At 44.1% G+C, this 144,179-nt stretch overlaps 1 protein-coding gene and 1 long non-coding RNA gene across 3 annotated transcripts; one reads left to right on the top strand and one right to left on the bottom strand.

Annotated features, from left to right (window-relative positions):
* Positions 1-4,909: 4,909 nt before the first annotated feature.
* Positions 4,910-28,158, top strand: LOC135981084 (uncharacterized). Its single transcript, XR_010598050.1, has 3 exons — positions 4,910-5,020; positions 6,190-6,315; positions 28,062-28,158. It is a non-coding gene; the product is annotated as an uncharacterized LOC135981084 (long non-coding RNA).
* Positions 28,159-63,993: 35,835 nt separating this feature from the next.
* On the bottom strand, positions 63,994-141,977 carry ITGB1 (integrin subunit beta 1). 2 transcript variants are annotated; one of them, XM_008162917.4, is made up of 17 exons: positions 141,704-141,971; positions 107,484-107,553; positions 107,094-107,179; positions 104,822-105,044; positions 102,456-102,626; positions 101,913-102,151; positions 99,655-99,810; positions 95,633-95,728; positions 94,266-94,355; positions 93,320-93,460; positions 92,950-93,152; positions 88,980-89,218; positions 87,324-87,546; positions 81,675-81,907; positions 78,896-79,062; positions 76,777-76,857; positions 63,994-65,236 (listed from the first exon to the last, which is right to left on the bottom strand). In XM_008162917.4, exons 1-16 carry the CDS (start codon positions 141,710-141,712, stop codon positions 76,783-76,785), a joined length of 2,421 nt encoding a protein of 806 aa, XP_008161139.1. In that variant the 5' UTR covers positions 141,713-141,971; the 3' UTR covers positions 63,994-65,236; positions 76,777-76,782. The 2 variants fall into 2 exon arrangements, with proteins under 2 accessions (XP_008161139.1, XP_005291034.2); XM_005290977.5 differs by lacking the exon at positions 76,777-76,857 and having other exon boundaries at positions 141,704-141,977.
* Positions 141,978-144,179: the final 2,202 nt, after the last annotated feature.

Below are 144,179 nucleotides of genomic sequence, written 5' to 3'. Positions count from 1 at the left end.
GTTTTGTCACTCTGACTCCCTTTGTGCTTGAGATGATCCCCTGGTGATCATATTTTCTACAAGATAGCTACTGAGCATGTGCTTTAATCACTTCTCAGAGTTAAATGTTTTGGTGTTTGTAACTGCAGTTGCTTAATTATCTATGAATATTTTCTTTCCATTGGGCAACCCATAGGCAGCAAAATGGCACATTTAGAGAAAAAAAGACTCCTGCCAGAAAGACAACCGTTAAGTAGTAAAAGTGCACAGCTGGACCAGACTCTTTCAGCACTCCTGCCTCAAGACCAAAACACTAGTAAGTAAAGAGCTTATAATTTATTAAATTTATTTAGATGATTTTCTGTTTTCACTTCTTTTGGTCACACCATAGAAAATGAAGAAATACTGTAGCTGTGTGACCATATGGTGTTTGGCAGGTTTCTCTCTTTGGGAGAGGAAGAGGGACCAGGTGCTGCTGGACTAAGAGAAAGTGGGAGGTAATAGGTTCCTAAAGTAGCTACTATTTAATCACAACTTTAAGGTTTTCTATCCTTTCATTGCATGTTGGCTTGTTCCAAAATATTTCTCTCCAGATAGATAATAGATGCAGTTTGTTGTTTCTGAAAATGCTACTTTTAAAAAAAAAGGAAACTTTAGTCTTGCAGTTATATGGTAGTAAAAAATTTTTGTAAAGGTCTGGATGCCTCAAAAATACAAGAGAGACAAGGTTGGTGAGGTAATATCTTTTATTGGACCAACTTCAGTTGGTGAAAAAGAGAAGCTTTAAGACTTACACAGAGCTCTTCTTCAGGTCTGGAAAAGATGCTCAGAGTGTCACACTTTCAACAATGAAAGCCTATAGACAACTATACACACAAGAAATCCACCAATCACCACAGTTACCTTCGCAGATCCAGTAACCATCCCAAACACACCAAGAAATCTGCTATCTATAGCCAGCCACTTGGACATCACAGAATATGCACCAAGGAGAAAATCTGAGATACACACCTTAATACACTTAAAACAGCCTTCACCAAACAAGGTTACTGCACCAGAGAAGTAGATTGCATTATGGAACAGGCCACCAAATACTCTGAGATAAACATGTTTCAATATAGAAAAAAAATGCTCCAACTGCAAACCCCTAGTTGTCACTACCACTGTACTACCACTGTACCAAATAACTGGAGGATAATGTGTTGCCAATTTTTAAAAAGGGCTCCAGAGGTGATCCTGGCATTTACAGGCCAGTAAGCCTGGCTTCAGTACCAGGCAAACTGGTTGAAACGATAGTAAAGAACAAAATTGTCAGACACATAGATGAACATAATTTGTTGGGGAAAGGTCAACATCATATTTGTAAAGGGAAATCATGCCTCACCAATGTGCTAGAATTCTTTGGGGGTGGGGGTCAACAAGTATGTGGACAAAGGGGATCCAGTGAATACAGTGTACTTAGATTTTCAGAAAGCCTTTGACAAGGTCCCTCACCAAAGGCTCTTAAGCAAAGTAAGCTGTCATGGGATAACAGGGAAGGTCCTCACATGGATTGGTAACTGGTTAAAAGATAGGAAACAAAGGATAGGGATACATGGTCAGATTTCAGAATGGAGAGAGGTAAATAGTGGTGTCCCCCGGGTGTCTGTACTGGGACCGGTCCTATTCAGCATATTCATAAATGATTTGGAAAAAGGGGTAAACAGTGAGGTGGCAAAATTTACAGATGATACAAAACTACTCAAGATAGTTAAGTCCCAAGCAGACTGTGAAGAGCTACAAAAGGATCTCACCACGGCGGGTGCAAGGATGTTTCGCGCCCTAGGCGAAACTTCCACCCTGCAAACCCCTAGTTGTCACCTACCACCCCACACTGGAATCCATATGTGATACTGTACCATTAAACAATTACAACCCATACTCGATGAGGATCCCATCCTGAAATAAATCTTTCCCAAACTCCCTTTTCTGGCCTTCAAACCCCCAAACCTCTCCAAGCTCATTATCAGAAACAAGCTCCACACAAGCCCACCAACTCAAAGTGGCACTAGACTTTGCCATAACAACAGATGCAAAACCTCCAGACATATCTCATGGCTACAATGATCAATACCCACCCCCAACACATCTTTCATGATCCTTGGGTCCAACACATGCCTATCACAACATGTCGCGTACCTCATCCACTGTACCAAATGCCCCAGTAACAACTATGTGGGTGAAATAAGACAATCACTATGCTCTCAAATGAACTCACAAAGAAAAATGATAAAACACAAACACTATTACCTATGGGTGAACACTTTTCACAAAATGATCACTCTATATCTGACCTCTCAGTCCTCATCCTCAAAGGAAACCTGAACAACACCTTCAAAAGACAAGCTTGGGACTTAAATTCATAACTTTGTTAGACAATAAAAATCATGGACTCAATAAACACTGATTTATAGCTCATTACATATAACATAAGAAAATTAGATTGGCCATACTGGAATTTCCAGGCTCACCTTTGGAGCCTTTTTTAAAAACCAGCATTACATTAGTTATTCTTTAGTCATCTGATACAGAGGCTGATTTAAGTGATAGGTTACATATCACAGTTGGTGAGTGAATACCATCTGCTCCTGGTGACTTATTACTGTTTAATTTATCAATTTGTTTCAAAATCTCCTCTATTGACATCTCAATCTGGGATAGTTCCTCAGATTCGTCACCTAAAAAAATGGCTTGAGTGTGAGAGTCTCCCTCACATCCTCTGCAACAAAGACCGATGCAAAGAATTCATTTAGCTTCTCCACAACAGCCTTGTTTTCCATTAGTGCTCCTTTAGCACCTTGATTGTTCAATGACCTCACTGATAGTTTGGCAGGCTTCTTGCCCATTTCATCTTGAATAGTCTCTTACATGTTAACTCCTTATTCGGGTTGTCAAACTATTAAAAAAATTAATTGTGATTAATCGCAAGATAAAAAATAATCCTGATTAATTGCAATTTTAATCACACTGTTAAACAATAATCGAATATCATTTATTTTAATATTTTTGGATGGCTCCTACATTTTCAAATATATTGATTTCAATTACAACACAGAATAGAAAGTGTTTAATACTCACTTTATATTATTATTTTTATTACAAATATTTGCACTGAAAAAAGGATAAACAAAAGTATTTTTCAATTCACCTCATACAAGTACGTAGTGCAATCTCTTTATCATGAAAGTGCAATTTACAAATGTAGAATTATTTTTTTACATAACTGTACTCAAAAATAAATCAATGTAAAACTTTAGAGCCTACAAGTCCACCCAGTCCTTCTTGTTTAGTTAATCACTAAGACAAACAACTTTGTTTATATTTATGGGAGCTAATGCTGCCTGCTTCTTATTTACAATGTCACCTGAAAGTGACAATGGGTGTTCGCATGGTACGGTTGTAGCCGGAGTTGCAAGGTATTTACATTCCAGATATGCTAAACATTTGTATTCCCCTTTATGCTTTGATCACCATTCCAAAAGACGTTTCCATGCTGATGACAGGTTCTGCTCGATAATGATCCAAAGCAGTGCAGACTGACTCACATTCGTTTTCATCATCTGAGTCAGATGCCACCAACAGAAGGTTTCAGAGTAGCAGCCGTGAAGGTTGATTTTCTTTTTTGGTGGTTTAGGTTCTGTAGGTTCTGCATCGCAGTGTTGCTCTTTTAAGACTTCTGCCAGCATGTTTCACAACTTGTCCCTCTCAGATTTTGGAATGTACTTCAAATTCTTAAACCTTAGGTTGAGTTTTGTAGCTGTCTGTAGAAATCTCACATTGGTACCTTCTTTGTGTTTTGTCAAATCTTTGTCAAAAAAGTGTTCTTAAATCGAACAACATATGTTGGGTCATCATCCAAGACTGCCATAACACAAAACATATGATAGAATGAGGGTAAAACCACAGAGCAGGAGACATACAATTCTCCCCCAAGGAGTTCAGTTACAAATGTAATTAATGCAGTATTGTTTTAACGAGCGTCATCAGCATGGAAGCATGTCCTCTGGTATGGTGGCCAAAACATACAAATGTTTAGGATCTATGGCACATGAATACCTTGCAACGCTGGCTACAACAGTGCCATGTGAATGCCTGTTCTCACTTTCAGGTAAGATTGTAAATAAGAAGCGGGCAGCATTATCTCCTGTAAATGTAAACAAATCTGTTTGTCTTAGCAATTGGCTGAACAAGAAGTAGAACTGGCTGGACTTGTAGGCTCTAAAGATTTACATTGTTTTGTTTTTTAGTGCAGTTATGTAACAAAACATCTACATTTGTAAGTTGCACTTTCACTATAAAGAGATTGCACTACAGTACTTGTATGAGGCAAATTGAAAAACACTATCTTTTTTACAGTGCAAATATTTGTAGTAAAAATAATATAAAGTGAGTACTATACACTTTCTATTCTGTGTTGTAATTTAAATCAATATATTTGAAAATGTAGAAAAACATCCAAAAATACTTAATAGAATACTAATTTAAATTTATATTAACAGTGCAATTAAAATTGTGATTATTTGTGATTAATTTTTTTAAATTGAGTTAATTTGTTTTGAGTTAATCGCTTGAGTTAACTGCAATTAATTGACAGCCTCACTCCTTATGCCAAGCACTCTGTTCCACCTTTTATTTAGCTGTGACACTGAGTATCTTTCTCAGACCTGAAGAAGAGCTCTGTGTACGCTTGAAAGTTTGTCTCTTTCATCAACAGAAGTTGGTCCAATAAAAGATATTACTTCCCCCACCTTGTCTCTCTAATATCCTGGGATAAACATAGCAAAAACAATACTGCAGATTTAAATCGTTCATATACTGGGCTCTCCGATAGAGTTTAAAACTTATCACTTCATTAGTTAAGTTTAAAATCATCTTATCTTTGCAGAAAATGAAATGGAACAGATAGCATTAAGAAAACGTCTCCTGCTTGCAAATCTGCCTTCAGCTTTTCCAAATATGTCTCCATTGCCAAATCTACTACCACTCCAATTAAGCCTCACTGGTAAGTAGAGGATTACTAGAATCAGGCTTTATTCAGATAATGTTTTATAAGATTGTAATTTTTGGAGAAATACAATGGTGGGCTATCTTGGGGGTCTTACTCACCCATACTCACATGTACAAAGATGGCACATAAAAACACACTTGTAAAATATAATATAACAAATAAAAAGTAATTACAAACACTGATCATTTCTCAGGCAAGTGTTAACAGTTACCCCCTTGTTAACTCGAGTGGTTAGCCAATGTTTGTGGACTTGAGGGTTGTTCTAGCTGGGAGTAGAAATTGATGATGGACTCTGGTAATTTATTTGATGCAGTCTTGTTTACTTACAAGGAATGTTCAAAGTCCTGCTTCTCTGATCACAGGATGAACCAAAAACAGGAGAAAGCTTCCTTGCTTTCAGCACCAAACTCTTTCAGGCAGCTTGTTCAGGCTGTGTGTGTCTGACTTTCCATCTGCTTATCTCTCTCTTTCCTTTCCTTTTCCTGAGTGTTTCAGTGTGCATGCAGTTCCATCAATCAAAACCTTAATGTCTGCATATGAAATCCCTTGCCACATGTTTCAGCTTCTACTCAGTTTTCTATAGGCCTATGGTTTTGAGTACTACTGCTATTGTTTCAGCCACCTGATTACAATGGCTTCTTTACATCTTTCTGAATGGAAGATAGTGGCCGTACCTGACCCATAACAATGCTGTAGCTAGTGTATCTGCTCTGCTTTCTTGAATTCCTAAGGTAAAGTTCTAGTTCAAATTATGATGTAACTAGTGATCAAATATGAACTGGAATTTGTTAATTCCAGTGTTCTGGCCAAATTCCATCTCCAGGAATTTTGTTCTGTTTAAATTTTCTATGAAGCCTCAGTTTGATACAATGTTATTTTTCACCATATGCCTGAAAATGTAGTGTAGTGTTGCTGTGTGCTGTGAAAAAGGTATTTTTTTCACTCCACAGATAGCTGCCTTTCAGTCCTTAAAAGTTCTATGTAAATGTCAGGTGGAATTAGATGGCATCAGTTTAAAAGTTACATATGGGAAGAATAGTAAAAAAATAACTATTGGTATAATTTTCCCTCTTTGTGTGTTATATATGTTTTAAATTTAGTGAATGATATATTGTTTAAATATTTTCTTTGTGAATCATATAATAGTTATTTTGTCTCAACAGAGAATGAAATACAAGAATTATTAGACAAAAAAAGGCACCTGCTTACAAGTCAACAATTCAATCTGGACTATCTATCACAAGCAGAGGCTCTTGCACAGATCCAGTTACAACAAAACAACATCATTGGTAAGTGAAGAGTTAACAAATTAAGGATGCATTCATATAAATGTCTAAATTCCACAGAAATGCCATAGACTCCTCTCCTGTGGAATCTAATCCTGATTAAAAACAATCTGCTGTGATGCAATCTTCTGGTAAACCAGTGTTTCTCTGGGTTCTGTAACTTTGGCACATTAATGTCACAAGATGGCACTTGTGATGTTATTCAGACTGTCTAAGTTTATTTTAGGCTGGCACTCATGCATACTTGACTAACAGAATATAGAAATATCAAAGTCCTACAGTAGTTAATCATTTAGGCTCAGATCCTCAAGATATTTGGGTGCCTTCAATTGGAGTTACGTGCCTAAATATCTTTGAGAGTCAGGGCCTTACTCAGGAGTACACTGACAGGAAAATAGACTATGTTTTCTAGTGCTTTGTCCAATTCCTTTAGAAATAGGGATTCCATCATTTCCTTTCAGAAAGTATTTTTGCAGTATAATAGATTTTACTTTGTGAAAACTCTGTCCTGATTTAATCCACTCATATTGCAATAATGACTAGTCTGGTCATATTTGATGATTGACTTAGAAAATGAGCAATATCTGGATCTTCATTTTCAATTGTTTGGCCACGTAGATTCCATTTCTGGGAGTATGCACCTTATAGCCACAAGATTGGATTCTTTTGTCTAGCAGTGTCCATTGGGGTTGCATGTGTGCGCTTGTGCAGCCCTCACTCCTGTGGGCATAAAGGGAGAAATATGTTCCAAAGTTCTTATTGCTCATGGCAGTGAGATGGAACATAGCAGTGCCCACCCCCTACCCTGTAGCTTGTTTTCTTTAATTAATTAGTGTAGTTGGGCTAATTAATAGCATTACTTACTCCATTTTAGCACATTGGAAAAATAAATGAATAAAATAACACTGGTCTACAATTTTTGAGACGTTGTCTGCTTCAGAGATAAAATGTGCTATTTATTATGTATTTTGATGTGCTGAATTCAAATATGACAATTAAAACAACTGATTGGCTACTGTTTCTAAGATATTTAAGTTTTTACATTTTATGTCTATGTATACTGTGTAGATAGTAGAGTTTTAATCATAAATTGTAAACCTAGGTCTTTTCATGTGTTTATGGTTGCTTTACATGATAATATTTCACCTGTCCTGTTTATGTAACACTTTAAAAATCAGCACAAGGGTTATATAAATAAAATTTATTATGAAACAAAAGGCAAAAAACTATTATGTACATAGTTTAGTCCTATTCAGTGTCTACTCGGCACTTCTTGGCTTGTCTCTTGTATTCATTAAATGGAGCATCTCTTGTCACTGTCCAGCAATAGTCTGCAAGCATTGATGGGCTCCATTTGCCCTGATAGCATTTCTCCATTGCTGCAATGTCCTGGTGAAATCGCTCGCCATGCTCGTCGCTCACTGCTCCGCAGTTCGGTGGAAAAAAAATCTAGATGAGAGTGCAAAAAATTTATCTTTAGTGACATGTTGCAACCAAGGCTTTTGTATGCCTTGAGGAGGTTTTCCACCAACAACCTGTAGTTGTCTGCCTTGTTGTTTCCGAGAAAATTTATTGCCACTAACTGGAAGGCTTTCCATGCCGTCTTTTCCTTGCCACGCAGTGCATGGTCAAATGCATCATCTCGAAGAAGTTCACGAATCTGAGGACCAACAAAGACACCTTCCTTTATCTTAGCTTCACTTAACCTTGGAAATTTTCCACGGAGGTACTTGAAAGCTGCTTGTGTTTTGTCAATGGCCTTGACAAAGTTCTTCATCAGATCCAGCTTGATGTGTAAGGGTGGTAACAAAATCTTCCTTGATTCAACAAGTGGTGGATGCTGAACACTTTTCCTCCCAGGCTCCAATGACTGTCGGAGTGGCCAATCTTTCTTGATGTAGTGGGAATCTCTTGCACGACTATCCCATTCGCAGCAAAAACAGCGGTACTTTGTGTATCCGGTCTGCAGACCAAGCAAGAGAGCAACAACCTTCAAATCGCCACAAAGCTGCCACTGATGTTGGTCATAGTTTATGCACCTCAAAAGTTGTTTCATGTTGTCATAGGTTTCCTTCATATGGACTGCATGACCAACTGGAATTGATGGCAAAACATTACCATTATGCAGTAAAACAGCTTTAAGACTCGTCTTCGATGAATCAATGAACAGTCTCCACTCATCTGGATCGTGAACGATGTTGAGGGCTGCCATCACACCATCAATGTTGTTGCAGGCTACAAGATCACCTTCCATGAAGAAGAATGGGACAAGATCCTTTTGACGGTCCCGGAACATGGAAACCCTAACATCACCTGCCAGGAGATTCCACTGCTGTAGTCTGGAGCCCAACAGCTCTGCCTTACTCTTGGGTAGTTCCAAATCCCTGACAAGGTCATTCAGTTCACCTTGTGTTATGAGGTGTGGTTCAGAGGAGGAGGCTGGGAGAAAATGTGGGTCCTGTGACATTGATGGTTCAGGACCAGAAGTCAGAATGATTCTGGTGCATCAGGAACTGGCAGTCCTTCTCTGTGGGGTACTGGACGTATGGCCGATGGAATGTTTGGATAATGCATAGTCCACTTCTTCTTCTTTGACACACCTTTCCCAACTGGAGGCACCATGCAGAAGTAACAATTGCTGGTATGATCTGTTGGCTCTCTCCAAATCATTGGCACTGCAAAAGGCATAGATTTCCTTTTCCTGTTCAACCACTGGCGAAGATTTGTTGCACAAGTGTTGCAGCATATGTGTGGGGCCCACCTCTTGTCCTGATCTCCAATTTTGCAGCCAAAATAAAGGTGATAGGCTTTCTTAACCCTAGTGGTTATACTGCGCTTTTGTGATGAAAAGTCACTTCACCACAAACATAGCAGAAGTTATCTGCACTGTTCACACAAGTACGAGGCATCTCTGCTCACTTTGGCTAAACAGAAATGTGTCCCTCTGCAAAATCAAACACTGACAAATAAGAGAGCACGACACTGTATGATTTCTAGAGCTGATATAGGGCAATTTGTTCAGCAGAGTGATGTAAGCTTCGTTATGATTGCATCATCCATGACTTCTAGGAATAACATGATGCAATTCATATCATGTATGATGCAATACCAGCTTCAGATTGCATCATTCATTGTTTTGCCTAAAAAGCAAGTACTGTCCAAACCCAGTCATAGATTTATTCATAGATCCAGTCAAAGATGTATTTTAGTCATTTCTGGTTTAAATTGAGATCCCTTCCCTTTATAACTCACTTATCCTCCGCCATTCCCAAGTCAAGGGTCGTATATACTGACCCAATAGCATATCTTGAAAACTAGAGCCAATCAACAACTTTAAGCATCATTTTTGTTCTCAGTGACCCAGAATTAGTAAAGTTTGACTACATTTATTTCAGAAGCATTTTGGCTGTAGAGCAGTGTAATTAGTTGACAGTCCCTTTGGTACCAAGGCCTCAGCTTCATGGTTGAGGCAAAGTTCTTAGGGTTGATTCTTCTTCAGGTGGTTGCAGATAGGGCCATCTTTATGACCAACGGGGCCCGATTTGAATACCCAGTGGCGGTCCAGGGCTTCAGCAGCACTTTGGCGGCTGGGGGTCCACTCCGGGTCTTCCGTGGCACCGAAGGACCCCCCCCCCGCCACCGAAATGCTACCGAAGACCCCTGGAGCGGGGCCCTCTTAGGCGCGGGTGCGGGGCCCTCCTAGGCGCGGGGCCTGATTCCCGGGAATCGGGGGTATCGGCCTAAATCCAGCCCTGGTTGCAGATGTGTATTCCGCTCAGGTATGTGTGTGCCCAGCACACCAAAGCCAGATAAGTTTGCTTAGCAGTACTCATTGGGACAGCACCTATGCCTTTTGGTCTTAATAGCGTCGTCCCCCCGCCATGGCAATACAAGTCCGACACCAGCCCGACCTCCTTCAGTCGTCCCCTGTGGCTTGAGTCAGAGTGTTCAATGTAGTCTCTCACTAATGGACTTTACCACAGTATTTCTGTGATTTTTTCTGTAAATAATTAAGTTTAGTTATATCTTTGGATTTAATTTAGCTTAGTGTAGTTAGTAGAATCTTCCAAAATGTGAGATAGAGCTACGCTATCATATGGCTCTCTGGTACCAATGCCCGATCAATTAGGCTCTATATACTGTTGACTCTGTTACCACTGTGGGGCATCTGTTGAGTCCAGTATGGACGACATTGGTATTGGCACTCTCAGTCTCCACACTACTGCTGTATCAGGTAGCAGTGGACTTGCTGTGCCAGTTTATTCCTGACTCACTACTTATTCAAGAACATTTGACTTTGGCGGCTTCATCTTTGGTGTCTCAACATCTCCTAAGTATCTGACTTATATTGTCAGCACTGTTATCAGCACTGTCTAATACCCCCAGGTTACATTGGTTTCCTGTTTGGAATCCCTGGGAGGTTCCTCGTTCTCTGAGGTACCAATTGTCCATGAGTCAGGACTAGATCACCAGTTCTGCGGATGGTGTCTGTGGCTGGGCCACCTGTGCTACAGACAAAGGCAGTGGGGGCTTCTTTGAGTTGGTGCATCCTGAACCCTTGATGCAGTTAAATGTGTCATGACTGGGATGTGGGCAATCTGACCTAGTGGTTAGAGGAGTTGTGAGTCAGGCCAAGTCAGATACTAGGATGTCAGAGTCTGAGACAGGACAAGAATCAGGTGTCAGGAGCCAGGTAGGGTCAGGTTACCAGGAGATAAGCAGCATCAGTAGGAACAGGTATCACCGAGGAAGGGGTCCAAGGCAGGAAGAACCCAGTTGCATATATTCCTGTTCCTGTGCTGGATTTATATGAAAGCTGTGAACCAATCAGCATTGGAACCCCTAGCATTCTGCCAATCAGATTCCAGGACTGGACTGGATTCTGGATTCTGGATTCTGGTTCTTCCTGCTCTGTAGGAGTTCAGCTTCTATTCTGGCAACTGTTAGGCAGTCCCTGAGTAGCAGGTTGAAACTTACTAACTCCTAAGAGGGTTTGAGACCTGTAGTCCCTGACATCACCTCCTCCCCAAGGGGTGCCCTCAGGGTGATGTGGGACTGGGCTGTTCAGGGTGATTCCTATGGCATGCTTCAACAAGTGAGTGTCGGGGGCTGGGGGGCTGTACATTTTCCACAGGTTCCCAGATGCACTCCTCAGGACCATAGCCATCCCTGTCAACAAGATACTAGAGCCTGCCACAGTTACATTTATAGCCCAGGATTTTGTGGCTCACATATTCCACGTTGCCCTGGACTCTAGAATAGAGAGCAACATACCAGTTGTGAACATTTCAACTTCATCTGCTTAGTTTGGGGACAGGCTGCCTTGCTTCTATGGTGCTTGGGAAACCATAACTATGGGCAGATGTGTCCTAAGCATTGTGGGATTACACCATACAATTTCTGTGCATTCCCCTACCCACTCTAGATTCTACAAATTCAAGGGCCTTTCCACCACACAAGCAATTCCAGGCAATTCTGTGCCTTTGCTTAGATCTCCAATCTCATCCTTCAACAATGGTCTGTGTATGCCTGAAGTTCCTGGGACATATGGCTGCATGCACGTATGTGATTCAGCATGCAAGATTGTGGCTTTGTCTGTTAAATCATGGTTGAAGTTGGTCTATCGCCTGAGCTGCCAGTCATTGGACAAGCTTTCCCAAGTGCCTCCAGAAAATCTGGTCTCTCTACAATGGAGGACAGAACAGAACAATGTATACAAGGGTGTTGCCTTTGCCTGCCCTCCTCTGTCCAGAACTGTAGTCACTTATACCTGCACAATAGATTGGGGAGCAAATCTAGGAACATTAAGGTTCAGGGTTTGAGGTCAGAGCAGGAAGTGTCATGTCATAGCAATGCCCTGGAGCTTTGAGACATTTACAATGTGTGTTGTGGCTTCTGGAATCAGATCAGGGGAGCAGCGGCTCACATACTCACCAGCAGGGTTAGGGTTGTAGTCGCGATGATTGGAAGAACCTCATGGTGACTTGCTTGCCTGGTGTGAAGGTTGAGGATCTCTCAAGACATCTAGATAGACTTATGTGTAGTGCTGGGGAGGAGCCAGTGGTCCTGGTACATGTAGATACCAATGACATAGGGAAGGATAGGAGAGAGGTCCAAATTTATGCTACTAGGTAAGAGATTGAAGTCCAGGACCTCCATAGTAGCATTCTCTGAAATGCTTCCAATTCCATGTGCAGGGCCAGTTAGACAGGCAGAACTGCAGGGTTTCAATGCATGGATGAGATGACGGTGTAGGGAGGAGGGGTTTAGATTTACTAGAAACTGGGAAAACGTTTGGGAAAGGAGGAGCCTATACAGGAAGGATGGGCTCCACCTAAACCACAATGGAACCAGATTGCTGGCACTTAAAATTAAAAAGGTCATAGAGCAGTTTTTAAACAAATGGCTGGGGGGAAGCTGACAAGTGTGGAGGAGCATGTGGTTCGGACAGAGACATCTCTTAGGAGATGATTAATGGAGATTCTCTATGGCCTGGTCTATACTACCCGCCTGAATCGGCGGGTAGAAATCGACCTCTCGGGGATCGATTTATCGCGTCCCATCGGGACGCGACAATCGATCCCCGAATCGGCGCTCTAACTCCACCAGCGGAGGTGGTAGTAAGCGCCGCTGACAAAAAGCGGCAGAAGTCGATTTTGCCGCCGTCCTCACAACGGGGTAAGTCGGCTGTAATACGTCGAATTCAGCTACGCTATTCACGTAGCTGAATTTGCGTATCTTAAATCGACTCCCCGCTGTAGTGTAGATGTACCCTATGTCCTAGGAAGGAGGAGAGGATGGAAGATGAATAAAATACAGGTAGGATCTGATGAGAAACAGTCAAATGAAAAAGAGGTACATTCAATTACATCATATAATGGAAGACAGCTAAAAAGTGACAAGTTTTTAAAGTACTTATATACAAATGCTAGAATGAGGATAGCCAATGGGACACAGGAATACTAGGGTACAAAATATATCGGAAGGACAGAATAGTTGTGCTGTTGGGGGAATGGTACTATATGTGAAAGAAACATAGAATCAAATGAAGTAAAAATCTTAAATGAACCAAGCTGTACCATGGAATCTCTATGGATAGTAATTTCATGCTCTAATAATAAGAATATAACAGTATGGATATATTACCGAGCACCTGACCAAGATAGTGATAGTGACTGTGAAATGCTCAGGGAGATTAGAGAGGCTATAAAAATAAAAAAACCTCAATAATAGTGGGGGATTTCAACTATCCCCATATTGACGGGGTACATGTCACCTCAGGACGAGATGCAGAGATAAAGTTTCTTGACACCTTAAATGATTGCTTCTTGGAGCAACTAGTCCTGGAACCCACAAGAGGAGAGGCAATTCTTGATTTAGTTCTAATTGGAGCACAGAATCTGGTCCAAGAGGTGAATATAGCTGGACCGCTTAGTAATAGTGACCATAATATAATTCATTTTAACATCCCTGTGGCAGGGAAAACACCACAGCAGCCCAATACTGTAGCATTCAATTTCGGAAAGGGGGACTACACAAAAATGAGGAAGTTAGTGAGACAGAAATTAAAGAGTACAGTGCCAAAAGCGAAATCCCTGCAAGCTGCATGGAAACTTTTTAAAGACACCATAATAGAGGCTCAACTTAAATGTATACCCCAAATTAAAAAACATAGTAAGAGAACCAAAAAGTGCCACCATGGCTAAACAGCAAAGTAAAAGAAGGAGTGAGAGACAAAAAGGCATCCTTTAAAAAGTGGAAGTTAAATCCTATTGAAGAAAATAGAAAGGAGCATAAACTTTGACAAATGAAGTGTAAAAATATAATTAAGAAGGCCAAAAAAGAATTTGAAGAACAACTAGCAAAAGACTCAAAAATTAATAGCATTGTTTTTAAAATATATCAGAAGCAGGAAGCCTGCTAAACAACCAGTGGGGCTACTGGATGATCAAGATGCTAAAGGACCACGCAAAGATGATAAGGCCATTGTGGAGAAACTAAATGAATTCTTTGCATCAGTCTTCACGGCTGAGGATGTGAGGGAGATTCCTAAACCTGAGCCATTCTTTTTAGGTGACAAATCTGAGGAACTGTCCCAGATTGAGGCGTCATTAGAGGAGGTTTGGGAACAAATTGATAAACTAAACAGTAATAAGTCACCTGTACCAGATGGTATTCACCCATGAGTTCTGAAGGAACTCAACTGTGAAATTGCAGAACTACTAACTGTAGTTTGTAACCAATAATTTAAATCAGCTTCTGTACCAAATGACTGGAGGATAGCTAATGTGTTGCCAATTTTTAAAAAGGGCTCCAGAGGTGATCCTGGTATTTACAGGCCAGTAAGCCTGACCGGACCTATTCAGCATATTCATAAATGATTTGGAAAAAGGGGTAAACAGTGAGGTGGCAAAATTTACAGATGATACAAAACTACTCAAGATAGTTAAGTCCCAAGCAGACTGCGAAGAGCTACAAAAGAATCTCACCAGGGCGGGTGCAAGGATGTTTCGCGCCCTAGGCGAAACTTCCACCTTGCGCCCCCCCTTCCCGAGCCCTGTGGCAGCTCTCCACCTCCCCGCTCTGCCCTAAGGCACCCCCCCTCATGGCAGCTCCCCCCTTCCACCCTGAGGCGCCCCCCTCCCCCCCGCAGCAGCTCCCCCCAGCCCAAGGAGCCGTGCGGCAGCTCCCCGCCCCAGCTCACCTCTGTTCCGCCTCCTCCCCGAGCACGCCATCACCGCTCCACTTCTCCCACCTCCCAGGCTTGCGGTGCCAATCAGCTGTTTGGCACCGCAAGCCTGGGAGGGAGAGAAGCAGAGCGGGGCTGCGTGCTCAGGCGAGGAGGCGGAGCAGAGGTGAGGTGGGGCGGGGAGTTCCCCTGCGTGCCCCCCCTTTACTTGCTGCAGGCAGCCCTCCCCGCGTCCCCCTGCCCCAGCTCCCTCTGCCTAAATGCTGATGACGACCAGGGCGGTTGAAGATCCAGCCGCTGCGGTCGCCGCCAAAGGACCCGAAATGCTGTCCCCCCAAATGCTAGTGCCCTAGGTGACTGCCTAGGTCATCTAATGGGTTGCACCGGCCCTGGATCTCACAAAACTGGGTGACTGGGCAACAAAATGGCAGATGAAATTCAGTGTTGATCAATGCAAAGTAATGCACATTGGAAAACATAATCCCAGCTATACATATAAAACGATGGGGTCTAGATTAGCTGTTACCACTCAAGAAAGAGATTTTGGAGTCATTGTGCATAGTTCTCTGAAACCATCCATTCAGCATGCAGTGACAGTCAAAAAAGTGAACAGAATGTTGGGAATCATTAGGAAAGGTATAAATAAGACAGAAAATATCATATTGCCTCTATATAAATCCATGGTAAGCCCACATCTTGAATACTGCGTGCAGATGTGATCACCCCATCTCAAAAAAGATATATTGGAATTGGAAAAGGTTCAGAAAAGGGCAACAAAAATATTAGGGGTATGGAACAGCTGCCATATGAGGAGAGATTAATAAGACTGGGGCTTTTCAGCTTGGAAAAGAGACAACTAAGGGGGCATATGATAGAGCTCTATAAAATCATGACTGGTGTGGAGAAAGTAAATAAGGAAGTGTTATTTATTCCTTCTCATAACACAAGAACTAAGGGTCACCAAATGAAATTAATAGGCAGCAGGTTTAAAACAAACAAAAGGAAGTATTTTTTCACACAACACACAATCAACCCCGTGGAACTCCTTGCCAGAGGATCTTGTAAAGGCCAAGACTATAACAGGGTTCAAAAAAGAACTAGATAAATTCATGGAAGATGGGTCCATCAATGGCTATTAGCCAGGATGGGCAGGGATGGTGTCCCTAGCCTCTGTTTTGCCAGAGGCTGGGAATGGACGACAGGGAATGGATCACTTGATGATTACCTGTTCTGTTCATTTCCTCTGAGGTACCTGGCATTGGCCACTGTCGGAAGACAGGATACTGGGCTAGATGGACCTTTGGTCTTATCAGTATGGCCGTTCTTATGTTCTTATGCAACAATACCACTGCAATGTGTACAAGCAGGGAGGATTCCGCTCCCACCAGCTTTGTTAGGAAGCAATAAAGTTTTGGCCCTTCTGCGTTAAGGAGGACATCATCCCCATGCCAGGCTCTCAAAATCTGTTGGCCAACCATCTCCCCAGGACTTTCTCCAACGATCATGAGTAAGGCTAGCATTATGTCATGGATTCCATGATTTCCATAGACCTCTGTGACATTTTCCGCTTCAGCCCCAGGGTAATGGGACTGGAGCTGTCAGCGGGTGAAGACCCTGGAGCTCCAAGCTGCGGTGAGCTGCAGAGGGATCCCAGGTGGTGAGGGGACCCCACAGCTCCGAGCTGCCGACCGGGGAGCTCTCAGCTGCCATGGGGGGCAGGAAGACACCGCAGTTCCCAGCTGCTTGCTCCAGAGCTCTGCAGGGCCTCCCAGAGGATTAAGGGGGCCTGGAGTCTTCGGCGGCGGGGGAGCCCCGCCACCGAAGACCCAGCGCTTCAGCAGCAGGTCCCGGAGCGGAAGGACCCCCTGCCGCCAAATTGCCATCGAAGACCCGGAGCGGAAGAAGCTCTGGGGGCCTGGGCCCCACGAGAGTTTTCCAGGGCCCCCGGAGCGAGTGAAGGATCCCGCTTCAGGGGCCCCGAAAAACTCTCGTGGGGGCCCCTGCAGGGCCCGGGGCCTGGGGCAAATTGCCCCACTTGCCCCGCCCCGGGCGGCCCTGGAGCTCTGAGCATGGGTGGTGGGGGGACCCCAGATGATGGGGGGGCCCCTGGAGCTTCCTGCTGCTGTGGGTGGCAGGGGGCCCCAGCAGCCCTAGTGGGCTGAGCCACTGCAGGCTGTGGAGGGATCCCAGGTGGCGAGGGGACCCCACAGCTCCGAGCCGCCAGCCGTGGAGCTCTCAGCTGCAATGGGGGTGGGAGGACACCACAGTTCCCAGCTGCTGGCTCCAGAGCTCTGAGCGTGGGTAGCGGGGGGACCCCGGATGATGGGGGGGGCCCCTGGAGCATCATGCTGCCGTGGGTGTCAGGGGGCCCCAGCAGCTCTCAGTTGTCATGTGCAGTGGGGGATGCCACAGCTCTGAGCCACTGGCCGCGCAGCTCTGAGCCACCGCTGGCAGTCAGGGGACCCTAGAGCTGTCACGCAGTGGTGGCAAATGCTGGACTTTCCCTCCTTCTCTCCTGCAGCAGGGCTTGGGCTCTCATCTCCCCATCAGCTCCATTTTGTCACAGTTATTTTTAGTAAAAGTCAGGGACAGGTCACAGGCTTCCATAAATTTTTGTTTATTGCCTGTGACCTGTCCCGGTCTTTTGCCAAAAATAACAGTGACAAAATCTTAACCTTAATCACGAGCAGTCTCTAAAGAATAGTGTGATGAGGTTCATTTTCAGGATTGAGGCCTCCCATTGGTCAACCTATTTTCAACGAAGGACAACAAGAAGTGCTGTCAATTTTATTGCCAAGTGGGACTCAGTTCAGGCTCTCTGACTGATGCCTTCCATCTGAACTGGGGAACAGAGCTGATGTATGCCTTTCCCCCGTCCCTTTAATCTCTCAAGTTATTCTCAAACTAAAGTTGGACTATGCCAAATTAGTACTTATTATGCCAGCTTGGCCAAGACAGTGTTGGTTCTCTGACCTCAATCTGTCTGTTTGACCTCCCAAATCTCTTCCTCTCTTTCCTGACCTGCTGACTCAGCCCCATGGTCAGGCTGATCAACTGTTACTGAGCAGTCTACAGCTCATGGTGTGGATGGGACATAGCTAGATGAGGAGGAAAGGCAATGCTCAGAAGCAGTTCAGAGGAACCTCCTTAATAGTAGAAAACAATCTACATCTGTTTATTTGGCTAAGTGGAAACGTTTTTGGTTTGGTCAATGTCTAAGGGAATTCAACCCATGTCAACTCATATTCAGGACATTTTGGACTACCTGTTACATTTGAAGTCCTCGGGTCTGGCTCTTAGTTCTTTGAGGATTCACTTGGCGGCAATCTCAGCATTTTGTCCTCTGATTTTTTTTTCAAAATTCATGATAGTGAGGTTTCTGAAAGGTATTGTCTGCCTGTTTCCACCTGTGAAGGAAATGGTCCCATTGTGGTACTTTAGCACTGTGCTGGCCACCCTCATGGGTTCTCTATTTGAGCAGACAGTAATCTGTTCATTGTCTTTCCATTCCCAAAATACAGCCTTTCTTGTGGCCATAACATCTGCAAGAATAGTCAGTAAATTACAAGTCTTAATGGCACAACCTCATATACTCATTTCTTCAAAGACAAAGTGTCTTTAAGTCCACATTGAAAGTTTTTGTGCAAGGTGGTTCCACAGTTTAACATTACCCAGGTTATTTACTTGCCTATAGTCTTTTCTAAGGCAGCTTTTGCCAACAAAACAGTGGAGGGGTACACAGTACAAAGCTACTTTTGGCGGCAAAATGAAACCACCTCCACAAGAGGCATAGAGCTTTTTGTGGCAAAGTTAAAGCAACAAAGCATCAATGTAGACGTTGCCATTCATTATGTTGCCACAACTGGCCTCCCCCAGTATCCCACAATGCCCTCTGTGACCTCTCTGTTCACTGCTTTGAACTCGGCTGCCCTACATCTCGCTATGCATCTCCCCTTTCAAAGCTCTGGGCAGCTTTGACATTCCTCAGCCTGGAATGCTCACAAAGCTGCTGAGGACACCACTCCTGGTTGCTGAGGAGGCTGTGGGAGAACTCGGAGGGAATCACAGAACCATTAATGTGGAATCGACAGGCAGAGCGGGCTGCTGCTATGGGGTGGGGGGATACTGCTGTGCTGTGCAGAGTCAGGGGCTGATATGTGTGGGGGTGTCCCCCGCCCCCTGACTCAGGATTGGTTGCTAAGGCTGCTGTCTGAACTTAGAGACAGAATGCCAACACACACACTGTCTGTGTGTGTGTCTTTCTCTCTCTCTCTCTCTCACACACACACACAGACATGTCACACACTCTTCCCCCTTCCCCTGCACAAACACTTTAGTAGAAAAGCAGCTGACAATCTAGTGGAATGCCCATTGAAAAATGTGATTAAGAAATCCACATCATGTGACATTGTACCTGCTCCATGAGGCATTGCAAATCCTTCCCAAAGCATCCTGCAGCCAGTTGCACAGAACTACCCACAGTGCACTGCTCTCTGTGTCACTGCAAGAGTTGCTAATATGGATGCATTCTGCTGACAGAAGGAGCATAGTGTGACATGCAACAGCGGTTTAATTAAAGCGCTTTAATTAAAGCAGCATAACTTTTGTTGACAAAACTGTAGTGTAGATAAGGCCTAAGACATTCAAATGCGGATGAGCAGCGACTCCATGCATTAGATGTGAGATGGTGCTTGGCAGTCTATCTGGAAAGAACTAAACCATTTTGTTCATCACCTTGACTTAGTCTCCTATGCGGATTGGATGAAAGGTCAGTTGGTCTCCACATATACGATTTCCAGGTGGATAACTTCCTGTATTACCATGGTTTATGGAGTAGTTCTGACTATACCTACATGGGCATTATGGGCTCATTCAACAAGAGCCCAAGCAACATTAATCACATTTCTCAGCAATGTTTCAATATTGAACATTTGTAGGGCTGCTACATGATTTTTTATGAATGCTTTTACCAAACATTATGCTAGTACAATGGCATCTAGGTCAGATGCAAACATTGGGAAGGCAGATCTGCAGTCATTGTTTAAGTAGACCCCAAGCCCCACTGCCTACTGCATCTGATTGTAAGTCACCTGAGTGGAATACATATCCACAACCACTTGAAGAAGAAAAGGTGGTTATGTACTTGTATTGTAAATGTTCTTCAAGATGTGGGTGCGGATGTGTATTCCATGACCCCCCCCCTCCATCCCCTGTGCATTGGCATCTCCATCTTTGGATTCTGGTGCGAAGGAACTGAGAGGGGATGGGGCCATGCCAACCTTATATAGACATTGGAGGAGCTATGAGGGTCAGAGGGCACTAGCACCATCCCAACTAAGCAAAGTTCTACAGCTTCGGTGCGCTAGGCATACACATGCCTGAATGGAATACACATCTGCACCCCCATCTTGAAGAACAACAGTTACAATACAGGTAAGTAACCATCTTTTTCCTGCTCATCCTGTGATACTTTAATACTCCTAAACAACAGGGACACTAAATGCCTGTTTTGTCTGGGAGAGAGCCACATCCTAGATTGTTGCCCAAATGAACCCAGATGGTGAGGTATGCCAATCTCAAGTTGCTGCTGTTGGAGTGTTCTCTTAAAGGTACCTTGAACTCAGAGAGCTGTGAGTTACACAAGGGCCATTCCTTTCAAAAGTCCCATTCTGCCAGTGTGACTGGACTCCACCCCTAGTAACCAAGCCTCTACATAACTCCTCACCTGAGGGGCATTGATCCACCCAGGTCCCCATTGATCAACCTGTAACTTCTACTGACCATGGCAGGAAGGAGTACTGTTTTAAGACTGGTTCTCAATGCTGATTTTCAATGCTCAATGCTCTAAGACTGACTCTCAATCCTGCTATAGACAAAAAAGACAGAAGAGTCACTATAAAGGTTCTACTACAGTTCCATTCTTGAAACCTGACCACGAGCAGAGATCTTGCTCTGGCTTTGACACCAACATCAGGCTAGAGATTTGTCACCAACTACACACTGATCATCGTTGCCACAGATTCCAATCTTTGACTGTTGTTCCTTGACTCATATGTCCTCAGCACATATGTCCTTGGCACTGGTAGGTTCCATGCCGTTACCCACCACATCAATACCCTTTGTACAAACCTTTACAGCACTGACTGCCTTCATAGTATGTGGGAACCTGACCATTACTCCAGAGACAGAGTCCCCACTACATAACCCGGCAATAGCAGTAATTCTTAATCCATCAGTACCAGAGTTTAAGATACCTAAATTGAAAATCTCCAACCACCAAGCTTCATTGATGTCCCCTCCATCCAGATCTCTTTGCCAACAGATGGCACTTGATAAAACAGCTTCACCTTCTGAAGAAAATTACTCTTCCTCACTGTGATGGGATGGCTGCCCCCACACTAGCAGAAAAGGGGTTAAAAGGAGCCCTAGAGAGACTGCGCCAGAGCAGCCTATTAGAAAGGGGCTGAGAGGAGCAGCCAATCATGGCCACGCAGGCTCATAAAAGAAGGGCTGCAGGGTAGATCAGACTCCAGTAGCTGACTGGAGCTTGCGGGAGCAAACCAGGCTCCCAGCAGGAAGAAGGAGTGCCAGGCTCCCAGCAGGAAGAAGGAGTGCCAGCACTTTGGACAGAGCAGTGCTGCAAGCTAGAGAGAGCTCCTGGCTGGCTGCTAGGGCCTGCAGGCTGAGGCCCTGAGGTAAGGGCAGAAGAGGGTGCTGGAGCTGCATCGGGAGCAGCCCTGGGACAATGGACTGCAGTTGCCACTGAAGGAGTGGCTGGACAGAGATCGCAGGTCCCCTGGAAGTGGGGGAACACAGAGTATGGCACAGCCAGAGGGCAGTGTCACTGAAGAGGATGCTGCAGTCCTGGGAGTGGCGCAGGTCCTGGAACAAAAGTGATGGTGGCCAGGCACCACCAGAGGAGGGCACCCTAGCGAGCAGAGCTAATTCCCATGACAGGCAGCAGGAGGGGCCAGAGTGGTGAATCTCACCCCATTACACTCACCATCAAACCAGAGTATGGAGTCATCCCCTAGGGTTTTCTCTTAGTCACCTGACTTTGACCCAGAATGGGACTCTGAAAGAAAAGGCAGCCTACACAATAAAACAGAGAGCAAGCATTGGCCAGATTCCATGGCCTCACATTCCTTATTCATATAATATTCAAACCTGGCCCTACTGGTTATCTTAGAATCATCATCATTTTCTATCATCATACCACAGCTCTCCTTCCCCTGTCAGACTTCTAAGGCATTAAGAGTTCCTCCATCTGCAGAGCCGCAAGGCCTAGATCCTGATGAGGTTCAAAAGGAAGATAACCAGGAAGGAGATGAATTGAACCCTCTGGTTCCTGTGGTGATTTCATCATGATGGGGAAGTGGTAAATAATAATGAAGAGGACAGGTCTGATTTAGAACAATTTGGATCACTTGGTAAACTGGGTGCAAGCAAACAATATGCATTTTAATGTGGCTAAATATAAATGTATTCATTTGGGAACAAAGAAGGTAGGTCACACTTACAGGATAGGGGACTCTATCCTGGGAAGCAGTGACTCTGACAAAGATTTGGGTTTCATGTTCATTCAGCTGAACATGAGCTCCCAGTGTGACATTGTTGGCAATAGAGCTAATCCAATCCTGGAATGCATAAACAGGGGAATCTTGAGTAGGAGTAGTGAGGTTACTTTATCTCTGTATTGGGCACTTGTGTAACCACTGCTGAAATACAGTATCCTGTTCTTGTGCCCACAGTTCAAGTAGGATGTTGATAAATTGGAGAGGGTTCAGAGAAGAGCTATGAGAATGAGAATTAGAAAACATGCCTTATAGTGATAGATCCAAGGAGCTGAACCTATTTAGTTTAACAAAGGGAAGGTTAAGGGGTGACTTGATTACAGTCTATAAGTACCTATATGGGGAACAACTAGTTAAAAATGGGTTCTTCAGTTAAGCAGAGAAAGGCATAACGTGACCCAATAGCAGTAAGTTGAAGCTAGACAAATTCAGACTGGAAATAAGACATATTTTTTAAGTGAGTAATTAACCAATGGAATAATTTACCAAGGGTCGTGGTGGATTCTCCATCACTAATAACTTTTAAATCTAGATTGGATGTTTTTCTAAAAGCTATGCTTTAGGAATTATTTTTGAGGAAGGTATATGGGAGTCAGACTAGATGATCAGTGGTCCCTTCTATGAATCTTTATTTTATGAGGCCTGTGGAGAACTAGGAAACAGATGTATTATTTTTTATAAATATCACATACCCATCAGTGTATCTATGTGATATTAGATAAAATGGAGTTGTTAAAGAAACCAGGCAGGAAAGGTAAAACAGTGGCCCAGATAAGGAGCCTCTTCTCAAACACAATAGCCACGCTTATAGCCATGAAGAGGGATTCCTCAGATCCCAATCTGAAAACAACGCTATGTCATGTCAAGGCTGAGAAGAGAGAGAAGCAAACACACTAATCTATAAAAAGATGTCTGTGGCAGAAAGGGAGGGGTGAAGTGGTCATCTTAGCTGTAAGAGAACAGAGAGAGCATGTTGCAGGCTGACCCAGACACTGACTGCAAGCTAGGGTCCGCAGCAAGCAGGCTACAACTTGATCCCCAAGAGAATAGGGGACACTAAGGCTAAATTATGTTTAACTAAGGCATTGAGGGGAGTGTCAAGCATGGGTAAGACAATAAGCATGCCGGCCTCTTTTTTTTATTTTAAATCCACTTCTCTAAGCACTATGTACCTTTTGGGTAAAATAAATCATACTTTGTTTTGGAGAAGCTGTTTCTGTTTTATCACTGTCCAAAGGCTCCCAAAGGAGAACTCTTGCAGGTGACAAATCCATTGGGTCTGATAAGCATCATGGCATGCTACCGGGAGGTATAATCTGAAGACTGAGTTGGGGAATGGTTGGGCTGGGGCCCCATATTTCAAAGAGTAGTGGAGGCATGGGCCTGCCACTTGAAAGGGTATTGGAAAAGTGATTTCAGCAAGGACAACCTACCCAGGGATTGTGACAATGCCATTAACCCAGCTGTACCTCCCACAACAGATGATTTTAAAGTCTTTCAAGATCTGCTAAAATGCATGGAAGATACATTAGATATCACTAAAGATTAGCCATGGTCATTTGTGATGGCATCCTTGAACCAGATAAAGACTTGTGGCAGATGCCAGCCTCGATTCTCGACAGCTCTAAAAGAGCTGATAGCTGTTGCCTGGTCCCACCTAAGGGCTTTGAATATTTTTATACTCACTCTACTTCTGATTCACTGGTAGTTGCTGCAGTGCCTGAAAAATCTAACCAGCAAAGACCTCCTAAAATGGCATCAAAGGAAAAAGATCTGAAAAAGCAGGACTTCTTGGGAGAAAGGTCTGCTTCTCTGCTGGCCTATATCAAGCATTCGTAGGCAAATCCAATTATGTGCTATGGAACATTATGGATAGGCTATCTCAGGATTTGCAAGATGTATTGAAATCTATTCTCTCAGGCTTGGTCTACACTACCCCCCTAATTCGAACTAAGGTACGCAACTTCAGCTACGTGAATAACGTAGCTGAAGTCGAAGTACCTTAGTTCGAACTTACCTTGGTCCACACTCGGCAGGCAGGCTCCCCCGTCGACTCCGCGGTACTCCTCTCGCCGAGCTGGAGTACCGCAGTCGACGGCGAGCACTTCCGGGTTCGACTTATCGCGTCCAGACTAGACGCGATAAGTCGAACCCAGAAGTTCAATTTCCAGCCGTCGAACTAGCGGGTAAGTGTAGCCAAGGCCTCAGACAGCCAATTGATTGGAAAGACATCTCTTAAGGCTGTTCTAAATGCTTCAGATGGAACTGCTAGAGCTATGACTACATCAATTGCTATATATTGCTCTTCTCAGTTACAGTCATTGGGTATTCCAAAAGTAATGCAAGTTGCTAGTGAAGATCTGCCATTCAAGGGTTCAAATTATTCAAGTCTATGATGGGTGAGGCACTTCACTCCCTTTAAAGGTTTCAAAGCAACACATTGATCCTTGGGCCTTTTTACTCTGGCTCAAAGGAGGACTGTAGTGGGGCAGTTGCCCCACTTTGGCAAAGGAGGGGAGCAGCTGTGCAGAACTCAGCCAATTAGAGAAGGGCAGAAAGGTAGCCAATAAGGGCCAGGCTGGGCCCTATATGAAGGCTGCAAAGCAGAGGAGACAGGAGTCTCTCCCTGACAAGCAAGGAAGGAGGACTGGCTCCCAGGGATAGCACCTTAGATAGAAAAATGCTGGGCAGGCTCAGAGGAGCAGAGGGAAAGCTCCAGCCTGATACATGCAGGCTGAGGCCCCTAAAAGAAAGGGCCGAGAAGGTGCAAGGGCCAAAGGGAAGTGACCCAGGGAGCGCGAGCAGTAGAGGGAAGAGAAGGAGAGCAGGACATGTCTGCCGCCAGAGGGTCCCTGGGCCAGGACCAAGAGTAGTGGGCAGGCCTGGGTCCCTCCCTCCCACCTTACACTGCACCTTACCATGGAGGAGCGTGGCTGATCGACTGTGCCTTGTCACTGAGGCAAGGGACTAGACTTTAGGGAGGCAGGTGGCCACGAAGGCAGGTGCAGACTGAGGACTGCTGATACCCCCGGAAGGGGGTGGGGGGAAATAGAGCAGGGGCACAGCCAGAAGGCTGTGTCCAGAAGAGGATGCCGCAAGCCAGGGAGCAACGCGGGTCTCAGACAGCACAGCCGAGAGGGCAACAGGCGGGATACCACCCGCAGAGGGCGCTCCACAGCTAGGACAGAGCTAATTCCTGGAGCAACCAGCAGGAAGCGCCGTGGTGAGTGTGCAACCCATTACAAGGACACAAAATAGATCTCAAGGCTCCATTAGACAGTGTCCTTAATTGACATATTGCTACCAGCAGAAATCCACTGAACCTCCTAGAAAAATCTTGTTTCCAGAAAAGAAGTAGTTCAGTCTCTTTCTCAGCTACCATTCAGTCTGTGTCTTCATCTAGGCAGCAAGCTTGACATCACAGCTGAGAGCCCTGTTTTGATATCTGTGCATCTGTAGCCCCTCTCCCCACCTCATTTGGCAACCACCTTTAATTCACCTCAGAGGCCTGGGCTAGAATCACTATGGGCCATTGGGTCTTTGAAGTCCTCACTACGGCTATTCGGTCCAGTTTCGGTCCTTGCGAATCCACCACCCTTCTTCCTTGTCTCTCCTCAGGGATGCCTCTGATGAGACATTGTTAAAACAAGTGGTAGATTCCCTTTCACAATTTGGGGCAGTGGAGGCACTGCCCTCTCAGTTCAGGAGCAGGGGGGTTTATTCTCATTTTCTTCTTCAAAAAAAAAAAAAAAAAAAGAGAGAAGGGTAGCATCCCATTCTTGACCCTAGTGACAATAAACTCATCCATCATTTCAAGTTCAGGATTGGCACCCTGCTTTCCATAAATCCTTCCTTAGCTCCTCAGGATTGGTTCATAGCTCTCAGCCTTTAGAATGCATACTTCTAAGTGTCCATTCATCCAACACATGGGAAATCACTCTGTCTTATGGTGGGAAATGCACACTAGAGTTCTTCCCTTTGGACTTTACAAGGCACCAAGATTGTTTACCAAGTGCCTATTGGTCATGGCAGCTGATCTAAGAAGACAAAGTCTTTGTATTTACAGGTGTCAGAGTGGTAGCTGTGTTAGCCTGTATCAGCAAAAACAACAAGGAGTCCTTGTGGCACCTTAGAGACTAACAAATTTATTTGGGCATAAGCTTTTGTGGGCTAGAACCCACTTCATCAGATGCATGGAGTGAAAAATACAGGAGCAGGTATAAATACATGAAAGGTTGCTTTACCAAGTGTGAGGTCAGTCTAATGAGATAAATCAATTAACAGCAGGATACCAAGGGAGGAAAAATAACTTTTGAGGTGGTAAGAGAGTGGCCCATTACAGACAGTTGACAAGAAGGTGTGAGTAACAGTTACTGACCTCACACTTGGTAAAGCAACCCCCATCCTTTCGTGTATTTATACCTGCTCCTGTATTTTTCACTCCACTTTCATTCCCATTTGTCAAAAATTCCTGACCTCCTCTGACTCTCTTTCATGCAGGTGCTGCTGTTCTTTCCCTCCTACCCCTCCTTCTCCCCCCCCTCCCACCCCCATTGCCTGCATGTGGCCCTCCTGCTACAGGATTTGACATATATCAGATTTTAGCAGTGCTCTACTTCTTTTGTGGCATATAAAATTACTGGCTACTCCCTCTGGAATACTAACCATCAAAACTCTTCACCTGTTTTTTTTTTTTTTTCATTTTAAACACAATCCTTCTCTTAGTATATTTTTGTTTTATTAGAATTGTTTGATATCATCTGAGTAATTGTATCCCATATGGTATCATTTACTAGAGTTCATTTTATACTTTAATCAACTGAGCACTACTGCAAAGAGATGACACCATCCGTTATCTGTATAACATCAGATGTAACTCCAAGTCTATTAAGGTTCCCCGGTTTTCCTTCAGTGCTCAGTCGCTTCAGGTAACACATGAAGCCAATTCTGTGAGAAATAGATTTTTAAGGCAGAAAGCAAATTCAGTTTTTATCCAATGAAAGAAAGCACATAATGGACAAAATCCAAACTGTGGGTGCAAAAAGCTGCAATTGCACCCATTGTATATGTTGGGACTAGTGTGCCAGAAAAGCATTCACCTGCAGGAGGAGGCCAAGAGGTAAGTAACCTAGATTTCTTGTATACACCACTTGGTTTATAAATAGATTCAGCTAGCATTTTAATTCAAGTGCAGACTGGGCCATAAAAATGAATGGTGATGAGTTATTTTACAATCCCATGGTTTTAATGGAAATTAGTTAATTTTGATAATGGGAGTTTGTGCATGACATTGGTGTGTTGTGTAGCTTTTCTCTTCTTAAAATGGACTGTGTAACTAGTTAAACCAAACTATTAATTTTAGAGGATTGAAACACAATATTTTTTAAAGTGATTAGGTTAGATTTACCTCATTTTGTTTATGTTAATTTTAAACAAAGTGTCAATGTACTGTAATCTGTTTATCTGATTTTACATACCATATGCAGGGAAGGAAGCTCAACAGTTACCAGACACTGAAATTTGTCAGAAGAAAAAGATAGTAAAGAAATCTTCCATTTCACACAATAAAGACCTTAATAAGGGTAACCTTTTTCTTATGTTAACATTACTGCACAAAAATCTCAAGCTGTGTCTCATTTTGAATTCTAGTTAGTGTTAAAGGGGCACTGTCACTTTAAAAATCCCACTTGTCCAAAAATGTTTTACCATCTTTTCTAATGTGTAGTACCAGAGATTATTAAAATAGAGAGATTAGAAAGAAATAGTTATATTCAGTGTATTTATTTGTGCATTGGACAATGCTCTGAGAAGAGTTTTATTGCTGTGTTGATCTGTTTCACATCCTAGTTTTATGCACCAGCTTAGTGACATTAACATTATGAATTATTTTGGGGAGGAGATCATGGGTATGTGCTTCTCCACACATGCAAGAGACTATATAACAGTAACACAGCAACTGAAGTGCTGTTGGGACTATAAGGAAGATGTGTTTTCCCTGGACTTCTGGGAAAGGAACAGGATCAATAAGGAGGATAATTTTTCATTCTCCCAGGACCCCTACAAGGTCATTCTCAGCCCTTGTTTCCTTCACTAAGCCATGGAGGATATCATTCCTCCCTCCCCTAATTATACAATGAGGTGGGAGAGGGAGGAGCAATGTGAGACTGGCTCTGTTTCCGTCCCTTGGCCTTTCCAAGCTGGATGAAAGATGAAGAGGAAGGGAAGTGGGGAGAAAACCAGCCAGTAGGCTCCCTGGCCTAATTTAAGGCTAGGAGAATCATTGGGCCTTGAGGAGTCAGTATAAAACCTTCACTTCCCAAATCCTAGGGAGCACATGGAACTTAATGGAGGTAGGAGACTCCTTCACCAGCTGGGCTCCTGCATGGACCCATTGAATCCCATGCACTGTATTCAGCAAGGGTAATGCAGGGGCTAGATAACATAGGGTTCTTTCACACCGTGCCCCCAGCCCTTTATTGGCCCAGGAGGCACCAGGAGCCTGTGAGGAGGAGCCCCCTTCACACCTCTATGGCCAGGTGAGGCAGAAAGGGCAGCAGAAATGAGTAAGAGCCCCTGGGGAGAAAGACAAGTAACAGCGGGTGGTGGTAGCCCAGAGCAGCGGGAACAGGAGGCATACACATCCTTCGTATTTCATGGAGGAGATGCAGGGGGCAGGAAGGGACCTCCCCATTTGCCTCTCTGCAGGGTCTGGGGAGAGACAGAAGTGGCTGAAACAAACATACCCATGCTTATATGGGGCCAGGAGGATGAGAGCAGCTGTTGTCTGGCAACAGGGACCCGAAGGACATTCTTCATCCAGCCACAGGGCTGGGAGGGAAAAGAGTAAGAGGGAACCCACCTTTATTCTTTCCATGGAACCAGAAGAGATATGATAGATCCCCATAACTTCTTCATGGAGTCACATGAGTGTCACGAGGGAACACAGTCAAGCACTTATCCTCAACTACTTCTGAAGCACATGCGTAGTTTGACATACTCTAGTTGGGACTGGGCTCCTATTTATTGTCAGTACTTAGAATAAACAACAATTAGCCTGAGAGATGCTAAATAAGCATGGTGACTGAAACAGTCTCACCCAGTGAGTGCACTGGGTTCTGGCTGTAGAACTTATGTGGCTGACTTCATTGTAAAATATTTATGCCATGCAATAAAAGTGTTTTAAATTAACTTGCATGTCAGTCTATAAAACTAATGTGCATTAATTTTACAGCATACTAGAATATTTTAATACTAATATTTATATTACAGTAAGATTTAATATTGTACTATATAAGTTTTTTAAACCAACAGTTATCCTTTTTATTACCTCAAATCATAAAATATTGAGAGGTATAGATAAGCTTCCATGCTGGGTGTGATATAAGTATTTGTTTTGATTTCAGGAGCCTTACTGAGTCCTCAGGACACAGGCAAGGTGAGTAGATACAACTTATTTAGAAACACATTATCGTTCACCTGCACTAATTCAAACAGCACTCTTAAATAAATGAACACAATTGAGATGGGCTTCTTGAAGAACAGACTGAGTCACTCAAGGTGCTTTGAGTATTTAAACTATATATTTATTCTCATAATCCTAATTCTAGTGCCAGGGTCATAGTTCTACCATCTGTGGCCTTTCTCTTGTCCTCTGTGACAGCTGTACTGGAAGGGAAAAGCTAGCAAATGACTGTGGTACTTGGGGTGTCACGTACTTTATAAGAAAACAATTGTGATAAGACATGTAGAGTTCAGTCCCTCCCTACTAGAAAATATGGACTAGGAGGGAAAATCTGTGGCTTTAAGGGATTAGAATTGGTCAGGTGAATCAAGGAACCAATCAGTTCAAAAGCACTCTAGGAGAAATTTGTGACCAGACTTAGACGTTTAAAATGTTTCTACATGACTCCCTGTGCTTGGATTAAAAGACAGCTCCTCTGATAACCAGTAATCCTGGAAAATTATTGCTCTTCTCTTACCCTTGGATCTGTTGCAGATTGTACACTTGCAAATGATGGTGCCCTCCAGGTTTGCAAGGGATGTCTCAAACACTTTCACTACATATAATAGTACTATGTACATTTATGACTATTAAACTTGTTTTATGGATCATAGTTAAGTTTGGCTCTTCTTTGTGTGATTGTTCCGTGTGCCCTAAGCATGTCAGATTAGAATTTTTTTTACCATCAATGTCTTTTGGGGCCATCACCCCTGTACCTTAGATGTTCTCATACCTATATCTGAGGGTATGAAGGGTAGAGTAAGCCCAACCATCTCTGTTACTACTTATCACCTGTGACTGCAAGAGAGAACCCTGTCAGTATGTGCCACCTTCTCTGTGCATTGTGATAGCATTAGTGTTAGCTTTGAGTATTGCTAATTAAATAATTGGTAATGATAGTCTTTTTGCCCATTGTCCCAAAACACCACCAATCCCCCAGAAACTTTGTCAGATATTTAGTTTAGCGGCTAGACCTCCCCTTGCATGCAGGAGCAATAGGGTGGAAGTGAAATCTCCAGGATTCAAAACCTGCCTTTTGTGTGAAGCTTCACTGCTGCTTCACTCCAGGTGCCGCTTATGTAGGTCATATTCCTGAGCAATGTTCCATTTGTTGCGCCTTCTCAAACAGCTAGAGAGGCCTGCCTAAAGGTTTTCCTCCTGAATGCTCCATGCAAGCCACCAGGAACCCTAAAAGGAAGGATTTTTGCTTAACTTCAGTCTTCTGGTCAATCCCTCTCCATGAGTGCCATGTTGAGCAGGAACTCCACCAAGTGCTCCTGTGCTACATTGATCCAGAGACTCCAATTCTTCTTTTTGAGTATATATTCCTATGGAAGCTCCAGCATAGAGTGCATGTATGTCCGTATGCTCTCAACTGGGGATTATAAATAGCAATGGCCACAGCTCGGTGCTGACGCAGAACAGCACCTCATGTTCCCAGGTGGGGACATATAATGAGGCGTAATCCTGCGACCATTTCAGTTCCTTCTCAACTACCTGTGGCTAAAGATGGAGCAATTCCAGCTGTCCTGACACTTACAACTTTTCTCTTACTTTTTATTGTTTTTATATATGTAATTACCATTTCTAGTTAATTTTTTCCAGTTTTAACACAACTTATGCAAACTTCTTGCCTTATTGTTGGCAGTGAGATGGGTAAAGAAGTACTCCATTCCCTTGGCCAGAATGTAATATTTTGTATCTGTCCACTTACAAGTGGGCAAAATAATGGCAGATGTTTGCGATAGGCGATAGCAATACCTCATTAATGGGCAAGGCAATCTTGCTCTCAGCTGTGGTGTAAAGAGGTGTAAAGTTATTCGTCTAGGAGAGTGGTGGTGGCATTACTGCTTCATCAGGGGAGGAGGAGGACTTGACCAAAGGGGGTGAGCCTTTGTTTGGTGGCTCCTGCTCCTCTGGGGTCTCCTCCCACTTCCAACTGCCTGGTAGTAGGCATGGTCAACAAAAGGTGTCGTTAAGCATGTTCCATGCTCCCTCTGACAATGCATCTGAACGCCTAGATCTCCTAGGTAGGAAGAGCTATTCGGTAGTGGTCCTTCAATTTTGAGTTGTGAATTACCAGGCCTTGATGGCAAATTATGATTTTAACAACGATTCAAAGTTGACTGAGTTTATTGAACATCCACCACAAGACCAAAGGAAACAATTTCAAGCTCTCAGATCAGAGTGTCACTTGATTGCAAAAGCTTCCCCATCTGATGTCCCGGGTCTTGAACCTAGGCCTGGGACTCCCCAGGCAGTTGCCACATCCTGGCCTCCACCCAATAACTACTGAAAATAGGTTGGCTGGGAAACTACTAGAGCTATAGCCTCAGCCAAGGCACCATCCATAGAAACTCTGATTGGAGGATCATCAGGCTCCAACCATCAGTCCAACTATGCTATTTGAGCCAGGAGGAGGAACAGGAAGTTTGTCTGAGCAACAAGGTGGTCTATTGTGGCTGTATTGGAGCTTGCTTGTGACTGCCTCCTTGTTCCTGCATTACCCTTGTCCTCATTCCTGTTCCCACTGTACTCCTGCTCCATGCTTGATCCTGGCCTCTCCTCCTGCCCTTACACCTCACCTCTAATCCTCACTGACCAGTCCTGGTTGTGACCCTGGCCTCTGACTTCTGATCCTGACTCTGGCTTGATCCTTGACTTTGGCATCTGACCTCAGCTACATGGAGACAATGACCCTGGTATACTGGCTGGGTAAGATAGGTTGGACAAGCCGAAAGGTGAGCTGTTAGGCAGTTGGCTACCGCTACCTCTACCCCTTTTGAGGTGAGGGAATCTGGGACCATACTAAAGTGACTAGGGCAGTGGGAGTCAAGAGCCCCCACAGAGCTTCAAACACAAATGGACAATTTAACTCAATATGTATCACAGAGACCCCAACTTAGGCAAAAGGGGATGCCCTAAGGATTTTTCAGTGCCTCTCAAGAGTTTCCTAATGCAGGTAATCCAGTCCCTCCTGCAACTGGGGGGTGATCTAGCCGGTTAACCCTGAATTCATTCCAAATAATTCCTGGTTCCCAAAATAGGTGGCCTGAGTCTATCTGGGGCCTCATAAAGGTAGACCTCTTTGCAACATCAGGCAATGGTAAACATTGCACTTTCTGCTCCAGGGGAGAATAGGCCACAACTCTTTTGGGGAATACCCTTCTAATATCTTGACCTTTGCTCTATGCTTACTTGGCTATACTTCTAATACCTCAAAACCTTGCTCAAACAGAGACAACAAGGAGTGAGAGTTATCCTTATAGCATCTTCATGACAGTTGCAAGCGTGGTACTTAGACCTCCATCACCTGTCTGTGGCAACCCCTTTCCATCTTCAGGGAAGATCTCCTGTCACAACTCAGGCACCCTGAACCATCCCAACTCCGTGACTCTGAACCTTTAGGCTTGGCTCCTTGATGGTTTTCAGTCAGAGTTAAACTGTTCTGCTAATGTTTAGTCAGTTCTCTAGTCTAGCAGAAACCTATTATTCACAAAACTTACCAGCAGAAGTAGAAACATTTCCATTCCTGGTGCTCTCACCACTCTTTGCAAGCCTCAGAAGCTCTGCCTTCAAAGATCCTAAAGTACCTGTTAGATTTAAAGACACAAGGTCTGTCAATGAGTTCAGTCAGAGTACCTGGCTGCTATCATGACCTTCCATTCACCTATTGAAGGGGTTTCAGTCTTTGCCCACCCAACTATGGCTAGCTTCCTTAAGGGCTTACACAACTTATTTCTCCTATCTGGAACCCTGCTTCCCCATGGGGCCTTAATTTGGTTCTCAATGCCTTGAGTAATCCCCCATTCTTCTTTGCTCATGTCCATTCCATATTAGGTGTGTGTGCTCGCCACATACACCCATGCCAGAAGTTTTTCCCTCAGCAGTATCCGTAGGGGACTGGTTCTGACGCCCTCTGGAGTGGCGCCCACATGGCGCAGTATAAGGAGTGCTGCCGGCTCCCCCCACCCTCAGTTCCTTCTTGCTGCCAGTGACAGTGCTGGAACATCTGCTGCTTTGGCTAGCATTGTTTTGTTCTCCGTTCTTGTGAACTTGGAAAAACCTGTAATATAGTTGCATACTGTTAGTAGTTGAATTAGTTTCCCTTAGTAATAGTTCTTCAAGTTCTAGTCCCAAATGGGACTCAGCCGGGGGACAAGGCATGCCCCAGTTCCCAGGCTTTAAGCTCTGCGATCACTGCAAACGGCCTATACCCATCAGTTATCCACATATCAGCTGCCTAAGTGCTTGGGCGAGGGGCACAGAAGCGCCATATCTGCAAGTCCTTCAAACCTGCAAGGATGAGTGCCGTATCTGTGAGTCCTTCACAAACCTAGGATGAAGAAGGAGCGCGATATCCATCTAAAGGCGCTCCTAATGGAGTTGGCACTCAGTCCGGCACCAGAGCAGCGGTCCGACTCCACACCAAGCACCATCGCCTCCGTGCACAGTGCTTCACCGGAGCTGTCCACGAGCCGGCACCAGTCCCCCTCCAGGGTGCCAGTCAAGAAGCCGAAAAAGATTGTGAGGGGAAGATCTCCTACTTCCCACAAGGGAAAGGAGAGGGCTGGGGCCCAGCCAAGACCCGTGCTGGGGAGCTCAACGCCCCCTTTGGGAAGTTGGGCCCCAGCTCAAGTCTAGCGGTGCAGCCCATCCCATCCTTCGCCTGCAATTCCAGATAGCGGTGCAGGCCCTGGGCAGCTTCAGGTGCTGTCGACACCCGAAGCCCTTCAAGCAGCTCAGGAGATCCTGATGCTCCTGATGCTGCCCAAACTGGCTCCAGTGGTACCCCAGTCTTGGGGAAAAACCCACATTGGGACCTGTGTGTGTGTCTCCATCTCAGCGGCACCATTCCCCATGGAGAGGGATGTCCCGTCATCACTCACCCGCCCGAAGCCATCATGCCTCAGGACTAGAAAGGCAGGCTCGGTGGAACCCTCTACGGTCCCCATGCAGGGGGCACCAATCGAGAGACTCGAGGTGTACCGTGATGATAGATTGGCACAGACCCTCTGAGGCATGCACCACCCAACAAGAACTGACTGTCTCCAAGGGCCCAGTACCAATCACAGGACCAATCGGGGACCAGAGACCTCTGATCTCCAGACTCAGGGGATGTGGTCCCCGAAGGAGGTGAAGCTACACATAAATGTCAAGGAGCTCAGAGTGGTACAGCTGGCATGTGGAGTCTTCCTGCCCCACCTGTCGGGCAAGGTGGTGCGAGTCCTGATGGACAATGCAGCCTTGATGTTCTACATCAACAGGCAAGGGGGAGCACGCTCGTCAGCCCTCTGTCAAGAGGGACTCCTTATATGGGACTTCTGCATCAACCACAAAATCCACCTGGAAGCTTGTCACCTTCCCAGCATCAAGAATATGCTGGTGGACCAGCTCAGCATGGACTTCTCCTCTCACCATGAGTGGTTGCTCCACCCAGAGGTAGCCTGCTTGATCTTCCAAAGGTGGGGAACTTGTTTGCCACCAGACAGAACAGGAAATGCCACTGGTTTTGTTCTCAACAAGGTCTGGGCAAGGACTCCCTCTCTGATGCCTTCCTCCTGTCATGATCAGGGAGCCTGTTGTACGTGTTCCCTCGAATTCCACTCATCAGCAGGGTCCTGGCAAAGATCAAGAGAGACAAAGCGCAGGTTATCATGATTGCCCCAGCATGGCCTAGCCAGCACTGGTATGGCATTCTCGTGAATCTGGCAGTGGCCCCTCCCTGGCTTCTGCTCAACTGACTGGACCTGCTCTCACAGGACCACAGTCAGCTCTTACACCCCAACCGCGCGTCCCTCCACTTCTCGGCATGGATGCTGCGTGGCTGAACTGGGAGGAGCGGACCTGTTTGGAGGAGGTCCAACAGGTTCCTCCTGGGAAGTAGGAAGCCCTCAACTAGACTGACTTACCTGGCCAATGGATGAGGTTTTTCCCCTGGGCGTCCGAGCATGGCATCTCTCCCCCACATTCTCCCATTCAGGCTGACTTGGACTACCTGCTTCATTTGAGGAACCAGGGCGTGGCACATTCTTCCATTGGAGTGAATCTCCTGGTCATCTCCACTTTTCACCTGCCGATCCAAGGTCAGATGGTGTTTTCTCATGACATGATAGTCAGATTCTTGAGAGGACTCGAGACTCTTCCCACAGGTATGGACTCCTGTCCCACAGTGGGATCTTAACTTGGTCTTCTCTAGGCTCACATGCCCGTCCTTTGAGCTGCTGGGTTCCTGCTCCCTTCCCCATCTGTCATGGAAGGTTGGATTTCTGGTGGTGGTGATGTCGCTGAGACTAGTCTCTGAAATTAAAGCCTTGACCTCAGAACCACCTTACACAGTCTTCTACAAGGACATGGTTCAGCTGCGGCCCCACCCAGCCTTCCTGCCGAAGGTGGGATCTATCTTCCCTATGAGCCAGGACATCTTCCTCCCGGTGTTCTGTCCCAAACCGCACAAGACCAGTGCTGGACGTATGAAGGGCCTTGGCTTTTTACTTAGAATGTACCCAGCCTTTCCATAAATCAACTCAGCTCTTCATCGCTACAGCGGATAGGATGAAGGGCCTCCCGGTGTCGTCACAGAGGATTTCCAATTGGATCACCTCCTGCATAAGGACCTGTTATGACCTGGCAAGGGTCCCACCATTGCCGATTGTCAGAGCCCACTTGACTAGAGCTCAGGCATCCTCAGTGGCCTTCCTTGCGCACATCCTTATCCAGGACATCTGTAAAGCTATGATGTGGTCCTCTGTTCACACGTTCATGGCACATTATTCCATCACTCATCAGGCCAGAGACGACGCTGGGTTCGGCAGAGATCTGTTGCAATCTACACATCCGTGAACTCCTACTCACCTCCTTGGGTACTGGTTTGGAGTCACCTAATATGGAATGGACATGAACAAGCACTCGAAGAAGAAAAGACTGTTAGTCACCTTTTCCGTAGCTGGTGTTCTTCGAGATGTGTTGCTCATGTCTATTCCACAACCTGACCTCCTTCCCTACTGTTGGAGTTTCTGGCAAGAAGGAACTGGGGGGAGGAGGGAGCCAGCAGTGCCCCTCCAGAGCACGCCAGAGCCAGTCCCCTATGGATACTGCTGAGGAAAAAACTTCCAGCACTGGTGTATATGGCGAGCACACAGAACTAATATGGAATGGACTTGAGTAACACATCTCGAAGAACACCAGTTACGAAAAAGGTAACTCTCTTTTCGAGCCAATGACTACCTGTCCGCTCTCTCTTTCATCTCTCCCTGAAAATTTCATTTTTAATAGCTATCATATCAGCAAGAATAATGGGGGTTCTTAGGGCACTCATGACAGACCCTCCATATACTGTCATGCTATGCCCCTATCCTCGCTTCCACTCCAAAGTCTCATTGGAATTTCATATCAATCAGAAGATTTGTCTTCCAGTATTTTATCCAAAGCTTCATTCCCTGAGGGAGCAAGGTACTCTCCACACACTAGGTGACAGGAGGGCTCTTCTTGCCTTCTACCGCAACAGGACTAAGATTTTTAGGGCTTCTTCCAGAATCTTTGTATCCTTTGCTGAAAGGATGAAGGGACAGCCATTTTCTACTCACAGACTGTCGAACCAGGTTCCGGGTTGTATCTTGGCCTACCCTGAAGCTGCTAGGGTATGCCCACCTCATAGAGTGACAACTCACTTCACTCAGTCCACCTCTACAGCCCTTCTGAAGGATATTCCCATAGCAGAAATATGCAGGACTGTTATTTGATCCTCCATTCACATGTTTGCCAAATATTATGCCATCTTACCTGCTTCTGGGGCTGAGATTACCTTTGGTTATGTAGTCCTCTGAACTGTCTTGGATTTACTGCCTGAGAACTCATTCCATGTTAAATTACTGCTTGGGAGTCTTTATATGTCCCTTTTTGTGCTCCACTGTAACTTGGAGAGGTTATCTACCTGTACAGTAACTTGAATGCTTTGAAATGTTTTGCCCCTGTCCTGCTCTCCTTCCCATCTGCTGTGGAGTCTTTGGCTTCATGGCTGAGAAGCAGCTAGAGTGACAGTAGGTCCATGTCTCATTATATGCCCTCTTATGGAAGTGCAAGGCATTACTCTGCACAGATCCAGACCTGCAGACACTGTTATTTATAATCTCCAGTCAAGAGTGCACAGGTGTGCACACATCCTATGGTGGAGCACCCAGAGAGACAAAATATGTCAAAGAACTCAAGTTACTGTACAGGTATGTAACCTTTCCTTGTCCACCAACAGTCAGTCACTGATGACCTCAGGATTCAAAACAGCACCACTCCAGAAACCTGTCAAGGGATGGGTCACCCTCTCTGGTGCCTATCAAGTTGAGACCCAAGAGTTAGTACGCATCTGATTCATATCAGGATTAACAGTTGAAGGGATAATAACCTAAAAAAGCCCCCACTGGCACCCAGTTTGAAGCATCAGTGGCCCTCACCAAAGCTGTGGACTGTGTTTCTCCTGCATCATCCCTTTGGTACAGATGTTGTGGTACCTGGTGTTTTAGTACCCCGTGCTTCGGTATCAGTCACCTCAGAATCATGTTCCTGCGTTCCCAGCACATTGGTACCTAGTGTTTCAGTATGCAGGGCATATACAGTATCAACTAATTTACTGTGGGCACAGTACCGAGTCACCTCTCCTCAAAAGGCTGAAAATGATGATAGCTAAACTTGTGATTACAGAGTTGTTGGTATGGCAGACAAAAGTGGTATTGCTGGTACCAATTTAGATGCATTCACAGATTATAAGGCCATAGGGGGCCATTGTGATAATCTAATATGACTTCCTGCATGACACTGGAAAGGCAGGAGGAAGAAAGTTATGAGGCACAACATCTGCAAGGGGAAGAACTGGTCCCCACTGCAATATCCTCATCCTCCCCCATCAGGCAGTAAATCCCTTGATGCCTTCCTTAATTGACAACCTCGAGGTATTTCCTGGTCCCCATGATATTCAAGGTCCTGAAGAAATTTAGGCAAAATGCTGGATTGAAGATCTTGATAGCTATGGCAGTTCTGGTATTCAGATCTGTTGAACCTCTCAGTGAGGCCCCATTCACTTTTCCCACTCTGACCATCAGTCTTCAAAACAGTGAGATCCTACACCCAGTCCCAGCATTGTTACATCTGACAGTAGTTGGTGACTGGCTGTTATACATTGAAAGAAGTTGCTCATTTGATGTTCAGAACATTTTTCTCCAAAGCAGGAAAATCTCAGCTAGACTGTCTTATAAAACTAAGTGGCAAAGGTTTTCTATTTGGGACTCTCAGTGCTAGCTGTCTCCCTTGAGAACACTCATTTCAGGAATATTGGACTATTTGTTAATGCTGGGAACAATCTGGACTTTGTTAGATCCATAAGAGTCCATCTAGCAGCAATATCTGCAAATAATCTTCCAATCCAGGCCCACAATGTATCTTTTTCACCCTACAGTGGCTAGATTCCATAAGGGCCTTATTCATGTTTTCCCCCACAGTTCAGGAGTCTTCTCCTTGGGACTTCAGTATAGTATTAATAGGGCTGATGCTCCCTCTCCCCTTTGAACCCTTAGCAATCTGTTCTCTTTACCAACTAAAAAGCACTTTTCATTGACAGTAGCCATTACATCTGCTCAAAGGAGGGGGGAGATTCAAGCCCTCATAGTGGGTCCCCCTTATATAGCATTTCATAAGGTCAGGGTTACTCTCAGGCCTCATCCCAAGTTCTTGCCAAAAGCTGTTTCAGAGTTCCAGGTGAATCAGTTTACTCATCTTTTAGTTTTCTTGTCCAAGCCTCATTCAACCCTGGGAAAAGAATCTCCATACACTTGATGTAGTAAGGGCATTGTCATATTACCATATCAGGACAAAATTATTCAGGAACATACCTAGACTGTTTGTGGCCTTTGCTGATAGGGTTAAGGATGGACAATATCCTCATTAAAATCTCCAACTGTATAAGAACAAGTTACAAGACAGCCAAGTTAGATCCATATTAACCACATTAGTACTCATTCCACTAGAGCTCAGGCCATCTCTGCTGCTTGTTTGATGAATGCAGCTGTTTCTGAAATTTGAAGGGCAGCTACCTGAACGTCAGACTACACATTCACAAGATATTTTTCTTTGTCAGAAAATTCCAGATTGGATGCTCAGATGGTAGGGTTATCTCGCAGTCATTGTTTAAGTAGGACACCTAGTACCCATCTCCAAGCACACAGACAAGAGTGGAATCCATGTGGACAATCAAAGAAAAAAGGATTACTTACCTTTACAGTAACTCTGGTTCTTCCAGATGTGTTGTCCACATAGAGTCCATGACCTGCCGTATCTTTCTGTTAACTGCCCTACTCTTTTGGGATTTTGAATTGGTGAAGGAACAGAGGGATGGTTGGACCTGCTTTGCCCTTTATGCCTTTGGATGTGTACGTGTGTACTAGGGTGCAGGGTGGTGTGAGACTTCTAGAGTGCAGGTGTGATCTCTGGTGGTGTGGCAAGGCTACCGCTAAAACAGGCTCCCTGCCTGCACTGACCCCACGTCTCTTCTGGAAACAGCCAGCGCAGCCCTGGGGTCCTGGGGGTGGGGGGCAGGGGTCTCCGCATGATGCTCCTGCCTGCAAGCACTGCCTCTGCAGCTCCCATTGGCCAGGAACAGGGAACTGTGGGCAATGGGTGCTGTGGGGGCGGTGCCTGCAGACAGGGGTTGGAGCCACGTTGTTCCCTTCCGGGAGCGGTGTGGGATCGGGGCCATCTGAGGTAATTGCCACCCCCTTCAATGGGCAGGTTCTGAGTGGCTCTGCCGCATTAAGACCAGGAGTAGCATGAGTACATCAGGCCCAGCTCTGCTGGACCAGCATTTCTCTTCCACCGCCCATTCTGCAGCCTCCCAGAGCCAGCCCCCCATGCCCACTCCTGCACCCCAAGCCCTGAGCCCCCTCCCAGAGCCAGCACTCCATACCTCCTTCTGCACCCCATAACCACTCCTGGACCCCAACCCAAAGCCCCCTCCTTCACCCAAACCGCCTCCTGCACCCCAAAACTCTGCCCCAGCCTAGAGCCCCCTCCTACACCCAATCTCCCTCTGAGCTTGCACCCCTCACCCCCTCTTGCACCCCAAACCCTGTCCCAGGCTCAGCCCAGAGCCCCCTCCCACACTGCGAACCCCTCGGCCCCAGTCCAGAGCCCACACCCCCTCCCGAAGCACAACCCCCTGCCCCAGACCGGTGAAAGTGAGTGAGGGTGGGCGAGAGAGAGAGACAGATAGACGGGGACATGGAGTGAGCAGGGCGAAGGGGAAGAGGGCGGGTAGAACTTGGGTTGCCCTTAAATTCAAAAAGTGATCTTGGGCATAAAAAGGTTGGAGACCACTGAGTTAGACATTAACAAAATAATACAATAACCCCCCTGAGTCATTATTCATTACAGCAACCTTTGCTGTTAGACAATTTTTTTATGTGAGAAAGTAAACTGTGTGGTTTTAAATATATATTCAGGTATTCTGTACATTTTGCAGTTCTGTAAAATACAGCAAAACTTTGTTTTGTTTTCAGGAAACACTCTGTATTTCTGGAAAGGGTTATAGTGTGCTGAGCTCAAGGTCTTCAGAATTAAAAAAGGATCCAAAACATTACTGAGGTGGTTCTATCTTGCACATTGCAGAACAGTTCAATGATTACACGCTTATAGTGTAAATAAAGTCAATTGTCACTGTACTCTGGTTTGGAAGCCTTATTACTTTACATATGAACGTATAGATCAATCTGGCTCTCAGTGCTCTTATGACAGTTGTGGAAGAAACTACTTGCACAGAAATGTTAATTATAACAGACAGAACCTGAACACAAAAGCTGAGTCAAGCCATCCTTTTATTTTTAATGATTTAACAGAATTGATTTGATTATACTAGTTCTTAACCAGACTTGCATTTTTGTGTCATGTATGGCACCTCCTGCCCTAGGATAAGACACTGATTGAGAATACATATTTTAGAGTTGGTTCCGAAGTAAGTCTATGGTCCTTAAATGCTTTCTTGCCAAATACTTCTGATTTAAAAAAAACAACTATTGTACATGAAGACTATATCACAGCAAATTGGGAAGTGCTGCAACATATGCTGTATTTTATGCAGGTGGCTAAGAGAATGTGGTGGGTTTTTCCCCTTCCTTACCATCTTTCCAAGCTAATAAATAAATAAAAAGCTTGGGCCAAATTAATAGGCATCCAGGCACTCAATATATAAAACGGTTACTCATTTTCTCATAACTGTTGTTCTTCGAGATGTATTGTTCATGTCCATTCCAACCAGGTGTGTGCACGCTGCGTGCATGCCAGCCAGAAGATTTTTCCCTGAGCAGCATCCGTAGCGTCAGCCTGGGCGCCCTCTGGAGTGGCGCCTTCATGGCACCCAATATAGGGCCCTGCTGACCCTCCACCCCTTCCGTTCCTTCTTGCCAGCTACTCTGACAGAGGGGTAGAAGAGTGGGTATTGGAATGGACATGAACAACACATCTCGAAGAACAACAGTTACGAGAAAGGTTTCAGAGTAGCAGCCATATTAGTCTGTATCCGTAAAAAGAACAGGAGTACTTGTGGCACCTTAGAGACTAACAAATTTATTAGAGCATAAGCTTTTGTGGACTACAGCCCACTTCTTCGGATGCGTACCCATAGTCCACGAAAGCTTATGCTTTAATAAATTTGTTAGTCTCTAAGGTGCCACAAGTACTCCTGTTCTAGTTACGAGAAAGTGAGTAACTGTTTTTTCTTCTTCGAGTGATTGTTCATGTCCATTCCAACCAGGTGACTCACAAGCCAAAGCTCAGGAGGTGGAGTCGGAGTCATGCACAGATTGGAGCACAGCATGTCCAAAGGCTGCATCGTCTCTGGCCTGTTGTGTAATTGCATAGTGCATTGTGAACGTATGTATTGAGGACCACATAGTTGCCCTGCAGATTTCCTGGGTGGGGACTTGCGCTAGGAACGCCGCCGAGAAGGCTTGGCCCTGGTAATCAGCGGGGCGGGCACCCTCGCCAGGCCATAACACTCAGGAATGCAGGATGTGATCCACGACGAGATGCATTGAGAAGAGACAGGGAGGCCCTTCATTCTGTCCACCACAGCCACAAAGAGTTGGACGGACTTTGGGAACGACTTAGTCCTCTCTATGTAGAAGGCTAGGGCCCTACGTACATCCAATGAGTGCAGCCTGTGCTCCCTATCAGAGGAGTGTGGCTTGGGATAAAACACTGGGAGGAAGATGTCCTGGCCCATATGAAACTGGGAGACAACATTAGGGGGAAAGGTTGGGTGAGGTCTGAGTTGGACCTTGTCCTTATGAAAAACTGTGTAAGGGGGCTTGGACGTGAGGGCCCTGAGCTCCGATACCCGTCTAGCCGAGGAAATTGCCACGAGGAACGCGACCTTGTACGAAAGATAGAGCAGGGAGCACGTCACCAGTGGTTCAAATGGAGGGCCCATAAATCTGGAGAGAACTAGATTAAGGTCCCAGGCTGGGACAGGCTGACGCGTCTGTGGGAAGAGCCTGTCCAGGCCGTTAAGGAAACGACTGACTAGAGGGTTTGCGAAGACTGAGAAGCCATCTGTGCCCGGATGAAAGACAGAGATGGTGGGTAAGTGGACCCTTATTGATGGCAGGGACAGGTCTTGTTGTTTTAGGTGAAGGACATAGTCCAGTATGAACGGTATGGGGGCGAGCAATGGCAACTGACTGCATTGCTCTGCCCAGATTTAGAACCTTTTCCACTTGGCAAGGTAGGTTGCCCTGGTGGAGGGCTTTCTACTACCAAGGAGGACTTGTCTGACTTGATCTGAGCAGGAAAGCTCCACGGTGTTTAGCCATGGAGCATCCAGGCCGTGAGGTGGAGCGACTCTAGATTCGGGTGCTGGAGTCAGCCATGGTCCTGCGTGATCAGATCCGGGACCAATGGTAAAGTGAGTAGTGCCACTACAGACATTCCCAGGAGCAACGTGAACCAGGGCTGGCACAGCCACAGTCTCAGTATGACTCGGGCCCGGTCCCTGCGGATATTGAGGAGCACCTTGTGGAGCAGCGGAATTGGTGGAAAAGCATAGAGCAGGCGGCCCCCACCACGGGAGGAGTAAGGCATCGGCAATGGACCCCGGACTGTGACTCATGAGGGAGTAGAATAGCTGACATTTCCTGTTGCCATGAGTGACAAACAGGTCTATCTGGGGAGAGCCCCAGAGACGGAAGATTGAGCTCACCACGTCCAGCCGGAGGGACCACTCATGGCCGTGGAAGGTCCGGCTGAGACTGTCGGCCAGCTTGTTCTGCACTCCTGGGAGGTATGACACCTGCAGGTGGATCGAGTGCTCTATGTAGAAGTCCCAGAGCGCAAGGGCTTCCTGGCAAAGGGGAGAGGAGAGTGCACCCCCGTTTGTTGATATAGAACATCGCCAAGGTGTTGTTCGTGAGGACTGCCTGCTATGTGGGTTTTGAAAGCGTGGCATACCAGGCACACCGCTCTCAGTTCTCTGACATTGATGTGCTGAGCAAGGTCCACCTGAGACCAGAGGCCTTGAGTCCTGAGGTCCCCTAGTGAGCGAAACCTGGCTTCTGGGAGGTACGCCCTGGCTTGAGTTGAGTCTAGGACTGCACCTATAAACTCTATCCTCTGCATCGGGGACAGAGAAGATTTGGCCTTATTTAGGAGGAAAACTAATTTGAGGAAGGTCCTTCTCATGAAGTTGACCTGACCCTCTACTTGGGCTCTGGAGCGACCCTTGATCAGCCAGCCATTGACAGGAAAAACCTGTATCTGGCGCTTGTGCAGGAATGCCGCGACTGCTATACATTTTGTGAATGCTCGGGGAGCTGTTGACAGTCCGAACAGGAGGACGGCAAACTGACAGTGGCCACTGCTCACCACGAATCTGAGGTAGCATCTGTGATGTGGGACTATTGCAATGTGAAAATATGCGCCCTTCAAGTTGAGAGCAGTGTACCAGTCTCCTGGATCCAGTAAGGGGATAAAGGAGGTTAGTGAGACCATGCATAACTTGAGTTTCTTTACAAACTTGTTGAGCTGCCACAGGTCCAAGATGGGTCTGAGGCCCCCTTTGGCCTTCGGTATTAGGAAATACCGGGAGTAAACCCCCTTGCCCCTTAGTTCCTGAGGAACCTCCTCCACTGCCCCCACCAAGAGGAGGGACTGCACTTCTTGAATTAGAAGTTGCTCGTGAGAGGGGTCCCTGAAGAGGGACGGGGTGGGGGGGCACAGAACTGGATAGAATATCCCCTCTCTACCATGCGAAGCACCCAGCGGTCTGAAGTAATTCGGGACCAGGCATGATAGAAAGGGGATAGATGGGATGAGAAGGTAAGAGGGGAAGGATCCAGAGTCTGTACTGGTAAGCCCTCCTTGACCGCACCTTCAAAAGGGTGGTCTAGGCCCGGGCAGAGGCTTGGGCTGGCCACAGTTTTCCCAGAGGAGGGATGTTGCCTCCTCCTACCACTCCTATTTCACCTACGCGGAGCGTCCTGGTAGTTCTGCGGCTGGTAAGGCCGAGGGGCAGGCTAAGGACTAAAATGTCTGCGCTGGGTAGCTGGCGTGTGGAACCCCAGTGAGCGCAGAGTAGCCCTAGAGTCCTTCAAACTGTGAAGTCTCCCATCTGTTTTTTCAGAGAAAAGGGAGGATCCCTGGAAGGGGAGGTCCTGTATGGTCTGCTGAACCTCGTGGGACAGTCCAGAGACCTGTAGCCAGGAGCTTCACCTCATCACTACCCCTGTGGCCAGTGTATGCGAGGCTGCATCCGCCACGTCCAGAGCCACTTGCGGAGAACTCCACCCGAGAGTCCTGAGGCAGGAGCTCTGTAAACTTAGCCATTGCTGAGCAGGTGTTATGTCGGTAGCGGCTTACAATGGCCTGCTGCTTGGCTATGCGGAGCTGCAGGCCCCTGGTCAAATAGACTTTTCAGCCAAATAGGTCCAGCTTCTTAGTGTCCTGTTTTTAGGGGTGGAGCCTTGGAACCCCTGGCGCTCTCTCTGATTGGCCGCATCGACCACCAAAGCGTCTGGGGTAAGGGGGGTATAAAGGTGTTCATACCTCTTAGACGGTATGAAGTAGTGTCGCTTGGTTTTCTTGGCTGGGGTCTGCCACAGATATTTGGAGTCCTCGGCAGTGCTGTTGCCTGGAGAAATGGTGCCAGAGCTGACTGGGCCAGTGGTGCCACTTTCTTGGACGATGGTGCCGCTGGTGGCAGTGCCGGCGCTGTCTGTGGCACAAAAGATGCCAAAGACACCGATGCAGTCCTGGATCGCAGACCATGGACTTGAACGTGGCTCTGATGGTAAGCCCAGGGTGTCCAGAAGGGCCATTGAGCAGACGGCTGACACTGTTGCTGCCACAGTGATGGGTATGGCTGGTAACTCCATCAAGACCTGGACCTCCTGCTCCGCGATCTGCTGGAGCGATAAGAGTCTGCCTCCAACTCCAAGTAGGAGGACCACGGAGGAGCAGGACCCTGGGTCGCCGGAGAGTGGTGTCACGAAGCTGGGGAATGGTGCGGCCCTTCTGTCTGAGCAGGCGGTACCAGGGGTGCTGGTGATGGAGAATGGCGGGCCAGGGTCCTGGAGTGGAACGGGGGGCGCACGGTCACCGGTGACTTGTCCCTCCTCTGTGGGGAGGATGGCACCGGGAGGTGCATCAGGTCTGTAGCCGCCTCGAACGCCTCTGGTATCGACGGTAGTGGTATGTCCCCTTGGTCATCCAGGGACCGAGGAGGGTTCTCAACTGGACCCCGGCCAGGGCAGGCGTCGACGAGACCCTGGGCGGAAGCAAGGAGGGGATGGTCTGTCCCGACACACTCATGGACTTTAGGTTTTGAGAGGGGTGATAGACCCCTTACTGGCCTCTTCTTCTTTACCGGCACCGGGGATGGAGAGCGGTGCCGTGCTGAGGCTGACTTCTTATGGCTTGAGCCGTTGCGGTGCCGGGGAGCCTTAGAGACCTTAGTCGGGGCCATTTTGCGCGCCGTTGGTGCTGGAGCGCTGCACGCTGATGAGGACATGCTTGGTGCTTGTTCGGTGGGTCCCAGGTTGGAGTGTGGCCTCAATGCCGCCTCCATCAACAGAAGTTTTAGTCTTTGTTCCCGGTCTTTGAGGGTTCTGGGATGGAAACCCTTGCAGATATGGCACTTCTCCTTCTGGTGACTCTCACCAAGGCAACGCAAGCAGGAAGAGTGAGGATCACTCTTGGGCATAAACTTGCCACAGACCTCGCAGAGCTTAAACCTTGGAGACCCGGGCATACCCCAGGAGGGGAAACGTTGTCAGGAGTTTGCAGAAATTGGTGCTAAATATATCGTTATAGACTGATGGAAGGTGTCACTAGACCAAAACAGCAGAAATATGATTTTTCAAGGGAGGCAGGTGATGTTTGGATACCCAAATAGAAAAACCTCTTCCACTTTGCTTTGTAAGTCAATCTAGTTGTGTATGGTCAAGAGTAGTGAGGGTACAGGGGCAAGGCCGTGTGCATAGATGTTTTATCTGGCTCTGTATATTTTGTGTGTGTATGTTGGCTAAAGCAAAGAGTGATTGTTTTAGAATTTATTTTGCAAAGCCTTTGGGGCCACCTTTTCTGGGGTGCTAGTGTGCTCTTCTACCTGTGAGGGTGAAGGAGCCAGTACCAATATCACAATATTTTCATGCAGTACTGTGGTGATAATGGTACTGGGAAGTTGGTGCCAGGACAGATGTGGTCTGCAGATTTAGCTGATAGCACAGCACTTGTTTCACAGTCAGTATTAAGGCATCAGAAGGACCCATCTTAGGCCATTGGCTACTTCTTTGACTGTGGCACTTGAGATTAGTCTAACACATGATATTTTTTTTTTGTCTTGCTTTCATAAACACCAGAGGGGGTGACTTAAGTCTTGGTTCTGGAGGAGAAGTTGCTCTGCCACTCTCAGAAGCATTTCTTTGACAAATGAGCTTGAGAGCTCAAAGTTGAGCTGTAGCTCATAGGAGCACTCAGGAATGAAGCCTGTTAGAGCCTTTTCCCTCTGGATTTGAGGAGGTTCTGATAGAACCCTCCAGGAATATTAAGTTTAAGGCAAGCTTCTCTCACCTTCTCAGTTCTTTTAGAAAAAGAAAGACAAATTGAACACCTACTGGGGGTAATGGATTAAAAAAAAAAAAGATACCGAGTGAGAGTTGTTCATTGGACTAGCCACATCATAAGAAGGGGCAAATTTGAACCCCAGGAACTTAGCTTTAGCCATGGAGGTTACTGTGGAGCCGGTGGGTCCTGTTACCATGGAAGCCCTTTATATTAACAATCTTTTCTTTTTTAAGGCATCAGACACAAAAATAATCGGAGAAACTAACAACTATACTATCTAGATCGGGATTCTCAACCTTTTTCTTTCTGAGCCCCGCCCAACATGCTAAAAAAACTCCATGGCCCATCTGTGCCACCACAACTGCTTTTCTGCATATAATAGCTGGGGCCAGTATTAGGAGGTAGCAAGCAGGGCAATTGTCTGGGGCTCCACGCCACAGCCAGACCTGTGAAGGCGGCATATGCACACCAAAAATGGGATCCATGTGGACAATTACTCACGAGCAAGTTGCATGCTACTTTATATTGTGCATAAACCAAATTAATAACTGTTTCAGATGCCAAATATTACTGCTGAATAAATGCATAGAAGGGATTTCACGAATCTCACTTTCAGGGATCATGAGAAGCTTGCAGTACTAGCAGTTAGAAAAATCTCGGTGTGTATACAGCACAAATTGGATATGCAAAGCCTTACAGTATAATATTGAATACATTTTTTTCAACAAAATCACATTTAAATCCACAATACTCTTCACATTGCATTATTCTGTTTTTTTTGTCACCACTATAATTCATGTATTTCCCTATAATCAAGAGTACCAGTTCACAAACAGAAAAGAATGGTATAATTACTAGAATAGACTTTTCAGGACTAATTTAAGATTGAAGTAAATGAAACAAAAGGTGGTCACGTTACACAAGTTATTACCATAGAATACGGCATAAACACTGCTGTGTTAGTCTCTATGCATCATTTTCAAGTGGAACCTGATGGTAGAACCTTCCAAGCAGTACCTATTAGTGTGCACATGCACTCTCTCTTACCCCTCTCCTCAGCATATCTGAACATTCTGTGGATAAAGTTATATAAGGTGGCACTGTGCCCTCTATGGCCTCAGTTCCTTCCAACCTCTGCATCAGATGGAAGTGAGCCATTCGGATCAAGAGTGTTTTTTTCCCATTTATAAGTGCCTTTGATAATTTATAGTTGTCCTTTCTTTTTAGTATAAGATAGTTTAGTATAGTTTATAAAGTCAGTTCCACATAATGGCAGAACCAGAATAGAGGAAGAAACCAGGTTTTAAGAGATGTGCTTCATGCCCAGTTATCTCCTGGCAGTGACGACCACATTAGGTGCCTTATGTGCCTCGGGGAAGACCACTCACCTTCTGGGTGTTCTATTTGCCAGACTTTCATTTCTCAGAGTGCACAAGTTGAGGCAGAACAGGCTGCAGGTGCTTCGGCTTAAGGGGGCTTTTGCTTCTAAACCATCCTGTTCCCGAAAATCATTGGATCCAAAACTAAGAAGCCTGTTTTGGCTCTGGTGGCTTACTCCAGTAAGGCTGAGCTGTCTAAAGGTTTCAGGAAGCTGGGATCATCATTGGTGAGTTCCTGATTTGTCACCTGATCAACATGTGGCATAGCTTCTGCTTCTTCCACTTCTGAGGATGCTTTGCAGTTCCATGATTTTGTGGACTGCACGGTATCCCCACTGAACTTAACTTCAGTAGCTATGGAGGAAACCTCCCACCTACTATTTGACATCCTTGGAGCTACCGCCACAAATATGATATAGTTTCTGGATGGTCTTTTGCAGCCTGCTACGACTGTTTGGTCAACTCCTGCTTCCTGCCATCTTATTTCCAAAATGAAGAAACTGTATCAGATACCCCATCCTGTGCCTATTCCCTGGCTGTGGCTGCAGCCAGTACCAGGCTTAGCCCTGGACTACACTACAGAGTGAAGTCGACACAAGGCAGTTTATGTCGACCTAACTCTGTAAGCATCTACATTAAAATGTCACTCCCACCAATATAACTCGCCTGCTACTCTGACTTAACTCCACCTCTGTGAGAGGTGTAGCACTTAGGTTGATGTAGTTAGGTTGATACAGTGTCAGCGTAGACACTGCGTTACTTATGTCCACTTTAGTGGCCTCCAGGAGGTGTCTCACAATGTCCTACTCGCAACACCGTTTTGAACTCCGCTACCCGGCAGCCAGGTACACGCCCCTCCCCTTTTAAAGCCCCGCAAATTTTTGAAATTCCATTTTCTGTTTGTTCAGTGTGGAGAGCTCACCTAACAATTACCCAGATGACCATGCCGGCTCCATGCTGCAGAAGCACTCCTGCCTGGAGTACACAGGTGGTGTTGGATCTCCTGGGTCTGTGGGGAGAAGAGGCTGTGCAGGCACAGCTCCAGTCCAGCTGTAGAAATGTCGATATCTAGGAGCAGAATGCTCAGGGCATGGGGGAGCAGGGCTACAAAAGGGACCCACAGTAGTGCCATGTGAAAGCCAAGGAGCTGTGGGCAGACTTACAGAAGGCAAGCGAGGCTAACAGTCGCTCTGGTGCGGAGCTGCAGACATGCTGCTTTTACAAAGAGCTGCATGCCTTCCTCAATGGAGACCCCACCACCCTCGCTATGAGCCTGCTGGATACGTTGGGTGAGCTGGAGTCACAGGCCCTTGGAATGAACAGTGAGGAGGAGGTGTTGGACGAGGAAGAGGCACAGTGAGCACAGTGAGCCAGGACCTGTTTTTGATTCCAGAGCAGTTGAGCCAGCCCTATACTACATCACAGGCAAGCCTGATGCAAGAGAAGGAACCTCTGGTAAGTATGCAATTTGCTTTGATATTGCAGGGACACGCGTTCATTTACTTTTTTTTAATCATGCTAGAAGAGGTAGTGAAATAACCAGAAGAGGTAGTGAAATAACCAATAGAGGTAGAGTCACTATCTGCTTCTCATTCCCGTGTACAGGTAGGCAGAGGGGGCCCTGCAGAACAGTTTGTTTATGTGCACAGGATGTCCCATGAATCCTCTATAGAGATCTGAAGTAAACTTTCCTCAAGGTAGTTTGCAATCCTCTGCAGAAGGTTTCTTCCACCACTGTAGGACACTTTTCCATGCCATTCAGCAATTACTTCAGCAGGCACCATTGCAGCTTACAAACTAGGAGCATATGGACCCGGTCTGCAGTCGGATGCATGCAGGATCTGTTCAATTTCAGCCTCTTTTACTCTCAAGAGTGAGGTATCAACTAAAATCACCACTGCCTGTGGAAAATGGTGCCAGTATTCAGTTCAACAGCCCTATCCACATAGACTCATGCCTGCGAGTTTCACCTCTTTTGCCCGGCTGTACTCATCATAGCTGGGACTGCCGCCATGCTCTATGAATCGCAAGGAGAAGTGAGAATGTAGTGCTTGTAACTTGTGTGGATCAAGGGGAGTGAGTTCAGTACACCACGTTTCCATGCAGCTGGAAACGTGGCCTTGAGGATCTCTCCATCCACACCAGTGGAGTGGCTCAGTCAGATGAGGAAGAAAAAGGACACGAGAGGGCATGTTCTTAGAGATCCTGCAAAACTCTGATGCTTCGGATACCAAGCACAGGGCTTGGAGGATCACCCTCACAGACAGAATGGACAGGGATAGAACAGATAGGAGAAAAGTACAGGAAAAGGGGAGAGATGTACAGCAGGAGATGCTAGCATTTCTCAAGCAGCAAACAGACATGCTGGAGACTCTTGTTGACTTCAGGTTCAACAGTCCCGTTCTCACCACCCTCTGCAGCCCATAGAGGCTTGCATTCTGGGATCTCCCTGCACACAGCCCCATCCCAACATTCTGTGTGGCATCCAGGGCCACTGCATTATCCCTACCACTCCACACCGTGGGAAGAGTACAATCATAGTCGCACATACACAGACCTGTGAGAGAGATGGTTGGTGAACGTGTTTTTGAAATGAAAATTAATTTTCTTTCTTCTTCAAAGGTTCTTTCCCCTGCATTTCTAAAGTTTCATTCAGTTTCAGATGTGTCTGTTTGCATGGGTTTGGAATAAAAGTCTATTTATGGAAACTTAATTCATCTTTATTAGTTCACAACATATGCTGGCTGGGGCTGACATTATTCACACATAATAGCAATTGGTGCATTTGCAATGTTATATTACTAATATACAGCACTCATTACAAGGTTCATACCAGGATACAAAAAAATCAATGTCAGGCAGAGCACACTACAGTAACACATGTTACTGTGACTGACTATTAAACTGGTCTTTCAAAGTCTCCCTGAGCCATATAGCTTCCTGTTTAGCTCTTCTTATAGCCTTGGTATCTGGCTGCTCAAAATCAGCAGACAGTTATTCCGCCTCCACCCTCCATCCTGGCAGAAACTTTCCCCCCTTTCCTTCACAGATATAGTGAAGCACACAGCAGGCAGCTATATCCATTGGGATATTTTTTTCACTGAGATCTAATCTTGTGAGTGGACAGTGCTACGGCCTTTCAGATGGCTAAATGCACATTCAACTGTCATTCTGCACCTGCTGAGCCTGTAGTTGAAGCGCTTCTTGCTGCTGTCAAGGTGCACACTTGCATAACAGCATCGCCTAGGGTGGATTTCCCAACTCCAAATTGATTCCCAACAGATTAGTAGCAATCTGGCATTGCAAGCTTCCACACAGCGATCGCCACTTGCTTCTCCACTGTTAATGCAGCTCTCATTTTGGTGTCGGTACACCGGAGGATGGGGGCGAGCTCCACACACATTTCCAGGAACGTGGCCTTGCACATCTGAAAGTTCTGCAGTCACTGCTTGTCATCCCATACCGGCATAAGGATGCAATCCCACCAGTCAGTGTTTGTTTCTCTGGCCCAGAACCAGTGCTGCACTGTCTGCAGCTGCTCCATGAATGCCGACAACCTTGAAAGCAGCAAAGAGTCCTGTGGCACCTTATAGACTAACATAGGGTTACCATATTTTGTGCCTCCTAATGGAGGACACTCCCGGGGGGCCCGGCCCCGCCCCCAGTCCCGCCCCCGCCCCCACTCCGCCCCCTCCCAAAGTCTCCGCCCCCTCCCCTGCTTCCCGCGAACATTTAATTCGCGGGAAGCCTGAAGCAGGTAAGGCTCCCCGACCCCGGCTCCCCGACCCCGGCTCCCAGCCCCGCGGGCCCGGCTCCCCAGCCCCGGCCCGGCTCCCCAGCCCCGCGGGCCCGGCCCGGCTCCCCGGCCCCGCCCCGCGCCCCCGGCCCCGCGGGACCGGCCCGGCACTGCGACCCTGGCCCGGCCTGGCCCCCGGCCCGGCACCGCGCGCCCGGCCCGGCTCCCGGCCCGGCACCATGCTCCCGGCCCCGCGACCCCGGCCCTGCACAAAGAGGCCCCGGCCGAGCCTCCCGATTTTCCCGGACATGCCCAGCTTTTGGGGATTTCCCCCCGGACGGGGATTTGAGCCCCCAAAAGCCGGACATGTCCGGGAAAATCCGGACGTATGGTAACCCTAACTAACAGACGTATTCACCCACGAAAACTCATGCTCCAATACGTCTGTTAGTTTATAAGGTGCCACAGGACTCTTTGCTGCTTTTACAGATCCAGACTAACACAGCTACCCCTCTAATACTTAACAATCTTGAATTGTTTCTTTCTGTGTCCCACAGCAAGCTAGCCTTCAAGGAATCGTCATGTTCCCCATGGCTCATCTGGCAGCTCTGCAAATGCTTCAGGATCAGACACATTGTGCTCGCAATGCTTATCACAGTAGTGCAGAGCTTTGCAGTATCCATATTTCTCACAGAGCTAGCAGACATGCGGGTTCACAGGGCTTTTGAAAAGAGGTGCAAAACATTCTGGGATGCAGATAAAATTATGGGATGGAGAAAACTGCATCATGGGATGGTGAAACTATGTTCACAGTCATCCCTGCATGACTCATTTGCCCCAATGATTCAATAAATGAAGGCTGATTACATTGGATTTATGGGTCCTTGAAATTAAAGAGAAGGGCTATGCATTTCAGTTTAAAAAAAATCAACCTTCTTTCCATTCCCCCTATGCTTCCCTTTTTAGGGTTATTCTACTTTCAGAAGTACACAAATTGCTCCAGATAAGAGCTGTCAAGGAGATACCCAAACATCTGTGTGGTCAGGGTTTTTATTCAAAGTACTTCCTAGGACAGAAAAAAGATGGGGTTTTCATCCTATTTTAGATTTAAGAAAATTGAACAGATATGAAATCAGAATGTCTAGATGTATGTGAACCCTAGTCTCAATTCCCTCACTTACAACTATGGATTGGTTCTCAACTCTCGATTTAAAGGGTGCATATTTCCATATGTCTATCCAACACAATAGTCAAAAATATCTTCATTTTGTAATAGCCCAACAGCATTTTCAGTAGAAAGTCCTCCAGCTTAGCCTGACCACAGCATCAAGAGTTTTTATAAAATGCCTTTCTGTGGTAGTGGCACATCTGAGAAAACAGGGTACTTTTGTTTAGCAATCATTCAAATATGGGTAAAGGCTGCCATTCACAAAGATGAGGAGGTTACTTACCTGTAACTGGAGGTTCTTTAAAATGTGTGGTCCCTATCTGTATTCCGCTGAGGGTTATATGCCATCCATCTGGAGCCGGAGATTTTGAAAGTAGTAGTGTCCATTGGTCCATGCACGTGCCCTTGCTCCACCTCATGGTTTCGTCTGAGGTGATAAAAGGAAGGGTGGATCGACCACACCCTTAGTTCCTTATCCATGGTAAACCAAGAAATCTGCAGCAGAGGGAAGAAGGGCGGGATTGGAATTGCTCTAAGAATCTGCAGTTACAGGTAAGTAACTTCCTCTTCTACAGTAGGTGTCAAGAGTGATGGCCCCTACTGTATTTCACTGAGGGTGATTAACATGCAGTACCAATTTAAGAGTGCGAGTAAGATGATGGAACTGTGGAATGGAGAACAGCCATGCTGAACAAGGCATCCATCGTAGTCTTGCACCAAGATGTAATGGGAAGAAAAAGTATGTACTGAACTCCACATGGCTGCCATATATATTGGTAAGCAGTACGTCATGAAGTGCAATTGCGGTCAATGCTTGCACTCTGATGGAGCAGGCACATACCCCAAGGCAGGGATACAGTCCTGATAATTGACAGTGTAATGCACCCCGAAACCCACTTAGAAATCCGCTTGGCCCTTAATCTTTTCTGCTATAGTGATAAACAGTCTAGGGGACTTCCTGAATGATCTCATCCTCTGCAGATAGAAGGCTGGGGCCCTGTGGACATCGAGGGAGTGAAGGCACTGTTCCTCTGCTGACGCATGTGGTTTCAGAAAGAAAGCAGGTAAGTGTATGGGTTGGTTGAGATGAAAGTGAGATACAACCTTTGACAGACACTTGGGATGCAAGCTCAGGGAAACTTTGTCATTATGGAACATGATAAGGGGGGGTGTCTGCCATCCTGGCCCCCAATTCACCTACCCTTCTTGCAGAAGTAATAGCTACCAGGAGGCTGACCTTCATGGAGAGGAGAAACAGAGAGCAAGATGCAAGAAGTTCACACAGCAATTTCATCAATGCTGCGAGGACAAGGTAGAAGTCCTATTGGGGAGCGATGGGTTGAAAAGAAGGATAAGTTCATATGAGGCCCTTGTAGTCAAGGGGTGCATAAAGAAAGAGTCTCCCTCCACTAATAGCCACTACGTGCACCTTGATGGGGTTGAGAGTGAGTCCTGACTCCTTCAGGGACAGGAGATAGTCCAAGAGAAGAGGAATGCCCACAGCCTCAGGGCAAGACCCCTCTGCTAGGTCCAAGAGGTGAAATGTTTCCACTTGGCCTGATAAGACCACCTAATAGACTGTTTCCTGCTACTCAAGATGACATTCTGTACTACAAACAAACATTCCCATTCTAGCAAAGTTGTCCATCTAAAACCCAAGCTTCAGGTTAAGCATCTGTGGGTCGGGATGCCCTATCCTGCCATTGTGTTGTGTGAGCAGTTCCAGAGAAGCTGGCAGCAGAAGCAGGGGATGCGCTGACATGCAGAGAAGGAGGGGAAACCAGAATTGGTGAGGCCAAAATGGGGTGATCAGGATGATCTTAGCTCTCACCAGTCTGATCTTGTGTAGGACATGCAGTAGGGGAGGAAAGGCATAATTGATTTGTTCCAACCAGCAGATGACTAGGGCATCACCTTGGGAAAGGGCACCAAGCAGAACTGGATGCATTTGTTGTTGGTGGAGGAGGTGAAGAGATCTCTGGTTGGAGTCTCCCAGCAGTCGAAAATGTTGGCGATCACAGCATCATGTAGCTCCCATTCCTGGTCATTCACAAATTTCCTGCTGAGAGGGTCTGCAATTAGGTTCTGAGTCTCCGGAAGATAGGCTGCTGACAACAGGATCTTGTGGGTGATGTACCAGTCCCAGAGACAAATCACTTCCACACAAACTGACTTCATGGCTCCTTGTTTGTTTATGTAGTAAACAGTGGTGGAGTTGTCTGACATCATGAGAACATGATGGGAGAAATGTGCAACATGCTTTCCTTACCGCCTGAAGTTCTAGGATGTTGATCCTGGATTCCCGAGCAGTCCAAGTTCCTTCCGTCATGTGCTCACCCATGTGGGCACCCCATCTGTTGAGTGACACATCTGTGATTATCCTCGTGCTTGGGAAAGACAGAAGGAAGGGTATAGCGGTGCAAACCTGAACTGGGTCCGTCCACCATCAAAGGGAGAAATGAACCCTGTATTGGAAGTGTCAAGAGTCTACCATAAATCTCCTATAGGTAGGATGGATATCTATGTGGAAGTAAGTGTCTTGTATATAGAGAGCTGTAAACTACGTGCCCCTTTCTAGTGAGGCTGCGAGGGTGACCATACAAAACTTTGGTTTGTGTATGAAGCAGTTGAGATGACAGAGATCTTAGATTGGTCTCCATCCTCCCTTCTTCTTGGATACCAGGAAATAGCTGGAATAGAACCCTGTACCTTGAAAGGCCATAGGGCCAGGCTCTACCTCTCCCCTTTGCAGTAGGGAGTCCACCTCTAGGGCAAGTATACTGTTGTGAGAGTGGTCCCAGAAGAGGGATCGGGATGAGGGATGTGGATGAGGTAGTGTCGTGAACTCGATCATATAGCCATGTCAAATGACATCCAAGACATACTTATCCATTGTTATCATACTCCAAGCTGGTAAAAACAGAGGTACATGTTGCAAAAAGGAAAGGGGGTGGATCATACATATGGTAGAATGTGTGGTGGAAAATTAATCACGCGTTGTGTTTGGATCAGAACAGCCTGAGGCCTACTTTATTACAAACATGCAGGGAGACACAGCCAGCCTAGCTGGACTGTCTAACAAAGGAACACAGAAGCTTATATAGCTTAAAACCACATTTAGTCAAATACACTTTTCATTTGTAATATCCTTTTAAACAGAAAAACATCTCCTTATTAGGAATACAAAAGCAACAAGCTTTCCTGTTTATTATCAGGTTGTATTTTTGCGGTTAAGGCTTCTAGCGATTACAGTTACATTTTCCAAGACTGGCATTTTTCATTCTCTCTCTCCTCCTGCCCTGTGTAAACAGTTATTTTAATCAAAGATGCAACACGGTTAACGGCTCAGATGCACTCAGAAATATTGCTTATGTGAATACTGTATGGTGTCGAAAACTGCGTGGATGGACCAGGAGGATGGTACCAGTAGGTCTTCTGATGCTCACAAGGAGGCTCGTAGGGCACTGATGAAAGAATTGAGGAGTTCTGAACCATTGTGCAGGAGGCAGGCGGTAAAACTTGAGCATGCGTGCTGGTGTATAGATACTCAGCAACTGCAGCGTGGCTCTGGAGTCTCTGAAGGACTGCAGGGAATCATCAGTCTTCTGGTTGAAAAGGTGAGATTCATCGAAAGGGAGGTCCTCAATAGTATATTGTACCTCCCTGGGGAAATCAGATGAATGCAACCAGGATTCCCTCCTCCTTACAATTCCTGTGGTCATAGTACACAAAGATGTGTCCGCCGAATCCACCAGAGACTGCAGTGTCATTCTGACGACCAGTTTGCCTTTCTCTAAGAGAGTCTGTAAGAAAGCACGATCCTGCTGGGGAAGCTTGTCCACAAAGTCCACTAACTGACCATAATTTAGAAAGTCATATTTAGCTAATAATACCAGGTACTTGGAGATCTGAAACTGAAGGCTGGTTGAAGAAAAGACCTTGCGACCTAGGACATCCAGTCTCTTTTCCTCCTTGTATGCTGGAGCAGAATGCGGATGTTGCTGTTGGGCCCATTCTGTTGCTGCTTGTATAACCAGGGAATTGGGCAGGAGGTGAGAAAACAGAACTCAGTCCCCTTTGCTTGTACATAGTAGCTCTTTTCCTGCACCCTTTGGGGTCAGTGCGCAAGTAGTTGGAGTATGCCAGTCAGTTTGGGCTGGTTAGAGAATGGTATCGTTGATTGGTAGTGTCACTCTGGGAAGTACCGATGCATGCAATATCAAGTAACCGATTTTGGCTCTCCCGCATTTCCTCCAGTGGAATATGAGGGACTTTCTTCGTAACTATTTCCTGGAACTGACGGTAGTCATCCGGCGTGGGAGGAACAAGTAGATAATGCTGCTGCAGCTGGAGAAGATGAAGCGAACCGCTCTGGTTCCAGTGCTACCATTGGAGTTGGGCTAAGCAGTGCATCCTCCAACCCCAGTTCTGAATGCCTACTTGATGAAGGCTGGAGATGCAAGATGGGGGATTCTTCTTGGGCTGATCGGGAAGGTTCCAAAGGCAGATATTGGGGCCAAGACCCCCAGTACGGCCTGCTAGGAGGATCTGGCGGTTGGTGCAGAGGGCCCCACAGAGAGGGATACCCATGACTCCTGAGCTGAGGCAAGGGACGGTATTGCCACTGAGCCGGTGGAACCTTTGGATAGTCATGCCGATGGTACAAGAAGAGAGGCGGACCTTGCCTTTTATCCAAGTCCTCTGATGCTGAGAAGTCAGAGCCTTGTTCAAATGATGGTGCCACTGGAACCCTGGGAGTCAGAGGAGGGGGTCAGAAACATGACCCGAAGGAGGTAAGTCCAAAGCAGGGGAGTGTATTCTCTTAGGTGGCTAATGCACCCGAAGACATGGAGACCTCACCTCTTCCAATGCAAAGAGTTCATGAAGTCTGGGTGCTGACTTGAGCCTCCCCAGTGTCAGCAGCATGTACTCTGCAGTCGGAAACAAAACTGGAACTGGAGCTGGAACAGAGGACTGTCCCAGAACCAAAAGTTCCCTTGACTTCAGCAGTGCTGATCTGGAAGGGGTACATGGCTTGATGACCAGGACCAGTAGGTCCAGTGTTCTGTGTGACTTCTTGTCGTGTTTGTGAGCTTTAGAACACACCACGTCTCTGTGGCTGGAACTTGTGAAGCATGCAGTGTCCTTCTTGAGCCTTGAGGAAGACTTACTGCCATGTTTATGCATATGCTTCCTGGCCTCATGACTAGGCCCTGTCATGGGATACATAGCCCCAGTGGAACCAGACTTGAATGCCTCAATAGGAGATGCATGCTTCGATTCTTCAGGCTGATGTACGGGATGGGTGGGTGTTCCCTGACCTGGATCCAACTGCACCTTATAGTGACCTCCATGAGGTGCTTCTTGAGGTGGAGGACCTGGCCTTCCTGGGTATGGCTTGGGAAGGAGAGGCAGATACTGCACCTGGATGCAATGTGGACTTCCCCTAGGCAGAAAAGGCAGTGTTGGTGCTCATCACTGACAGAGAATGTGCAAGAGCAGGAGGTGCAGATCTTGAACCTTGGTTTCTTTGGCATAAGCCAGTACCCAGGTGAGGGCACTGAGGGGTGAATGGGTGGCTGGAAAAACAGTGTCCAAAGTTCTTAAATCCTAAATCCTACTGCTACACTAAAAACTACTACCTAAACAACAAAAATATTACCTATATACAAGAATAAAACAGTCTTTTATCTGTTTTAGAAAGTGTATCACAAGAGATGAGAGAACAGCAGAGGCTCCGACTTGGACCATGCAGCAGTGAGAAGGAACTGAGAACATGGTCGGTCTACCTTGCCCTTTATTGCCTTGGCAAAACTAGGAGGTAAAGCAAGGGCATGTGTGTGGATCAACAGACACTACTGCTTTCAAAATCTCTGGCTCCAGACACATGGAGTGCATTGTGCGTTTAACTCTCAGTGGAATACAATAGGGACCATTATGCAAAGAAGAACTGTTATGTCCCATCAGTTTTACAACCTCTCTCCTTTCAGATTTGGGTCTGCTTCTGAATGCCAAAAAACATTAGATCTCTGCCCAACCTAGAGAATTCTTCTTATAGGTTCTATATTGGACTCAATATCCATGAATGACTTTTTCTCAGAGGACAGATTTCTGAAAATAGAGCAGTCTGTTTTCCAAAGGCAAACCTGACAAACCCAGAAAGAGGGCCTCTTCCCGGATCTCATGAGTTTGATGGCAGCTACAACTTACGTAACTCCGTTTACTCCTCTCAGAATGTGGCTGATACAGATGTCTCAGGTCACAGTCTTCAAATGTTTGTTGTTGTGACAAGGTGTGCTTGCCCACACTGGTACGGCAAGGGTTAACTCTACTCTCTCGGCTGAGGAGGCCATGCCCCCTCGGCCCTGGTGGACATGCTCCATCTGGAGACCAGTATAAAAGGGAGCAGCCCATCTCATTTGGGGCTGACCGCTGAGGAAGGAGGATGCCTGCTGCAGGCTCCAGTCTGGGTACTGTTGAGTCACTAGATGGTGGAGGCCAGAGACACCGTGACACAGGCGAATGCCCAAGCTCCTGTGGATGCCCAAGGGCCAACGGAGCTGTTGACAGCCGGACAGGGTAGGAAGTAGTTCAGGGGGACTTAGTCATTGTGCTGGGTGGCATCATCGTGTTTCGGATGGATGCCCCGCTGACCCAACGGTGAGTGCTCCTGCCACTGCTAGGGCCCTGAGCTGGGATCCAGTGGAGCAGGGAGGGTCTGGGTCCTCCTACCCAGCTGCCATCCACCCCTAGCTGGCGGCCTACTACCCCTGATTCACTACTAGGCCACACAGCCTTGTTGAACAAGGCAGCCAAACTAACTCTGACCATTGGACATGCAGCCCTGAGAAAGGGCAGCCATATTGACTTTTACCCCTATGCCACACTATCCTGAGGCAAGGGGGAATCGTATAGACTCAGCCATGGGGAAATAACTACCCTGACCCTACCCCCAAGAGGGATGGGGCATGCTTGCCCCGTGACAGTTATGCTTCAGAATGTCCTCAATTTGTTGAGATGATAGACAGACAGACCAAATGTTCTTGGAGGCATCCTGTTCAATTCCCCTTTCACTACCAGTCACAACACCTTCAGATGCATCCAACAAGGATGGGGTGTGCATTTAGGCCATTTCATAATCAGAAGCCAAAGGGCTTTTCAGGAAATGAGCTTGCATATACATGTGTTGGTGTCAAGAGCCATTCATTTGGCCCTCAGATCTTTCCTTCCTTATGTAGAGGGGGAGATTATTCAGGTAGCCGCAGACAACACCACCACTACATATTATGTGAACAAACAGGGGGGTGTTCATTCTTTCCACTTATGTGCTGAAGTGGTCAGATTATGGATCTGGTGCATTCTTCACAAGGTCTATCTGGTGGGCTTGCATTTTACAGAGCAATGTGCTAGCAGATCATCTCAGCAGGGACAATTTTCAGAGGCATGAGTGGCCTTAAAAGGTCAAGTAATAAAAGACATCTTCAGTTGTGGTTGGCCTGCTGTTAAACTATTTACAACAAGATTCAACAAAAAGTATAGTCTCTTCTGTCCATGACCAGGAAGGGCAGTCAGTCCATCTCAGACACCATTCTTGTGCATTGGAAAAGGGGCTTTCCCTCCATTTCCATTAATTCTGAAAGTGGTGAAGAAGATTAATCAGGACAGGGCAAGAACGATACTGACTGTCCCAGCTTGGCCAAGACAGCAGTGGTATCTGGACCTGCTTCAGCTGTCACACAGAGTTTGCATGCATTTCTGTCTCCAAATCTCTTGCCACAATAGCAAGGCAGGTCCCTCAGTCTCTTCATTTGACTGCCTAATCTATTGGACTTGGACTAATCTTGAACTGTCCTTCTTAGTGCAGAATAGACTGCTCAGTTTTAGAAAGCTATCTACTAGAAAGTGTTGCTTTGATGAGGGGAAACATTCTCCAGTTTCAGCTTCTACACCCTGTATTTTGGAGTATTTAATTTACTTAAAATCTCAAGAGTTCCTCTTAAAGTTCACTTGGCAGCTATCTCAGCTTACCGTTTTTTGGTCAGCGATAGACTGCTGTTTGTGGATATTACAGTTAAAAGATTATGAAGGGGGTACCTAATATGTATCCTCCTTTGAGGGATCCAGATGCCTCTTGGGATCTTTTGCTGGTCTTATCTATATTTATGAAACCACTATTTGAAACCTTGGTGGAATGTTCCTTATTTTATTTATCTATTAAAACAGTATTCATTATTGCTATATTATCATCCAGAAGGGTGAATTGCATGCTGTAATGGGTGATGAACCATTTACAGGTTTTCATAAGGTAGTTCTTAGACTTGATCCAGGTTTTTACCAAAAATAGCATCTGAGTTTCTTACAATCATGTAGCTTGTTCCTTATGCTAAGAGTAATATGGGGTTAGTTAGAGCCCTGCAGACCATGTTTACGGATTGTGGATGGATGCAGATCCAAATTTTATATCTAGAACCCTGCAAATATGTGGATATCCGTGGACCATGATTGTGGATTGCAGAGATACATATTTTGTATCCGCATAGGGCTCTAGTCATAGTGTGTCTGCTCAGACTATTCTAGATGGGTTAAACAATATATCACTGAATGTTACAAGTTAGCAGATATTTCTGTGCCTATTATCCTATGACCTCATTCTACTAGAGCTGTAGCAGCACTTAATATGTTCCTATTTTAGAAATTTACAAGACTGCTCTTCGGAAGTCACTACATCCGTTCACTAAACATTGTGGTCTAGATTTGGCTTCAAAAGCAGATGCCAAATTAGGCAGCGCAATACTTGAATTATTTTTCAATTAAAGCTCTGTTCCCACCTCCTGAGTTTTCTGTACTGCTTGTCAAAATACCCATAAGTGGGACTATTCAGACACTCTCAAAGAAGTAGTGAAGGTTATTTGCTTTATCTGTAACTGGAGTTCTTCAAAATGACTCTGCATAGTCATGCTTCCCATCCACATTCGCCTCTTGTTCAGAGTCCCATTATAGCTTCTCTGGCACAGCAGTGGAAAGAATTGAGGCAGCAGAGGGCACAGTACACCCTTACATAGCCTCTCCCTCAAAAAGTTCAGAAACACTGAGGAGAGGGGGCACATGTGCACTCTAATGGTAACAACTTGGAGAAGGTTATAGTGTTAGGTAGCACCAGGTGGTGCAACACCCATAAGTGGGAGTATGCAGAGTCACCTCAAAGACCTCTGGTTACACTTAACCAACCTTCATTTTGTGCAGTGTAAGAATTTTTATTTTTACTTTTGAACAAATAATTTTGAGTTTACTTTTGTATAATTAACTCACTTTCCTGATACTCGGTCCAAAAAGTATATTTGGTATAAATATAACTTCTCTTCCTCCTCCCTCAACTCTAAAATTGACTATTGTAGGCAGCTAGATTTAAGAATTAAAAAAAAAAAAAAAAAAAAAATCTTTGAGGAACCCTAACTTTGATACAATTTTGTACATTATAAAGATTGTACAGGTTGCTTGAACAGTATTAACATCCCCAGTGTAGAAAGACAAGATGCGGTTTAGGTGTTTTTAGGTACTTTTAATTAATAAATAACTTCAGTAATAGCACTGTAAAAAGTGAACATCTGTTAAAATAAAAAGGCACTTAAAACAACAAACCAATTTGGAACAGATGCAATCTTAATGTTCAAAGGCAAATATACATGGCACATGTCAAAAATGAAACCTGACAGTGACAGTCATGTCACAGTACAAACTATGCAATCTCAGCTACAGGGTAAAGGCAAATGTACAGCCAAGACTGCAAAAGAAAATAAAGTTGTGCTGATACAAAAATATTACAAAAATTGCAACCAAATACATTAAAAGATTAGAAAGGTGACAGGCATCAGACTTTAAAGCAAGGAAACATTACCAAAAAGGACACTATATGAATTAAGGCCCTCATGTATTTAGAGGATGTCCTGGTGAGTGCTTCAAGGTACTGCAGGCTGGCCAGGGCTTGAATTTACAAAGAAAAAATATGCAAGATACTAAGCAGCAACTTCTTGAAAAATGGCACAAATTTTAAAGCTTTTCCTTCCTAAAATGTTCTTCCTAACCCCTTCAATTTGTCCATAACCTGGCACTTGACAATTTAATAAAAGGTATGCAGACACTTTTCACAGCCTTTTGTACCATTTGTTTCCAGCCTATTCATCTCACTGTTTCTAATCAGATATATCTAACAGATACCCAGTCATTGATCAACTTAAAAAAAAAAAAAATCTCAGAGTTTGCAAGGAAATATTTAATTAACATTTTAAATATGTCTGCAAACTCAAGCCCCGATAACCCTGTAAAGCTAAAACTTAATTTTTAATACTCAGTTGCTAGGCAGAGCCCTCATACTGATTGATTTCACCATTTCCCTCCCAGTCACATAACAGCAGTATCGTACGCTTCCCACAGAAGACCTACATTTGAACAACACAGTAAGGAAAAGGTCAAAAAGGCACCATGTGACCTTAGCTGATTAGGCTATGCAGTCTCAAGTTTTCTCTCAGTCCCCTGGCACTGATTATTTTATTTGAAGAAAAAAAAATACATATTGTACATTTTAAAAACCTGCATAGGAAACAAACCTATATGTAATGAGTTAGTAAAATCACTGCAGAACTGCCCTAAATCTATCTTACTGTGACTACAAAAATTGCTACGTTGCATACAGTGTTGTGAAGTCATACAAGTAGTGTTCATTTCCCCTCATATTTAGGATTGACCACAGTTGTCACTGCACTCTTGTAAATAGGATTTTCACCCTAAAAAAAGAAAAATGTTCACATTAGTATTAAAAGTACACACAACGAGCACTACATTTATGACAACTGTACAAACAAAAACATATTTTATGACATTACGCATTGATCTGTAGTGTTTCCAGATGCTGTAAGTAAATACTAGCTTAAATCATCTAAACAGAGCAAGATTTTCTTTATCAACTTTAGTAAAAGGCATGCTTAGCTAATAAACGCTAAGGTGTTAGGACAGATCTCTACTTTAGGATCACTCAATGACTACCATTCCAGGAGTGGTCAACCTGTGGCTCCAGAGCCGCATGTGGCTCTTCAGAGGTTAATAAGCGGCGCCTTGCACAGGCGCTGACTCTGGGGCAGGAGCTACAGACGCTAACTTTCCAATGTGCTGGGGGGGTGCTCACTGCTCAATCCCCGGCTCTGCCGCAGGCCCTGTCCCCACTCCACCCCTTTCCCAAGGCCCCTGCCCCTTCCATGCCCTCACTGAGCCTCCTGCACACGTGAAACAGCTGATTGCGGTGGGTGGGAGGTTTGGGGAGAGAGGGGGAGGCACTGATTGGCAGGGCTGCCGGCGGGTGGGAGGTGCTGGGGGCTGGAGGGGCCCTGATGGGGAGGGCTGCTGACATATTACTGTGGCTCTTTGGCAATACACATAGATAAATTCTGGCTCCTTCTCAGGCTCAGGTATGCCATCCTGACCTCTTCTGTTCTTTCCCTCTGAAGCACCTGGCATTGGCTACTGTCGGAAGCCAGGATACTGGGCTAGCTGGGCTATTGGTCTGACCCAATATGGCTGTTCTTATGTTCGGATATGCCACATGGTTCCCTTATAATTTATGAACCACACATGCTCATCTGAGGGCTGAATGGTCAGGCGAAGGCTCTACATCTTTGATCTCATGACATACTGGTGAAGGAGTTGGGGGGAGCATTTCACTCAACATTTTTTTAACTGGAATGCTTGAAGGTAGGCTCTTAAATAAAAGTTGCCTGTATTTCAGTTACTGAGCATTTGTAGTTCTGATTGACTTTGTTCCCAGATGACAAAGTTCGGAGAACAGAAGGGTGTGCTGTCTGCCGGGAGCTAAGATATGGGATGTGGATGTGAGGCTGAAGAGGATACTAATGGGAGCAGGAAAGAATCCACTGATTATCCTTGATGTCAGAACAAATGACACAGCTAGATTCTTGCTGGAACATATCTCAACCAGTTCCAGTGCAGCGAAGCGGTAAAAGATGAGCTAGCTCATGTAGAGAGCCCACCTGACTCAGCGCCTTCATTGATCTTGATCTTTTGTATTGATCTTCATTGATCTTGTCTTTTGTACTGATACCTCACTGTGTGAGTGAAAGGAAGAGAGAAAGGGGGCCCAATGACACCATAGCCCCCCCCCCCCCTCCACCCAGATCTATAGATTCTTTAGGATCTGGGTTGCAAATGTTTGATCCTGGAGGAAAAGGAATACCACTAGAAACTTAACCTCTCTTTCTACTGCAGAATTTCAGAATGTTCCCTCACTTCCTGTCCATCCAGACTGAAATCAGGAAATGAACCAGCCCAGGCCCAGTAAGGGGGTACAGCCTGGGTGTCATCAAGTGCCAAGCCCTAAGCTAGTTCCCCCACCTTTAAAGAGAACCAAATCTAAACTGCATGGAGCCTCACCACACTTACAGGTACCACTGCACTTATGTGTCCTAGGAGGATTGAAGTTGATTCCCCTGTAGTTAGCCATGGTCGACTCTCATGCCATTGATAGTTTTATAGATGCAATGGCTGCCCAGAACCTACAAATTCCTCTTTGGCCTAAATCTTAACTAGACCTGGTAGAAACAATGAATGGGTCACTCCTATCATCTGATCCAGTAACCCAGGAAATTGTTCTCTTAGGATATGTCTACGCTGCAATTAAAAACCTGCAGCTAGCCTGTGCCAGCTAACTCAGGTTCACAGGGCTCGGGCTAAGGGGCTGCTTAATTTCAGTGTAGACATTTGGGCTCAGGCTGAAGCCTGGGCTCTGGGACCCTCCCCACTTGCAGGGTTCTTAGGCTGAGCCAGCTAGCCTGGGCCAGCCACAGGTTTTTAACTGCAGTGTAGACATTCCCTTAGAGGCCACAGTGGGAGAGCACCGCATGTTACCATACTTCAATGTGATCAGCTCTCAGCACTAATACTTGGTACACTGTGTTTGGAGTAGCGTGATCCGTGTATCTCCTGAAGAGGGAAGAGCATTGACTTTTCTTCCGATTATTGCCAAAAAGCAGGCCTGCGACCCCCCATGTTAGCCAATGCCTATTCCCCAGGAACAGATATTATTACCCAAGGAAAAACAGTGGGGGCCAGTGAGAAAGAAACTACCTTGAGCCCAGAATCCCATCTCCCCAAGAAATACCAGCAATATACTAACATTTCTGAGAAAAAAACCCAAATCTCTCCTGTCCCCACAGCAGGACTATAACTGTCCCATAGATTGCAGCTTAAGGTGAAGGCCTTTTATGGACAAATATACACCATCTCCAAAACAGACTGTGGAAGCACTATGCATCTATATCCAAGAAAATCTCAAGAAGGGCTTTATCTGTTAATCTTCCTCCCCAGCAGGGGCTCTAGTCCTTTTTGTATGAAAGGACGAGGTGCTCTGCATTTGCAGGGACTATCGAGCCCTAAATCTGCAAATGATATCCTCTGCCTCTTTATCCTGGAATTGCTAGATTGTGTGTGAACAACCACAATCCTCATGAAGTTAGACCACCAGGGAGCTTACAAAATAGTCCATAAGAGTCAGGGATGAGTGGAAAACAATCTTTCATACACGATACAGATACTTTGAATATTTAGTAATGCCATTTGGCCTAACCAATGCCCCTGGAACTTTCCAACACATCATGAATTATGTGTTCAGGGACACAGGGGAGCAGAATGCCATCATTTATCTCAGTGATATCCTACTGTTCTCAGAGAACCAAGAACAACACTGTTGCCACATCTGATCTGTTCTAGAAAGGCTGTGGAAGCATGGTTTGTATGCCAATCTGGAAAAATGCCTCTTTGACAAGTCTTACATCAAATTTTTGGGCTACATCATCTTCCCAGGGGGCGTTCAGATTCAAAAAAGCAGCCATCTGTGACTGGTCAGCTACCCAGAATCCCCTTAAATTACAACATATACTGGGCTGTGTCAATTTTTATCAGCAATTTATTGCTGACTTCTCAGGAAAATAGCTCCCCTAACTTCACTCCTACATAAGATTGCACTATGACAGAATATTAGATAAGTAGCTGCTTGCAATTAAAACCAGGTCCAAGGAGAGATGCCACTACCTTGAGAGGGCTTGGTCACTTGTACAGGTGTTCAAAGACAATAAGAACCTTGAGTATCTCTGAAAGGCCCAAATTTCAAACAAAAAGCTGCTAAGGTGGGTCCTGTTTTTCTCTGAGTTCAAGTTAACCATCACCTACCTGCCTGGGACCCAAAATGGGAAGGCCAATGCCTTATTGCAAAAAGGAGAATACTACCAGGAAGGCAAGGAGCCAACTGCTGAGCCAGCATACTGCCTCAAAGCTAGTAATTTTCTCAACATGGCAGTTCACAAAGATCTGATCTCTGATCTCCCTTGTTTGATCCACCTCTAAGGAGGACCCCTTGCTTGGGGACCACATCTCAAGTGTTTGGGGACCCGGATACACTACTGTGAACATGATGGAGTAACATGTTTCAACAGGTGCATGTATGTATCTCTGAGCGCCTCCCCCCGCTTTGAAATGCGACATCTTTATCACGATACCCCACTGGCAGCACACTTTGGTTATTAAGCTCTCCTTTGCAACCTCCCACTTTTTCTACTGGCCCTGTATGAGGGCCAAAATTCAAGCCTGTATGGATTCATGTTAACTCTATGTCCATACCAAAGCACCTCGAACCAAGCTCACTGGTACTTTGGTCCCCCCCAAAAATACCTGCAAAGCCTTAGATATCCATTTCACTAAACTTCAATGTGGAATTCCCTACATGGCCCACTTCATCCCCTGCAGCCGCTTACTCTCCACTGAGGTTACTGGCCAACTCACGATAAGACACATTATTTGTCTTCAAGGGCTTCCAGACCACATTGTCTCATGGAGAGAGGAAGCTCCTTGCCTGGGAGATAAATTTTCTAATCGTGCCTGCCTCCTTTGCTGGCCACGCAACTTGAATTGGGCTGCTGAGATGCTGTCAGCATCTTGCCCAGTAGAGTTAGCATCTCCAATCCTATCTGGCTCCTTTCCTGCCTGTGGAAGGGGGATCTTAGGTGACCCCACCTGGTCTGGGCTGAGGGAGGAACTGCTTACTGCCAACAGAGTTGACTGAGCTCCTCAACAAGACACCTAATAGGCAGTAAAAGCAGACAACATAGACCTTTTCTTTTGCTTCTGGCCTTTTGTGGCCAAGTTCTCTCCCTAAAACCCACAGAAGCACCAGCTGCTGCAAACACGTCAGACGTTGAAGTGGAGCTGAGGGGCAATCTCTGCAAAAGGCAAATGCAGCCCTATGACATGGCTGGGAATTAGCCAGCTAAACTGTTAGTTGGAAATTTGAAATAAAAAGCTCTACAGCAGAGAGGTCTGGCTAAGATACTGTGGAAGTGATAAAAATGGAAGAAACTTCAGGGGTCGGGGCATTCCATTGCTGCCAGTCCCTAAAAGGGTTCTTCCCCTGAGCTGAAAAACCCTTTGTAATGGATCTGTGAACGTTAGTACAATAAAGAACAAGTCATTTAATTGATTTCTAGAAGTCTGGGTTTATATTTAACTAAACAAAGGAAGGCTATAGTACAGTGTGTGTATACTACATGTAGTGGGGGATAAAACATACACACTTCAATAACAGTGATGCACTTGCACACAACAAAGCAAGTCTTGATGCTGTCTCCATTCATATCAGACTCTGGCAAACAATTTTGATATGCAAATAATCCTTAGTAAGGAAGGAGAATCTCAAGCTGCTTAGGCAAGATAAATATTTTAACTTTGCCCTTATGTAGCTTTTTAAATCTTCTAAACACTTTACAAATAAGTTACCCTCAACACTCCCCAGGGAGGTAAGCAAGCATTATCTCCACTTTACAAATAAGAAAACTGAGGCAAACAGGTTGAATGACTTGCAGCAGGCCACAATAGGCATCAGTGTAAGAGCTGGGATTAGAACTCAGGAGTTCCCAGGGTCTAATCCATATTCGGTCAACATATATCCTCTGGAAATAGATGATCAGCTGATATATATTAAATACAATGCTGTAAAAAGAGAGATCAGAGGCTTTGAAGTTTATATACCCCTTCATTTAGCAGATGACCAATCATGGGGGAAAAAGTCAGAGAATATCTGTGCTTTTCTTACATTTGTATGAATTTAGTGTTTATGTGCAGTGCCAGCGAGAGACTGATGTCCTCTATTAAGTACATAATAGGCAACAATAATGCAAACTTCCTCATGCTACCCGACCTGTGTCTCTCAGATCTGAGCTGGAGTAACCACTCCTAAGAATGTGCAAATAATTCAGTCTCTTGTGACCCACTCGATCAGTAGCCTCTCTGTTAAGACTAACAATGTAGTAGTGGACAACTGTTCACTAGACCAAACTCATTTCGCATTGGCTACTATTGGATGGTACCAACTTTTGGTTATTACCAATCTGTGCTGAATTTTGACTGATAACTAAGATGTGAACGATTATTTTCCATTATTAACCTCTTAGCTATGGAGTTCCACAGAATATCTTACCTTCTGAGATAAGTGTATTGCAGTTTTTATTTAAGGAAGATATATATTTCATTTATAAAACAGTGTAAATCAAAATGAGCACACATTTAACATGCAAATTTAGCAGATAAACCATTTCTATCACATGCCCACCTAAACGTCATGCACAGTTTAATTGAAATGATTCTAGAAACACTAGCTGTTCACACTGTATTCATAAAGTAGAACTAATTACACTTCACTTGAGACCAAGAATCTTAGGGCTCATCTACATGGTGCATTAGTGTGCACCAGGTGGGGTGTAAATTCTAGAGCTCACCAGAGTGTCATGCACTAACTTGCCCACATGGACCCTATTGGAGTGCACTAAAAGTTCCCTACTGATCATGTAGTCCCATTTTAAACGGGACTGCACTGGCAGACCCCTGTGATGTCACAGAGCCCCAATGGCTTCAAAAAGGGCTGCATGTAGGTATAAGGGACGGATCATGTTTTTCAGTGCAAGATTGGAGCTTTGGTCTAGTTTCCTGGTTAACAGACACTACACCTGTTGAAGCAGTATCTAGGCCAGGGGTTCTCAAACTGGGGGTCATGACCCCTCTGGGGGTTGCAAGGTTATTGCAAGGGGGGTCCTGAGCGGTCAGACTCCACCCCCAAACCCTGCTTCGCCTCCAGCATTTATAATAATGTTAAATATAAAAACAGTGTTTTCAATTTATAAGGGGGGTCATACTCAGAGGCTTGCTGTGTAAAAGGGATCATCAGTACAAAAGTTTGAGAATCACTGATCTAGGCATACCTATCACATCAATAATGCTCACTTTTATACAAGGATTAGAAGAAGTCAATAGCTTTTGCTTTCCATTTAGAAATACTCTATTATAAAAAAAATAGAACTAATTCAGATTTGTATCTGCCTCACTAATTTAACTTTGTTAAATTATAGAATCTTTAATACAGTAAGACTAAAAAGTTAAGAAACTTTACAAATTTAACACTGTTTTAGTCTAGATCCCACATGTATTCTGACTGGCTTGCTAAGATAGAACTTTTTAACATTAACTTGCCCCCATATATATGTCAAATTATGCTAAAAATATTCTCATTAAAACTCTAACACATTGGGAGGGATCCATAGAAAGATCTGGATACCTAAATTCCAGACTTAGGTACCCAAATCCCAGTTTTGGCTCCACTGCAATACACAAAACTCCTGTCAAATCTATAGGTGCCTAAACTCACTCAGCACCTAAGTTTTTCAGGTTAAAGTTTCCCTGGGTGCTTGTGTTTCTGAATCTGATTATGTGCACTGCTACCTCCCTACAAGCATCTGGACACTTATCTCCCACCTAAGCCCTGGAGTGATTCACAAACCAGGGGAAGACAGGCATTTGGCCACTTAAATTGCATGTGGAGCCCAACTGGTAGCCGTGCTAAGAAGGCATTTAAAATCCTCCCTGCAGCCTAGACTTAAGCACCCATCTCTGAGAGGGGGCGGGACTTAGTGCCCCTTCTCTAGTTGGCATCTCCCATTGCTTAGCTTAATATCCCTGCCTAATATGCTTTTTGTGGATCGCATTCTTAGATGACTCTCTCCCCCATTCACATTGTACAGGGAGCCTGCTGTGTGAATCTCAGTGTTGTTCCTGAGATTTTCTAGGCGCCATGATGCCCAGCACTGCAATCCCTAAGTCTCTTTGTGGATTCCCACCCATTTTGTTTAAAAATCTTAAAAGGAAACTGCAACTGCCATAGCTGTATAAGAGAGACGAGATGACTGAGGTAATATATTTTACTGCACCAACTTCTGTTGGTGAAAGAGATAAGCTTTTTCTTTCACAGGTGACCTGAAGAGGAGCTTTGTGAAGCTTGAAAGCTTGCCTTTCTCACCAGCAGAAGTTGGTCCAATAAAAGGAATTACCTCACCCACTTTGTCTCTGAAATGCCCTGGGACCAACACTGTTACAACACTGCAGATAACTGCAGAAGTAATTTTTCCATTCATACCTTCCAAACAGTACTATTTTAAGCACTTCACTGGTTTGTAGTTCATGCAAGAAACTATTAACTACCTCTTAGATATCAAGGTGATATAGAAAACCTAGGATAGATCATTTAACGCTCACAAGATGTATATAATTAAGGTTCCTGCAACAATAGTCTCTCTGCTACATTACACAGTGTGTAGCATTTTAGATTACTGTTTGTTAAATACCTTGCTATATACAATATGCTTCATTGGCCTTCTTACTACTTTTTTCTCCATTGACGTATTGTTTCAATTTAAACAAATCACAGAACATCTAATCACAAAAACTATATGCATGATATGTGCAATTAGTCTGAGTTATGACCCAAGTTACTGTGGGAAACTTATCTCTAGAATCTTTTGACATTTGCTCAAGAACTGGTTCTCACTATCTACTCCATTTCACAAATATCATCAGGTCTTTTTGAATAACAACATTATGTGGATCCCCTGCCAAGCTTCAATGTTGGAAATTGCACCCCTCCCAAAAAAGGCATATCCCTTTTTCAGAGAATACAGAAAGGAGGAGACACACCAAGCATGGCTGGAAGGCTAGAGGCCAGGAGTTAGCCCCTTGGATAAGGTAGGGTGCTTTTCACTGACACAGATCTAAACTGAGCATCACAGTGAAGAGCGTGTGGTAAGGCCCTGTAGAAGGAAACCCTAAGAGTAGAGTGAAGTGGCTTCTTCCTGTGGTGACACAGCAGCCAGCTTCCCTGCCATGGCAACAGTATATGACTCTCCTCCAAAGTGTTTGAGAGGAACCACTATGATCCGCATGAGTTAAAAAGTTATTGGTGGAAGCCTACTGCTACTGTAAACTCGAGTGAAGCATCCATTTCTGGGGAGGTTCTCTACACTCCATTTCCTTCCTGAAAACCCACCCAATCTATCCATGGCACCCTCGTCCCCTGCTCTGAACAGATTCACAGCAATAGAGCTGAGGCCATCCTGCAAAGCCAGGGAAGACCTAGACATTCCTGATATTTCTAAAGTTAAGAAAGACAAAAAGTTAACTTTAAAAAACCAAGCCTCCTTGTGCCAATAAAGCAGCAAAAAGGCAGAAGCCAATCTAAAAAAAACCTATAGGTCTCTTAGGTAACAGCAGGCAGGTTATGTCAAAGTTTTCTGAATTGCTTGGGAGATAAACATTTTCGGCTCATTTTGTATACCCTAGAGATGTCTGTCTAACTAATCAAGTTGTTCACAATAGACATGATTGCAGATAAGCTAAATGTAATAAATTGATTTAACAATTTTCAACAGCTTACTCAAGATTTAAGACACACTAATGGTTTAAAAATTGCAATAAAGTCTCTGTTCTTTAGAAGTTAACCATTTTTTTTTTTTAAAGAATATCATCATTTGTTTAGCCCCAGCACTGTACGAGCCAAAATGAGCTGGTAGAAATACAAGGCCTCTGCCTCAAAGAATTTAAAATATACACAGGTAACTCATCAACAAAGAAAGGGGGTGGAAAAATGACCCAAGCCATAAAACTGAATGATGACATTTAGTACCATCTGAGATCTGCCAACCAAGACTTTTTTTTTTTTTTTTAAAGTAAAATAAGAGTGAAGATACTTTCATCTCGGTTCTTACCACCTGCTTGAGGAGAAAACGAAAGAGTAGTAGTCTTTTGAAAGAAATCAGAAAAAGGCATGGCAGGGCCAAGAGGGATCCAACCATACAGAGATGCATGGAACAGAGTGGAAAGAGAACACCAAGGGGGTAGTTAGATGTTTGGCTTGTGCACAATGAAGGGGGAAAGGAATGATAAAGTAGTAGGCAGGAGCTGAATTGTATAGAGTCTTAGAAGGAAGGACAAGGAAACGTCATTCAAGAAATCTCAGGAGAGCTGTGAAGGGACTGGAAATGGAGCTGGATATGGTTCAGAGTGAGGGACAAGGTAAATTATTTTTACAGCTAGGTTTTGGATAGATTGAAAAAGTGTGTGTTTCATGAGGCGAGAGGAAAACAGACAGGATTACAATAGTTGAGAAGAAATAATCAGGGCTTGGGAAAGGTTTTTTATGGTTGGAATGGAAGGATTTTGGAGATATAAAGGAAAAACTGGGAGAGAATGAGGAGTTGATGATAATACCAGGGTATAACCACATAAAAAATGAGAAGAGACCAGGTAGAGAAAATCAAGTTATGGGTCCAGAGCCTTTCCCGACAAAAAACCCCCACCACTTTGAAATAAAAGGTGCAGCACTAGGTTCTATTGTGATGGACAAATTCTTCCTTTTCCATTTTCATTATTAGCCCCCTCTTCTGTCTCCCCCCCTGCAAGTTTTTCCATCTTTCTCCCCCTTTCCCTCTCCCCCACCTCTCTCCTGTCATCTGTTTCCCTACCCATCCTCTCTATTCTCATCCCCATCTCTGGAGACCCTGGGGAAGGAGGAGAGCAATCTCACTTAAGAAACAATCCATCTTCTCTGGCTTCCTGACCTGTACATCAGCGTTTGGCTGTCACTGTCCCGGCTTCTTGTGCTTTAGGGTTGAAGAAATAAGATCTTTGGGCTAATGCCATTCACTTCCTTCTGCCTTTCTCCTCAATATCTGACATGGGAGCTAAGAATCTCAGAATCCAGTTTCCTTGTGATGGGCTTAATGCTGAGCCAAATGGAAGGATGCAGCCCCTGCTTCACTGCCTCATGGCTGGTGGCTGTTATAAGAGCGGAGCAGGGGCAGTCAGCATCACAGAGCTGCAGCCAACAGTTTAAAGCAGAAGGTTGGAGTGTTCAGCCATAGTTTCAGGAGGGAAAGGGAGGCAGAAGGAGATTAACAGTTGGCTATGGAAGAAAATGGCCTTCCCTCATTCCCATAGAATAGAGGCCATTTGGCACACGGCCCATCAGGGTAATCTGCTGGTGAGCCGCAAGGCATTTTGTTTATGTTGACTGTCCGCAGGCACAGCTCCCTGCAGCTCCCAGTGGCCGCGGTGGTCAGCATGTCCCTGTGGCCCGCTGCTTCCCGCAGCTCCCATTGGCTGGGAACGGCAAACTGCAGCCACTGGGAGCTGTGGAGGGCTGTACCTGCGGACAACGTAAACAAAATGTCTCGCGGCCCACCATCGGATTACCCTGATGGGCTACGTGCCGAAGGTTGCCAACACCTGCCAGAGATGACACCCGAGAGACAAAGGATTATGATATTGCCAGTTGTGATGGGAAAATTAGGAAGGGGTTGCAGATCTAATCATGAAATTATTAATGAACATATTTCACACTTAAAGGGTATGTTTAGATAGGGTTTTTTGTTTTTTTACCTTGAGCTAACTGACTGCCCATTAACTGAGGTAATTAATACATTTGTAAATGCTAGTCTGGATGCTCCCCAAAAGTTTGTTCCAGTAAAGCCACAAACATTTGTATCCCAGATAAACTGTAAAGGCTAGTCTGGACAGTCCCTAAAAAACTACCTTGAGTTAATTGACAGTCAAAAACCCCCTGCTGTAGAAAAGCCCAAAGAGATTCTCATTCGTCCACCACCAATTTAAATTGTTGTTCTGTTTTCCTTTATATAAAATACTATTCTTCAACTTCACATATAAACTCAGTTCTCAAGCAAGTACTGGGATATTAATAAATAAGCAATGTTGCTGTTAATACAGATTAAAGATTTTCAAGCTCCACTCTGTACAATTTCAGAACTGAAGCAACAGCAGATCAACAGAATAAGGCTCAAACTGTGATTAATTGGCAATGACACTGAGTCTGAAAAGAGTTAAAAGTGACATGCAAAGAAAAAGAAGAAATTGAAAAGAAAATACAAACTGAGACTTAGAGACCAGCTTTACGTCCATAGTTTGGATTCTTGAAATTATTAATAGGACTCTTGTATATTGGATTTTCTTGCTGAAGTGAAAGAAATGGTCAATGTCGAATAATTCAACAGAAAAAAAGAAAATAACATTCTCAAGTATCATAAAATAAGGGAAAGATCATGTTGTATCTAAAGGAAAATTATGTTAGTAATTTTCTTTTTAAATTATTTAGCAGTGGAACTCTAATACAAATCTGAAAAACCTTTGGCAGATCAATAAACAAGGCTAAAGCCCTTCTAAGGAAATAACTGAAGCATAACTCTGCTTATAAGGATGTGTGGGTGTTTAGTCCCACAAGATTTCAGTACATCAGCACTGAGGTTTGATGTTCAACCATTACTGACCCTCCCCACAGACCCTAATGAATATATATATTTAAGGTCTCCTTGCAAAAACAAAAAGAAAAAGCCAGTTACTTACCTTTCAGTAACTTGTTCTTTGAGATGTGTTGTACATGTCATTCCACTGTAGGTGTGTGCATGCCCTGAGCACAGTCAGTGGAAATTTTCCCCTCAGTTCCCGTTGGGGCGGCTTGGACACCCTCTGATGCCATGCACTCATAGTGCTGGTATAAAGGGTCCAGACGATCCCACACCCCCCTCAGTTCCTTCTTGCTGGTCAACTCTGATGTAGAGGGGTAGGAAGGCGAGTCGTTGAATGGACACGTGCAACACATCTTGAAGAACAACAGTCCAGGAAAGGTAAGAAACCATTTTTTCTTCTTCACGTGCTTGCACATGTCCATTCCACTGTAGGTGACTCCCAAGCAGTTGCATAGGAGGTGGGATTAGAGTTCATGGACATGCTGACTGCAAAACAGCTCAACCGAATCTGGAATCACACCTAGACTGTTGAGTAATGGCATAATGAGCAGAGAACGTATGTACTGACGACCAAGTCACTGCTCTGCAAATGTCCTGAATAGGAATCTGTGGTAGGAATGCCACTGAAGACGTGTATGCGCTCATGGAATGGACAGTCAGGATAACTGGTGGCGGAACACCCGCCTGCTCGTAACACATGAGAATGCATGATGTGATCCAAGAAGAAATTCTCTGCATAGAGATGGGAAGACCTTTTATCCTGTCAGCTATTGCTATGAACAGTTGGGGTGGATTTACAAAATGGTTTGGTCCTTTCTACATAGGATGCTAGGGCACGTCTTACGTCCGATGAATGAAGCCGCTGTTATTCGCTATTTGCATGTGGTTTTGGGTAGAAAACTGGTAAGAAGATTGCCTGATTGCTATGAAATTGGGAAACCACCTTCGGGAGGAAGCTAGAGTGAGGACATAACTGCACCTTATCCCCAAACAAGACTGTACGGAGGAATGACATGTACAACACAACTCAAAGAACAAATTTTCTACTGAGAAAGCTTGCCGTAGCAAGGAGAACAGTTCCAGCAATCGTCACAGTCAGTAAGAAGAAACTGAGGGTGTGCCGGGTCGACTGGGCCCTTTATACTGTGCTATGAGCACACAGCACCAGAGGACGCTCAGCTGCCCCGATGGGTACCACTGAGAGAAAAATTTCTGGTGACTGTGCTCAGGGTGCGCACACACCTACAGTGGAATGAACATGTGTAAGCACTCAAACAAAGAGGATGATTTTTGCTCTTCTACAGTATGTAAATGCAACTCCCATCAACTTTTAATGGAAGTGGTCTGATTATTTGAGGTAACAATTTGGTCCACAGACAGGGTGTGGTACTCTGATGTCACAGTAACAAAGTTGGGCTAGTCTAGCACTATCACTTCAGTCTGTTTCCTTTTCTACAAGCTTGGCCCAAATTATTTAAGTAATTAGAACTCAAAACCTAAATCTTTGAGTACATGCTGGCTTATCTAGTCAGGTTATACATCCTAGGCAAAAGATGTTCTTTTACAATTCATCACTATTGACAGTATGTACAGAACATGTTCACGACCAACTCCAAACAAAGGTTTTTTGTATTCCAGTTTTTATCCTATAGAGGAGCACTTTGAAATATTTGGGGCACACAAACAAAAACTTTTGTACTTTCCGTAACAACAGTAGCTTTATTGAATTTAAGTTCCATGACTCACCGTGTCCCACTTCGCATTCATCTTCTCCTTTTCAAATTTAGCAAATTCTCTTCTGTCATGAATGATCATAAGTAGTTTCCAAATCAGTAATAAAGCAAGACCAATCAGAACAATTCCAGCAACCACGCCAGCTACAATGGGAATGATGTCCGGGCCAGTGGGGCATTCTGGGGAATGGAATAATTATAGTACAGTGTAAAAGAAGCACAATTGCTGAAGAATTTAAATTATACTGTGCAACATTCAAAGCATCCAACCTGTCAAGAGCAATGCTAACAATAATTTCTCACATTTAAAATGCATCTGTGAATAATAATCTAAATTAGAGCTACTGAGATATACAAAGATTCTTATTCTAGTTTTGAGACACACAGATAGTGAGAAAGCAAGTTTTGATGCCACGGAGAAATGACTTCTGTTGACCAAATCAGCTTTTAAGACCACACAGAGCTAAGAATTTCATAGCACTTGAAGCCTTAAGATTAGACCTCTAGACTACTTATGAACAAGACGCGGGGAAATTGACTTTATGAGAGTAAATATGGATTAACCAGATAGTCCCAAAATACTCCTCGCTTTATAGAAAAAGTGTGACCTTGTTTCTACCTCAAGTTGCAGTATTTATACAAAGTCAAATTGTAATAGCATGATCCCCTGAAGCAGAGGAATTAGAATGTTAACAGATTTTTACAAGACTTCTTCAACATGGGAATCCAGTGCTTTGTTGAACTAGGAGATGCAAAAATGATTGACATTTTCATTCATAAGGATGAGTAATTGCAGAACAAAAATGATACTTGTAAAATTAACTAAAACCATAAAAAGGAAGTTATTTGTATGGAGAAGGTAAGGCAAGGGTAACTAGCACTCTTGTAAAAAAGTTACCTGTTTTGCTAAATACAGAATTCTGAATAGTCACCTAAACTAAGGGATTGATCCTGCTCCCCTTCTAGTCAATGGAAAAACTCCCATTAACTCTACTTGTGCAAGATCAAGCCCCAAGTGAACTTCTGGAATCTGTCAAGGTGCATAGTTAGTGTACTGAATCACCCCAAGGGACACGGATTTTGAGTCCTGCTCCTATTGGTTGGGCTGAGATTCCTACAGAATGCTAACATTATTAACCAATTTTTAAAAAAAATTTAAGAAAATAAAATGAGAAAGTCCATTAATGAACTTTATAACATTTTGAAAGTCAGCTGAGACAAATGAACATTCTACTGAGACTTAAACCCTTTGGGACGAGGCTTACCTTCATTACATATGGGCACAGCACCTAGCACGGAGTGACAGACTGCCTCTCCTCCTCTTCCTTTCCCTATTCTCTCCTGATCCCTTTTGCTCCCCATCTAGGTGAGCCTTAAGTGGCCAGGTCAGATATTTTGTAGTAACAGCTATAGGCTAAGTGACTGTTGGCTTTTAAATTCAGTCATTTGAGTTAGCAAATGTCTTTAACGTATACAAAATTATGCTCCTCACCATGGAAAATTTCAACCGTAAAAGGAGAAATTTTGGGAACATTACCAAAAAAATAGTGAGTTAATGCAAGTTTCCATACAATGTTCATGATTGTAGAGAAGTTATTCCATGAATCTTTAAAATGCTGTACTGAGCAAAACACATACAGCTCTCTGGGTCGACATCATACTAAACTAGTGCAACTAGGGGAAAATCTGGCCTTCACTGAGTAGATAGATTGATGCAGATATTTGCAATAATTTCCCATTAAACAGAAATAACATTTAAAATTAAATAAAAAAAACAGATAAACAAATCTCACACTGCAGAGCATACATTTCACCAACTGAGGAAGGGATGTCATTCAAAGCTGCAGCATTGTACAAATATGTGCATTATGGGCATTAACACATTTATGTCTGAAACAGGGGGTATTGGACACTGAATTAAGCAGACTATTGATCTTGTCCGATTTATCAATTCCTATAATCCTGCAGAATGAGACATAGCTTTCTACCTATCGTGTACAATTAATAAAAGGTATATTTTATATTAAGTCACTAACTCAGTCAGGAAACCACTAGTATGGTTGAAAGCAAAGGTCCTTTTCAGAAGAGATGTTAGCTTGATTAGACAGTAAGCCATCTGCCCACTAATCTAAACTAGCCAATTTCCCGGAAAATAACAAACCATTGATCAAACCACAGTTGAATCAATTTTTCCTCTGCCAACAGATATTTAATGAAACCACCTCCAGGAAGTCTGAGTATTATGGATTAATTCAATAAAAGGCCTGTCAGAACCATCCTTGAAGGTAAGTGGTCTGAGTAAAGCAAGGACTGATAAGAGAAATAATCAAGCATAAACAAAGGAGGTTTTTGCTATTCTGTACAAAGCTCAACATATAATGTGACATTTTACTTAATTATGTGTTTTTTGTTTTAACCTGTAACACGTTTCTAACCTGAGCCAAACCAGAAAGTTTTGTATCAATGTATTTAGGACTTGATTAAAAGACATTATAGAAACATGATTTAAAGTATGTCAACAGGAAGAAAAAAAACTTTAAATATAACATATACAGCAAGTCATGTGAGCAAATCTGTTTCAGTCAGTGTAGGAGTCTGTAAACAGTGTCAATATCTGAGACACAAACACCAGTCTCAAGCAGCCTTAGTTTCAGAACAGGGAGCGGGGATACTACTTCTGGATACAGTCTGAAGGTTCAAAAAGGTCAGTCAATGTAACTGTGTTGAGTATAGAAGCAACAACAGAGAGTTGGTCACAAAGGTGAAGGAAACATGCAAGAAGGGGTTTGTACCTGGTGTCTCCACCACATGGACAATGGCTTCATTGTTTGCATTGACGGAGTATGTGAAGTAGAACCAGCAGTCATCAACATCCTTCTCTTTACAGTGAGACAGTGGATCAGGCTGGCCAGGCTGTGGTAACTTATCTCGACTTTCCACTAGTGTCATGTTGAAATGCATACAGTCCTGAGAACATGTGTCCTTCTTTTCTCCCTTTTTGAAAGCTCTGCATTGAACACAGTCCCTGTTGAAATACAAATTAGTAACACCACTTTTAAACACGTTCATGAAAGGGAAATTTCTAGTATATTAATTTCCATCTCACTGAAAAATCTGTTGGCAAAGAAGGCAGAAATACCACCGGGAATGTGAGACTGTCATCCATCATCTCCCCCTCCCTCTACCCCCCAATCCCATGTGGTTTTTTTTTTTCCTTCCTCATCTCTTTTCTTCTCTTTCCTATCACTCTCCTTTTTACTTTGGTCTAATAAGAGTCTGGCTTAGCTGACCAAGACTGTATATTTTGCAACATTACTGTAAACTTGTGACCATAAAGAGGAAACTAAAAGCAATGCCCTAAACAGTCTGATGCTGGTACAAGTTTGACAGGTCTTAAAGTCCTGGTAAAACTGTGTGCACTGCCTGTGTTTCTCCAGCAGTGAGATTACAAGTGAGACAAAAGCTGCATTTTCTATCTTTGCTTTTCTCTTTTATTTTATTTTGTGTGTCTCTTGTTTTTGTCTTCTAGGAAAAAGGATCTGATTTAAAGAAAACAGGAACGACAGCTCCAGCCCATCTTAACTAACTACTTCTCTTTTCTTCAAAAAAGGACAGTTATTACTCTCAGTTCAGGACTCAGGGAGGTCCCGGATGACTGGAAAAAGGCTAATGTAGTGCCCATCTTTAAAAAAGGGAAGAAGGAGGATCCAGGGAACTACAGGCCAGTCAGCCTCACCTCAGCCCCTGGAAAAATCATGGAGCAGGTCCTCAAGGAATCAATTCTGAAGCACTTAGAGGAAAGGAAAGTGATCAGGAACAGTCAGCATGGATTCACCAAGGGCAAGTCATGCCTGACTAACCTAATTGCCTTCTATGAGGAGATAACTGACTCTATGGATGAGGGGAAAGCAGTGGATGTGTTATTCCTTGACTTTAGCAAAGCTTTTGATACGGTCTCCCACAGTATGGGCTGGATGAATGGACTATAAGGTGGATAGAAAGCTGGCTAGATCATCGGGCTCAACGGGTAGTGATCAACGGCTCCATGTCTAGTTGGCAGCCGGTTTCAAGTGGAGTGCCCCAGGGATCGGTCCTGGGGCCAGTTTTGTTCAATATCTTCATTAATGATCTGGAGGATGGCGTGGACTGCACCCTCAGCAAGTCTGCAGATGACACTAAACTGGGAGGAGTGGTAGATACGCTGGAGGGTAGGGATAGGATACAGAGGGACCTAGACAAATTAGAGGATTGGGCCAAAAGAAACCTGATGAGGTTCAACAAGGACAAGTGCAGAGTCCTGCACTTAGGACGGAAGAATCCCATGCACTGTTACAGACTAGGGACCAAATGGTTAGGAAGCAGTTCTGCAGAAAAGGACCTAGGGGTTACAGTGGACGAGAAGCTGGATATGAGTCAACAGTGTGCCCTTGTTGCCAAGAAGGCTAACGGCATTTTGGGCTGTTAAGTAGGGGCATTGCCAGCAGATTGAGGGACGTGATCATTCCCCTCTATTCGACATTGGTGAGGCCTCATCTGGAGTACTGTGTCCAGTTTTGGGCCCCACACTACAAGAAGGATGTGGAAAAATTGGAAAGAGTCCAGCAGAGGGCAACAAAAATGATTAGGGGGCTGGAGCACATGACTTATGAGGAGAAACTGAGGGAACTGGGATTGTTTAGTCTGCAAAAGAGACGAATGAGGGGGGATTTGATAGCTGCTTTCAACTACCTGAAAGGGGGTTCCAAAGAGGATGGATCTAGACTGTTCTCAGTGGTACCTGATGACAGAACAAGGAGTAATGGTCTCAAGTTGCAGTTGGGGAGGTTTAGGATGGATATTAGGAAAAACTTTTTCACTAGGAGGGTGGTGAAGCACTGGAATGGGTTACCTAGGGAGGTGGTGGAATCTCCTTCCTTAGAGGTTTTTAAGGTCAGGCTTGACAAAGCCCTGGCTGGGATGATTTAGTTGGGAATTGGTCCTGCTTTGAGCAGGGGGTTGGACTAGAGAACCTCCTGAGGTTCCTTCCAACCTGATATTCTATGATTCTATGATTCTCTCTTTAATACCGTCTAAAAGACTGTCAAACAAGGGTTTTTTTATTCTTAAACCTGTCTCCATCTAAAGGGAAAGGGATCAAAGGATGTTGTTAAAACAAAATCCTTATTTAATAGTTTACAATGCTTCAACTGTTTTTCTTTCTCTTCTGCATCTTTAATAAAAGTTTTTAAAGGGTTTGCCATGGTACTAAGCAGGGTGAGGTCTTTCTATACCAAACCGAACCTTGCTTAAAACTGTTTAATGTTGGACAGTAAAGTGGGTTATGGCCCATATATTCTATCTAAATGAATATAAGAGGTGTAAGAAAGTGTAATGCCCTTTTATCTTGGCTTTGTCTTGCTTGATCTTGTTTATCATCCTTAATACCAAAGGCATTGGAGAGAATACATAAAGAAGGCCCCTCGTCCACAGAACAAGGAAAGCATCTCCCAGAGTGAGAGACCCCCAACCCTCCTTTCAGACAAAATTGTTTGCACTTTCTGTTGGTGGTGGCGGCAGCAAAGAGGTCCACTTCTGGAAATCGCCAGGTCAGAAAAATGTGATTCAGAGTTCACGAGTCCAACTCCCCATTCATAATCTTGAAAGAAGTGCTAACTGAGATCATTGGTGTTCTATAGGCCTGGAAGGTAATTGGATGTGATTGGCTATACACTAGTTCCATAGCTTTACTGCTTCAGCACAAAGGAAAGTGGATCTTACCCACCCACCCTTCTGGTTGATGTAGAACATGTAGATTATATTGTGTTATGAATTTTATGGATTTAGCCTTGACTAATGGAAGGAAGTGAATACAAGCATTTCTGGCTGCCCTCAACTCTAGGAGATTAATGTGAGGACATGCTTCTTGGGCAGACCCTACCAGAAACCAAAGGAATCTCTTGTGAGAAGGATGAATTGTGACATGAAAGTATATGTTCTGAAGGTCGAGATCCAATCTGCCAATGCCAACAATGGAATTATAGCAGTGAGTCTCACTATTTTGAATTTTTGTTTTTTCACCAAATTGTTTAAGAGTCTTAAATCCAGAATCGATCTCTATCCCTTGTCTGCCTTTGGGATCAAAAAATACTTGGGAGTAAAACTCCTTCCCTCTGTGCTGAGCTAGAACTGGTTCTATGGCTCCTATGCATAGAAGGAAGTAAATTTCCTGTCTCAGCAAGTGCTCATGAGAAGGGTCGCTGAAAAGGGACATAGAAGGGGGATGGATGGAGTAACATGGTTTAATAACCTCTCACCCACTTGTCAGATCTAATCTACTCCCACACAAGTTGAAAATGGGAGCAACAGTCTGCAAAGGCGGGGGGTGAGGGGGAGGTTGAATGGTGTAGTTGCAGCTTGGTGACATGGGGTGGTTCCAGACTCTCAACCAATCCATCAAAACTGTCATTTTTATGACAAAGATGGTTGAATGACAGACAGATCTTTCTCTGAAACCTTGGCTTCTTTCTGGACAGCTTTGTGTGATTTTGAAATCCTGAAAATTAAACTGGACAGGATCTTTGTGCTGTTTGAAATCAGCTAAATGTTTGTTTACATGTAGGCGTATGTAGTGGTCGTCCCTCCCCCTTTGGATCGGAGGGAGGCCACACTACCTCACCACGCCATTGGGACCGCCGCCGAGTATCAGGGGAATTAGCGTTAGGGTCCCAACCGGTTTAACGGGGCTGAGCAGCCAATTGTTTATAGCCCCTGGGCCCTTTAAGCAGAGGCCAGGCAAACACCTTAGTCTGTGGTCTCCGGGCCCTTTTGGCAGGGGCCAGAGCAGACACAACAGTCAATTAAGCTCTGAGCCCTTTAAGCCGGGGCACAGCAAAACCCCAGGAGTCAATTAGCTCTGGGCTCTTGGTGCAGGGACAGAGAAGAAACCCAGAGGTCCGTGTCCTAGCTCCAATAGACGGTCGACAAATGCAGGCCTCTTGACCTGGCGAGGGGAGGTTGCCACCCATGGGTGGGGTGGCTGGTGGGGCCCAGGCTCACCCTACTCCACCGGGCCCTGATCCAAGGCCCTAACAGTGGTGGAGTGGTCCGCCACTGGGTCAGCAGGGAATCCAGCTACAACACGCTGACCATGCTTCTGGCAGCGCTATAGCCAGACTGAAGTCGGCTGTTCCCGGGCCACTTCCCCCCCACCCCGCTTTCTATGTAGGTCCGGGTGAGTGTGCGGATGATGATGGGGCACTATGCTCATTCAGAGGCCGATATCCATTGGGGGTCTCTGGGCTTGGATGTGATGCTGGATGGAGAGAATGCTCCATCATTAAGAGCTTAAGTTTCACCTCCCAATTCTTCATCGCTCTGCTTTGAGGGACATCCAACTCCCCCTAACAGCAGATATACTGGAAGTGTCCGTCACTAGCTAGGATGGCTTCCCAGTATGATGCAAGACAACACTTGAAGCCAAGAGATCCTGGCATATTCCAAGACAACAGGGATCCCAAAAGAAAAAAAACCCTCTTAAGAAGAAAGGATTATAAAGCAAACCTCTACAAAATAAGAGATACAAAATAAATTACAGAAAATAATTAGTCTAAAGAATAAACTCTGAACATTTATAAACGGGCACACTAAAGGCTCCATCTCAGGCTGAGGTGGTTGACAAGGAACTGAGCACAGCCCACCCATGCAGCCTGATATAGCTTCGGTGCAGGGCACGAGGAGGCATAAAGCACATGCGCTGGCTGAATGGGCACTTTACTGAAAATCTCCGATCAAAGGCGCATGCACTCCAGGTTGGACATTACGCAAAGAAGAATCTCTGGCATCTTATCTATGAAATGAGGGTCTCTTGCCCCTAGGGTAGGAATATTCATAGATTCTCAGCCCAGAAGGGACGATCTAGTCTGAGCTCCTGTATAGCACAGGCCATAGAACTTCCTCATAGGAGTCCTTAGTCAAAAATAGCGGTTGTGAAATACACAGAAATATTAACTGCAGTCACTGGATGAGGAGATTTGAACTCAATCTCCTGGATGCAATCCAGGGTACCTTTGGCTTTACATAGAAACCAGGTTGCAAGGTTAACTATGATGCAACAGTCACTGTCCCATAAATAGAGTCATACAAAAAAAAGCCAGTCTGAACTGATTTTTATTTATCACAAAGCACATTGTGATATAAAGGGAAGAAAGTTAAGGACTAAACTATCTTAGCTAAGGTAACTAGTTGAAGTTGTGTATTTTTTGTGTGTATTTGTGACTCAAATTTATTTAATCTTCTCCTACTGCCCCTGGGGATTATATCCCTGTATTTCAGATAGGAATACGAGAATGAAGCAGCAATGAATATCAAGGGCCTCATTTTCAAAGCTGAGAATATGTAAATACCAAAAATGTACATATACACGGCATCTCTGAAAGCCTCGCCTTTGTTATACTGACACTTACTTGTGCCCTGCACAGACACCAAGGCAGGTCTGACACATTTCACACGTGGGGCCTTGGAATTTGGCATCTGTGCAGTTACAGGTTCCACATTCACAGGTTCCTCTTCCATTGCAGATTTGCCCATTGGAAGCCATACATGAAGACGTATCCAAAGAGCAGTCACAAGCACTGCCAGTGAAATTGGGATAACACTCACATACTCTACATTTGCAGTTACCATTTCCTGCATGTTAAAAAGATATTTTAGTAAACTTAAGTAAATATGATTTTGTGGCACTGAAAAATATTTTGAATAATAGCAAAAAGAACGAGGAATACTTATGGCACCTTAGAGACTAAAATTTATTTGAGCATAAGCTTTCCAGAGATAAAGCACACTTCATCAGATGCACGAGAAGCTTATGCTCAAATAAATTTGTTAGTCCCAAAGGTGCCACAAGCACTCCTCGTTCTTTTTGCTGATACAGACTAACACGGCTACCACTCTGAAACCTGTCACTTTAAATAATGTTTGCCATCAGGGTATATTAGAAATATAAACTGACTGATGCAAAGATAAAAAGATGACAAGTAGAACTAATGTTGCCTCCTTCTAGAGTTTTTTAGTTAACGACATTTCTCTTCCCTCCTCACAAAACCACAACCAAAGAACCAGAATGGCTGATGAAAGGTCACTCATGGAGACCATTATAAAATGAAGCCCCCTCCCCACAATAGGTAATCAGCATATTGGCAGCAACCTCTCTCTAATAATAATTTAACATTTATATCAAGCTAGTAGCCTAGATGCCTCAATCAGGTAGGGGCCCTACTCTGCTAGGCACTATACAAACATATGGTAAACAACATAATTTGCACCTCAACCTTGTCTTAAAAGAGCTCAAGTCTCAGGACAAAAGGTCAGTTACTATTCAGGGTTGATTAAGTCCTTGGCCTCTTCTCAGACTGCTCGGAAGGATACCAAATAGTCACCAGTAGTTTATACAATGTGAACAATATCCACTAGTATCTGGGCTAAGATTACCAGCTCATTTTATACTGGTAGAGGTTACAGTAAGACAGTGTAGTAGTACAGTATCAAGACACTTGACTCAGCATTTACTATACCCATCTTGTCAGAGCCACCCAAAGTTTCTTAGATGGCATGTAGTAAAAACAAGTGCAAAACTCTCCCTCAAATATTGCACTGGAAATTTTCAAATCATAAACTTGATTTATGATTTCAGCTCTTTTAATCATTTATAATTTACTTTATCATTTTATATTAATACATATTGTAGGTATTTGCCTGAGATGTACAATAAATTCTGGTCTCCTTTTAAAAGACAAAATTTTAAATTTTTGAAGTTCTCATAGCATTTCACAGCTCTTGTCAAATTCACTTTACATCATAGACTGGAGCTGTGATGGCAGGGAAGATATTTAATCTTAAGTATTAGCATTTCTACTAGCACATACCATACCCTTGGCTATAGACTGATGGCCATTATATTATTAGGTAACTATTTTCAGACACTATCTGCTCAGGCCAGATTCAAATGGCTCTATATTTCATTTATTACATCCTCTAAGTCACCTAGCCGCTGTTCAAATTTGTCAGCCTCACCCTGTAACGTATTTGCAAAGTTTTGTACAACTATGAATTATATTTCTCACCTCCACAAATTAAGCCATTAGATCTATCACAGTTGAAGTTATCACATTCACAATATTTGCCAGAGTAGACTTCATTGGTGTTGCCCCTTTTCCTGCATACACATTGTCCGCAAACACACTCCCCATTGTTACTGCATATTTCTGTACTGTTCTCTCTTCTACAGTAAGCATCCATATCTTCACTATTTACTTCATCTGTGCTGCATTCACACTTCTTTCCAATACGTCCTTCGTTACACCTAGAAGAAAAATATATGCCTAAGATTTAAACTGAGTAAAACTCATGTGAACTGAAAATGTTTACACACAATAATATATACAAGAAATAGATTCAACAGGATAGAAGGCAGTCACTGTTTCTGCAGGGAATGGTTTGAGGTTCAAACTAGATACCAGCTGAGACTTAAGTGTAACCATCCTTGGGACTAACTGTGCCATTAAGCAGTTTCTGTGCTGCTTACTTGTTCCAGGTGAAAAGCTGAGGACTGCAACCTATGACAACATGGCTACGTAGCCATTATTTCTGTAAAATGAGATAAATTTTACTTATTATTTTTAATATAAAAATAGTGCCAGTCAGGACCGGCTCTGGCTTTTTTGCCGCCCCAGGCAAAAAAGCCTCCCGCTGCCGCCCCCTCTCCTCCCCCCAGCGCGGCAGGGGAGGGCGCCGAGTCTGGCTGCGGGCCGCTCTCCCTAACCGGCCGGAGCCCCCGGGGGAGGGCGGCGAGCCGGCCGGGGCTGCGCTCTCCCCGGCGGCCAGAGCCGGAGCACCGCACCGCCCCCCTCCAGGTGCCGCCCCAAGCACAAGCTTGGTGGGCTGGTGCCTGGAGCCGGCCCTGGTGCCAGTGGCTATTTACTATGGCTATTACCCTCTACCCCACTTAATCTCCACCAAGGAAACATTCTCGCTTAGACACTGTGCATTCGAGGGCTGAATTCTCAGAGGTACTGAACACCCGCAGCTCCCAAGGATTTCAATTGCAGTGATGGGTTTTCAGCACTTCAGAAAATCAGGAACAAGTGTTTATGAATAAAAGGTGGGTTCTTATGGTTATCACAAACAAACCTGAGAGCCACTTAAACCAGAGATGAAGCTTTAATCAGGAAATCATTCAAGTGTAGAAAAGAGCAAGGAACTATTCTTAATACTGAATCCATTATCTTTTTTGTCTTTGTATGTGAAGTCATAGAGATGTCAGTGACAGTGATGTATAAAAGTAATCTCTTTCTTTCCCCCGGCTGGCAAACATAGGAACTTTGCTTTGTTTATCCAAAGGGAACGTGGAGAAAAACTCTCTTGAAAGTGAAGCAGGTAGTACTTCAGGCAGGTAATATTTGATGACTCCCCCTTTCCAAATGCTTACCAGTTAGAGAAACATGCCCCAATCTGCAAGCATTCAGTGCACACACCACTTCCACTGACTTCAAAGGGAATTCCATATAAAATATCCTGGCAAAATCAGGTCCTACATTAAATATGCTCCTGAAAACTTTCCATTAAATCAATACCTATTGTTGTTTGTCTTTAATAAATAACTGCATATGAGGGAGCTGGGAAAGGGGTTGAAAACTTCGTAATTTAAAAAGAATGGTTAGAGACACAAGATGGCTAAACTGTCATTGCTGCGATGGACACAGCGGTGTTGATTTAGTGGGTTTGGTGAAGATAAGCTAAGTCGATGGCAGAGCGCTCTCCTATCGACGTCTGTACTCCACCTGCCCGAGAGGAGGAAGATAAGTCGGTGCGAGAGAGTCTCCTGTCAACATACAGTGGTGTCTACACCGCACTAAGTTGACCCAAGTTACATCGACTTCCATTACGCAATTTACATAACTGAAGTAGCGTAACTTAGGTCAACTTACAGCGTTAATGTAGGCCAGCCCTCAGATATGTACTCTAGGGTATGTCTACACTTAAAATGCTACAGTGGCACTACTGGTGTCTACACAGGGGCTTGGGTCAGTTTAACAATGTCACTCGGGAATGTGGATTTTTCACACCCCTAACTGATGCAGTTAAACTGACCTAATTTTCTGGTATAGACCAGGCCCCAGTGTTACGCTAAATACAAGGTGGAGCAGTTTATTTAGCAGAAGTGGTTAATCCAGCTTTCCCCCACCCCACGATAGGATAGGTGTTAATGGTCCATGTCACCTTGAATGGTCCCTTGAAATATGAATTAACTGCTTATGCTAAACAATCTGTTGCACCTTGTATTTAGCTGTGACACTCTGGGTATGTCAATACAGCAAAGAAATTCTGCGGCTTGCCTGTGCCATCCAACTCAGATTCATGGGGCTCAGACAACAAGGCTATTTCATTGCTGTGTGTACTTCTGGGCTCAGGCTGGAGCCTGGGCTCTGGGACCCTGCGGGGTGCGAGCCTAGAGCCCGGGCTCCAGCCCAAACCCAGAAGTCCACACAAGAATGAAACAGCCCTGCAGCCTGAGACCCATGAGCCTGAGTTGGCTGGCACAGGCCAGACGTTGGTTTTCTTTGCTGTGTAGACATATTCTCTGAGTAATTTCCCAGAACCGAAGGAGCACTCTGTGTAAACTTGAACGCTTGACTCTCTCTCACTAACAGAAGATGGTCCAATAAAAGATATTACCTCACCCTCCTTGTGTGTCTAATATTCTGGGACCAACCTGACTAGAACAATATTGCATACAAATAATGTTTGGAATGTATTGACCAGACACCAGTGTTGTTCACTACTCTCTGAGAGCTTGGATCCGTCTTCCCTAAAGGTGAAGTTCTTAGGAGTTGAGCCACATTGTCAGATTGTCTTCCAGGTTTTCTAGAAGGAATAATCTTTATTTTAGATATAAGTTTCTTTGAAAATGAAGAGCCCAAACTGGGATTATTGGGTTGATGTCTAAGTGGTCCAGTTCTAGGGCCAAATGCTGCTCTTTTAAAATCCAGTGCAACTCCAGTAAAGCCAACAGAATTAAGTCTAAGGCTACATCTACACTGGGGGGGGGTCGATTTAAGATACGCAAATTCAGCTACGCAAATAGCGTAGCTGAATTCGACGTATCGCAGCCGACTTACCCCGCTGTAGGGACGGCGGCAAAATCGACCTCTGCGGCTTCCCGTCGACGGCGCTTACTCCCACCTCCGCTGGTGGAGTAAGAGCGTCGATTCGGGGATCGATTGTCGCGTCCCGACAGGACGCGATAAATCGATCCCCGAGAGGTCGATTTCTACCCGCCGATTCAGGCGGGTAGTGTAGACCCAGCCTGACTTTCACTGGTGTAATAAAGCAGAATTTGGTTTATAGTTTAATTTCCATAGCTTGTACCAAACACTAATAAATATAATCAATGAAAGGGAATTCCAAATATACATGTAACCACATAGTTCTATATAGCTTAAGGGATTTTAAAACATGTAAAAATTGAAAATATCTACATAATTAGAGCCCCAAACATTAAGGAATAATAAAATAAAGAAAATAGATGAGGAAAATCACAGCATCTTAAAAGCCTTGTCTGTTAATACTGATTGGCCTTGAATTTTCATTCATCACTGGCCTTGAGCAGCTGGTGCCAGCTTGCCAGGCACTCCTTCCAAGAAGCTACAAAATGCATCGTAAAACTCCTTGGAAGAAAATCCAGACTTCATGTCACAAAGGTAAAAATATTAAATGGGTCTTAACATTTAAATAAGGAAACAGGAAAAATACTAAGGCCTCCATATTCTTTGAAGGACCAACTCATGAAGGGCCAGATTCTGATACTTTGACTCATGCTCGGAAGTGCCTTATTACATGAATAATCCCCCTTATTTCAGTAGGACTATTTGTGGAGACAAGTTAGCATTCAACATGGGTAAGGCCCTAAGATGACCAAGCACTGTAAATGTTTCTCCGAGCCAACCTGCCCAAAATAAAAAAAAAGTCTGATTAAAGAAACTATGTGCTCATATTTCCCGTTTGCCAAAAAGAATAAAAGGTCCATTTATTTACCTGCAAGCACCACACTCAAATGTTCCATTTCCCTGATGGCAGTCTGGACTATTAGGAATTCCCTCATTTTGACACTGACATTCACAGATGAACTGAAGATTAATTTCCACTTCTTCAGTGAAACCCAGTGGCTTAATTTTAATGGTTTCATTTTGTCCTGTCTTTGGACACTCGTTAGCGGTTACACTAATCTCAAATTTAACCTGTAAGCAAAATAAATGGATTCTTACATCAGTACTAAAAGGTGCTCTGCCTAAATTATTAAAAAGTAAAATATTTCAGAGAACTGGAGTCTTGTTCAATTCTTTAGCTATTAAAAATGTATGTTGTCAGCTATGTATTGTATATTTCAACCGAACAGAAAAATTACCTCATCTCCAATTGAAATGTTGGCACACTTTCTGCCATTTTCTCCTGTGCCATTCACTCCATTCTTGCAGTAAGATTTATAATTGATTGTTACTCCTTTTGGTAACTTGCTGTTTTCCAAGATAACCTCTGAAGACAAGGACTAAAACAAAAATTAGTTATTAGTTAAGTAATAACTACCATGTAGCTTTAAAAGAGTTGACAAATAAAGGTGGAGCCTATTAAATGGGCATTTCCTGAAGAGAGACTTTCACAAAAATACATTCTCTACACACCAGCCTCAAGTACAGTAAAGGAGAACAAAATCTGGAAAGGAATAAAATTGCACATACAATATCCTTATTAGAAGACACTTTTCAGAATGTTCTGTGGAGGGTCGTTAGGTTTTAATCAGTCCTTTCTCAACCCAGGGTGTTTTCTTAACAGTTCCCAAAGATTCACAGCTTCTGTTATAACCCACTTTCACTATTCTTTGAAGTACTACCATCATCAGTCCAGGACCAGATGTAGCTTCCCTCAAGAATATAACAACATGGTTCAAAGATTATTAAACATAAAGGTTGCTGCGGTGAAGAAAAGCACAGCTTTCTTCCTCTCCTTACAATAAGAAAAGATCATGCAGGGGAAAATAAGCATGTCCTCTTGATCACATCAGATGCAAGAAAATACAATTAATGTTAGATGGGTTTGAAAAGAGAAGGTAAGTATCAAATAAAAAAAAAAGACTTATCAATAAGATTATGCAGAGAGAATGCTAATCTTTACACACAGCTGTGCACTTTTCATCGGAATTTGACAAGATTATGCATTTATCAACATTCCATCTTCTACTCCATTCACAAGGTTTTTAAAAAAGAGCATACCTCAGAGGACTTCTCTAGAATCTGATGCCAATATAGTTTGAGAGGAACAAGAATAAAAGTTACGTGAATTAAAAACAAACTTACATTGTAGGCGTCAATAATCAGTTGAATCACATTGCTGGAATTTGCAGACAGAGTTCCAACTGCTGACTTTGGGATCAGATTTTTCAGTTCCTTTTAATATTAAAAGTAGAAAGTGTAAATTACTTTTACACAAATATAAAACTTTAAAAGCTTCTTTATTATGTACACTGAGATACAGTAGAACATCGGAGTTACGAACACCAGAATTACGAACTGACCAGTCAGCCACACACCTCATTTGGAACCGGAAGTATGCAATCAGGCAGCAGCAGAGAGCAAAAAAAAAAAAAAGAAAAGAAAATACAGTACTGTATGAAACGTAAACTATTAAAAAAAATAAAGGACAGGCAGCATTTTTCTTCCTCATAGCAAAGTTTCAAATCTGTATTAAGTCATTTTTCAGTTGTAAACTTTTGAAAGAACCACCATAAAGTTTGTTCAGAGTTATGAACATTTCAGAGTTTGAACAACTTCCATTCTCAGGATGTTCGTAACTCTGAGGTTCTACTGTATAGAGCCAGGAACAACTCCCAAGACCAAGAAATCTTGCCAATAGTTTCAGTAACTTGTGAAGGAATAAAAACAGTGACTAGAATATTGGAAAGAAAATTCTGCAATCTTTTAAAATTCTTCTCATATCTTTTGATCGAATAAAAAAGGAAGGTATTCTCCTTAAAAAATATTTTTAAAAATACTCTCATTTAAGTTAAGAAAAAAATTCAGACAGTATTTAATTAAGAAGATACTTCTGTAACTATAAAAGGTTTTAGAGCCATAAGCCATATTTGCTTCTGCTGCATTAAAACAGATAGGGAGAGGGAGATCAACCGTCATCAAATGAAGGTGAAAACAAGTTAGTTCTGTTGGTAAAATCATAAAATACCAAAAATGGCAAAACCACCTTTTCAAGCGCTCTAAATCAGGTATTGACAGGACTAGTTTTAAACATGTTTAAGAGTTACGTGTTTTTCCAAAACTCCTTTCCCTTAAGGTCAGCTCTGCCCCTCCCACAATTCTCCTTTGACTCTGCTTCCCCATGCCCCTCAGGTATTTTGAAGCAAAAAGTAGGTTCTGCACTGTTATTTCTAATCTAAAAATAAGAAAGATTAAATAACTTTCTGCTTGAAAAATAAAAGCAGACTGGTAGGTTTGATATTGGGATAGGCAACTGCTCAAGAAGAGAGTGCTTATTAATTAGCAGGCATGGCAAAAATCACTTTCATGATCACCCGTTTTCACACAATTTTAATTTCAAATCAAATTAGTTTTGATGATAGCATACTGGATCATTAGAATCAGCCTCTCAACTGTCTGGAAAAATATACAGAAGCTTATCTCACGTGATTTAAAAAAAAAATGTTTTTTACCTTGTAAACTGCCTGAAACTCCTCAGTAACGGCAAAAATTGTCTGAATGTTGTTCTCACTAAGCTTCTGTACCAGGTGAGCAATGGATGGATAATCCTGTAAAATTAGACATGAAACTTAATTCAAAATTTAGCAGATGCAGAACAATCTTATTTTTTTAATCTTACATAATATTAAATTGCTTTTTGAATTTAAAAAGCACAGGCTTCCAACCAGACAACAATAGTTTAGTTAAAGGGCAAGCTTTTTTAAAAACACAAACAAAAAACTCCCCCAAAAACAAAAAATCCACAAAACCCTTTAAGGCAGCACTGTGTCTACCAGCAGTTGAGTATTGTATAAACACATTTTAGACAAGACTATAATAAATATAAAATAAATCAGATCTTCACATTCCTAATCACTTCCTATAAAGTCTGATTTAATCTCGAACATTAGTGTCCTCAAACATATCTCCTATCATGTTTCATTACACTTTTGACTCAATCAGAACCATTAGCCTTGTGTGGGGTTTTATCCATTTAAAGGCAAAACAAACTGTGAAGCAAATGTATGGTCTATGGGAAGAATCCTGTACCATCTCCACTTGTATGTCCAAAGAGGAGGTCACCCTTGTATGCTTTGTAGTCATCCTGCAGATGGGAGGACACTCTAGACCTCAAACTCAGATGACCTCGAGGGCCGCATGAGGACTAGTGCATTGGCCCGAGGGCCGCATCACTCACACCCCCCACTTGCTGCCCCTGGCCCCGCCCCCACTCCACCCCTTCCATGAGGCCCCGCCCCTGCCTCTCCTCACCTCGTCTCGCCCCTTCCCTACCCCCATTCCAACCCCTTCCCTGAAGTCCTCACCCCAACTCTGCCACCTCCCTGCCCGCAGGGGGTGCAGCAGGGGTGTGAGGTGTGGCGGAGGCTCAGGGCAGGGAGTTGAGGTGCAGGAGGTGTGCAGGGTACGGCAAGGAATTGGGGTATGGGGTGCAGGAGGTGTGCACGGTGCGGCAGGGGGCTCAGGGCAGACAGATGGGGTGCGGGAGGGATGAGGGGTGCAGCAGGGGGTTGGGGTGCAGTGTGTGGCAAGGGGCTCCAGGCAGGGGGTTGGGGTGCAGGAGAGGTGAGGGGTGCAGGGTGTAGCAGGGGGCTCAGGGCAGGGAGTTCGGGTGCAGGAGGGGTGTGGGATGCGGCAGGGGGCTCTGGGTAGGGGGTTGGGGTGCAGGAGGGATGCGGGGTACGGGCTCCAGCCCGGCGCCGCTTACCTAGAGCGGATCCCGGGTGGCAGCGCCGTGCACCGCGGCCAGGGCAGGCTCCCTGCCTGCCTGCCTGCCTTGTCCCCAGCCCCGCTCCGCTCTGCTCCGCTCCAGGAAGCGGACGGAGTCCCTGCGGGGCAGGAGGGGAAACGGCACCATGTGCTGCACTTGCTGCTCCTCCAGGTATCTCCCCACAGCTCCCATTGGCCGCAAGTTCCCAGTTCCCGGCCAATGGGAGCTGCAAGAGCACGGAGCCCTCTACTCACCTTCCACTCCCCTGCCTGGGGCTGCAGGGACATACAGTAATTCAGCCGCTTCAGGGAGCAGTGCGTGGCTCGCGGCAGCATGGGGTAGGTGGGGGGTGGAGGTGGGCTGTGGGGAGCTTGGCGAGCCGCACGAAAGAAAGCCACGTGCTTGAGACCCCTGCCCTAGACATCACTGCATCATCCAGTAATGAGGAGGCTGCATGCAAAGGTGGCTGAAAAGGAGTCTCTTCAACCTCTTTTGCAGGAGGCTCTAGGAGGCTCATTTGATCTCACTTGGCACTGACATCAGTACTGGGAACAACGTCCTGAATACGGCCACTGGTAGGGCATGGGGCCCCCAACCCCTACTAGAGCATGGAACCAAGTCTCTGGACCAATGTGGATCCTCTGTAGCATACCAGGAGCGCAACTCTCTTGATGAAGGTGAACAATGCCTTCGATCCCAAGATTCTAAGGAAGAGACCGAGTCTCCTGACCAGGGAGGTGCCGTACCACACAGTGACAAGGTCTGGCAATGCGTCTCCAAAGACTTAAGCAACAGGGAAAGCATGCTGGGCTTGCCTTTTGATGGTGTCTGGCGAGGAGGTGCCAGACAGTCTCAAGTAGGTACTGGATCTGAATAACAGGGGTAGGTAAGTGCAACAAAGACTACATATCAGCTGATAATAGATCAGCAACTCCTGCACCACCACAGAATCCGGTACCGAAAGGCACTAGAGATCTCATACCACATCACACGCTTCTGGTGTGATTGGGACCGAGAGGGCTGACCTGATGCTGCTGTTGTTGCATGGAAGGGGTTGGTACAGTGCTCCAGCAGCGGTCAGTCTTAATGCCACAGGCCCCAGTGCTGGAATCCATGAACCTTCATGAGGTACTACTGGCACTGGGGAGTGCCTCCTTTCCGAGGACGCTCTACCCTGTTTCCCAGCATGCTTACTGGATGTCAGTGATGGGGATCTTGATCTTTTGGAGGAAGAGTCCTTTTAAGTATCCCACCAGCGTTTCTTTTTTGGTCCTGGGGGAGGAGAGTGCTGCCGAGATATCACAATATCTGGAGGAGCACTCTTGACAGAAGTAGATGTGCGTGCTGTCCACTCGGAACGTACAGTCACCTTAAGAAGTGACAAAGCTTCACCTCTGTATCTTTTTTGGTTCAGGGCTTAAATTCCTTATACATCTGGCACCTGTCCTGGATGTGACCCTCACCAAGGCACTTCACACATCAGAAATGAGGGTCACTTACTGACATGGATTTCCTGCAGCTGGTGCAAGGTGTACAGCCCAGAGAACGAGGCATTCCCCAGTACCAGGTGTCAGTATTCAGAAAAAGCGGGAACTGACAGATCCACTAAACTGTTAAAAAATTAAACATACACTAAACTAACTATAACTTTATAAAAAAAGTGTACCAACTATATACTCTAGAAATAATTTTCCTGAAAGGGAAAACATTGCCAAAGCAAGCTAACACACTCCAACTATCAATTATGGGCAGCAACAAGGAACTGAGGGGGAGTAAGGGTTGGCTCCATCCTTTATAACATTGCAGAGCAGCACATGGCAGCCGAGGACGCATGCACCATCTGGAAAAGTAAGGCTAAGGGAAAGATCTCTGATGCTCGTGCACAAATGGTGTGCACATGTGCAATCATGCAAAGAAGAATGGTAAATAGTGATGAGGAAGGGGCAGTCATTGGTCTATTCAAACAAAATACATTTTAATATAGCAAAATGAAAAGTTACACATCTAAGAACAAGGAATGCAGGCCAGGCCTGCAGATTTGGGGGACTGTATCTTGGAAAGCAGCAACTCTAAAAGGATTTAGGGTTTATAGTCAACAAGTAACTGAACATGAGCTCCTAGTATGATGCTTTGGATGCTTGTGTAAACAAGGAAATAGTGAGTAGGGAGACAATTTTACCTCTGTATATAGCATTTGAGAGACCGATACCAGAATACTGTATTCAGTTCTGATGGCCACATTTTAAAAGGTTTTGAAAAATTGGAGATGATACAGAAAAGAACCACAAAAAAGATTTGATGGCTGAAGAAAACACTTTTGCAGTGAGACTTAAAGAGATCAATCTGTTTAGCTTATTAAAAAGGCAATTGAGAGGTGACTTGATTACAGTGTAATAGTACTTTCACAGGGAGAATATACCAGCTACTAAAGGGCTCTTAAATCTAGCATAACAAGGAACCAATGGCCAGACAAATTCAAATTACAAATCAGACAATTTTTTTTAAACCAGTGACTGTGATTAACCCTTGAAACAAACTACCTAAGGACACAGTGGATTCTCTCTCTCTCTTTATCTTTTCAAGTTACACCTGGATGCCTTTCTGGAAGATATGCTTTAGCCAAACACAAGTTATTAGCCTCAATACAGAGGAACAGGGTAAAATTTAATGGCCTGTGATACACAGGCAGCCAGACTAGATGATCTAATGATCCCTTTCTGACCTTAAACTTTATTAATTTACTTTGGTTTAGGCATGAATACTTACATAGTAATGACTCATTGTGTACATGTTATTTTCCAGATGACACCTCCCATCATTTGGTAAAACAATTCCACCAAGTTTACCATCTCCAGCAAAGTGGAATCCAGCATCCGTAGAAAATACCAACAATCGTGTCACATTTCTCCATCCAATTTGTGTCTTAGGGGAAAAAAAGTTTTTTGATTTTTATTTCATTTTTTAAAAAACTAATCCCCCCCAGTAATTTGTTTAAAGCAATGCAACATACACTTACACTTAAATACAAGAAGGCAGACATGACAAATATTTAAAAAGAAAAAACCCTAAAATAAGCCTTAAAAAGTTATAGTTAGTTTATGCACATATTTTGCTCAAGTCTGTCCTGTAATATTATCAACAACAGTAGCACTTGTATAGCACCTTTCATCACAGGAGAACAAAAATCTTTGACCTAGACTCTTGTCTGTTCTGCTCTCTAAGCACTACCTGAGTGGCACAAAGGATGAAGAAACTGCCCATATCATCCCAACTGTGAAGTTTCCATAAGACATAATGCTGACATAACCAATTCCCATACCACTACCCTGTAGCCCAACGATAGAGAGCATGTTTGGGGTAAAAGTGCACAGTGTGCTCTGGCAAGCTCTTACTGTCAGATGGTTCCAAGGGGACCATTATCAGCTAGTGGATATTAAAGAAACCCCTAGGATGCCCTAAACTGCACAGGTTCCACAGCCAGCACAGAACGGGCCAGAGAATCAGGGGAGCTATAACTAGATCCCTGATATCCGCTCTTCTCTCTACTCCATCCATTGCAAATTGGGCAGAGCAGAAGTTCTGAGCCTATAAATATGGGGCTCAATCCTGTAAATTTTCCCAGCCATCTACAGAAGTTATTACAGGATTGGGGTCCTAATTCATTTAAGAAGGAGGGGGGAAAAAAGCAAAATACCCATATTAGAATCTCAGAAAATTCATAGTTAAAGCTGCAATTCTAAAATAATGCTTTGGCTTCTCCTTTAAATAACAACAGCAACCTTAACTCTGACTTACTAGTTTAACATTACAATGATATTGTAAAAAAGCAATAGCTCGTGCTTCTGGAATTTTGCATTGTGCAGGTGTGTATCAGTATCAATAACTGTAGGTGAAATTGTTTGGGAAATAACAGAATGAGAAGGAGGCACATTACAGTCTCTCAGGTTTATTTTATAGTATTATGTTTAACTTAGAACTTCAAGTGTAGACCCGATGGTTGTACATATCAATAAGTGCTGGAGTTTCACTATTGAAATGGCCTGTAGTGAATGTTTTTTTGTTGGTGGTTTTAGAAGTGTTTTAAATTAGAAGTATTGTGTGACATAGAGTATCTACATTTCTATGTCCAGAATGCTAGCGGCATGACGTATTACATTAGCTTCTAAGTAAAGGTTTCTAGAATATTTTTATTACTAACAAGTCTTTCCTATTTTTTTGAGAGTGTGTTGAGTAGGAAGGAAGAGAAGGTTATTATACACTTAAGATGTCACTTTCCTTTTGTTATCTCTATTGGGGCATTAAGGCTGTAATTACTTGAATAAGGATGACAGAGAAAAAAAAGGCAGAGGGGGTTGAAAAAGTGTAGAATGTTGTGCCCTAGCCAAACTCGAACCAGAACAAACTACTGAGGAACCAAGGAAGTTTTGTAAGCAACTGTTTTCCAAGCTCCCATGTGAACGTTTTGAACTCTAAATCCACTAGTCCATAGAAGTCCTCCAAAAAGTAGCAAAAATTAAAAAGGGGAGAGTTAAGTTCCATCTACTCAGTATAAGTAGCTTGTAAAAAAGTGCAATACACAGAATTGTTTTGCATATATTTTAAAAGAAAATTATGGAGGATACATTACATGCAAAAGTCATTTGAGAACACTTGTTTTATCTTGTTAAAAACATCCATGTGCCGCAAAGATGTCATGATTTTGACTCATCTTTTACAGAAACTTCTGGGAAGATAATGTTCATGAACTGCCCTCCCCTCCAAAGATGGCTCATATTCCTAATTTCAAATTTCCCAATAGGGGCCCTCAGTGAGTGGAATGTACATACTGTAAAATGTCAGTGCATGCTTCCAATTCTGTTTGCTCTGTGTCCACCTGCTGCCCTAAGGATAAATCTCTCAGTCTTGATTGGTAAAGTGAAATGTAGATTTGTTTTTAAACTTCAGGTCAACAACAGTGATACACTCAGATTGCAATAAAATAGTTTGATCTAATATAGAAGTAAATAAAATTGATATACACTTACTCCACAAACTGCAACTTGCATTATTGCATCAAATCCACCTTCAGGAGAATCCAAATTGCCAGAAATGTGTTGTTTACCTACAAGTTCATTGAACAGCTTTCCCTCACTGGTAAGATTGAGCACGTTTTTGTAACTAAAGGGACTCGTACAGTTTTGGTCCCCTGTACAAGGGTTCCTGAGTTTGGCTGGTGTGGTACTTATATAAGGCATCACAGTTTTCTCCACAAAGGAGCCAAATCCTAAAACAGAACAACAAAATCCCTCAGTCAGAGTGTAATTCTAGTATATATAATCATGATGGAATAGTGCACGGTTCAAAAAATTTCAATTTCCCCCCTCAGTATTCCAAGTATTCTTTTGGAACAGTTTCTAAACTGTCCTTTACTAGAAGAATAGCAATAATATGAATATTGCTCATTTTTCTTTTACTATTTTTTCAGACAATCCAAACAACACATCAGTAAATTCAACTTTATTATTTTTAAATCTACAAATGGGATTTTTCCCTTTTCCCACGCCCATAAATAATGAAATCTTTCTTACCAATTCGAAAATCTGAAGTTATTTTCTCCATTTCTGTCTTTAGAGCAGTACCAAGACTCTTCACATTCTCTAAATCATCCTTCATGGAGTAAGAGAGATCCATAAGGTAATAAAGATCAATGGGGTAGTCTTCAGCTCTCTTAAATTTTAAGGAAAATGTCTGTGGTTCACCTAAATCAACAAAAATAAACCCCATTCATTACAAAATGCAGAGTAACCGAACTGACATGAAATATACATTCTTAATTGAAGGTCTTTCACCAATGTCCTAAAAAAAGGTTCACTCCAACCATGACTAAGGTAACTTCTATAACTGGAAGTGTTTATTTGCAAATTAATATGTCCAGGATTTTCAAAAGTGACTAACAATTTTGCATGTCCCATATGAAACATCTTAAAGAAGCCTGATTTTCAGAAAGGTTTGAAGGCCAACTCTCTGAAATCAGGTCCCTATAGGTTGTCTTATGTTGAATACATGAAAATCTGTGACACCAAAAATCAGTAGTCACTTTTGAAATCTTGACCTACATATTAATTTCAACAAATAATGTTCCTGCAAGATAAGTAGCATAGCTTTTTTTTCCTGTCTTTTATACCACTAAAACACACAAACACAAAAGACTATGCATATGTAAAATTAAGGAGGTAAAAAAAAACCTTAAAGTAAATTAAGAGTTGGTTTATTTTTCATCCCATCTCACCCTGTTGTGATTACTTATTACAGTCTTAAAACATGGGGTGAGTTTATATAACATGTAATAATAAAAAAATCCAACAAAGATAGATCCCTTTTACATGACAAAACTCAAGGATGAAAGACTTATTCCAAAATTCCTTTTTGCAGAAACATTGACTAATATAGTCGACTGAGTGTCTCACAGTGAAACTAATCCTTAGAATTCCAATGCCAACTCTGGCCAAGGAAACACTGGTTTCCAAGATTATTACAGATTGCAGCTTGTCCCCCTTAGATCTGGATAGGCTTCATTAGGGCTCTGTATACTCAGACCCTACCAATGTGAAGGTTTCTGCCTGGAAGTGCAGAAACGGACACTTGGAACTTAGGGCTATGCTCGGGACCTTACTGATATTCTAAAGTCGTGAAAAGATTCTACCCCTAAAATGCTACAGAAGGATTTGGAAAACCTTTTACTACTGGTGTTAAGAGTGAAATCTAGTTCCTCTTCATGAACCATACAAGTCGGTTCTAGTTTCTTCTTGACTATTTTAAATTACCCACAGGCCAAGCCTTTGAGGCTCTGAAACTCAGGAAGACAGACACACTGACCGTTTCCCTTCATACTTCCTGAAAGTTATTGCCAATGTGAAGCTTCAAGTCAAAGTGCCACCTGCAATGGTAAGTCACTTTAGTTTCACAAACTCCCATGAAGCCACCATTCAAACCCTCACAAAGTTTCTCTCCTCCATCTGACTCTTAAAGTCTCATTTTGGCAGCCATTACTTTGTCTTGCAGAGTTTCTTAGGATTCTAGTTGAGACAGTTGCAAACTAACTTTAGTTCTACCCAGATAAAGTAGTTCTTGGATGAGCTGATTCCTAAATCAATTCTCCATTTTATCCAAAAGATGGCAAGACTTTTCATGGAGCCTACCAGATTCCTAGATCTCTGGGGTACTATTATAATTTTCTCTTGAAAGAACTCTGTTTTCCTGTCCAAAAGGAGCCAAGTCTCTATTTCAGGGATGAAAATGGCTACACAACTACCTTGTGGTTTGTGCTCATTCATCTAGGTCTGTATCCACTTCTTTGGCCTCCTAGAACAAGGTATCTTATATGGAAATCTGCAAATCTGGCTGCTGGGCTTCTGCTCTCATGGTTACCAAACCTCAAAAACTAGTTTTCAAATAGTTCAGCCTTTGGGCACAGAGTGCTTTGGTAGACAGCAGTACTCTCATAACTTTTCATTCTGTGTGTTTTTCATCTTCCCTCCCTTTTATTATTAATCTACAACTCTATTTGTTGAATACATGAAACAGATGGACACACTCCAGGATGACAGGTCAAAAGCACTACAAAATGGGACAATTTTGTCTTAACCTGTAAACTAATCTTTTCGTAGGAACAGCTTTACTAATGCAAGCCCCCGACATGTTCTTTATCATCTTTTGTTTTTATCTCAATATTCTGTGTAAATTATGCCCATCTAGCTAAGCTTTACTCTCATTCACAGGTTATCTGAGCGCCTGGAGTTACAGGGATGGAACTGCTCTTCTTCAAATCTCTGTGCTTCCTAGCAACAATCATCATTATTGCAGAAAGACATATGTAGCATTCAAAATATCAAATTCATAAATAATACTGAAAGCCTAAAAAATATATGAAGACCAGAATTAATAATCCCCATACCTGTTCGCAGCTTCAGTACTAATTGCTGTGGCTGGATCTGGGTAATGTCCTCTGGTTTGAGCTTTTCTGTAGTATCTTTGCTACGATTTGTTACCTCTTTATTTTTGAGGACTCCTTTGGTACCTCTAGGATTTTCTATTTCATCTGGAGAGCAGCCCTTACTCTTTAGTGCTGCCAAGTCATCACATCGGGCAGAAGTTGGCTCTCCTTCTTGTAAAAATTTCTAGACGATATGGGGAAGAACATCATCAAACTCACAGCAATTTACAATCTGTAACACATGGCTTGAGCACATAACACTACTTTTGGTATTTACCCCATTATTTTTATGCACCAAGAACCTCTTGAGACACTAGGATGACCAGACAGCAAGTGTGAAAAATCAGGACAGTGGGTGGGGGGTAATAGGAGCCTATATAAGAAAAAGACCCAAAAATTGGGACTGTCCCTATAAAATCGGAATATCTGGTCACCCTAAGACACACTGGCAATTTTTTAAAAGTGTATTTTAAATTGTAAAATATAAAACTCTGAAATATATTGTTTTACTAAATTTAGTAATGACTATAGTGAAAAATTTATCCAGTACAGCAGCTTATGGTTAACTTTACTAAAGTAAATCTGTGCATGTGACTGAGGCAAGGTTAAAAAAAAAAAAAAAGTGTTCAAAGTCATTCTTCCAACAGAAACATGAAGTCACTATTCAATTAACTATTCTGAGATGCTCGAAAACCACCAACAACAAATGAGACAATCTGTCTTTCCTCAACTAGCTTACAAGAAACTGAACATATTTAATTGATATGTGCGGCAACAGAACTTTAGTTTTGCTTTTTTTGGAAATCTTGTAATTAAATAGTACATCACAGTATTTGGGTAGACTATAACAGAATTTGATGACCCGAAGAAGAGCTCTATGTAACTCAAAACTTTGTCTCTCTCACCAACAGAAGTTGGTCCAATAAAAGATATTACCTCACCCACCTTCTCTCTTTAGTGATGTATACAACTCCTGACACATTTGGGAAAAGTTCAATGAGGAGGAGGAAGAGTAAGAAATGTACTTCTGAACTAAAGAGTCTTGGACAACTTTGTCTTGAACAAAAGCTACCATCCCACAATCCACAAAAGCATTTTGACCTGTAAATACAGTATGAATACATGCACTCATATGGCTTCCAGTATGAGGCATTTTTAATCACTGGAAGAAAGGGGAAGTTTTTTCAATACACAAGCAAAAATTGAAGATATTTATGCATGGCTCCTAAAATGTGTCAGACATATTTATTTATGTGAAACTGGCCAGGAGCTACATGCAACCAAAACGACAAAGTTGAAGTTTACTAAATATATTCCAATATTTACAGAGGGTATGTGTGTGGAGCAGTAAATAGGTAAGGCTTCCAGTCTTATTAAGTATAAGTCTTATTACTAAAAATCAGGAAACTTACATTATAACTTGCATTTGGCAGCAACCACTCTAGTTAAAATTGTAAAACACTCTCCATTAAAATTCCTGTTCTCAGTTTTGTATAGTTTTCTGAAACATTTAAATTTCAGGTTAAGATTTTCCATACCTGATCCCTGTTCAGGTTTTTTTTTTTTTTTAGTTGGAACAAACAGTTCAACATATGTGGCTAAGACTGTAGAATAAATTGTATGATATTATATTGTATTATTCGATACATAAGATCAGACCCTGTACGTTCAATCTTAAATTTTGCACTTCCTGACTTGAGTACTTAATTACATAACCTTGCATTCTCTCTTCTTTTTTTTTTTTTTGGTATGAAATATAAACCAAAAACACCAATCCACCCTAAGAATCAAATACTGAAACTTTAACATCTAAACCTCTTAAACCTCCCCCTCTCAGCTTCCCTCTTCCACTTTGTCTGTATTTAAAATTACCAATCCCCTAATGTCACTGGGAGAATATAATTAAACACATCCAGACAGACTCCAGGCTGGAATGATTTTAAATAACTATGAGACAGATCTCCTAAAGTCTGTGTGCCCTTAACATCTGGCAATGAAAGAGAGATCAAAATCTCTGGCACTTTCTGATGGGCAGACCTAGCCAATCCAGATTTCATCCAGTTATTTAGCATAAGATACTTAAATTGTTCTTTAGCTTTGATTTAGACATTGTAGACCCTGAAGTAAATGGCTACTATTGAAAATCCTAAAATAGGGTAAGAATAGATAGTTTTTAGGGTACTAAAACACCTAAGACAAAACATCAGAGAAAGCATTTCACAAATATACTCACTTGCGCTTTGCACCAGCCACAGTTTGGTCCTGCTTGTATACATTCCCCACATGATTTTGCATTAGCTTTTATACAATCACTTCCACCTATCAGGGAACAAAAATAAATTATTTCATTTTAAAATATGCTGGTAACCACACACTTAATTTTAAATAAATTCCTCGCTACTAGCCATGTAACTCAAGTTCAAACAGGCCATCAAGAAAAAGCAAAATATGAGCTATTTTATTATTATTATTATTACTGCTTCTCTAACATGTTACCATGACGTACATGAAGGCAAACGTGTGCTATTTATATTAAATGAAACCGTGGTAAAAATATACAGTTCAACTTTACTTTAAATCAGTCTATTGCTGAATTCAAGATTGTTACAACATTTAGATGTACCTGGTTGGGCAAATCCATGCCAAATCGAGCAACATAGTAGTACAACCCAGATGAGCGAGTTGAAATTTGTCTGGAAAATAAAATGTAAGTAGTTGAGCTACTAATATACCAAAATAGTAGGACAGCATGGTAATATGGACATACAAATGTGATTCAGACATTATTGTGATGACATGCCTCCATTAATCTTAGGTTAGGTGAGTGTGTTATGACCTGGTTAAACAATATATGATTGTACTTCTAGTATATGCAGATTGGATGTTATACTAGGAAGGTACCACTGTGGAGAGTTTACTTTCAAATTATTTTTTTAAAACTCATCTTGACTTAATACAGTGAAGTTAGAACCCTGTAAGGAATATGAGGGCTTTCATAAACATTCAGTTTGCAGCAAGCTAGGGTGTGAATCTGCCCCTCCCTAGCCTGCTGAGCATGAACTGTTCATGGGGACCCTGCTGATACACACTAACAATTCCTCGGTGTGTTCTGATCTACCCTGCTTTGAAACAGCAGAAGAGCAAAGAATACTAACCCCTAGTGCAAGTCTTCAGGGTCTGTATGGACAGTTAGTGAACAGCAGGCTAGTGAGGGATAGACTCACACTCTAGCTTGCCGGAAACTAAATGTTCACGTAGACAAGCCGTAAGTAGCACAATTTTTTCCCTCCAATATGTATTACTTTGCATTTATCAACACTGAACTTCATCTGCTATTGTGATGCCCATTCATTTTGTTTGGTTAGCTCCCTCTGATGTTCTTCACAGTCTTCTCTGAACTGACTAACCTAATCAACACTGTCATCTGCAAAATTTTGCTACCTCACTGCTCACCCCTCCATTCGATTGTTAATACATATATTAAACACTGCACTTAGTACAGAACCCGGAGATATCCTGCTGTTACCTTTTGCCACGATGAAAACTACTAATTTATTCCTTACTCTTTGTTTCCTGTCCCTTAGTCAGGTTTTGATCCATGACAATACTTTGCCTCTCATGCCGGGACAGCTTCATTAATTCAGTAGCTTCTAGTTAGCGATCTTATCTAAGGCTTTTCAAAAGCATAAATAAATTATGCCAGTTGGTTCTCCTTTATATTTTATATTATTGACACTTTCAGTGTATTCTAACAGATTTGAGAGTCATGATTTTTCTTTGCAGAAACCGCATTCTTTAGAACCTATCATATCATGATCTTCCTGGTGTTTTATTTTTCTGTTTTTAATTGTTTCAACAAATTTACCAAGTATAGATGTAAGGCTTACTAGTCTATAATTCTCTGCATAAAAGTAGATGATTTTTTAAAAAATTAAAATTGGATTTTTTTTTAATTTAAATCAAATAGAGGGGTTTAAAATTTATTTTGACATTATATCAACCTATGTTAATACCTAAACTTACTATAATTTATTAACATCATTTAATTATAAAAAATAAAATTAGGCAGTACATGTTTGCTGCTAAGTTTTAAAGAAAATCAAACCACTGAGCTGGTAGAAGTCACTGGCTAAACACCTGGAACCAGAGTTTGTTGAAATGATAAACCAGCTTTTAACAGCAGCATCCTCTTCTGGAGGTGCAGAGAATATTTTCTTCATTTCAGTTTATTCAACTAATTCAGTTCAATTACTTGCTCCTTCAAAATTAAAAAAAAACAATTGGAAATTGAAAAAGCAGGAAGACTTGTTTTCCCTCTTCCAATTTATGAATAAAAACTAGGTGTGTCTAGTTCTAAACTAGCGACTAGTTCTATAAACTTGAAAGACATGGTGACCAAACAAACAAACAGCTCAATTCACTAATTACAGATCATATTTAATTTGTTAAATAAATCGGTTAATTTTAAATGCAAAACATGTTTTGATTAACTCACTTTTTTCTAATGTATCCAGCTCATTTAAGGTAGCTTTATTTAATCAATACAAAATTAAAAATGCTGTTTGTGCATTTTAATTGATTTTTAATTTCCATCCAAATAGAGCTTGACACAAATCAGAAGTAATAAAAAAAATCAATCAATCTAGTAATAATTAAATCTAGTAATACCATAATTAAAAAGAATGTAAAAATTAAGAATCTGAATAAATGCAAATTATGTTTCATAATTGCTTAAATAAATATGTATAGTTATTGTGTATCCTCCTGGTTACCAAAAAGAAGCATTAAATTTAGTGTAAAGGCTATATTTAGCTGTAAAACAACATGATGTAATGGTTAAAAACCAACGAGAATCAATCTTTCTTTAGGTAAAGAATTAAAAAGTACAAATCCAAAACAAGATTAAAATCAAGGTTCCCTGCTTGCCAATTTAAGTCATGATTAAAATCAGTGGATTTAAATCAATCCACCATGCTTCAACCACTTCATACTTAAGCTCCATCAAATCTACTGGACGCATACCATTTGGGCCTGGTACCTCATTTTTATTATGAAAAAAGAGCAGTTATCTCCCTGTGGTGATGACTGATGCAGAGAAATCATATAGTTTTTTATAAACCTCCTTAATTGGTCCCTTTATCCCTGGTGATCGAGCAGACCCACCAATTTAAACTAAACATTAGAAAAATGCCCTGATTTTGTGATATGTTGGACTGAATAATAGCCTCTCAAGGAAATTTGTGGAAGCATCATTTTTCAGTTATTTAAAATCAGACTGGACAAAGGCCCTGTATAATATACTAAAGAGAACAGGCCGGCATTTTGATATGACCTAACAAGTTTTCCCTCCTTATTCCCCCAGCAGTCAATTGTTATTTTAGGAAGATATCACAGTGATGAAAACACTCTTTTCCTGTCATTTCATTTAGTCCAAATGGCCATAAATTAGTTAAATAAATGCAGCATTTTCAAAATAAATTACTCCTGTTCTCAGAATGAAGGTTGGAGAAGGTCATAATATAGATAATCCCAGGTTAGAGTGCAGATTCTAGTGTGTACAATAATGCTCCACAGTCTGTTGGAATATAAATAGGTATGAAATGTTTTTATTTCCATGGTTTCATACCATAGGTAGTTATTTGAAGCCCTCCCAGACATCTTGAAAGTACCATAATTAGATGTAATGGAATTTAGGCAGGAAGAAATCAAATTTAGTAAGGTATTTTACTGTGCAAATGTAAAAACTCAGAAAAACTATTAAAAATAAGACTCAGTGATCAGTTAGAAATAAAAACACAAACATAATTTTCACATAACTATTTACAAAATAAATGTCTCATTCTGAGTGACTTTAAAATGACTTTAAAATGGATCTGAAAATGTCAGCAATCAGGCAAGACAAAAAAGGATTAAGTCTTTTCTTTGCACTACAAATCTTAATAAAGATATCCCTAAAAATATGACAGGTTTCAGAGTAGCAGCCGTGTTAGTCTGTATCCGCAAAAAGAAGAACAGGAGTACTTGTGGCACCTTAGAGACTAACAAATTTATTAGAGCATAAGCTTTCGTGGACTACAGCCCACTTCTTCGGATGCATATAGAATGGAACATATATTGAGGAGATATATATACACACATACATACAGAGAGCATAAACAGGTGGGAGTTGTCTTACCAACTCTGAGAGGCCAATTAATTAAGAGAAAAAACACTTTTGAAGTGATAATCAAGATAGCCCAGTACAGACAGTTTGATAAGAAGTGTGAGCATACTTACAAGGGGAGATAGATTCAATGTTTGTAATGGCTCAGCCATTCCCAGTCCTTATTCAAACCGGAGTTGATTGTGTCTAGTTTGCATATCAATTCCAGCTCAGCAGTTAGTGGTTTTGTTCAGTGATGTGTGGTTGCTGGTGAGTATTTGCTTTAGGTGGTCACATAAATACCACCCTATACCGGAAACCTACTGACCGCTACACTTACCTACATGCCTCCAGCTTCCATCCAGGACACACCACACGATCCATTGTCTACAGCCAAGCTCTAAGATATAACCGCATTTGCTCCAATCCCTCGGATAGAGACAAGCACCTACAAGATCTCTATCAAGCATTCTTAAAACTACAATACCCACCTGCTGAAGTGAAAAAACAGATTGACAGAGCCAGACGAGTACCCAGAAGTCACCTCCTACAAGACAGGCCCAACAAAGAAAATAACAGAACACCACTAGCTGTCACCTTCAGCCCCCAACTAAAACCTCTCCAGCGCATCATCAGAGATCTACAACCTATCCTGAAAGATGATCCTTTACTCTCACAGATCTTGGGAGACAGACCTGTCCTCGCTTACAGACAACCCCCCAACCTAAAGCAAATACTCACCAGCAACCACACATCACTGAACAAAACCACTAACCCAGGAACCTATCCTTGTAACAAACCCCGATGCCAACTCTGTCCACATATCTATTCAAGTGACATCATCATAGGACCTAATCACATCAGCCATACTATCAGGGGCTCGTTCACCTGCACATCTACCAATGTGATATATGCCATCATGTGCCAGCAATGCCCCTCTGCCATGTACATTGGCCAAACCGGACAGTCTCTACGCAAAAGAATTAATGGACACAAATCTGACATCAGGAATCAAAATACTCAAAAACCAGCGGGAGAACACTTTAACCTGTCTGGTCATTCAGTGACAGACCTGCGGGTGGCTATATCACAACAGAAAAACTTCAAAAACAGACTCCAACGAGAGACTGCTGAGCTGGAATTGATATGCAAACTAGACACAATCAACTCCGGTTTGAATAAGGACTGGGAATGGCTGAGCCATTACAAACATTGAATCTATCTCCCCTTGTAAGTATGCTCACACTTCTTATCAAACTGTCTGTACTGGGCTATCTTGATTATCACTTCAAAAGTTTTTTTTCTCTTAATTAATTGGCCTCTCAGAGTTGGTAAGACAACTCCCACCTGTTTATGCTCTCTGTATGTGTGTATATATATATATCTCCTCAATATATGTTCCATTCTACATGCATCCGAAGAAGTGGGCTGTAGTCCACGAAAGCTTATGCTCTAATAAATTTGTTAGTCTCTAAGGTGCCACAAGTACTCCTGTTCTTCTTTTTTCTAAAAATATGAGTAAGCTACATATTATGCATATTTTATAAGAAAAGAACAGGATTTGAATCCTTATAAACCACTGTATCCAGAAAATTATTCGACTTCTAGTTTCCCTAATTATTATGGAAACAAACACCTGGTAGTAATTTCATAGTGTTCTAAAATGGTGCATATGGTCCTGTTTTCTCTACAAGCATATAGCCAATCAGGGTGAAATTTCAGTTCTTAGGCACTTTAAATTTTCTATGCAATTCTTATCTGGTTTCTCTTCATAACATTTTTAACAGAAATTACACTATTTGAAAATGGGCTCTGGCTGCTCATTTTCTTTGGCAGTCTTACATTTCTTTGCTGACAGATTTCTTTTTAAAAATGTCTATTTTTCAAAAATATTGGAAGAGAAGAGAATTATTAGTAGATCTGGGGCAGTGGGGATAGGCTTTTTGTTTTCTATAAAGGATTTAGGAGCATTTTTAGTTGCTACTGAAAGTTTACATACCCTGTACCCAAGCCTGATTGATAGGGAATAGGTGCACCGAAGATGGACTGAAAATCTTCTCCATCAGGATCTACACTTTTTTATCCAATTTTATACTACAATGGAAAAGGTTTCACATGCTGCCACAGGAGCTGCATTTCTGTCCCCAACAGAATTGCCTTCCCCATCAAACTGCTAACCCTAATTTAAACATTAAAACAAAACAAACAACTAGGAAATTAAGACACACCAAAAAAAAAAAAAAGTGCAGCAGTTAGGGTTCTCTCTCACACACACAATACCTGACACAAAAAGAAATGGAAAGCTAAGCTACCTAACAGTGCATAATCCTCTAATTCCCACACACCTTACCAATATCCGACTACTGTACACCAGAGACCATGCACTGCATCCTGAATTCTGCCCCACTAGGGGTGTGAGCCTTCCCTCATCCTCTAACTTCCCATGTGCACATACGCACCCTTTGCCAAATTACCCTCTCAAAAACCAACTGTCGCACTTAACATCAGGTTTCAGAGTAGCAGCCGTGTTAGTCTGTATCCGCAAAAAGAACAGGAGTATTTGTGGCACCTTAGAGACTAACAAATTTATTAGAGCATAAGCTTTCGTGGGCTACTTCTTTGGATGCATAGAATGGAACATATATTGAGGAGATATATATACACATACAGAGAGCATGAACAGGTGGGAATTGTCTTACCAACTCTGAGAGGCCAACTAAGTAAGAGAAAAAAAAACTTTTGAAGTGATAATCAAGATAGCCCAGTACAGATTTGATAAGAAGCAAGTGTGAGAAAACTTACATGGGGAGATAGATTCAATGTTTGTAGTGGCTCAGCCATTCCCAGTCTCTAGTCAAGCATAAGCTGATTATATCTAGTTTGCGTATCAATTCAAGCTCCGCAGTTTCTCATTGGAGTCTGTTTTTGAAGCTTTTCTGTTGCAAAATTGCCACCCGCAGGTCTGTCACTTAACATCCACAACTATTAATGTTTGGGGGAAATAACTGGATAAAGGGGTCTGTGCGGAATGTGATAGAAGGGAAGAGTTAAGGTTGCAGTATGTAGTCTCTGGTGTACCGTACCTGTGGTAATAGTAATAAGTGTGCCTGTGGGTAGAGAAAGGTATGTATTCTTAGGTAACCTTTGCATTTCCTTGCTTTTGTGGGTTTGTACCAGATATATTGTGCATGTAGAAATCCTATTTCACAATTAAGTTTTTTGAGTATTAATTTACAAAAAGCTTCAGTTTAAATATAATATATGCTGCTTCTTTTCATTGTATTAAATTCAATACGTAGAATTAAATTGCTGGCACCACACAGCCTTTACCGTTAGTGGAAATGAGAAATTATAAGCAGATCACCTTTTTAGGGCAGCCTAACTGTGGACGAACAGCAAATCCATGCAGACTATATAAATAAGTCTACAAAGATGTGACACACTGTTGAAGCTATGACTAAGGCAGCTTGGAACAGAAACATTCCTGAGGAAGTGCAGCCCTATGATGAATGTAGTTCTGGGCACAGATTCCTCACAAAGTTAACAACTAAAATGTCTTTTTCCATATATGGGAAGGCCAATGCCTCTCCTGAAACAAGTGGCCTACCCATCCTATACATACCAGTTCACTTCCTTTAACTGTATTGCTTGATAGTTTTTCCATCTGGGCTGTTAAATAAAACATTTCAACAAAGATTTGTATCTCTGATGATTATGGATCCAGACACTCCTAGCAAAGTCACAAGCACCCTCAAGCTCCAAGCGCCTCACAGCACTAAACCACACGATATTGTACCAGAATATAATTGATTGCTACAGCAAATGCATGAGGACATTGTTTAGGTATTTTAAATAAACCACTTATTTTTTTAAAAAAAATCTGCTTTTTCTTAAAATGCTACTATGATCTTTTTTTCTGATTTAACCATTTTAAGTTTAAAAAGACCAAACCTGCAAAAGGTTGAATCCTCACTGCTATTTACAGAAATTTTTCCAGCTATCAAATCATCCAGTTTCTTACAAAAACAGCTTAAACTATGTCCTCATGAGAACTTGATTTAAAATTAGGATTGCCAACTTTCTACTCCCACAAAACCCAACACCCTAGCCCTGCCTCTTCCCTGAAGCCCCGCCCTTCATTCACTACATTCCCCATCTCTAGTTGGCTTTCTCCTCCCCACCCTGACTCACTTTCACTGGGCTGGGGTAGGGGGTTGGGGTGCTGGAGAGGGCTCTGGCTCTAACTGGGGGTGCGGGCTCCAGGGTGGGACCAGAAATTAGGGGTTCAAGGAGTGGGAGGGGGCTCCAGGCTGGGGCCGGGGTTTGGGGTGCAGGAGGGGGTAAGGGCTCTGGCTGGGGGTGCAGGCTCTGGGGTGGGGCCGGGGATGAGGGGGTTCAGGGTGCAGGAGGGGGCTCCAGGCTAGGGGGTTGGGCTGAGGGATTCGGAGTGCGGGAGGGGACTGTGAGCTGAGGCAGCGAGTTGGAGTGCAGGAAGGGGTGAGGGCTCTGGCTTGGGGTGCAGGCTCTCGAGTGGGGCCATAGGGTATGGGAGGGGCCTTTGGGCTGGGACAGGGGGCTGGCGTGTGGGGGGGGTGAGGGTTCTGGCTGGGGGTGCAGGCTCTGGGGTGGGGTCGGGGATGAGGGGTTTGGGGTGCAGGAGGTGGCTCTAGGTTTGGGGGAGGCTCAGGGCTGGGGAAGGGGGTTGGGGCTTGGGCTTACCTCAGGCAGCGGCACAGCGGGGCTAAGGCAGGCTAGCCCCCACCTGTCCTGGCTTCACGCTGCACCCCAGAAGCAGCCGGTAGGTCTGGCTCCTAGGCAGGGGGGCCAGGAGGCTCTGTGCTCCTATCTCGCCCGCAGGCATCATCCCTGCAGCTCCCATTGGCTGCAGTTCCCAGCCAATGGAAGTCCAGACCCAGTGCTCGGGATGGGGGCAGTGCGTGGAGCCCCTTGGTGCCCCCATCTAGGAGCAGGACCTGTCAGCAACTTCTGGGGTGCAGTGCGCAGCCAGGACAAGTAGGGACTAGCCTGCTTTAGCCCCACAGCACCACCGACCAGACTATTAATGGCCTGGTCGGCGGTGCTGACTGGAGCCGTCAGGGTCCTTTTTCAACCGGGCATTCTGGTCAAAAACTGGATGCCTGGCAACCCTACTTAAAATATTTCTGCACATTAACAACTGTCTAATGGTATTTTAGCAGAGTGTGTGTATGTACCTATTTTACAGAGGAAGGTTTGTATATAGCCTTGGATCTTTGGACATGTGGCTTTCTGAGTTTCCTTGCTATTTGTATTTATCTGTATTATGTTTACTTGGAAGGTTTTTAAAAATAAAATAACAGAGAAAAAGTTTTGAGGCTACTACTTGTAATCACTCATAAGGAGTGTTCCAGTTGTCAGTGAACAAAAAGGATAAAGGCTCCTTTGTAACATAAATATTTTTAAACTGAGAATGAAACATATGCATATTGTTTAATGTGCCAGTTCCTGTGACATTTAGGTGCCAAGGTTCTCCCTCAGGAAACCCCAGGCATCTTGAAACTTTTTTTTCCCTTTACTACATAAACAGTTAACTATCATCTATTAAATTAGTGGTAGCATAAATGTACTTGATACAGAGGATAAGAGTAATGGAAATATGAACCTTTCCAAGCCACCTCATCCCTTCTCATATGTTCAGCTTGTTGGAAGTATTGTAGTCTTAACACATATAAAGTTTGTTTTACACAATGTATATGTGATACAGTATACAACCTGCCTGGGGTGTGGATCAGGAAGCTTCAGGATTCTGGGAGGCAAAGGTTAATGGGCAGACACCAGAAGCAGGTGGAGCCCATTAAGTTAGTTGCTGACACCACTAGGAAAGCTGAACAACTACAGGGAGTGAAGTTGGCTATCCACCTTCAAAGAGGATCCAGCTAAAATGAGTGAATTTGTTTTGAAGCCTGGTTTAAAGGTAATTTGGTATTTCTGTTTATCTTTCTGAAACAAAGAGAAAACTAGAGATTTTTGTTTACTAAACACTGAGACAGGGAAATTTGGAACTGGGTGCAGGACAATCCCTAGAAGAGAATTTTTGTTTTATTGATTTATATTCCTGAGGGTTTATTTAGTTATTTATTTTGAGGTGGTGGGAGAGGTGTTCAAGACCTTTTGCCCAACCTAAGTACAACACTGTTGCAATTTACTCTACCCTCGATACTAACTGAGTATCCTTAAGTTACGTGAGTTCTGTAAGCAACAACTTTTTAAGTTCCATAGCAGCACTAGACCACCAACTAATAGATTTCTGGTATTCTACAAACTGTCCCCCCTCCCTTTCTTACACCTTCCACCCAAATGGGTTCTGAAGATCCTACTAGGGAAGCACTATGTCCATAACTCTGAATCTTAATCAGAAGCACTGATCATTAGATGTGATAATCTGTGCTTCTGAACAGTCAGTGAGATTGTCAGTTCTATCATATATTGCTATAAAATATAAGTAATGTGGGGAGTAAAGTTTTTAAAAGTGCTTGAGTGATTTAGTCTCACTGAAAATCAATGGAACTAAAGAACCTAATGGGATTAAGGGGCTTTCTAAATCTTGATTCCCAGGTGTCACAATTCCCAAATGTCATAATTTAAGATTCATATATAAACAAATATCAGTCTATAACATCACCAGACTCAGACCAGGGCTCAATAAAACTGAATTGCAACTACTCATAAATGAAGTCTCTAGAGTATTGCTTTTTATATGTAGGATATAGTTCAGAGATGAGCAAACTACAGCCTGCAGGCCACATCTGGCCCATGGGACCATCCTGCCCAGTCCTTGAGCTCCCGGCTGGGGAGGCTAGCCCCCTGCCCCTCCCTTTCTGTCCTCCCTCCCCCACAGCTGCACAGGCAGCACTCTGGGCAGCAGGGCTGCGCGCTCCTGCAGGGCAGCGCGGCAGCATGTCTGGCTCCGGCCAGGCAGCGAGGCTGCCAGACATGCTGCTCTGAGCGGCACAGTCAGGGGGGTTGGATAAGGGGCGAGGGGTCCCAGGGGCAGTCAGGGGACAGGAACCTGGGGGCGGTTGGATGGGGCAGAGGTTTTGGGACGGGGAACGGGGGGGGGGGGGGGGAGAATAAATGTGGGAGTCCCACGGGGCCTGTCAGGGGTATGGATAGGGGTCAGGAGATGGGGAACGGGGGGGTTGGATAGGCACGGGGTCCCTGGGGACCTGTCAGGGGGCAGGGGTGTGGATAGGGGTCGGGGCAGTCATGGGACTGGGAGCAGAGGAGTTGGATAGGGGGTGGGGTCCTGGGGGGCGGTTAAGGGACAAGGAGCAGGGAGTGTTGGATGGGTCAGGGGTTTTGAGGGGGGCAGTCAGGTGGCGGGCAGTGGGAGGGGGCATATAGGAGGTGGGGGCCAGGCTGTTTGGGGAGGCACAGCCTTCCCTACCCAGCCCTCCATAGAGTTTTGCAACCCCAATGTGGCCCTTAGGCCAAAAAGTTTGCCCACCCCTGATATAGTTGGTTCAGAATAGAACAGCTCATGTTACAGGCTACAATGTCTTGATTATCAGACTCCTGTTAAAGTCTCTGTAGGCTTGCTGTCATTGATTTCAAAGTAGTTCTATCCATATTCAAGATTCTTGAATGGATATGGTATAGTCAGTCTTTCCAGCTGAATATTGTGGTCAGAATTAATTTGTTTTGCCTTAGTTGTAAGCTTAGCTTCAGGGCACTTTGTTTCTATGTATTTCCAAATATCCCTCACCCACACCCACCTACTCTTCCCCCCACCTCCCCAACCTATGAAATTCACAGACTAATGTAGGGGTCAGCAACCTTTCAGAAGTGGTGTGCCGAGTCTTCATTTATTCACTGTAATTTAATGTTTCGCGGGCCAGTAATACATTTTAACATTTTTAGAAGGTTTCTTTCTCTAAGTCTATAATATATAACTAAACTATTGTTGTATGTAAAGTAAGTAAGGTTTTTAAAATGTTTAAGAAGCTTCATTTAAAATGCAGAGCCCCCCAGACGGGTGGCCAGGACCTGGGCAGTGAGAGTGCCACTGAAAATCAGCTCGCGTGCTGCCTTTAGCACATCTGCGATAGGTTGCCTACCCCTGGACTAATGGAATTGAAGATGCTAAACTTCACCTAATTCAGAGTCCAAAGAAATTCACATAATTCAAAAGCTATAATAACTAGTCAGCTTTGAAGGACACACATATCCATTATTGTCATGATTGCAGCTGGTGAAGTGTCCTAAATAGATCCCTTATGTTGACAGAAATCATGTGTGCTATGAGATACTTCATATTAGAAGAAATTAACTTAACATAGGTACATGACAGGGAGAAAGAAGGAGTGCAAGAGAAGCAGAAAGAAGTAGGGAGGACAGAGTGACAGGAAAGGAGGGCATAGAAAATGTTGAGAACAAAATTAGCATAGTATGAAAGATGAGAAACCCAAACAGGGCGGGAGAAGGGCAGAAATAGAATGAGCAAGGGAAAAGACTTCAAATGGGCCACACACAAGCTGGGAACAACAGTCCTTTGAAGGAACCAGGCTGCAAGGGACAATGTGGGGACGCTGCAACTGGCAGAGGCCTGTTTCTTTGTTATGAGCCCAGTGAACAATGGCCTGCATCCCAGTATATGCCCCATCATTCAGTGCACTGGAATGGCCTCCTAGAAGGAGCAATGTGGTTTACACTGTTCCTACTTCAAGACCTTATAACCTTTTTTCTGCCTTTAATGGTTGCACAGTGCGCAGCACAACAGGAGATGGTTCATTACTTGGGCTCTTAAGGGCTACTATAATACTAGTAATAATTTAATTTAATATACTTATGCAGATTCTATTATGTTAAGTGGTTTTTGAAGTGTTAACCAGGTTTATACAGTTTAGCGGGGGGTCCGGGGACAGGGGTGTGTGGAAGGGGCAGGGGTTCCAGAGGGGCCGTCAGGGAACAGGGGGAGTTGGATGGGGCAGGAGTCGAGACAGGAGGTGGGGGCCGAGCCATGACCCCTCCCCTAACCGGCCCTCCATACAATTTACGAAACTCGATGTGGCCCTCAGGCCAAAAAGTTTGCCCGCCTCTCGTTTAAGAAGTTATTCTGGCAAACATATCAATGTTAGAAAGGGAAGTACTGCTTATAGACATGGGGGATTTTTACAGCTTATAAGTTATGCATAAACACCGCACAAAGGAAATGAATTAGAACTGAATTGAGACTTAATTCCTGGTGCGATTGTTAATACTTTATTTCTAGGGCTGTCAAGCAATTAAAAAAATGAATCGCAATTAATCACGCTGTTAAACAACAGAATACCATTTATATAAATATTTTTGGACATTAACCTCATTTTCAAATATATTGATTTCAATTACAACACAGAATACAAGTGTACAGTGCTCACTTTATATTTATTATAAATATTTGCACTGGAAAAATAAAAGAAATAGTATTTTTCAATTCACCTAACACAAGTACTGTAGTGCAATCTCTTTATCGTGAGAGTTGAACTTACAAATGTAGAGTCATGTACAAAAAAAGAACTGCATTCAAAAATAAAACAATGTAAAACTTTAGCACCTACAAGTCCACTCAGTCTTATTTCTTGTTCAGCCAATTGCTCAGACAAACAAGTTTGTTTACATTTGCAGGAGATAATGCTGTCTCCTTCTTGTTTACAATGTCACCTGAAAGTGAGAACAGACGTTCGCATTGCAATGTATTTACGCACCAGATATGCTAAACGTTCATATGCCCCTTCATGCTTTGGCCGCCATTCCAGAGGACATGCTTCCATGCTGATGATGCTCATTAAAAAAAATAATGTGTTAATTAAATTTGTGATTGAACTCCTTGGGGGAGAATTGTATGTCCCCTGCTCTGTATTTTACCCGCATTCTGCCGTATATTTCATGTTATAGCAGACTCGGCTGATGACCCAGCACATGTTCGTTTTAAGAACACTTTTACTGCAGATTTGACAAAGCGCAAAGAAGGTACCAATGTGAGATTTCTAAAGATACCTACAGCACTTGACTGAAGATTTAAGAATCTGAAGCGCCTTTCAAAATCTGAGAGGGACAGGATTTGGAGCATGCTTTCAGAAGTCTTAAAAGAGCAACACTCCAATGTGGAAACTACAGAACTTGAACCACCAAAAAAGAAAATCAACCTTCTGCTGGTGACATCTGACTCAGATGATGAAAATGAACGTGCATTGGTCTGAACTGCTTTGGATTGTTATTGAGCAGAACACATCATCAGCATGGACGCATGTCCTCCGGAATGGTGGTTGAAACATGAAGGGACATACGAATCTTTAGTGCATCTGGCACGTAAATATCTTGCGACGCCGGCTACAACAGGGCCATGCAAACAAACGCAGAGGTCACCAGTTATATCTAATTAAAATGCTAGTGATACAAATTCATGTATTATTTTACTTGTGGTTTATGCCTAATCTCAACTGCAGCATCTGCATCCTTTGCTGCAAAAACTGCTTTGGAACTTCACAAATGCAAGTCCTTGCTATCCTAGAACTCAGATGACTTATCCAACCACTATATTAGAGAGAAAACAAGAGAAAGAAGTTCACTTCCGTTATCTTCCATCTTGTGTTATTCTGCAATCTCCTTGGGGCTGGGATTATTACAAGAATAATGTCAGTCCTTATGTGATGCATGGCTAGAAAGGGTTAAACATCCTGCAAAATAAATAACCCACAGAAGACATGTGGGGAGATAATGTTTGTGTTTTTGTGTATTTATATATGTATGAGTAGGGTCTACAATGTAATCAACAGTCCCTGTTTATGCTGTATTCTGATATCATTTAAATGAATTGTAAACACGGGATATCTTGGTATTCATCTCTTTGAAATGTACTGTGAATGGTGGAGGAAAAAGCAAATGGACTTATGTTAATTCGTATAGCTAAGTACAGGTGATGGACCTTCTTCAAAGTCATCTGAATTACCTTTTGTTCCTTGAGGAAATACCAACTTGTCAAAGAGGACATGAAATTATATAAAAGAGCCTTGGGGACTGATTCGGTCATCTCAGATCTGCTTAGGCTTCATCAGGGGAAGTTTGAGTCGCAAGACTGAGGTCCCAGTTATGCTGGTACACCCTGAATATGAGATTTGGACATTGGACTATGACCTATGAACTATTTCTGAAAGAACTCTTTGCAACTACAAAGCTCACCATCTCTGCTGTGAATCTGAACCTCAATGAATTGAACCCATATCTGTATGTATATTGAGCTTTTAAGCATACTCTCTCTTTTGTTTTTTAATAAATTTTAGTTAATAAGAATTGGCCTAGCGTGTATTTGGGTAAGATCTGGAATATTCAATAACCTGGGAGGTAATGTGTCTGATCCTTTGGGATTGGTAGAACCTTTTCTTTTATACGATGAAATAAGATTTTCAGAAATAATCATATTTGACGTGGGTACCTAAATAGAAGCTGGAGGCTGGATCATTTTAAGGGAACTGTGTTGTTTGGACTTCTAAGTAACCAGCAAGATAATAAAGAAGCTGTTTTATGCTGTCGCTTCTCGGCTCTATGAGCTGTGGCGCAAACGTAGTATCTAAGTATTGGAATATCCACCAGCTTTTTAGGATTTGGCCCCCCATTCTTTGCAGTTCACCCTAATTGAGGGACCATAGCTGGACCCCCTATTACACCGGTCACAGTGGCGTAGTCGTGGTTGGATACACATTACCACAGGTTAGTTGGGTTTTTGGATCAGAACCACATGCTTGTCAAAATTTAATTTTGATATTGCAGAGTTTAAGGGTTAAACAGTTACAGTGAGTGACCCATGATCAAGATCCTGACAGAAAAAACCCTCGAAGAATTGTGCTCACAGAAGGGGTGGTCTTTTAAGAAAAAGGCCCAAGAGTAGGAACTGAAAAAAATCTGTTAATTGCCAGTGATAAGGAAGCAGACCTAGTGAAAATGCTTGCAGTGAGAAACCAACAGCTAGAACTCGAATAAGAGCAAAAAATGGTTGATAAGGAAGGAGAAGTTGCTGAAAGAGAACGCCTGTGTTTTGAACATGAACAAAGAATGGCATATATTCAATTGCAGGAACTAGAAGCTAAGGCAAAAGTGGACAACTCAAGAGAATAAAGGAACAGGAACTGTATCTTCCTGAAAAGCCAGCTCCTCTCAACAACAGAGATGGGGATAGAAATCTATCCAGTTTGTAACGATGTTGGTATGTTGTTTGACTCTAAGCGGTTGTCTGTGTGTAACCAAATTTACCCCAACACTGCCACCTTTTATGTAAATACTTTTACTGTGAGCTTGAGTGAAGGTAACCCCATAACTTATGCAGAGAATGTAAAAGTCAATGGTAAAAGCTGTTTAGGGCAAATTACAGCTTCTGACATCACTCTTGTTAAAGCAGATCATGTCAAAGAGGAAGATTATTTACTAAATAAGAGTGTGAATATTATAATCCTCTGTGAGTTTATTGTAAGTGTGCTTTTAGCCAGAATCCATCTTGAATGGAATGGTGTTAAACATGAAGTTATAGCTTGTGTAAGGAAGTTACTGCCTAAGGATCTTTTGATTGGGGATGATGTTAAAGCTTCGTTCAATCAGGCTGATATAAATCAGTCACAGGAAAGAAATAATCCTGAACCTGTGTCTATTACGGGCAAGGATTTGCCTATGGAGGTCTTTCTATTTAAGTGGCCCAGGAATGGTAAATTAAAGTCTTACTTGCAATTTGACACTAAAACTTTCTGGAGACTCTTGTGTTGGGTATTTAACACTTTAAGTCCAGGCTGTAGAGGCCTTGTTAGCATGCAAGACACACAGTCCATCTTAACATTTCCACTTCAGCTGGATAGAAGATAAAAATCCCACATAGCAATTTATGCTTTTCTAGTAGCATACATGAATGTCCTTTGTGCCAATATAAAATAATCCTATTATGTTTTCCAGCCTCCACTCCTCCTATTAGGAGGCTATTTTAGTTTTGTGTACCTTACAGGCTGAATTTATCCACACACAATATTTAGTTCAGCATATAAATATAGTTCTTACACAGCTGACCACAACTGGTGCTCATGATTCAGTTCTGCCTTTGAAATATACCTTGTTCTTCATAAAGGCAAGCTATCTATCCTACCTTCATTGTAAAGAAATAGCAGGGGAAAAGTATGTATTTTTATTTTTAAAAACTGTAGAATCTTAAGCAAGGTTAATGCTATTTGCTTCTTACAAAAAGGTCTAGAAACATTTCACTGCATATTACCACAGTGACATTTTGAAGGAAGCTATCAGTTGGCAGACCACAGAGTAACCCAACATTTAAATAGAAATCTTGTTTTACATAGCAACGTTCACCTTTCAGTGACTGGCGCAAAGACATGATCAAGTAACCTCTGCTTTTTTCTAGATATAATGTACCAGATTTTAACTGACTTACATTTAACCATAATTTTAGGTATAACTAGGGTGACCAGACGTCCCGATTTTATCGGGACAGTCCCGATTTTAGGGGACTTGTCCCACGTCCCGACCTTACATTGGTCGGGATGCACTTTGTCCCGATATCGGGGGGACCGCAGCAAGCCGGCGCCACTCACCTCTTCCTCCTGGGCCCTGGGGCAGCGCAGCTGAGCTCCCGGCACGGTGGCACCAGCCCGCCGGCCGGCAGGCAGGAGCCTGGAGAGTTCAGCCCTGCCCCAGGCACACAGAGGCGGCAAGGAGGTCTCCACTCCGCTGCGTGCTGCAGCGGGGCGGGGACAGGCTCGTAGACGCTGGCAGCAGGCGCCGGGCAGAGAGCCCCACCGCTCCCCTCAACCCGACCCGCGCGAGCGATGCAACGCGACCCTAGGAGCCAGAGGGAGGGACCTGCCTGCTGGATGCTTCCTGGGAGCCGCTCCAGCAGGTAAGCACTGCTGGGACTCACCTGGCCCCTGGTAGGTCCCTCTGGGGGGGGCTCCTGGCCAAGCAGGTGTGAAACCTTACCTGGCGGCCAAAGGGGGGGGGGCGACTCCCAGGGAGGGTTCGGGGCTGTGGAGAAGGGAGCGGGGCGGGGAGACCAGCACAAGCCACTTGCCTTTCTCCCTGTCTGCACTGCAACAGATTTGGGTTTCTCTTTATATTAAGGGGCAAATTCACATGCAAAATTCTCATTGAATTCAATAGATGTTCCATGCATATGACGACGCCTGGAGATGGCCCATAATTTAAACAATGACAGAGGCAGACATGGGGCTTTATTACACTGTTGAAGAAGAAAGTTTATCTAATATTTGTGCATATCTCAGACACTTGAATGTGTGCCCATGTCTGTTGCAATCGATGACAATCTAGATAGGTTGTAATCTCTGCTCCTTTGTTCTCTTTCAGTTTATTTCAACTATAACACTTTATTGTGCTCACACATGGAAAAAATATTGTAAATTTGATTTACAGCCTTATTAATACTCCCCGTTGGACTTTGGTAAACCGTCATGGGTATTTTTATGACCTTCAATACTGTGGTATCTGTGCACCTCACAATCACAGAATCATAGAACTGGAAGGGACCTTGAGAGGTCATCTAGTTCAGTCGCCTGAACTCATGGCAGGACCAAGTATTATCTAGACCATCCCTGACAGCTGTTTGTCCAACCCGCTCTTAAAAATCCCCAATGATGGAGATTCTACAACAGCCTTAGGCAATTTATTCCAGTGCTTAACCGCTCTGACAGTTAGGAAAAACTTCCTAATGTCCAACCTAAACCGCCGTGGCTGCAATTTAAGCCCATTGCTTCTTGTCCTCTCCTCAGAGGTTAAGAAGAACAATTCTTCTCCCTCCTCCTTGTAACAACGTTTTACGTACTTGAAAACTTATGTCCCCTCTCTGTCTTCTCTTCGCCAGACTAAACAAACCCATTTTTTTCAGTCTTCCCTCATAGGTCATGTTTTCTAGACCTTTAATCATTTTTTTGCTCTTCTCTGGACTTTCTCCACAATCTTTAACATATTTATCCTCACAACTCCCCTCTGAGGCAGGGAAGTGCTAATATCCCCATTTTACAGATAGCCTCTCTGTGCATCAGTTCCCTAAGGCCCAGATCCTCAAAGGTATTTAGGCACTTAACTACCATTGATCTTAATGTGAGTTAGGTGCTTATTTACCTTTGAGGATCTGAGTCTTAAGTGGCTTACGCAAGGTCTGTGATGGAGCAGGGAAGCTGGGTCTCCCAAGTCCTATGCTAGCACCTTAACCACTGCACCCTCGTCTCTCATTTATGTTTCATCCTAATCTGTGACTCTCCATACTTTCATTGTCTGTCATTAATGTAATATTCTTCTAAACAAGATTGTAGTAGCGCAGTGCACTGAAGTAACTGCCACCTCTTTTTTTTTTTTTTTTTTTAAAACACCACACTCTTCGCTAATGATTTCTACAGGCGCCATGTCACTCTTCTCATCGAATGAAATGTTGCTCAGATTGATGAAAGGGCAACAGATACGTAATCTATTAATTTACAATACTTGAATATGAAGGGCTAGATTGTGCCTTTATACCTCAGTCCTGAGTAGATACATAGAGCTGAAACACCCTATGGGAGCTCAGCCAAGGATTTCACCATGGGGAGACACAATCCATCTGTGAACTTCCAGATGAGCCTGCTACCCCTAGTCCTGTGCTTATCCTGCTCTAGTCCTCCTTCTCTTCCTTTGAGGAGATTTATCTTCCTGGGGTGTGCACAGAGGGATTAGTCTCTGTGGTCCCTCAAATGCAGTGACTATGGCTGGCCATTGGCAGGGCTTCATTGGGGAAAGGTTTTGTGCCTCCACCAGCATCCCCCCCACAAGGGCAATCTGCTCTTAAGCAAAGCTGTTAATTGGACAAACTTGTGTTCAGTTACTGGTAATAGTTGAAGCCTGATCCTGCAAATGCACATGTGAGTAACTTTACTCCTGTGAGTAGTCCCACTGAAAGTCAGTGGACCCACTCACAGTACTAAGCACTCTGGCCCTAGGCTTTAGTCACTATAATGTCCTAAGTGGGCCATAAGCCTGGGCCTTCCAGAAAGTCACTCTAGGCCAGGGGTCGGCAACCTTTCAGAAGCGGTGTGCCGAGTCTTCATTTATTCACTTTAAATTAAGGTTTTGTGTGCCAGTAATACATGTTAACGTTTTTTAGAAGGTCTCTCTCTAAGTCTATATATAGTTTATATAACGAAACTATTGTTGTATGTAAAGTAAACAAGGTTTTCAAAATGTTTAAGAAGCTTCCTTTAAAATTAAATTAAAATGCTGATCTTACGCCGCCAGCCTGCTCAGCCCGCTTCCAGTCTGGGGTTCTGTTCACCTAGGCTGGGTGTTGGGGGGAGGTCAGGGCTGAGGGCTGGAGGGTGTGTTGGGGGGTGCAGGGCAGAAGGCTGGGGTGCTCGGCTCATGGAGGTGCTCCCAGCCCCCTGCCCTGAGCGGCTCATGGCAGGGGGCTGGTAGGGATATGCTCTGTTCCACCCCCTTCCCCAAGGCCCATCCCTACCTCTCTCTGCCTCCTCTACGGAGCAGCGAGCACGCTGCCGCTCGGCTCTGCTCCGCTCCCCCTCGCAAGGGCCGTCGCCAGCAGGGAGAAGGGGGAGGAGGAGGAGGGGGAGGGGCCGGAATGCACCAAGTTGTGGGAAGAAATGGGGGAGGGGGAGAGCTTGGCTGCCGCAGGACCAAGCTTCTGCCTCCTGCCCCCGCAGGGGAGAGCGGTGGGCCAGGCCTCCCCCCTCCCCCCCCCTGCAGGGGCAGGAGGCAGAAGCTTGGTCCTGCAGCAGCCAAGCTTCCCTCCTCCCCCTTCTTCCCCCAGCGTGGCGCTTTCCGGCCCCTCCGCCCTTCCTCCTCCTCCTAGCACCGGGCAGGCAGCGTGCCACTCAGAATCGTCTCATGTGCTGTCTTTGGCACGCGTGCCGTAGGTTGCTGACCCCTGCTCTAGGTTTTAGTGGCGAAAGGACTAGCTATTCTGTCTGTTTTTAGAACTAGACGTCACCAAATTAAATTAAATAGGCAGCAAGTTTAAAACAAACAAAAGGAAGTATTTCTTTACACAGTCAATCTGTGGAACTCTTTGCCATAGGATATTGTGAAGGTGAAGACTAAAGAAAGGAAAGAATGAGACCAGTAGAATAAGGACAGTGCACTTCAAAAAAAAAAAAAAAAAAAGCAGACTTCAACAAACTCAGAATTTGTAGGGAAGAAAATGGGGTGGGAGGAAATCTTAAGAGAAGGAGTAGTTCAGGAGAGCTGAGGGTTTCTCAAGGAGACAGTATTAAAGGCACAATGGCAAACTATCCTGATGCACACAACGCACAGTCAACCTGTGGCCAGAGGATGTTGTGAAGGCCAAGACTATAACAGGGTTCAAAAAAGAACTAGATAAATTCATGGAGGATAGGTCCATCAGTGGCTATTAGCCAGGATTAGCAGGGATGGTGTCCCTAGCCTCTGTTTGCCAGAAGCTGGGAATGGGCAGCAGGGGATGGATCACTTGATGATTACCTGTTCTATTCATTCCCTCTGAAGCACCTGGCATTGGCCACTGTCGGAAGACAGGATACTGAGCTAGATGGACATTTGGTCTGACCCAGTATGGTCATTCTTATGTTCTTTTTTCTGGCATAGCCCTGGTCTACATTTAAAATTTAGTTCGACTTAGATCTCTTAGAGGTGTGAATTTTTCACACCACATAGCGCTGTAATTAAGCCAACCTAGACCCTGGTGTAGACACGGCTAGGTCAACAGAAGAATTCTTCCAGTAGCCTAGCTGCCACCACACTGGGAGGTGGTTTACTAGAGTGATGGAAAGCCCCCTTCCATTGATGTAGAAAGTGTCTACGCTACGGTGCTGCAGCAGGACTCACCGATTGAAGACCTCTGTGATGTAGTTTGCTTCAGCTGTCAGTGGCTGAAGCTGGGGCTGAAGGCAGGACTGGGGGCCTCCCCTCTGTGACTGTGGCTGGAGCCAAAGCTAGAACCGGGACCCTTCACTCCCCTGCCCTGCAACTGGATCTGACTGTGCAACCAGAATTCTGCGCCCGTCCTGCAGCTTCAGCCAGGGGCTGGAGCCAGAGCCCTGTGCCCCCAGCCCTGTGACTTCTACTGGGGGCTGGAAATGGGGCCATGAGTCCTTGCCCTGTGGCTTGTGGTGCGGGCTGCAGCAGGGCCATACAACCCCTCTTGCAGCTTCCTAGGGCCCCCTCTCATGGCTCTGTGCACCTGTGTCGTCATCGTCTCTCTCCCCGCCCCCCCGCTCGCCCAATGTGTCCTGATATTTCACTCTTGCGATCTAGTCACCCTAGGTACAACCCAAATCCCCAGATTAAATCAATGTGGTTCTGCAGCAGTTAACAAAAACTCCTCTTTAATTCTAGTGCAGGGGTCGGCAACCTTTCAGAAGTGGTGTGCCGAGTCTTCATTTATTCACTCTAATTTAAGGTTTCGTGTGCCAGTAATACATTTTAATGTTTTAAGAAGGTCTCTTTCTATAAGTCTATAATATATAACTAAACTATTGTTGTATGTAAAGTAAATAAGGTTTTTAAAATGTTTAAGAAGCTTCATTTAAAATTAAGTTAAAATGCAGAGCCCCCTGGACCAGTGGCCAGGACCCGGGCAGTGTGAGTGCCACTGAAAATCGGCACGCATGCCATAGGTTGCCTACCTCTGTTCTAGTGGATGTTCACTGCTGTTTCTTCTGCAACAAGACAACCTTGAAACAATGAAACATCCCATTTTAGTGGGATTGCCTAGAGCAGGGGTTTTCACAACAATTTTTGATGGCCTCAGAGTGCAGCCACCAACTCTTGCTGGTGGCCGCCTCAACAATTTTTCCTAAAATACGTAATTAACTTTAGGAAAAACAAATACATATGCACATATACATGTCCGATCATAGTAATTTATTTATGAGGGGGTGTTTTTGAAGACTCAACAACAACATACAGTTGTCTCTATTCTTTACTGGACTAAACAGAATAGAAACACAAATAAGGTGCTTTGCATGTTGTTGTCTTTGGGTACGTCTATACTTACCTCCGGGTCCGGCGGTAAGCAATCGATCTTCTGGGATCGATTTATCGCGTCTTGTCTAGACGCGATAAATCGATCCCGGAAGTGCTCGCCGTCGACACCGGTACTCCTGCTCTGCTAGAGGAATACGCAGAGTTGACAGGGGAACCTGCGGTAAGTTCAAATTAAGATAGTTCGACTGAAGTTGCGTATCTTAGTTCGAAGTGGGGGGGTTAGTGTGGACCAGCCCTTTGTTGTTGTTGTTTCTTTTGCTTTTGGGTTTTTTTTTTTTTTTTTTTTTTTAAGACTTGCTAGCTAGTAAGTCTGCTTCTGTGAAAAGTGATATTTGTATGTTTGTTATCACTTTTCACAGCAAAGACTTGTTAGCTAGCTGGGAGGCAGTGAAAAGTGATTAACAAACATGCAAGTTATCACTTTTCACAGCAGACTTACTCAGCGCTGGCAAACGGGGGACAAATTAAGCCTTGGATGGGGAGGTGGGTAGGGAGGCAGTGGGGGCCAGGAGTGACGGGGTGAATGGGTGAGGGGCCAGGAGCAGCAGCGGGGGGGCCAGGCACAATAAGGGGGGGTGAGCCTGAAGTCCAGTGACCAGGGGACGAAGCTGCCACTATGCAGCCAAAGCCAGATCCCAAAGCCCCATGGTCAGAGCCTGCTGCCGTGTGGCCAGAGCCTGTCGCCTGCCACAGCAGGGCTGAAGCCGGAAGCCACAGCCCCACCACCCCCAGGAAGGTGGAGAACTGTCCTCCAACGTTTGTGGCTCAAGAGGGGGGGCAGGGCCCAACATCACCTTTCTGCCCCCTCCAGCCCACAATTACTGCCCAGGAGGCTTTGGCAGCAAGAAAAGCCCCTACTGGCCACATGCGGCCACGGTGCATGCATTTGAGAAACACTGGCCTAGAGAGACGTAAAGGCCACAAACTTACTTTAAAATATATCTTCACAATCTTAATTTGCAAGTTTAAGCACATCTACTTCACAGAATTTGCAGAATGAAACAGCAACAAGGGTGATTCTATGGATAAGTGTTTTTTATTTGTTTCCCAGCAATGGTACAGCCGAGCTGAAGTTGATTTTCATTATATATGGCAGTGAATTGCCTGAAGCCTGTCTACAGCAAAGCTAGCACCAGTGCTTTAGGCATGTTTGCACAGCATCTAGGCACGGATCCTGACTAGGGATCCAGGCACTATGTAATAAACAAATCCCCTTCTCAATGTCCTTCAACAGAATTTAACCACTGTCATTAATAAACTACACTTGGTTGTTTGCCAGACTGGGTTTAACGCAGGTTGGATAAAGGTTCAACATGCCATCTAGCTCAGGGTAGATAGAGACTGAACAGAATACAAGGCTGAAATTATTTATTCCCAGTTCCTTTTCAAGCTCCAAATTAATTGTTCAAAGGCTAAAGTTAGATATTTATTTCCCAGATTCCAACTGCAAACTTAATCATTATTCTAAAATGATTTAGAATTGCATTTGCAGGAAACACAGACTATGTACACACACCATTGGGTAAATGCTCAGCAATTTGAGCATTAAGTAACAAAAAGCTCTCAGACCACCCCATCCCCAATGTATACATATAACCTTAAAATTCTGGCTAGCAAATGACATTCTGCTTCCTGATCTCAGTTACATTGGTTGTAGGGCCCCATGAGCTAATGTCTGATATGCACACATTGTAGCACCAGTTACCTATTCACAGTGAATATTAGTTCCATGGTGGAGATAGCTGTCTGGTTGTGTCAGAACACTTGCACTCTAGATTCCTACAAATATGTAATCCCACAATTCTAGTATGAATATTTGCAAAAGCACAACCTGATCTGACAGAAAACCAACTTTAACCTTTGAATAAGTTATTTATTTGCACTATGGCAACACCCAAAGGCCCAGATCAAGATTGGGGCCCCAATATGCTAGGTGCTTTACAAAACTTAAAATGACAGTCACTCTCCAAGAGGTGGTCTTACCTAATCTGAAACAAGACTCAACAAGTAACCTTTACCTCGCCCCCCTCCTCACTTGCGCCCACTCCCACTCGGGGCCAGGCTGCGGCTCCGGGAGGGTATACAGACGGGGGGTAAGAGGACTGGCAGCTGGGGCGCACGGCTGACAACCAGGGCACTGGGCCAGCAGCCAGAGCCAGGAATGGAGCTGGGTAGCATTCCCTTTCCACCTCCCATGGGGGCTGGCCCAGGCTGTGTCCCCCGGAACATTCCTCTGTGTCCCCCCAGGGGCGCACTCCACAGTTTGGGGACCTCATAGTGCATAATTTTTAGTTTGCAAAAGAGACCTTGAGCATTTTTTAAAACTCAGGTTGGCTCCATCTACGCTAGCCAGACAGTTAGAACTGGATTTAGCCACAACTAAATTTTAACCATGCATAAGATGGAGGTTCCTCAGTTGAAACCCCCTGTGTAGACAGGACATTAAATGACCAAGTGGGCACAATAGTCTTTCCAATTAAAAACTGCTTTGAGACAGACAGATGTAACAGACATCCCCCGAGAAGCAAATTCCAAAATACATGCATACTCAAACAATTAGGGCCTTCCTTACATTGGAAATGCTAGGGACAGTAAGTGCTAATGTAAGCCATTTTACCTCTTCACCAGCTCCAAGCAGCTTCAGTCATAAACATGCCAGTGGTTGACCTACACAAATAATCACTAATGCTAGAGCAAGGATGGAAATATTCCGCAAAAACTGCTAGAATCAATACAGCCCAAGACACTAAGTGAGCCAAGATGGCTTGTTTTTGGTTTGTTTTCTGAAAGGCTATGCAAGCAATTGCACCCAAACATGCAAATTCACAGCCTGCCCACCACATCCTTAGATAAAAGAAAAAACTCTCTGCATTGGCATTGCTATGTTTATGAAGCATACTGCTTTAAGATACAATTTAAACAATTTGCATCAAATAACCTGCATAGCGTGTTCTTCAGAAAAAGAGAATGTCATTTCCGTTTTTTGGGGTTTTTTTTTCTTTTAACTCTGATCAGTGATATCTACACCCAAGAAAAAGTAACACTGACATCCTTGCTTGTTTTCCACACAGTAGTAGACTTGCCTTTGTGCAATTCAATTACAGTAACTCTTCACTTAAAGTCGTCCCGGTTAACATTATTACGTTGCGGATCAGTTAGAGAACATGCTCGTTTACAGTTGCGCAATGCTCCTTTATAACGTTGTTTGGCAGCTGCCTGCTTTGTCCACTGCTTGCAGAAAGAGCAGCCCGTTGGAGCTAGCTGGTGGGGGCTTGGAACCAGGGTGCAGCGGCAGCCCCTCTATCAGCTCCCCGCTCCCCTAAATTCCCTGTGCAGCAGTCACCCAGCAAGCTACCTGGGCAGTTCAGCTGACCCTCCCCCCCACTGCCGTGTGCCGCTTCTGCCTTGGAGCTGCTTGCTGTGCAGGGGTGAGGGGAGAGGGGTGCTGTCAGAGTGTCCCCTTCTGTCTCCCACCCCCCCTGCTCCTTTGCCCCCTCTCCACAGAGCAGGGGACATAACAGGGCTCAGGAGGGAGGGAGCTTGCTGTCAGCAGCTGTTGGCTCAACTTGGTGATCTACTTAAAAAGGCAATGTACTTAGACTGGGGTCAGCGTACTTAAAGGGGCAATGCGCGTCTCTCTCTCTCTCTCACACACACACAGAGTGTGTGTCTCCGTGTCTCTCTGCCATGCTCACTCGCCTCCCTCCATTCATGCTGCCTTGTAGAGTGTGAGGCTACATTAACAACAATGTGTTAACCCTTGAGGGCTCAGCCGAGTGCTAGTTCATTATTTAGCAGTAAGGCATTCCCTGGGAAATATCCCACCCTCTTCCACTCTCTGACTTCCACCTCAACCAAGCTTCACAATCATCACTGCTGTGTACAGTATTAAATTGTTTAAAACTTATACTGTGTTATATATATATATATATATATATATATATATATATATATATATATATATATAACACAGTATATTATATAAAAATAAAAATAGAGTCTTTTGTCTGGCAACCTACCCCCCCCCCCCCATTAATTCTTATGGGGAAATTGGATTCGCTTAACATCGTTTTGCTTAAAGTAGCATTTTTCAGGAACATAACTACAACGTTAAGCAAGGAGTTATTGTAGTGTAGTCTGAATCATGTGGAGGCTATTTTTAAAATAATTAGACGCTAACTCCACAACTGTTTAGTAAAATCAATGGGCAAGTACTTTAAAATGCTGTGCTTAAGATGTTCTGTATTTGCTGACATTTTGCATATGCACATAAGTTGCCTCCTTACACAATAACTAGACATGGATAGATATTTAGCATACCTTTAATGAACCAAGATTAAATTCCCCCCTCAAGCATGCAGCTCACGCACTACTTGCCTACCATGACTAATGGAGTTGATCTAACATGCATCATACAACATTTATCTCAGGACCAGGACAACCTTGAACCAACTGCAGGAATAAAGTATTTCAGTTAACACCAAATCAAACTTGTATAAACTAAACTTTTGTAAATATTGTTCAATCCCTCTTTTGTTCAAAATTTTAACGGGACTGTGTTCATATAGAAAGGACTTCAGAGAAGATGAATGACATAGCCAAAAGATAAGCTCCAAATTATGAGTAACTTGCTGCAGGTTGAAAAGAAAACAAAAAACAGCAAAACATGCAAAAAAAAGTCTACTCTATTCTTTGGGCGTCAAATAATCTGTCTCTATGTATTGCTTTACCCTAATTTAATCTGGTACAGACTAGTTGTCATCCCAGTGGTCTCTTTCTTAGCCTCACCCTTTCATCAATGAAAGAATACTTGTGTTCCAGCTCATCATACCACTGTCCACTTACTTCAGCCATCCCACCATCATGAGATTCTTCAAAGGTCTGGTTAATGTACCAGTTAAGAGAACCTGTCCTTATGTGGGATCTCAGTTTAGTGCTGGCAAAGTATGCAGATACACCACCTTTTGAAGAGTGCTCTTTATAGCACACTACTAAACACCACATTCTTAAGTCTTCATGGAAGAGTTAACTCAAGCTGCTACCCAGATGTTGACCCTACTCCCACTTCCTGTCTACACACCAAACCCTTTCACTTGAGTTCGGTAGTGCTTTAAACCTGGGCTAGCTGGCCAGACTGAATGTAGGCTAGAGCTCGCTTTCACTCAGGCTGCTATCATGCTCATTTTGCAGTGAGGATGTAGGCTAAACAACTCAAGTGCTGACAGTTCTCCATTGCCTTCCCACTAATCCCAGCTTCCTCCTCAACCCTTGGTGTGTCCAGATGGACAGGCGAGATCTCCCACAACACACTAGGAAACAATCAGAGTGGTTCGGTTGACTGCAGTACAAAGCGCTATGCCCCTTGAGGTTCTACCAACACACATGGGCAAGTGCAACACCAGTGATGGCACAGTAACTCTAGTATGGCTTGCTCTCACACCCAGGTGCCAATCACCAGGCTAACTGTGCAGTGAAGATTGACTCAGACATGGATTCAGTTCCCTGCTTGGGTCTGCCACTAGCTTTCTGTATGATTTTTGGCAAGTTGAGTCACCTCTCTGTGCCTCAGTTTCCCTTTCTGTAAAATGGGGATAAAGATACTGACCACCTTTGTAAAGGGATTTGAGATCTATTGATGAGACACACTATATAATAGCTAAGTTTTTAAATTTTGATAGGACTAAGAATTTAGGGTCACAGTTTAGGTGAGGTGACTTCCAACAGCTACAAAAAATTCAAGGAGGGGTACTAATTCCACTCAGGGTCTGTTTAAATGAATTATGCACTGAAACATGTTATGCTTTAGGTGGGATGTCAGTACCTAAGAGTCTTGAAATTCACTCTATTAGAGCTAAGATGGCATTAATGGCTTTTCTTGAATGTCTCTATCATGAAATCTGTGGGGCTGTTACCTAAAGTTCTTTAACACAAAGGTAGCACTACTCTCCCTTGATCTGCATATAGTTCTGTTTCCTTTGGAGAACCATCCTGCATTCCTTATTTAATTAAACACCAGTCCATCTTTTTACTTTCAGATAAATAAATTAGCACAAGCTTGACAGTGGCTCTGAGGCACATCTTGCAAGAGGAAATATACAGAGGCAATACTTGAAGAGCCATAGTTTCTATAAGTAAACTTTCTATCAGATGGTAATTATAAGAAATTTATGAGCAAATGTATGACTGCAACAGTATGGCAGGATTACTTGTGAACGTGGGGAGCAAGACTCAGCAGCCCTAGGGTTCATTTCCAGTCTACATCTTACATTCCTAAAAGCTTTTGCTTCGGGGTTTCAGCTGGCTACCTGTGGGATCAGGAGGGGATATTTTCTCCCCACAACTTATTTTGTTTTGTTTAGTTTTTTATCTCCTTCCTCTGAAGCATCGGGGATGATCACGGCGGAGATGGGACATTGGGCAGGATGGCTAGCGTATCTGGCTCAACAAGACAAAGTTCTGGAAGTCCCAAGCTGGCAGGAAAAACGGGCTCAGAGGCAATTTCAGCACATCAGGTGACAGTCCCAAGGGGGTCTCTGTGATCAAATCCGTCACAGATAGCTAAGTAGTTGTGCAATATTCTATAGAAAAAGGATATAAATAACCCATCTCTCTAATGGTCCCTCAGTTCCTTTCATTTGAAGGTTCTAGTGCAAGAAACTATCAGTGCCAAGACCCAGACTACACTCCTGTAGACTTTCCACTTTCTGCCAGACTGGTTCAAGTGTGATTTTCTCCTGCTGCCATGTGGATAAGAACGTGTGTGTAAATTGAACGCTGGCTAACCTATCAAATGAGTAATGAGAAATAGAAGGGAGATCCATCTATCTACTGGGAGGAACTGTTCCTGTTTATGTACCAGTTTTGCAATGTTTTGGGCTGCTTATACAAACCAAACTCTCACAGAGCAAACATTTAACAGTCCACTTAATGGGCTTTCTGGTGTAACTACACCTGAAAATGTCAATTCTAGATATCATGTTACCATAAAGATATTGACAGCTACATAGATGAGAAGAGCAACAAGTCTGATCATGGTGCTAGAAAGACTGACTTATTAGGAAAGATTTAAGAACTAAGTATTGTGACAAAGTTCCTCCTCTATCTTGGTGGGTCCTGCGCTTATTGGCGGATTTTCTTGCCTCAGAGATTCACCATGTGGGTTGGGGAACAGCCCAGAGACCTTCCCCTCTGGAAGAGCCCACAGTCCACATCAATTGGGAGGTTTGGGGGGGAACCCAGGCCCCCCCCTCTTCTCCGGGTTCCAGCCCAGGGCCCTGTGGACTGCAGCTATCTATAGTGCCTCCTGTAACAGCTGCATGACAGCTACAACTCCCTGGGCTACTTCCCCATGGCCTCCTCCAAACACCTTACTTATTCTCACCACAGGACCTTCCTCCTGGTGTCTGATAACGCTTGTGCTCCTCAGTCCTCCAGCAGCACACCCACACCCTCTCAAAGCTCCTTGTGCTTCTTGCTCCCAGCCCCTCACACACACACCACAAACTGAAGTGAGCTCCTTTTAAAACCCAGATGCCCTGATTAGCCTGCCTTAATTGATTCTAGCAGCTTCTTCTTAATTGGCTCCAGGTGTCCTAATTAGCCTGCCTGCCTTAACTGGTTCTAGCAGGTTCCTGATTACTCTAGGGCAGCCCCTGCTCTGGTCACTCAGGGAACAGAAAACTACTCATCCAGTGACCAGTATATTTGCCCTCTACCAGACTCCTGTACCCCACTGCTCTGGGTCTGTCACAGTATGTATCACATAGCTTTTACTAAGCCAGGACATAGAAGGAAGGGAGACATAACTGTTTACAAATATGTTTACACTGAAGAATGTTCATACTAAAGGTAATACAGGAATTATTTATGTAATAAAGAGGAGAAAAACTAAGAGAAAAGGAATGAAACTGTGAACAAGAAGACTTATTCTGAACATTGGGAAAAGCTTCCAGACATTGAGGTGTATTCAACTGCGGGATCATTTCCCAAGTGAAGTGACTGAATCTCAATAAAGCGGGGCATTTAAAACTAGACTGAACAAAAACCTCAGGGAACAATCATTCACTGAGATACCTAAAAATGCATAAATACTTCAGAAAATAACTTACAGCCCTTTTCAACTGGATCTCAAAGCCTTTTACAAAGGTAGATACAAATTAACATTTTTACAGATAAGGTTAATGATGCAAAGGCAGAGCGACTTGCCCAGAATCACACAGCAAAACTATGACAGTCAGGAAAAGTTACTCAACTGGAGTATTGTGTACAATTCTGGGTGCCACATTTCAGAAAAGATGTGGACAAATTGGAAAAAGGCCAGAGAAGAGCAAAGAACATCATTAAAGGCCTAGAAAACATGACCCATGGGGGAAGATTAAACAAACCCAATTTTTTCAGTCTGGAGAAGAGAAGACTGAGGGGGACATGATAACAGTTTTCAAGTACATAAAAGGTTGTTACAAGGAGAAGGGAGAAAAATTGTTCTCCTTAACCTCTGAGGATAGGCTAAGAAGCAATGGGCTTTAATTGCAGCAAGGGTGGTTTAGGTTGGACGTTAGGAAAAACTTCCTGTCAGGATGGTTAAGCACTGAAATGAATTGCCTAGGGAGTGTGGAATTCCGTGTGGAATTTCCATCATTGGAGATTTTTAAGAGCAAGTTACACAAACACCTGTCAGGGATGGTCTAGATAATACTTACTCCTGCAGTGAGTGCAGAGGACTGGATTAGATGACCTCTCAAGATCCCTTCCAGTCCTACGATTCTATAATTCTATGAAAAAAATCCAATTCTTCTAACTACCAGTCGAATGCTCAATCCATTAGTCCAGAGCTCCAGTACTGAAATGTTGACAAACCTTAAAGGTGTTTTCTAGCTCTAGATTTTATTAAGACAGGATTCCGGTCTCCATAGCTGTCAATCTTGCACTTCTCAATATATTTAATTTCAAACATTTTAAAGGACTAAAGGCGTGTCTACATTTGCCATTTAAAGCAGAAAAGTCCCTTTTTTGCGCAAAAACCGTGGGAGTGTCTACACTTGCCAATGAGTTTTTGCGGTGAAACTCAGAAGTTTCATCGAAAAAAGAAAACCACCTCCATGAAAAGCATACAGCTCTTACCGGTGATGCTTTTGCAGTGATATGCAAGTGAAGACACGTTCTTATTTACAGGGCTTTTAGCCACCGCAGGATATTCCACAGTGCCTAGGTGACCATTCTGGCCAGCAGCTCTGCTGTCAGGTAAATAGACATCCACCCCTTCCCCAGTAAAGCCCAGGGAACTTTGAAACTCCCCTTTCTGTTTTCTTGGCAAGTGCTCACTTATCATCTGGCCAGGTGACAATGCCTGCTCCACAGAGCAAAGGATCCCCTGCTTGGAGCAATACTGAGCTACTGGAGTTGATCAGTGTTTGGGGAGAGGAGGCTGTGCAGGGACCCAGGATGTCCGGCAATCACCCCCCCCTTCCCACAAGACCTATCATCAAAATGGAGAGAGCTGCACTGTGGGATAGCTGCCCTCAGTGCGCTGCTCTCATTGGCCACGATGAAAGTGCAGCAAATGGAAACACTCTCTGACACCTGTGGAATTGAGTACACAAACCAGCGCTTTTCTTTCACCGGTTCACTATCACTGGTAAAACTGACAGTGCAAAAACTCTGCAAGTGCAGACATAGCCTAAAGTTAACAATGTGTCATCCTTAACTCACCTGGTCTTGTCTATCTATTGCTAGTTGCTCACTGTTTTCACAGGCTTTACATGCGGCTTTAGGCGGCCTTGCACAATGCTACTTAACCATTTGCCTGAGGTAAGTAATTTTAGCGTGTGACAGCAGAGTGAATCATCAGTTTTATCATCAGTAGGGCGGATGTATAAACTATGTCTTTGCTACCATGTCTACATGATTTTCAAAGGCTTATTTAAATTTAGATATTTCTGAATTTACTTGGTAGTGGCATTAGTCAAAGTACTTAAGGAAAATCACAAAATCCAAACCCTCAATCCTTCTCAAGTTTTCTCGCTTTTTTTTTTAACATAGAATAATTTCCTCTCACATGTGATCGCATTTCCTCTTGAATTTCTAATGCATCAAAACCAGAGATGGCCTGGACCTATCTGTATTCTAGTAAAGCCCTACTCACACCAACACATAAGCTGTTGCTCAATTTTAAGCACATGAGCAGTCCAGCTCACCTAATGAATTACGCATGCGCTTAAGTACTGGCATGAGCAGGGCCTTACTGGCATACTAAGGGCAGATACAGTAGATAAAACAAACCATTCAGATTTTATTTTAAATTTTTTTAATGACCACTGGGTGGATTTTTTGTTAGACATTTCCCACCAAATTAGTCCAAATTTTGACATAATATATAGTAGCTCTACAGTGACTGAGGAAAAAATTCCCCTCCCCCTTATTTTCCCCAAGGACCAGGCTACACTGAGGAAAGAATTCATATTTTAAAGACTATATTGCTTTCATACTGCTGCAGCTAGAGTATTTTTCCAAAAATCATGTAATCTGTTGAATACATGCTGAGACCTAGCATTCATTCCCTGCTCTCTTTCAGACTGCAACAAGTTTATATGCCAGTTATAAAATCCTGAAAAACAAACACTTATGAGAGAAACAACAACAAATCCTGAACTATCAAGCAATCAGAATGTCACATCATCAGGCAAAATCACAATGTATTAAATCAGATTTAAATGTTACACAAGCTTGCTTTCATTGATTTACTTCAATACATGCAAGGAAATCATGTCACCATTTTTTAAAAAGTCATAGGGAACCTCCCAGATCTGCAAACTCCTAAACGGAGTCACTATATGATCTTATTACTGTAGCTCTGTCCTTCCTTCCTCCCTTCTTGTTGTCTGTCGCCTCCGTGTCTAAAACCTTTTCGGGGTGTGGGGAAGGGCCTTGTCTTTTTAGTTGTTTCTCTAATGCACCTTACGAACACGACTGCTAGTATCCAAGTGAGTTAAGAAGTTAGCTAGTACTGCTGGGCTGAACAAGGATTAATAACAAAGCGCCTCCCTTCAGCCTCTAGACTCCCACTGCATTTCACAAATGCCACAGAAAAGCAGCACCCTCCACAAGGCAGGGAGCAGGGCAGATGAGGGTCGCTCCCATCCTTTAGGGAGGCAGTGGGATAACGCCCCCACCCTAGGGAAAGTGCCACGGGGTATTTCGCGGCCACCTTGGGCCGAGTCCCCACAGCGTTGAATGGCTGGGCGGCAGGCGGACAAAGGGCCGGGGCGTTTCACTGTCTGGCTTTAGGGCCGGGAGCCCTGGCCACGCTGACACTAGCCGGGGCCCGTGAGGGGCAGCCCCGCCCTGCGGCGGGCCGGGGAGCCAGCGCTGGCACTGCCCTGAGGCGGCCGGGACTGGCTCCCTGCCCTGCACGCCGCCCGCGCCCCGAGGCGGACAGAGCCAGCGCAGCCGGGCAGCGCCCCACACGTTAGCCCCCGGGGAAGCATCGGCCGGTGCCCTGCCCCATCCTGCTCGGCCAGCCCCGTCCCAGGCAGCGGGTCACGCAGTCCTTGCCCCGCGTCTCCCTGCGGGGCCCGGAGCTCGGGCTCCCCGCACAATGGGCCCGTGTTGGGCCGCGGATCAAACGGGCGGAAACCCGCAGCAGCAGCGAGCGCGGCCCCACGGCCCCGTACCTTGGCCATGGCTCCGCGGGAGAAGGCGGCGGCAGAGGCGCGCTCGGAGCCCGGCTGGCTCAGGTCTGTCCCCCCGGGGGCGACTCTGGGCGCTGCGCAGCGGGGGCCCCTGGCGCTGTTCCCTGGGTGTCTCTGCCCGGCGCCGCTCCCTCCGCCGCGCTCGCTCGCTGGGAGCCCCGTGTGCGGGCCGCAGGGGGTGGGAATTGGGTGCGGGCCCAGCCGCCGCTCCTCCTTCGCCTCCGGAAGCGCATTCCTTCCCGCTCCCGCTAGGCCCGGCCCCTGGGCGGGGGGGCAGCTTGGCTGGGGCTCCTCGTGGGAGGCCCCGGGAGCTGGGAATAGTGCCCTGGCCCGACCGATTCACCTACCCCTAGGGGCACCCCCCAACGCCACTCCGTAATACTGTATCGCCAGGGCAAGTTACACAAGTGCTGCCCAAGTGTGAGAGACTCTTGCTCCCCGTCCCAGGCTGCAGCAGTGTGTGTTGCGGACACTCCTGCTTTTAATTACAAGCCTGGCGGTTTTTGGTGGTGGGTTTTTGTTTGTCTATTTATTTATTTATAGGCCCCACCACGTGGTTTCAAGTGATTGTATGAGACTCTCAGCTAAAAGAAAAACTAAGTGTCTAGCCTTCCTGGTTGTAGAGTAGAGTTGCCAGGTGTCCGGTTTTTGCCTGGAACGCCCCGTCGAAAAGGGACCCTGGCAGCTCTGGTCAGCAGCTGACCAGACCACTAAAAGTCTAGTTGGCTGCAGCGGGGCTAAGGCAGGCTCCATGCCCAGCTCCATGCAAAATGGGAGCAGCGGAGCCGGCTCTTGGAGCAGCACCTGCAGGCGGGGGCAGCGTGCGGAGCCCCCTGGCCTCCACTCTGCCTAGGAGCTGGACATGCCACCACTTCTTGGGAGCCACACGGACTTCCTCCACCCCAGGAAATGGCAGGACAGTGCTGATGCGGCTGCTATTTAAGGGGCTGCCTGAGATCAGTGCCTCCAGGAGCTTCCGTGAACTGCACCAGCTAGAGCTGCCCAGAGCCCGCATCCTGAACCCTCTCCCTCTCCTACATCCCAACCCCCTGCCCCAGCTTTGAACCTCCCTCTTGCACCCAAGCTCCCACCCAGAGCCCAAATCCCTGCCCAAGCCCTGAGCTCCCTCCCCCACTCCAAACCCCTCGGCCCCAGCCTGGAGACCCATCCTGCACCCCAAACTCCTCATCCCTAGCCACACCCCGGAGCCTGCATCCCTTCCTGCACCCCCTGCCTCAGCCTGGATCCCCCTCCCACACTCCAAACCCCTTGGCCCCAGCCCAGAGCCCTCTCCTGGACCCCAAGCCCCTCAGCCCCGACTTCACTCCAGAGCCCTCAGCTGGAGCCCTCACCCCCTCCCACACCCCAACCTCCTGCCCCATCCTGGAGCCCCCTCCCACACCCTGAACCACTTATTTCTGGCCTCACCCTGGAGACCGCACCCAGAGCCCGTACCCTCTCCTGCCCCCAGCCCACACCCTGCTCCCGCACCCGTAACCCCCTCCCATACCTCCAGCCCCAAGCACCCTCCTGCTCTTCCTAACAGCCGCCTCAGCTAAGGGACCCTGCTCTCCACAAGTGGCCGGTGGCTGCTTGGGGAAGAGGGGTCAGATGGAGATGCTCTGACTTTGCAGCTCCCTTCACTGGTAGTCCCTGGGGGAGGTGCTGATCCGTTAGGCCTGCCAGTGGGTGGGAGGCTCTGGGGGGGGGGGGGGTAGCTGATGGGGGCTGCCAGTGGTTGCTCAGCACACACCATTTTTTCCCCATGGTTGCTCCAGCCCTAGAGCACCCATGGAGTCGGCACCTATGCCTGCTTGGGCCTTGCGGTGAAAGTGAGCAAGGGTGGGGGAGAGCGAGCGATGGGGGGTGTGTGGAGTGAGCAGGGGGCAGGGCAAGGGTGTTTGGTTTTCAGCAATTAGAAAGTTGACAACCCTCTGAGAGAAGTTTGAAAATGTGACCTGACTGCACACTAAGGGTCAAAACCCAGAAAACAAATGCAAAGAACACAAAATGTATTAATCTCATGATTTTTAAGGCCCGACACATGATTTTTTGAATACCTAGAGTTGGCATTATTGATGTTAGTACAGTCTCCCTAGGCTTCACATTGTCTTTGGAGTTTTGTCCTATAGCTATTTGTCATCATTGTTTATCCCTGATCTGGTGGGGGTGCTCTCTCTGTATTCTCTCAACTTTCTCCCACAGTTGTCAAACACCGTTTTCTCTGAAGTCTCTTTCCTTTCTCATAAAGTTGGGCAGTTTTTCTTCATTGCTTTTTCATTAGTATATCTGATAATTTGAGGAACAGTCTTTCCACACTTCCTTATAATTGCAGTACAAAATGTTTATCTCAGTCCCTTGTAACGTTAATTTCAGTCACTAGTCAGAATTTGGACTGTGCTTTGTGTCTTCCAGTTTCCACCTCTAATTTAAAGTCACAGATTATGTATTTGGTGAG

This window comes from Chrysemys picta, chromosome 2 (genome assembly GCF_011386835.1).
Source record: "Chrysemys picta bellii isolate R12L10 chromosome 2, ASM1138683v2, whole genome shotgun sequence".
Taxonomy (NCBI): domain Eukaryota; kingdom Metazoa; phylum Chordata; order Testudines; family Emydidae; genus Chrysemys; species Chrysemys picta.
Note: the sequence above shows the minus strand (reverse complement) of the source record. Positions and strands in the feature narration are given on the sequence as shown.

Excerpts from the sequence above, each read along its gene's own strand:
- ITGB1 (XM_008162917.4), bottom strand. Across the intron at positions 107,180-107,483 it reads GCATGGATTTGCCCAACCAG|GTGGAAGTGATTGTATAAAA; the intron begins GTACATCTAAAT and ends GTTCCCTGATAG. Across the intron at positions 79,063-81,674 it reads CCATGTGGTGGAGACACCAG|AATGCCCCACTGGCCCGGAC; the intron begins GTACAAACCCCT and ends TCCATTCCCCAG.